Here is a 144,179-nt window from a genome sequence, read left to right as displayed (position 1 = left end):
TGTAGCAGGCAATTCAATCAAATAATCTGACTATTTGAGCACTTTAAAAGGAACACCTTGTGCTAAAACCAAGGGTTTCTAGCGACTCCTTCAGTCCATGTTTAAAATATCTTTTGTAAGACATGTATAGTCCAATACATTCTGTATTTGTTGTTTCATTTATCCTATACTATTTGTTCTTTCTCTTTTTGACCCTAGCAGATATAATTAATGACAACCAGAGCAAGAGTAAATATTCTTAGTTTTTTCATCTGTCAATATGATTGTTATACACTACATGAAAATAGCATGTTCTATTTTGACTACTCAAAATACTGCAGTTTTGCAGTTTAGTTAGCATTTAATAAAACCTGAGAAAACAAAATGTACCGTAAGTCCTTGTTCACATATTCTATTAACATAATGGAATTTGATGTTACAGTTGTAACTTCTCTACTTAAAACTAGCATTCTAAACTATTTGGCCTTTAAGGGATTATTTATTGGATATCTAGTTGGAAAAGTGAAAGATAAGCTTCCGGATTCATGAAGTTCTTACTCAGTATATTAAACAGTAAAAAGTCTATCATAAATTTTTCTATTAATTGGTCCCCAAAGAACCAATTTTGCACATATGCTAAATTAGGTTCATTTACATCCGTCAACTAATCTGAAAGACTTCAGCATCACAGACAGCAAGTCCACCTGTCTAATTGAACTTCTGCAAGATAGGAGACGACCTTTATTCAGGACCGCGGACAGCGCTCCAGGCATTGATTTATTCTCAAGTAGTACATTGAAAGTAGTACATTGAATGGGTAATGTGCCATTTGAAGTGACAAAGTGAATATTTCTACTACACAGAATCTGGGAATCTGAGTTATTGCATTGTTCACATTGTCAAGAGGACTATTTTTTCAACTGTGTTTTGTGTATATTTCAGTGTGACTTACTGGGATTGCTTAGCTTACCCAGGATGTGATAATAGTCATCCTTTTCAGGGCATACTACTACAAAAGCCATCTACATTAATCATGAGTTCCCTCATGAGCACTAAACTACTGTTTCTCAGTATTTAAAAAAATGCCTGAAAGACCACCAAGATTTCAGAATACTGAATAACATGCTGCCAATGTTCAGTGGCTAAAGACATTTCTAAAATACATAATTAGTTATTGGCTGAATTTTCCACCTTCAGCTTTTCATCTATTACAAGGGTAATCAGATCAATTATCATTCTTTTTCATTAAACTTTGCTCACTCCTAGGACAAAAACAAAACCACCCTAAAAAAAAACAAAAAACAAACAAACAAACAAACAAAAACCCGCCAAAATCTAAATCAAAACAACAAAATCCTAAGATTACCACCTCAATAATAGAACGGAAAGACTTGATAGTAGAAAAGATACCTCAGAGTAGGGCAATTTTGAAGTTATTGCAAGTTTCTCCCCAATTCTGATACCTTCATATAGCTAAAGCTATATGAAGGATTGATAGTCATTATATAGTGGTCACTGACCATATTGAGCTCTTTTTAAAATTGTCCCAGTTTTGTAATTTTCTTTTTTCTCAAAGGGAAAAAAATATCATTTGGTGTCAGACAATCATATATTTAGCAATAGTGAGATTTACACACCTTATTGCATAGCTTCATTTGCTTTTTATCTATTTTAACCATATGGCAACCTTGATTTCTAAGAGCCAAAGCTCTGTAGGCTCCAAGGTCAAAGCAGAGATGACAAACTGCAAATGCACACATACATGCACACACAGAGAGAAGCTGTATCTAAAGTAAGCCTACACACACACAAACACACACACACACACACACAGAAGGCTGACATGAAGAGATATCAAACCTATGATAAATTAGCAAAGAACAAAATGCACATCATGTTTATGTAAAGCTTGTTCCAACAACAACAACAAAATGCCATTAGCTTCATCGTTCACTGTATTTTTATATTTACTGACACTAATGACCTCTTATTCTTGGGTACTATTGCTTGGGAAGCAATTTTAGTTTTCTATTCTCCCAGTGAAAATGAATCTTATTCTAGTTAGCTGCCACCTGGTGGGGCATGTACAAATGTGTAATAATACCTACAGCATAACGTTTAAAAAGACAATGCCTATACCTTTTGTAAGAAACAGCAAATACATATCCCAGGACAACCTGAATTTCAAAGGTGTTTCAAAGGTTCTTCCACACCATATCTATATTTAAATTTTTCCACACGGAATTCTTTCTACGGATTCCACTTGACTTGTCACCAAAGTCCTGCTGCTACATGACATTTGAGAAACCTCATCTTATAATAATACCTGACCTATTCTTCCATGCGTGTGGCCTGTTGTGTGTAAGCTAAGCTAAAATAAACAGGCTGTTCATCCGTGGCATTAGAGGTGCCAGAGAATAAAGTCAGAGCTGATATCAGTTAAAAACACACTGTTGCATACTTGCACTTCACTCTAACTATGAATGCTATGCTATGCAATCCCTTGTGATTCCGAACACATATCAGCTGTTCCACCAACATTCTGCTGCATTGATGATTAATGACACTTAGAGTTTTAATTAATTTTTAGATGCCAAAAATAAGTGTATCTTAATTAAGAAATTGAATTGGAATAGCTTTACATGCCCTGGAATCATTTTTTTTTTCTTTTTAAAAATTTTAGTCTGTGCAATCCCCAGTGGGTTTTAAATAGAAGAAAACAAACAGGTAAGACTTCCAGGCATCACTTATTTCTCAATCACCTTCCTTCTGTGTGCTTCATTTTGCTTGTTTGTTTGTTTAATAAGTTTCTAAGGCCACTGAAAGCTGTCTTGATGGTTACAGGAATGGTTCCTATAAAGAGTTAGGCAAATCAAAATTGAAATATTATTACCTATCTTCCAGTAACTAAACTACAAGCTAATTAAGATTCAAATGAATCAATCATCTCTTTTGAAATAAAAATAATCATCCACCCATAAGGTAATTTCTGATGACAGAATACTTACAGTATGAAGATGAAGAAATGCTAGAAGGTGGTCTGTGTGTTACCAAAAGGATAGTAGTAGTAAGTTTTCTAACGTCCCCTATTCCCTAAACTGGAAATCATTATCTAGGGAGTCTCAGCTAGGTCGTGGTGTTTACTAAAGAACTCCTTGAACGTAAAGATGTCAGGGGATGAGAGTCATTAAAAGTTTTTAGCGTTTATGATCCACCCTGGTGGGTGACTCCCCCTACCCTAATGGGACACCCTCCGAGTTTTTTCAGAAGCCCTCAATACTGGCGTTGGTTAAAATCAATGTCTGTACTTCAGCGCAGAACTAAAGAGCAGGGTTCATGGAAAATTGGGCGGATGGAAGGAAGGCTGGGGAGTTCTTCAGACCCGCAGGCAGATACACAGATTCTTGCCATCTGTCTCTCTTCGCCTCGCGTTGAGTCCCAGCAGCTGAGGCCACTTCCTGACACGTCCACTTATTAAATTATTTTATGTGGAGAACGCGAGCGCCCGCAGCCAACCGAGCCAGTTGTATCCTTGACGGGAATTGGCTGAGGCGAGCGGGACAAAGCCACTCGCAGCGAATCGGTCCAGCGGGTGCCCTGAGCGCACCGGGCTCCGCGGCGCGGCTGTTCGCCTTCTTCCTCTCCAGGCGTTAAAAGCCCCTCGCCCACCCCCGGTCCCTCCTGTGGGAACTTACACCTCGGGAGGCAGCCCCGAGCAGAGCCCACCGGGGGGAGTCCTTACCTCTCGCTGCGGGTGAGGTAGGCAGGGAGGGGGAGGGGTGGTCCTCGGGGAGGAGCAGGCGGAGGAGGTCGGGCGGGAAGTCTGCGGCTCCCGGACAGAGGAGCGCAGCCGCGGGCGCCGAGCGCGAGTGACGGCGGCGGCGGAGACGGAGACCGTGGAGCAGCGGCGGCGGCGGCGGCGGAGACAGACACGCCTCCTGGCGGGGGTTCCTCGCCTCTTGCTTTAAAGGCGCCGCGCTCCTTTCCCCGCGGACCCTGCACACTCCCGGCGGCTGCGGCCACCAGGGCGCAGCGCTCGCCCCTGGACAGCAGGAGGGAAAGTGCGAGAATTCTGGGCGCCTCCAGGCTTGGACGTTAAAAATCCCCTGGCCGGGACTTCATCTCTTGCGCACACCCCCCGCCTGCTCTGGGATGGAGGGACTAGGACTGAGATGTTCGGTCAGAGAGTGATGCAAACCCCCAAGGAATCCGCCGGGCCCTGGGTTGTGACAACACGTACTAGGAGCCCGAGCACGTTTAGTTCTGGGTGGTGGGTTTTATACCTCTTCGAAACCATAGCAACGAAACTTCTCTACCGCCAGGATTTGGGGAGCAGCTGGTAGTCTCCAAAGTGGCCCTTTTAGTCCAACTACTGTCATTTCCCTTTGAGCTTTGCGGTAAAGATTTTGACCTGCGACTTACCCCCACCTACACCTCTTGTGTACACTACTAACGCTCTCCCCCCGCGCTGCCCTTACCCCCTTAGACGCCTGGAGTCCGTGCACCTCACCTCGCCTCGCCTCCGTTGCTGAAAGCAGAGACTTCCCCCGAGTGTCAAGGGGAGAGGGTTTTGGCGAGAAGTCTCTGTGCGGGTCCCGTGCTTAATGACAAACGGCTACGCGCCACCCGCCCCGCCCAGGTCTTTGAACTATCGACCCAAGCAAATTGCAGAAAGAAGTTGGGTTTGCGATCTGGTGGGCGCCGAACCTGAGGTCGCAAATTCAGACATTGGAGAAAGGAGCCGGGAGAGCAGTCCCGTCCAGGCGGCCGCCTGTCTAAATTCCCTGGAGGATTTTTTATTGGGCCGGAGGTGGGGAGGAGCACCTAAGACCCGGAGTCTTCCCGTGGCTTGGCTTCGGGGAGGAGCCGCTGGCGGCGAGCCCTACAGGCTTCCCCTGCTTCTCAGCAGAAACGATTAGCTTCTGCAAACAATCTCTGATTTCTGCTCCTCTGGGTCGGATAAGTCAACATCCATTCAATACCATTGCTATTTTATCCTCGGCCCTGCAGTATTAACTAGAGCAGAGACTTAGCAAGTTGCCGCGGGAGGAAGTTGGCGAGCAGCGATTTGAGAGAAGATTTAAGTGAGGCTGGGGGGGAGCAGGCCGCCCCTGAGCAGGGAGACAATTTGCAAAGGGCCAGGTGAGGTCCCGCGGCTTGCGGAGTCCCCCAGCAGCCCTGATCCTCCGCGGCACTAAATCTGTAATTTTGAAGACCCGGAAGGAGGGAGGCTCCGCGTCTCCAGGCACTGACTGTCTTGGCTGAAGAAGAAGAGTTTGTCCTTTGGTTGCATCTTTCTTTGCAACCCCCTTAAAATTAAACCCCCACCGGAGCCTGGCTCAGCATTGCCACCGCGCACGCCCTGGGGCTAGCGCCCGATTCAGCCTAGTCCTGCAACACACCCAAACAGTCCTTCCAAACCCCACCTGACTCTCAAGCAAAACCACCGGTCTCCCGCTTCTTGGACACCACTGCGGAGTCTCTGTGCCTCCTCTCTACCTACTGCGCCCGCCCAGGTTGGGGAGACTCAGGATTCACAGAGGTTAAGGAGAGATTAGTTAGCGGCAATGGAGAGTCTGTTAGTCATTTAAAGATCCAGGGGGTGGCAGGGAGGTTCCCGTAATTAAGTCAACAGCAGCCTTGTTGTACGGAGTAAATAAATAGTCAATGACTCCATTGTGCCTCGTGGAGCGGGCAGCACAGACGCGTGACTGGCTCTGGGCGCCTGGGCTCCAGCTGCTGTGACTTGCAGCCTAATGGGCCCTCGAGGCACAGCCCAGTTTGGTCCAGGCCCGGGAAAAAAAACCCTATTCAGTCCCATTCCCCCGGCAGGAGGAATGGAGACAACTTGTCTACTGGCCAAAGACACTGTCCTTGTCATCCTACAATCCCGCCTCCCCACTTCCAGGGAGGGAGGAGCAACAAGGCTTCACAGAGTAGATTCCAGAGCAAATCCCTAGGTGAGGGCATCCCGCTCTGTTTTGCCATGGCTGTGAGAGAGTAGAACAGGGAGTGTGTCTCATTTGACTTTAAGTGTTCAGCATAGTGTTTGGCATGCAGTGGGTACTGAATGAAAGAATGAGGGGATTACTGGATCAACCTTCCACATTCCACACTGTTGTCCCCAACCTCCTTTTGTCTGGGAAAGGAGAGGCTTCAAACAACTTCCTCTAAAAGCCATGTGTATTCTTAGAACCTAGTCATAAATTTCTTTTCCAGAGCAACCAGGACACATTTATAAAGAAAGAAATAGCAGGCACTAGCAAGGGCTTGGAGGGCAGGGGGAAAGAGCTAAGAGAATGAAACAAATCAAAATTATGCATGTTGTGACAAATTCATTTCCTCAATAACAAAATGTTATCTGAATTCTAATGAGAAAAGTAGAATAACGAGGGAGCATTAGACTACACACACCCATTTAACCCTTCAAAATAAAATTCTTCAACACTATAAAGAATATTTTCCAGAATTTATTCCAGCATTTATGAGGTTATACTTTAAGTAATCAGACTCCACACCTCTTTAGGGGCAACAGGAAAGCTTTTTCTTTTCCATTCCCAGTCATCCATCCATAAGAATTAATCTTCTGTCTCTGAGGAGGTCACTGAATCCCTCAGCTGGAGTCATAGGCAGGAACCACCTCTCTATCTTCCCTTTCTTACTTACCTCAAAGTGCTCTTAGAACTTTAGCAGATCTACAGTTCTGCCTCCTGATGGCCCAGCAAAGACCCGTCTGAATTCCCAAGCTGAATACATGTTTTGTTTGTTTGTTTGTTTGTTTGTTTTTGTCAGTTTTGTTTATACTGAATTACAGTCAAAAGGTATAACTTTGGACCATTTAGTCCCAACCCTTCATCTTAAAAGTCACATAATACAAAGCAAGAGAAGAGGAGTGACTTGCTCAGGATGTGGTAGAATGAAAACTGCCTTCTACCTGTGTAGAGCAGCGTCAGGCTGCCTCCTGTCATCCTCTTTCAAAACTTAGAATCATATGAAGTTAAGATGAAAAGAGACTTCAAGGACTTCTACTCTATTTCAGGGTCACATAACTTTCTCTCATCTGAAAAAAAAAATGTACACGTTTACATGGCCTTGAAATTTTTCATATAGCAATAGAAGATGCTCATATCCCCTAAAACTCATTGTGGAGACATCCAGTCCCTAGATTCTAGGCTAAAAACCTCCAATCTAGTCCCAACATCATTTTACAGCTGATGAAATGTAAGCAACAACAACGACGACAAGAACTTTAGGGTCAGAGTGCATTAGGGACAATTCCTGGATGCTAGGTGTCCTAATTCCCACCTGTTCCCACTCCCTCAGATCTTCTTAGCTGTAATTGGACATAAATTACACTGAGTTATGAATAACTCATAATGACTTAATAGATTTTTCTCTCAGAATAATTAATATCTGACCTTGAAGAATGGGATCTATTATTCATTTCTGAAACCTCTCAATATATTTACTGAGTTCATACTATCTGTCAGGCAGTGCTCTACTGCTAGCAAAATGGCAATAAACAAATTAAACAGAACCCCTGTCCTCACTGAAGGCAGTTTACTGCCAGGAAGATAGATAATAAACAAATAGATGAGCAAATATATAAGACATCAGATGGCAAGGAGTGTTATAGAAAAAACTAAGGCAAAGTGAGCAGAATAGGGCATGTTGGGAACAGGGACATGGGGGAAGGTGTTATTTTCATAGGGTGGTTAGGGAAAGTCTCCCTGAGTAGGTGATACTGGAGTAGAACTCTGAAGGAAATAAGGGAAAGATCTATGTACATAGTCGGAAGAAGAGGAAACAGTGTCAAGGTCCTATAGTTCGAACAAGTGTAAAGCCCCCAAGGAAAATCAGTGAGGACAATTCCCAGAGATGAGACAGGAGATTGATAGAAAATCCAGTTCAAGAGGTGCAGAGGGTTGGGTCCTAGAGGATTCTGGATTTTCCCCTAAAAACAATACCAAAGCCTTGGGAGGGTTTGACCAGAAGAGAATTATGATCTGACATAAATCTAAAAGGATATCTCTGGCTGTGCTATTAAGATTGCCTAGACTTAATAAAGGGCAGCATGCAAGCAAGACAACCATCTAGGAGGCTACTATAATAATCTGGAGAAGAGCCAACTGTGGACAGCAACAGGACAGTAGTGGTCAAATTACAGATTATTCTTAAGTAAAGCTGAGAGAACCAAGATTTTCCCCAAAAGCCTAGTGAACAAAGTAATCCCCCCAAACGAGTGATTGTTTAGCTCTGCTAAATGCTGCTGAGAGGTGAAATGAGTGAGTACTAAGAACTGGCCACTAGATTTGACGATGTGGAAGCCACTAGTGAGCTTGATGAGAGCATGCTAGAATAGTGGTAGAGATTAAAGTATGCCTGAAATAAGTTCAAGAGAGAACAAGAGGAGAGGAATTAAAGATGGAGAATAAAACCATTTTTCCTCCAAAGAATTTTGTTCTAAAGTAGAGAGGAGAAACAGGGCAGTATCTAAAGAACAAGGTGGAGTCAAGGGATTTTATTTTTAAACAGAAGATAATACAGAATATTAGTATTCTGATGGGAGTAAATCAAGTAATGAAGAAGAGAAGATGGATGTCCTTAACTAGTCAAGAGAGGATAGGATTGAGTAGACAAGCAGAGGGGTTAGCCTTGAATTAGAAGGGTCCATTAATTCATAACGGATGATGATTGATAATAAAGAAAGTGGTGTGTAAGTGTGGTGTTGAGGACCTACTCCTCCAATGTAAGCTCTAAAGCCCCATGCCAGGCTGCCTTACTCCCTAGACACCTTCCTTACTATTCTCTGCCTCCTGCCATCTTAACTCTCATAAAGGTACCTGCTTGCTTGATCCTAACCCAATAGTTTACATATTGAATTTTTCAGGAAGGGAACAGAAAGGAAAGAGAAAACAGGAAGTGGAAGATGGTGCGAGGTCCTCTTCTTATGCTTTGCATTTTCTTTATGAAATAATCATAAAAAAAAAAAAAAGCATAAGCCGAGGGTCTTGGAAAGGAGAGAACATATTAGATGTTTAGGGAGAATAGAAAAAGTGTGAAAATTTTTATTTAGGAGAATAGAAGAGTAAAAAGATAATGAAATGCAGTTGGATACTTGACCAACATCAGAGCCCCTTAAAATTAATGATCAAGAATCTAACCAGTGAGCATGATTGTGTACTTTCCTTTTAAAGTTTTATTTTTATTTAATGTCTACACCCAGCATGGGGCTTGAACTCAAGACCCTGAGATCAAGAGTCACATGCTTTTCTGACTGAGCCAGCCAAGCCCCTCCTGGTACTTTTCTTTAGGCGTGTTTAAGGTACAAGTGAAGGTTTAGAGTAGGTGAAGAGTTGCAGTTAAAGAGTTGAGATTTTGCCAAATAAGTGTGATGATGAGATAGGCAGATAATGGAGTTAAACATGTACATAAGGTTGTTCTTGTGTTGATAAACCCTGGAGACCAAGAGTAAAGTAAGGATACAAAGAAGCAAGATGGGATCAAGAAAGCGGATAGAGGGACGCCTGGGTGGCTCAGTTGGTTAAGCAGCTGCCTTCGGCTCAGGTCATGATCCCAGCGTTCTGGGATCGAGTCCCACATCGGGCTCCTTGCTTGGCAGGGAGCCTGCTTCTCCCTCTGCCTCTGCCTGCCACTCTGTCTGCCTGTGCTCACTCTCGCTTCTCTCTCTATGACAAATAAATAAATAAAATCTTTAAAAAAAAAAAAAGCGGATAGAATTAGTGGGGTCACTCTTTGATAGATGTTTTGCTATAACTGGGGTAGTGAAGAGAGTGAATGAGTTGAAAAGGTAGGAGGTAATGGTTTAAAAGTTGTTAGTGATACTTGAATTTAAAATTATAGAGAGGATATAGCTTTGGATTATGATAAAGTCTTGTAAAAGATAGCAACTAGCCACATGTGACTATTCAAATTTAAATATTGATTCATTAAAATTAGCTATCATGGTGAGTTTGTTGAAAAAGACCACTAGCCCTGTGGGACTGGCTATATGTGTGAGTACACACAAAAGGTTAAGAATATTGTATACAAAGATTCTTCTTTTAAAAAAAAAGTAAAATTTACTTACTTATTTTAGAGAGAGAGAGAGTGTGTGTGTGTGTGAGCACCTGGGGAAGAGCAGACAGAGAGGGAGAGAGAGAATCCTGAAGCAGACTCTCTGCTAAGCAGGAAGCCTGGTGCAGGGCTGATCCCAAGACCCTAAGATCATGACCTGAGCTGAAATCAGGACTTCACTACTTAACTGACTGAACCATCCAGGCGCCCCCGTACACAAAGATTCTTGATGATCTTGAGCAAATTCTTAAAAATTCAGCATATAGAAAGTATACAGAACAGATTACAAATGAAAAGCTAATTATGGTTAAAGCAGAACAAGATGCTAAGAAATTAGAAGACTAACTTCAGGGTGGTCACTAGAATAGGTGATTCTTCAGGCTAAAAATGAACTAGGTCTGGCAATTAAAAATGATATGGAAGAAACCATGGGACTCTTGGCAGAAGAGCCTCCTGCCAACCAATGGAAAGGGCCAATATAATCATTATTAAATAAATAGTGTGTTGATGGGAAACTCATGTAATTAAATGTTCTGTTACATTAAAAAAATACAGTTCCTCAGTCACATTAGCCACTTTTCTAATGGTCGATAGTCACCATTAGATGGCTACCATATTGGGTGGCCTGCAAACACATCAGATACAGAGTATTTCCACCATTACAGAAAGTTCTGGTATGATAGTATGATAGTTATGGAGGAAGTCTGGGAGTGGGTGACGGAGGTAGGTAGAGGAGTAATGTTCTAGGGAGAGAAGCCAGGGTATTAGAAGTATCATTGATTTGGATATTGAAATCATCAATAATGATCACAGGAATACTTCTGGTGAGAGTGACAATCAGATGTCTTCAAGGAATGGACTGAGAGTGACATAGGTACAGAAAGGAAGGTTAACAAGTGGTAAAGTCTGTTGGCATAAACTTTAAAGTTCAAGGGTTTTAAGAAGGAAGAGTGAACAGTGATATCTGGAAGCAGCAAGAACACCTACTCCATCTCCAGGCCCAGTGGCAGCAGAGGTAAGGATGAAAAACAGCCATCACATGAGAGATCTGCAATTCTCTGAAGGAGAAATTCACAGAAGAAGCTGGTAATAGACTAAAAATTCACAGGGTACAGGGTTTTGATTTGGGGATCTACATAGCAATTTGGAGATGAGAAGTGATCTGGGATGATCTCCAAGCCCCAGGCTTCCTTGTTTGTAAGGGCTGATATAAATAGAGATGAAGGTCAAGTTGGGTTAAGCCTAATGGTCTCCAAGGCATATTGTTGTGCTGAGATTGCATTAGTGTGGGGTAGATGAGCGGGATTGTTCTGGGATGATCTTTTTACTTCTGCCTGTGAAGGTATGGGTCAGGGAAGGTAATTGTTGCCAGACCTCAGAACTCGTGAGGTTTTTGTCTGCTATTATTCCTAAAGAAGATATCCACCCACTCTCTGGGGAGGAAGAGGAGGCAGGGAGAGATATGAGCACCTCCTCCAATGTACTTTCTCCCTCTCACCATGAATGTAGAACATACAGTTGCTCTTCTTGATCTTGAAAAACACCATTTCCAGACTCAACAATTCTATGAGACCTCCGGGCCACCTGAAATGACTAAATCATTAGCTTTATATAGTCAGTCCATTGCTTCATATGTAAACCTGTTTCCACTCAGTATATTTTTTGCATATTTACTGCATCCCAACTTTGTCAGTGTCAAAAAATTTGGTCACTTAGTAACTTTATTTTTGCCTGGATTCCTACGATCATACCAAGACTTGAATACTCTTCAAGTACTCTACTTTGATGACTTATAAGTCTTTAAATTTTCCTATGATTCTCACTCACTCTTTCTACCAGTATAAATTTTAGATTCCTGAGGTTACTTTGTACTGTCTTCCCTCAACCACCTTATTACTACTGTCCCTTCTCTCACTAATACCTATACCTCCAAGTCCTTCTCAACCCCTAGCTAACTAATTAATTCTTTTAGCAAGTATTTATTGGTTATATACTGTATTTCAGGGAAATGAGGACAAAACAGTGAGAAAAAATGTAGATAATAAACTTTGTAAGGTATTTCTAAAGACAAATGGTTACTTCTATTAGCAAGACTAAGACATTCTTGCTTCTCCCTTTGTAGGAAGCACTGATATAAAGGCAGAAATGGGGTACCTGAGTGTCTCAGTCAGTTAATGTCAGACTCTTGATTTCAGCTCAGGTCATGATCTCAGGGTCAAGGGACTGATCCCCTCCCCCCACCCCCGCATTGGGCTCCACGCTCAACATAGAGTCTGCTTGTCCCTCTCCCTCTGCTCCCCTCCCCCTGCCAACTCAAATACATACATACATACATACATACATACATACATAAAATCTTTTAAAAATAATAAAGGCAGGAATGTATCAGCAGTATATACCTAAGTGGCACCTTTTAAAGAGGCATTACCAGAAAATATTTCTTACTGGACTCCCCAACCCACCCTTAACAAAGAAGGAGATAAGCCATACAAAGACAGTGAGGACCATTAGGAGTATGAAAAAAATGGAGAAGCATTTCCATTCTGGGGGTGGATAAGAAGGCATACAGAGACAGAAGTACTTGTTTCCCCAAAGCAAAGGAACTAATTTGCCAGATCAAGAGGGAATTGCCAAATATAAATCCTAAGGGTCATACTCCAGCTACCCTGAGTGATCTCTATTCTTTCTTGGAGGCTTAATGCCAGGTTTCAGGGGAAGAAAATTATCTACGTAAGTCCTACTCTATACTAGGAGCCTTTTCACATAAAATATCACATTTAATTCTTTGAACAGTGTTATCAAAAGCATAATTCCTATTTTAAGGATGATAAAACTAATACAGAGAGAGGTCATGTAACTTGCCTATGGGCATACAGATAGCAAACGCAAAACTAGGATTCAAACCTTTGTAGTTTATTGTTCTTGCAAGCACATCAGAGAAAGCAGGTAGAATACAGTGGTATCTGCCCCAGCTCTCTGGCTCCTTCCCCAAAGGGTGTCAGATGTTGCTTACAAACTGTTAGGGATAAAGCCCTACAGATTAGGTTGAGGATGCCCAGAACTGGAGAATATGGAGCAACTAGGATTGAGCAGATTTGCTCCCTCAGCAAACCCCTGAGAAAAGGCTTTGTCTGGACCCCAAAAATCAGAAACAGCTGCCTCTCAGAGGGGACGCCAGCTTAAAAGCTAGCAGAAGGCTCTTCCTCTTAGACTTTAGCAGAGTCCAAGGAAAACCCCAGAACCTGATCTGATCACTTGAGTGTTCTCAAAGAACCCAAAGGATATTCTTTGCCAAAAGCTCATTTCTTGCAATAAGTCAGAACTAAAGACAAAAACTTTTAGTAATGACCCCTGATCCATAATGGTAATATCTTCCTAGTTATTCCTTCCCTGGGAGAATCTATACCTGCTAGCTATATTCTTACTTTCTGACTATACAACTGTTTGGTGCAATCCAAAGTGGGAACTGGAGATTATTTCAAAGAACACTGTGTTCATGGGTTGTTTCAATCAATGATAGGGTAGAGTTCACTTATCTATGTCACAGGATTCAAGCAAACTTTGCAAACTGGTTCAGAATGTCAAATAGGGCTTTATAGTTATTTTTTTATTCAGCACTGACACATTCTGATTGATTCACTTCATCATAAAAGAAGTTGCCGGATACAAAATTAAGGCTGTTTTCTTAATGGGCCCTGCCTGGAGAAGTCATCTGTACTAGAGAAATCTGCTAGGTAGGAACTTTAGAAACTGACCAGGGTGCCAATAGATTTTCCTCCTTTACTTTAAAGTGGTAATTCTAATTAGCAAAGTTTTCAAGTTTCTCATTACAGGTGAGCCCAGCTTCAAGGGCTGACATTCATTAAGGATATGGACACTGCTGACCACCTACCTTTCATATTCCTTCCCACGGAAGGATCACATGGGCTACTGGAGCTGGGCTGTCATGGCTGTGTTTGGATGTGCACTGTTGGAAAGCACACAACAGAGATAATAGAATTCAGTTATGGTTTTTAATTCTGTAAATTAATGGATGAGGCAGTAAGTTTAAAATGAAGAGGAAAGGAAAGGAGGTTAAAATGGAAATGTAGGCCCATATTCTGTACACTAAAGGAAAGTGTAAGAAGCAGAAAATAAACTTTTATTTTGCAACCTGTTGTCCTGACAAACTTTTAATATATAACTGTTTTAATCTGCTGACAGATCAGTGTCCCTTTGTAAACATATGTTAAATTTGAGTGCAAAGAGATGAACAGTAGCAATGCATCACTTAACTGCATCAAAATTTTATGTAATTGATCATGTAAAAATCAGAAGCCGATTTAGCCTTTTCTGTGGACTGTAGGGACTAAGGGTCTGTTGACCACTTTTCCACTTCGCAAACAGAGCTACCCAACCAAGACCTGTTTACAAACTGCAAATGTGGTCAAACACACTGTCCTTGATATTTTATTTGCTCTTCTAGACTGACAAATTGATAACTTTGGAGTTATTGCTACAAAACTAGATACATACATAATTAGGAAAATGGAAAGAATCCGTGATATGGAAATGAAAGATATCTCATATTTAGAAATTGTTGTTTTGGTGAGTAAAACAGAAGGAATGTAATAATTTCCACATTTTCCAATATTTACTCACTTTAAAGCAAGACATAGGTTTCATATTTACATGCACTTCATTATACTTATAATGTTACAATAAGGGAATTAGGAATTAAGATCCAATTGTCAGAAGCCAGAATTATGGAAATTGGTCTCAATTAAAAGAGGGTGAATACAGGATTTACAGATCTTTTTTCACTTATTTCTCCTCATTCTATACTTATTATAACCATTACGCAGAGTCAAGGGATATGTTCTCCTCACTTTATAAATGAAGAACAAAAGGTTCAGAACAATTTTTATGGCACAGCAAAAATAACACTACACTAAGAGTTCCACCAACTGAATTTCTATTTTAATATAATGCCTTTGGTAATTCAGTTAACACCTATATGCTTCAGTTTTCTCCTTTGTAAAATCAGGAGGAGGAATTCATTTTGAAATCAATGAGGTCCTTGCAATTAAAACAAACAAAAAAGAATCAGGACCTCATTAAAGTCACTGGTGGAATAGGGGCAATACTCAGGCCTCCAGACTGACTATTATCCAGATAATAAAACATATCTGAAATCAAAAGCTAAGCTGCAGAAGATGTATAGTTCTCAGCTTTTTCCCCCTTCATTTAAGGTCATCAGAAACACACAAAACTTAAAATCTAACTTAAAAATATATCTTCCTACCAAAGAAAGATACATTTTGTTCACTTAGCAAAAACCACTATCAATACTAATCTGATAAATTTTTGCCTAAAGATAACATATACAGGAAATGACAACATAAACATTTTTATAAACATCACCCTGATTAAACTCACTCATTATTTCAACCCAAGCAGCTAAACATATCTAAAGAAAGTTTACAGCTGAAGGTACTGGGTTGAAATTCATGTCCACCTAAAATTCGTGTCCACCTAGAACCTATGAGTGTGACCTTATTTGGAAAGAAAGCATTTGTAGGTGTAATCAAATTAAGATGAGGTCACACTGGGGGCACCTAGGTGACTCAATGGGTTAAAACCTCTACCTTCGGCTCAGGTCATGATCCGAGGGATCATGGGATCAAGCCCCGCATGGGGCTCTCTGCTCAGCAGGGAGCCTGCTTCCCTTCCTCTCTCTCAGCCTGCCTCTCTGCCTACTTGTGATCTCTGTCAAATAAATAAATAAAATCTTAAAAAAAAAAAAAGATGAGGTCACACTGGATTAGGGTGGGCCCTAAATCCAATATGGCTGGTAACTTAGAAGAAAGGAGAAATTTGGACACAGATACACACACAGAAGGAGGTATGCCATGAGAAAATGGAGGCAGAGATTGGAGTGATACATCTACATACCAAGGAATATCAAGGATTGCCAGCAACCACCAGTAGCTAAGGGTGAGGCATGGAATAATTTCTCCCTCAGAAATCCCAGAAGGAACCAACACTGCCAAAACCTCCATTTTGGATTTCTGACCTCCAGAACTGCAAGAGAATAAATTGCTGTTGTTTTAAGTCACTCATGTTGTGGTACTTTCTTGTGGCAGACCCAGGAAACTTATACATGGACAGTCTGACCAAGCAATATTACTAACTACTCATTTCAATTGAGATCTCAACACAGACCTATAATTTTGCTCTTCAACTGTTCTATAAAATTATTTCACATCTCTTGCTTTCTCCCTCCAAACTCTCATCTCAGCTTATAACATGTTTCATTTCTACTCAAGACAAAAGCCACCATTGGACAGGAATTCTCTCCTCACCCACCAGCACGTATACTCTGCTGTTGTCACCAGTTTCCATATCATGGCATATACTTGACCTTCCAAAAGATGGCATGATCTCACTTTATCTTTTGAAGGTCATTCTGTGATTGTGTCCTGGATTCTGCCCATTCACACATTTCGATCCTGTCATTATTCCATCCCATGTCTCTTTCAGCTACATTCCTGTTTCTTTCCTTATCTTCAAAGCAGAAGTTTTGAGTCATCTGAGCCTGTTTCTATTTCCCTGCATCACCTTCTTGACATACTCCGTTTGATCATCTATCCCCTGCATTCCATTAGAATTGCTCCTGACAAGATCACCAGCCAATTCCATGTCGCTCAGTCCCATGATCCTGTTTTTCTCTTTATCTTCTTGAATTTTCAAGAGTATTTCACACTTATAGACCAGTATCACTTTCTTCAAATGGTTTTATTATGATGACTTAAAATGCTTTTATTAATGTCTTTGTTGGTATAATTATTTTAATATTGGTTGTACCATGTTTTTCTGCTTTTCTTTCTCAGTCTTCTTTATGGGCTCTCTCTTGTGTTGCTGACTTCTAAATGTTTCAGTGATCCAGTTTTAGATCTTCTCTTATGCTTCCAAGTGAATTAATCCAGTGCCATGGCTTTAAAACACCATCTATAGGCTAAAGACCTAAAATATTTTATCTTCAATTCTTACTTCTCTCATAAGCTCTAGACTTATACTCAATTCCATTTGAATTTCTAATAGGACCATGTCCCAAACAGAACTCCAGATCCACCTGAAATCTTTTACTTTTAGTCTACCCCTATCATAAACAGCAGCAACATCTACTCCATTGTTTGAGTCAAAACCATGAGTCAGTCACTCATGAATCTCCTCTTTCTCTTACTAAGCACCACCCCCATTGCAAATTCATCACCAAGTCCTATTAGCTCTCCCTTCAAAATCTTTCAAAAATCCACCTACCTTTTCATGTTCATTTCCATGACCTTGATCCAAGCCACCATCATGTCTCATCTAGCCTGCTGCCATAACAAGTTAAATTATATCCTTACTTTCTTCTCTTGTCCCCTAAAATCCATTCCCCACATAGCACCAGTTGTTGTACATGTCATCTCCCTGCTTGAAACTCTCTAATACTTGCTCTATTCAATTAAGTTTATAATGCTCAACTCCTTGCCATGGTCATACAAAATCTACTCATCTCTCTAACTTAATTTCCTATCAAGTTCACCCTCTGTCATAATGGTCCCAGCCACACTCTTTGTTTTCCCCTTTTCTCTGAACAAAGACCTCATGGTCTTTATGCTCATTTGCTCGCTTTGCCACACTTCCTGTCCCTTCTGCTTAGAGTTCTCTTGCCGTAGATCTTCATGTGGTTGAATTTTTCTCATCTTTCAGGTCTTAGTTTAGTAATTACCATCTCCAAGATGGCTTTCCTAACCATTCAACTCCACCTGCTATAGTCCATTCTGTTTCCTTTTCTTCTTAGTATGTATCACTATCTGCTTCTCTGTAATATAAGCCCCATAAAAATAATGACCATGGTTTCTTTATTTATCACTCTCTCCCCAGGACCTGACATAGATTAAGTAGACAACAAATATTTATTGATGAAATCTTATTATCTCACAACTACTATGCAAAATGCAGCTGACTTAGATACAGAAATGTTATAATTTCTTACATGTGAGACACCACATTATATTTATCTCATATTTTTCATATCATATGTGATTTAAATTAAGAATTATGTCCATTCATAATTACTAGTTAAAATATTATAATAATTTTTTCTCTAAACTTACAAACTTCAGACCTTTTTTTTCTCTCAAAAAAATAGAATTTCACAATTAAATACAAGGAATAAAGGGATCACAGCAGATAACAAATTTACAGAGTAACCCTCTGTTGTTTTTCTGGTCATTGGACAGCAATTCCATCTATGCTCAAAAGGACTAGGGCTTTTAGGGCATATCCTAGCAGTGCCTTGGCCTTTTTACTGTCACCAAGACAAAATTATTGGGAATGTTCCTTATATTCTAATTATTTCTTCTTTTCCCAAAATTACTTATTTGTGATTGTTTAAGGCTCTGTCAGGTGATCTATACTCAATTTTCTCCTGTACTATCTCATGAATGCATAGGAAAGAGAAAACTATGTGTTGTTTTTTCTGGGTCCTTATACCACATTGAGGATTGAAGAAGGAGTACATTTTTATTGAAAATTGTTATACGCAGACAGTTTCTTGGGTGTTTTACATATTTTATTTCATTAAATTCTGTTAAAACAATCCTTCAAGGAAGGTGTGGAGATTAATTAACTCTGAGTGGTCTTCACATGTTAGGTCTACTCAGTGAGTGTTGGGCCTCGTTCTGCTTAGTTCCTCAGTTCATGCTCTTTCCACTCCACTCTCTGAGAACGACATTAGTAACAAACAAATAGCATTTTTAAAGTGATATGTATTAGGTCAGATAGGAGGCCTTCTCCTGGCAGAATGTATTCTTTGATAATATGCTTGGTTTCACATCAGTACCATCGAGGAATTTTTAAAATAGTATTCCCTATTTTCTATAAGGGTGGTTTTATTCCAGAAGGACAACTCTGAAACATTTTGAAAGTAAACTAATTTTCTGGGCCTTATCTCAGCATATTGTTGAAATATCTCATTTAGATGTCAGTTTTCTTATACTGTTTCATACAGACAACAACAATGATTTTAAAAAATTTTGGTTTTTTTTTCCTGGTTGAAATACCTTTTAAACAGAAAAGAATCCTAACTTCCAACTCCATTGACCCTATATAAACTCTTCAAGTTCAAAACTGATTTTAAGTCTGGCAGTTTCTATTGCCTGCAATATAAAGGTGAAGGAAATCTAAGATTAGACCTTCAAATGTGGGAAAGAAAGATGTAATTGGTAGAAAACAGGAAAAGATGTGTGCCCCAGCTCACTTCAACTGCAAAATGAGGACTACCCCACCTTGGCTAAAAATGTTTTTGAAGATTGGAGAATAATGATGAAAAAACATTCTCAGACTATGGTAAATCTTCTTATATAGTAATTGCATTAATTAATTTATATACATCTTGTATACTCCTTAATGCAGGTTTGGAACACATGGTTTGAATACAGAACAAAATAATTGAAATCAGAAACTTTTGAGAATATTTTACTTATATTTACAGGTGAATGCATGTTTTCTAATTAAAAAACATGCATACATATGAAAATATAACATGGTTACTTATTTACAATTACAGAACTTCTGCCTTTACTTTTTAACCTCCTCTATCTCCCTGAGGACTACACAGATATACAGTGATTTTTGTCTTTGTCAAAGAAAGTGCTACAATTTCTAAAGCTGCCCATTGAGTGTTTCTGAGCCATAGCCAAGAGCTATTTCAAAATGAGGACAGATTTCTTTTCTCTCTGGGGACAGACAGCATGATGCTTCTTCAACCCTGCATTCTAAACCTTTTTTTCCCTCAGATCTTGTCCAATCCCAGGCACAAAAAGACACTTCTTCCACTATTAAAATGCTGACAAGCAATCAAGGTGGGAGTAAGCCCATTTTTTATTCATTTCATGTTAAATTAAATCATCTGTAATTCTGTAACCAAGAATTTAGCCATTCACTTAAAGAGAAACAAGAGATTTCAACCACTCCATTGGAAAAGAAACAACTACCAAATTGTTCTCACATATGGGGTCAAGAACAGGTCATTGTGAATGAAGTTAAGCATAATTATGACATACATTCATAATTCCTGGTATTGTTTCCATTCTCTTCAAAGACCATGCAAAGAGGGTGCTTTAGATACCAATGGTAACAGCCATCTTATCTATCTGACCGATTGCTGTGTTTTCTCAAGCCTGGCTTCCTCTCTCCTCCAACTTCTTTGCATCTACTATTGTAAAACAACCATGCATTTTGTTAACGTTGCATTGTTTTTCCAATATAGCGGCCTTTTCATATTTTCATAGGGCTTGAACAACCCGCATATAAATTCTCACAACATCGCTTCAGACTTCCCACATGGATTCAAACACAATATGCAATTATGCCATTTAGATCAGTACAGAGAAACCTAGAAAGGTTAATGTTCCAATGCTTTTAACAAAGTTCTTTCTGCATCATACCATTTTATTTCTCTGTGAGGAAAAAAAAAAGGCAGTTATAGATGGTGATAAAAGAGTTGAACCAAATAAGTCAGGGTTACGTTAGTGATACTGAGTCAAGCCCTGGTTCTCAGATTCTAACTTGCTGCCATTACAGCGCACATGAAACTACCAAAATCCTTCTCCACTATTTGGATTTTCTACCTGTTTAACATCAGGATGGGAGGGGGAATGGGAGAAGGGAAAGTAATATATTTTGCATGTGAATCATTGGCTTTATAAAGAACGGGGAAAGAAAAATAAAATAAGATAAAAATAGAGAGGGAGGCAAACCGTGAGAGACTCTTAACTATGGGAAACAAACTGAGGGCTACTGAAGGGTAGGCAGGTAGGTGGATGAAGTAAATGGGGGACGGGCATGAAGGAAGGCACTTGATGGAATGAGCACTGGGTGTTATATGCACCTGATGAATCACTACATTCTACCCCTGAAACTAATATTACACTATATGTTAGTTAAAATACATTTAAATAAAAACAACAGCAACAACACAAAAAATGCTTCTATCGTCATAAAAAAGAGTGTTCATTGGTAAGTTTCGAAAAAAATCCCTAATATCAACCTCAGTTAGAAATGACAAGAAAAAAGATATTTTAATAACTCATCTAGACTACTATTTCAGTGTTTTTGTTTGTTAGTTTGGTGGGGAGGAGGTATGAATGCGTGTGGATTTTTTACTGAATGCATGTGACCACTGCAGAATTCTCTCATCAGGACCAAAATTCTAGTTTGTTGCTTGGAACAGACTTACATTTAACCAGGAACAAGTGCACAAACATTTCTATAGCATTACTGTTGTCCCCTACCTATCAATTGCCATACCAGGAGGGTTCCAGCAAAAATGGGACTTCGCACAAGAGAAGGCTAAACAAATTTTGGGTTGAACAGAAAGCCAGGGACTTCTCTCAAAGAACATTTGCCAGTGAACTACCAGGCTATGCTCATGAAGAAACATGGATCTAAGATGAGAGATGAATGAAAAAAAGAAGGATAGCAAATAAACTTGGGTTCCACACGCTGAGGATCAAGATCTAAGCAGCAGAGTTGGAGACTCAGACTCTTGGCGGAAGCACAAGGGGACAAATCTAGGTACCAAGAGACTTGAAGTCAAGGGCAGGAATCCAGACAATTAAAGACAGTGCCATCTTCATCAAAAAAATAAAATAAAATAAATAAGAAAATAAAGAAAATAAATGAGCTATCTAACTATAAGAAGACACGGAAGAATCTTAAATGTCTACTAGTAAATGAACGAAGTCAACCTGGAAAGGCTACACATTTCATGATTCCAACGAAATGACAAGCTGGACAAGGCAAAACTATGGAAATAGTAAAAACATCAGGTCACCAGGGCTTAGAAGGGAGAAATGAATAAACAAGGTACAGAAGATTTTTAGGGCAGTGAAACTATTCCGTATGATATTACAATGGTGGATATATGTCATTATGCATCTGTCAAAACCCATAAGATGTACAACAGCAAGATTGAACCCTAGTGTAAACTATGAGCTTTGGGTGATAATGATATGTCAATGTAGGTTCATCAGTTGTGACAAATGTACCACTCTGGTGCAGGATGTTGATACTGGGAAAAGCTGTGTGTGTTGTGTGTGTGGAGGGGAGTGGTGGTGTACCAAGGTATATGGGAACTTTACTTTCCTCTCCATTTTTCTATGAACCTGGAATTGTTCCAAAAAATAAAATCTTTAGGGGCTGCCTGGGTGGCTCAGTGGGTTAAGCCTTTGCCTTCAGCTCAGGTTCTGATCTCAGGGTTCATGGGATCGAGTCCCACATCGGGCTCTCTGCTGGGCAGGGAGCCTGCTTCCTCCTCTCTCTCTCTCTCTCTCTGCTTGTGATCTCTCTCTCTGTCAAATAAATAAAATCTTAAAAAAAAAATAAAATAAAATCTTTAAAAAAAAAAAAAAAAGATGATACCATTAAGTTCAGAGTACGACCACTAATAAAACAGCTTTAGCACTGACCCAGAACCTCAGGCAGAAAGAATCCCAAGCATCTTGCTGTCCAGAGCCAGGCCCAACATTAGGAATTTAGAAAAAAAAAAAAAGAAAAAAAAGATTGAACCTATAGTTAGATGAAGCTGTAAACTGAATTGTGTTTCCCCCACCCCCACCCAAATTCATATTTTGAAGCCCTAACTCTCAATGTGATGGTATTTGGAGATGGGACCTCTAGGAGATAATTAATTTAGATGAGGTCATGAGAGTTAGACCCTCATGATGAAATTAGTGTCTTTATAAGGAAAGATACCAGAACACACACACACACACACACACACACACACACACACACACACATGCGCGTGCGTACACACTCTCATTCTCTCTCTCTCTCTCTCTCTCTCTGCCATGTGAGGACACAGTGAGAAGTTGGCCTCATGAAACCTGGGATGAGAGCTCTCAGCAGAACCCTGCTGAGATGAGAGCTCTTGCAGGCACCCTGATCTCAGAATTCCAGCCTTCAGAACTATGAGAAAGCAAGCTTCTGTTACAGGTTAAGCCACCAAGTCTATGGTATTTTGTTATGGTAGCCTGAGCAGACTAAGACAGCTGTTATCTGCCAAGCCTAAAGCCCAACCTAAAAGTCTTGATGTGGCAGATAATGACTGTAGGGCTCCATACCTGCAAACTTCAGGCCTTTCTATCTTTGTTTAGTAGCCAGATGCATTTAAATCTTTCACTAGGGGGCGCCTGGGTGGCTCAGTGGGTTAAGCCTCTGCCTTCAGCTCAGGTCATGATCCTGGGGTTCTGGGATCGAGCCCCGCATCGGGCTCTCTGCTCCGCAGGGAGCCTGCCTCCACCTCTCTCTCTCTGCCTGCCTCTCTGCCTACTTGTGATCTCTGTCTGTCAAATAAATAAATAAAATCTTAAAAAAAAAATAAATCTTTCACTAGGAGTAGAAAAAAATTCCTGAAGGCTAGAAAAAGTATTTAGATACCTACAATCTAATTTGCTTTGCAAAGGAATGCTGTGTTACTCTAGCTCAATACCTATTCTTCAGTATAAAAATGTGAAAAAAAATTTAAGAATATAAAAGTAAGTATGGTGGTAAAGGTACCCACAAGATCTGTTAGCCTTTCTGTGTGAAATGTAAAAGAAAAAAAAAAGAGGAGGAACTATGAATAAATATGCTTTATTTTATTTTACTTTTTTTTACTTTTTTTTTTTTAAGATTTTATTTATTTGACAGAGAGAGATCACAAGCGGGCAGAGAGGCAAGCAGAGAGAGAGAGGAAGAAGCAGGCTCCCTGCAGAGGGGAAAGCCCGATGCGGGACTCGATCCCAGGACCCTGAGATCATGACCTGAGCTGAAGGCAGAGGCTTAACCACTGAGCCACCCAGGTGCCCCTATTTTATTGTTTTTAAAAACCTGTCATTAAGATCACTTCAAAGGAGTTACTCTCTTTTTCTTTTCCTTATTTGTGGATTTGTTGAATAATTCCATATTCAGCAGAGCCATTCCCTACTTATTCTGACTCTTATTTCCAGAGTAACACAGCCTTATCACTTCAATCTCTATTCAGAATTTGCCCTGGTGTTTTTGTTTTCTTATTTTTGCTCATCCTTCAAGGGACAATGATCAGAATCTGGTGATATGCCCCAGGCAATGGCACACTGAGGCTTTGTGAAGGGTCACTGATAAAAGTTGTCTGTACCCCTCATGACTGTGGTCAGGGACTGATGGTGGGGTTGTGGGGTCAAGACCCTGCTTCTGTGAAGCCATCCATATGTACAGAAATCTACATGTAAGGTAATCATACCCTGTGCGTTCATCGGCCACAGTAAGAAAATAAAATTGAAAATTCATTTTTATTTGATGTCTGAGAGACCATAACAATACTGGAAACTAAAAATGACTCAATCTCAACTAAAGAATTGCAACATTTCCATAGACATTACAAGAAGGAAGTCTGAGGACCTTTTCCTAAAGAAGGAGGAGGGGGAGAAATCACATTCAGGGACAAAGGCAGCAGTCAGTGGTCACCTGCCCCCCTCAGTAGCCTATTACAACATGATATGATATGATGTTACTAAAGTGCCAGACGTAAATGTGTGGCTATCACAGCTCTTCCTGGCTCTACATTTGCTCCCTCCTAAGAAAGGCTATGGCTCCACATGCTTGGTCTCCATAGGCACTCTGCCCTCTCAAGACACCTTCTGGATGCATCTACTTCTCTCCAGTCCTACAATTCATTAAAATGAAAAAAAAAAAAAAAAAAAAAAAAAAAAAAAACTGCCATGTATTGAAGGACTACTAAGGGCACAGTCTCTCATTTAATACTTAGAGCAAATTCTTTTCTTTTCTCTTCACATTCTACACAGGACACAGAGATTCAGAGCTGGGAAGTAACTTGATGAAGGCCACAATGCCAGCAAGGATGAGAGACATAAACTTAATCTGTGCTTCTCAAACTATAGCCCATTTAACTAGAGTATGTGGTACTGTATTAGGGTTTTAATTAGAAAGCATTTTGACACATCATTATATTAAAATAAGGATGCATGGCTTTTTATATAACACACTGTCAATTTTATAAGGATTTTAGGAAGGCATGAGACATCAAAGAGAATCAAAGATTCTCTAGGTGCATTAGGCTATGCCGGGCCACATCCCAAATCCTCCTCCAGTTTTATTCTCCTGTGTTATTAGATGTTTGGGAGTTAAAACGTGGGCAGTATGCTTCTTCCATGCAACTACTTTTACAGCAGGCAGAATTTCAGCTTTTATAAATAAATTTTCTGAGAACAAATGGAAGAAAGCATGCACTACAAAACCACAGGAGTTTTGACATTCAATAAATAAAATTTAGAATCCATTGTGTTTGGGTTGACAGGAACTTTAAGTTCCCCATCCACTCCTATCTCACTGGGCGCTAGACCAAACTACGAGGACAGCCAGTCTGATGTGGACTTGAGTTGCCACTGTGCTTAGATTTGGACAGTCTATGGTTCTCCCCACAGCCTCATCCCTCAACCCCTTTCAGGGACACTTGCCACAACTGGTCCTGGTTCTGTTTCACTTCAGCTCCACAGCCATCCTGACCTGAGGGAACACAACCTTATCTGGCTCGAAATATCCCTCCAGCAACCCATTTTACACTAAGTCTAAAGATGACTTCTCCATCTGAGAGCCAGGGACATGTGCTTATGGATTCCTCCCCGATTGTGCTTCCTTGTTGCAGTATTCCTGGAACAGGACCTGCCTACCCCTATCCACCTTCCTCATTCCTTTGAACCCTAACAATTCTCCCCACTACTATTTTAAGCTGGGCTCACCTTCCCGGCTACACGAGTACAAGAACCTGCTCTCCTGAGCATTCAAATGGCCTCAATATCTGCTGATATCATCCAAGCAGAATCTCTATCTCATGATACGTCCAACCAGGTTGAGGTCATCACTACCTGAGAGTGTTTTCCCAAGGTGGGAAAATTTGGCAATGACAGCTTAGAAATCCTGGAGTCTTACCCTAGGTTTCTATAATCCAAAACTAAGTAAAAGCCTATTATATACAGTAGACATGGGGGTTTAAAAATGGAGGCAAGACCTTGGGACGCATATCTGAGCTCCATGTCTCCAGAGGCACCATCTCATTTACTTCATTTTCTTTTCTACCCACTGTGCTCCATCACAATGTCCAATCACTGGAACAGATCCTCTGGCAGTTTATAGGAAGTAGTAAATGAACAGTAAGCCTAAACGTCCCTCCCCAGATGAGAACTTACTGACTCAAATGAATCTCCCCTCTAGTGGGTGGGAGAATTCCTGCTGCAGGCAGGTGGCCATTGCTGTTTCCATCACCACCTTACAAACTAGGAGAGCCAGCAGCCAAATTTGTGAAATCGCATGGCCTAATGCCATTCCCCTGCTGTCCTTTTACCTTTGAAAACAGCTTCATTCCCCCTTAGTAAAACAGTAAAAACAGTCTTTCAATTGCAAAGAATATATTTTAGAAGCGTATGGTGGAAAGTATCCAAATATAGAGATTTCCTATCCTGCTTTTCCTATTTTTGCTTTGCAGCAAATTCTATAATGAAAAACTGGAAAGAAATAACTCTTCATTGTCCCATCCCTTTCTAAATGAATTTGCAAATCTTCTGGTTTGCCCTTCCATCAAAAAATTACGAGTTTTGAAAGCCTGCAAGATATGACCCAAATTCACCCCATTCTGCCTCCAATCACAAAAGCATAATAGTCTTTCATTTTTTAACAGAACATGACTTTGGTGTAGAAGTTCTTTATTTTGATACAAATCTCATTCTGGAAGAAAACATGAATAGTCAATATTTCCTCATGTATCATGCTGTTCATCTACAATAACCAATTTATTCAAAGAGATTTATTACCTTGCCCCAGCCCACTGCTTAGCACTGACAAAGCTGATAAGAAATCCACTATATTTATGAAACTACATTTTTGCTTAGGTAAAAAGGAGGTACACATAAAGATGTGTAATGAGTATGCTCTTACATAACTAGAGATAGAATCACAGGGTGTTGAAACCAACAGAGCTATCTTAAAGAGACAAGTGCTGGCAAACCCGGCTGAGGGTCCCCTGGGCTCCCATTTAGAAGCAGTTCTATTAAGCAGAAACCGTATGTACGAAAATGCCAACTCCTCCATAACTTGACAAGTATGTGTCAGTGTTAAGTTTCCATTAAATGCAAATTTGATCTTTTATAATATCATGCTTAAAACTAATATCACAGAGCATCAATTAGACTTCTGTATGCTTTTAGAAGGCTGAATAATTGCATTCATTTAGAAGCTACCTTGTTATATGTATAAAATCAAAATTTCATCAAATTTAACTAATTACAAAGTAAGTCAAATTCCATGCTCAAATGTAAATAAAGCCATCCTACTGTTTGTTTACTTACTAGGTTTCTTTTTCCTCTGAAGAATTCTGGTCCTTGAAATCAATAGTAACTGATTTATTCTGCAGTAATGTTTTCTTTACCAGGCATGAGATTTTGGAAAACAGAGGATTGTAGCTCCTTTAAACAATATTTTTAAACATTAAAAATTTTAATCATAACAACATAATCTTATATATTTTATATATTTAAATTACCCAAAGAACATACATCTATTCAGTTAGATCTTAATACTTTTCTTTACCCTGCAAGGCATGGAAAACAAGTGCTTATACTGAACAGAGGGAAAAAACTGAAATTCAGAGAAGCTAAATGACTTTTTTCAAAGTCACTTAGTGAAAGAACACAATATCGAAATCTTCAGACTCAACAAAAGTGCTCTTTTTGTCAATAAAGACTTTTGAAAGTATATTTAGTTCTCTGCTTTATAAAATAGAAGTTTCTCAAAATATTTCAAAATTTTCTTGATGAATCAAAATTTTTTATGAATAACTGACAAATTGAACCATGCAGTAATATATTGCTATTTTCTCCTCTTTGGAGTATGAAAGATTGCTTTCCCCAACACTGTATAATTCCAGAATGCTGTGCTGTTCTAATTGGTGAGCTTTGGTCTTAAATTGGCACTAAGAATCCCTAGAGGGTTACTGAGTCGTACAGAACTTGCCCTTATATTAAATGTCCTCGGAAAGCTGTAGTGCTCTAACAGATATTTCTCTCCCTCTCTCCATTGTCATCTGCAGATACTCCCACCATTGTTCAGGTGTCAGCAAGTTGTCCCACCACCATTTTTAATCCCCAAAGGTACTTCCAATATCACTTTTGCTGTTCCTATTTTTCCCTGTCTCTGTCTTCTTTAGTCTTGCTAAGATTTGCGTTATCACATTCAATAAGACTGTTGCCACATTTTTATGTTTGTATCTGTTTCTTTTCGGCAATTTTTTTGCTGTTCTTTATCTACCATCTATCGATCTATCTATCTATCATCTATCTATCTACCTATTTGAATTTGCGGTTGCTTAAAACTGATTATAAATAAGTGAGAACATGGCTGTTCTAAATAGAATAAATTATTCAGAATATGTAATACTTAAATTATCATTGAATTGCTAAAAGGAGAGAAAATGATAACTCCCAGTTTAGTAGATGAAGTAACTCAAAGAATATTTTGGATCCCTTTGGTTCCTGATACAGAGAATGAGGGATATCTCAAATGGAAAAAATGGGACCATGCAATATCATGGAGTACAGAGCCTACTGACCATGTGAATTAGGCCCTGGAGTTCTCAACCTCTTTTTCTGAATCCACATATAAAATGATCCTCACAAGCATGAACTACTTTCTGAGTTTATTCCTGATACACAAACGACAGATCTATTCTTTTTCCTCCCACTCAAAATTACATATAGGAATAAAAATTAGTGTGAATGATATTATTCTAGGGAAAGTCACCCTAAAATAAAATGTAAATCCTTCTTGTCAAATTTGGCACTTCATCTATCAGTAGAAACAAATTAACCACAAAACATAAACTACAGACTGCTATAGCAAAGTGTCAGATTGAGAGTCCAAGTCTTTATACAGAAACTGAGTTCCAGACAGGCAGAGGGACTTACCTAAGATCACACTGTCGGTGGTGGTAGTGCCAAGGTTGCAGACTGCATCTTTAAGTCTACTGATATTCAGAGCATATCGTGCAGCTTCATAATTAAAATGTAAGACCAATATGTCAATTATATGTTGATAACAAAAATATAAAAAACAGGAAAAAATGTAATAAAATGATACAATATAAAATAAAATGATTTTATATTAATATAAAATATTAAATGTAAATTTTAAATATAAAATAAAATGATGCTAAAACACCAGAGAAAGGCAGCACAATGATTTTTAAACTACATTATAATATTAGGGCAGAATATTATTTTTTAATAATGTAAGCAATTATAATTATTAAAAGTCTTAGCAGTGATAATTAGATAGCCAGTGAGAAATTTCTGGCATGTAAAAAATACCTAAAGGACAAAAAAAAAAAAAAAAAATCCACACATTCTTTTAAAATGAAACTAGTTAGCCCATTGGTTATCACAAATATCCTATTTCTATGCCATATTAGTAAAAAAAAAAAGTTCCAAAGCAACAGCACCATATAATTAATAAATATGTCTGTGATACAAGATGCAATTTTGATACTGAACAAAGCAGTTTCTAGTAAGCTTGTATCTACATGTCCAAAGTAGCAGGTGGAAAAGTAAAACTGTCACCCAATTATTTCATGTATCTGACTTAATTCATTTTTTTTAAATTTTATTTTATTTTTTCAGTGTTCCAAGACTCATTGTTTATGCACCACATAATTTATGCACCACAAAATTTAATGAATTTTAATTCATTAAAAATGAATTAAGTGACTTAATTCATTTTTAACCATATTGGCTGACGGAGTTGGAATCAGGTGGAGTCCTTGCCCTTTCAGCATTTATAGTCGAAAGGAGACAACATCTTTGTTGGTACTGACGGTAACCTGTGAACTAAAGAATGTACCTCAATCACACGGTAACCTGTGAACTAAAGAATGTACCTCAATCACATAGTTACAAAAGTTAGTATACATTTTATCACAAAATGATGTAAAACTAATCTAAAGGGAACATGTGCAAAGGAACTATGGCTCTATCTTAGTTCAGGATGCTATAACAAAATATCATACACTGAGTGGCTTAAATAACAGATATTTATGTCTCACACTTCTGGAGGCCTGCACAGTCAGCTTCTGACGAGCATCCTCTTGCTGCCTGATAGACTAAGGCTTTCTTGCTGTATGTAGCCTCACGTGGCAGAATGAGAGAATGCTCTCTGTGTTTCTTCTTTAAGGGCACTAATCCCAGCATGAGGACTTCCCACCCTCATGACTTCCTCTAAACCTCAGTACCTCCCAAAGGCCCTGTCTCCTAATACCATCATGTTGAGGGTTAGAGCTTCAACATGAAAATTTGGGGAGGGATACAAACATTCATTTCCTAACAAGATCAAAGTGTTAGGTTTTGTGATTTCTTAATGGCAGAAGTAGATTTTTTCATTGTCCAATAAGTAGCATACATATAGTATCTTTTTAAAAAATTTATACATTTGAAACCACTACTTGTGATTTAATAGCCAAGGTCTTGCTGACATAGTGATTTTAATTCCATTAGGCTAACTGCGGACAATCTGCTTGTCAGATACATGAAATATCCCATCTATTTCACACACAGTTCACTTATCTGCAGTGATAAAACTGCATTCCACATTTTCTTTGGGAGTGAAAAAAGTTCACATCTTACTCTTTGTTTGATCCTGAACCACCTCTTCTATGCTCTGTCCTTGCCTATTCCCCTTTATGGGTGATAATGTAAATTCTACAGAACAAGATGCCCTTGACTTAAAACCATTCTGGCATCAAAGCAGTGCTTAATGCTACCCACCTCTCTGCTTTTTTGACACAGTATAAAAAAAAAAAAAAATCGTCTACCTAAGTTTAGCACCCTTTTAAAGTTTAGCAAACCAACAGACCAACGGAAAACAATCAGGACAGATTGGTGAAATTGGCCATTGTCAATCAGAAACTTATGATTTGTCTTGAATAAAGATCCTGGAAAACAAAAACCAAAACCAAATTGAAAGAACCACAGACTAATGGTTGCTTGAATTGTACTCTCACATTGCAAGAATGAAATAGTCTTTAGACATACAATAAAAATTTTCTCCAGAAGTGAAAGCCAAATCTTGTAAAGATAGTTAAATAGTTAAATAATTTTTGTAAAACCTGGGAAACAGATTCATTTTTGAGCAATCTTTTTCACCCATTGCACATTAGGGAATTCAGAATGTGCTTAGTATAAATAGATTTAAATGTGGAATGATTTCAAGTCACAAATATGCATCTAAAGTATTTAATGCCCCACAGACTACATATGTCAAGTGCTTTGAACTTACAGACAACCATGGACAAACATCCAGTGTGGGGTGGGAAGGCGGGGGGAGGAAAAAAAACATCTAGGCTGTTCAACTTCTTAAAGACACAAATCTATTTTAGAAAGAGTTGAGGCTAATTGAGGACGTTAAATAAGTGGTAAGAAAAAAAATGAGTCTCAGTTAAATCATTTTGTTCCAAAGTTTAGTAGAATACGTTTTATTCTTCAACTATCAGCTTAACACCAATAAACTTGTGTTAATTTAATTATGAAAAGAAAATTTAAAAAAATATCTACATAGAAACATGAGAAATTCAGTTATAGTTACTTAAAGTAATTTGAAGAATATGGACCAAAATGGATATGTTAGAAAATAAATAAAACTCTATTCTAAATACCTTTGAATTCTAAATTCCAACCTTAATATAAAAACTCAATACATTAAGGAAATTTGAGGAGTAATGAATCAAAACTATTTTAAAGTATTTTAAAGGTATTAATTTCATATTTAATTTCATATACATGCAACAAACTTAACATGTCAGTTAACCCTATACAGATTCTACTTTTAATCATCAGATTCATTTCCTGTATATTACACTTAGGCTCATAAATTGTTTATGAATGTGCATTTCTAAAACATTTAAGAAACTAACTCCAGAGTAGTTCAAACATCACTCAAGTCCCAGTTAGTTAACTTGCATCTTTAATAGGAAGATATTTCTAAGCAAAACAGGACAAACCTAGCCCCTGTCCGTCCAATTGTCTTAAACTAAAATTAATTTAGATTTTAGGAATCCGTATTGATGTGGTTTTATTTCTAAGAGTGTAAACTCCAAGATGGTATCTTTGTCTGTTTTGCTCAGAACTTGATATCTCAGGCACCTAGAAAAATGCTGAGCATATGATGAGTACTAAAGTCTTTGCTGAACGTTAAATGAACACATTGTATTCCTTTTCCCAGTCTTACTCCCGGAGAGTTTCTCCCGGAGAGTTTTTCCCGGAGAGTTTCTCTTATTCCTTTTTCTGGTACAGCAAGGTTTTCAGGAGAGAGGCTCTACAATTGGACTTTTTCATGTGGTCCAGACTTGTCTCAATCCCAGAGTTAATATTTTCTCCAATAATTCTGTGCTGTTATTTTTAGAAATAAGATTTTATTATATGATGTTACTTTTAATCATATTGAATTGCAGTATCTTTTAGAATGTATAAAGTCACTTGGGTATACTTAAGGAAAAAAAGCTCCTTGCTAAGCTTCCTCCTCAAGGAAGTTAACTGGCTAAGTGCAAATGTTCCAGTTTATTCACTGTAACCAGAAGACTGATGTGAGCTGGAAATTTTTAAATGTTCGAAGGATTAGCATTTCAAAAAGACATATTACTAAATCCCTTTCTTAAAACTCCTCATACTCAATTTACTCTAAGAACATTTCTCAAACATTAGTAGGAATGTTTCAATGATGTTTCAAAAGATAAAATAAGGAAAATCACAAAGATTGGGAAAAGATTCCTTTTTTTTTTAAACGTACCCATTGTCAAAATTTAATAAGTAAAACACTGCATGGAGTTCCTCTCCTTTAAGGCAATATATTTCAGAACTCATATAAGAGAGATCAGATTGAATATTTTGCTATCTATTACCTAGAAATAATCCATCATTTTTTTATTTCTCAGAAACTATGTTTAGAGATACTGTATACATCCTTCTGCTTGACTTGTAGTCTTGGATCTGTTAGATGAAGCAAAGACCCAAAATATGTTTCAGAGATGTCTTTACATTTACTGCTTCCTTTTAGTATATTCAAAGCTCTCTTTTTACTTATGTTTAAAAAAATACACTCACTAAAAAAATGCAAACATTAGCAAAATGCGTGCCTTAAGAACTGAAAATAACCAAGCCCAAAACTAATGACTATTAGTAGGTAATGAACATACTTCCTATTTTTTTCACTCTATGTACCTAAATGTGTGTGGTGTATCAGATAGCTATGCTTATATGCTTTTACAAAAATGTAATCATATAAAATATAGTGTATATTATATCTCTCTTTGGCTAACAACATATCTTGTAAACCCTCCTCTGTTAGTAAAAGTAGATAAATCCATTTTATAAAACAGCATCACTTTATGACTCTACCATAAAATGTTTATCTAATATCAGACTTGTGGACATGTAATTTTTTTTCTTTTTTCCCTTTTACAAGTAAATATTATTGCATTCAGATCTTTCTTGTGCATTTCTGTAGATGAATTTTCTAGAAGTGGAATTTATGGATCAAAGTATATATATTAAAAATTTTAATAGTCAAATTTCTCTAGAAAAAGATTATATCAATTTCCTTTTCACCAATATGAATTAGAACGACTTTACTACACTTTAGCCAACACTAAGTACTAATGTTTTTAATAGCTGAAAATATTTTAGATAGTAAATATTTTAATTTACATTTTAATTGCTAAAGTTACTGGGTAGTTTATATAGTTTATTTCTTTGTGGATTATTCAAGAACTCTTTTTATATTAGGAATATTTGCCTTTAAACAGTCTTACTGTTGCAAACTATTCCCATGTTTTTGCTCATTTTTTAGTTTGATCATGATATTTATGTTTTTGCCATAAAGATGGCTTGTGTCATGCTTAGTAAGATCTTCCCTAAATATAAATATATCCAACATAAGTATATTCGAAGGTGGGAGAATAGCCTCGAAATATTTAACACTATCCCAACTTGAGTTTAGATTTATGCACTAAAAAGGTAGAGATAAATACTTAGATAGACATATATATATCCTATGCTACTAGTATGCTTGTACTGGTTTGCACAAACTGAGTATCAGTCCTGCTTCTATGTTTTCCTTTATTTCTTTTAAAGTTCAAATTTTTACATTTGAGGCTTTCATTCACATGGTATTAATTTAGCATTAAAAATGAGTGGGAAATATAACCCAATCCCCCAAAAGGCTAAATAATTATTATATTGTCATCTGTTGGATAATTCATTTTACTCCTGTGAAGTAAAATGCAATCTTTATTTTGTATACATTGTACCAACATTTCAGGGGAAGGGCATTCCAGGAAGAAGAAGTAGTTATTGCAAAGGCTCTAGCAGAGGAGGCCTGGAGTGTTCAGAAAAGAGCAAGGAAGCCTGTGACTGGAGAGGATGGAGCAGGAATGAAAGAATCAGGAGAAGAAGGGTTACTTAGGAAGGGGGAGGACTCACATCATGTGGGACCTCCTAACTCTGCATCTGAAGCATTTTTACTGGTTTCCTTTGCTTAGACTAGCTAATTGGTTTGATTGTTGGTAATTAGGGATGGGAATAGATTTCTTTTTAAATCTTATTATTTATTTTTTTTCAGTTAAATTCTTTCCTTTTCAGATTAAATTTGATTGTTTATTTTCTTCAATAACATGTTTTATCTAAGATTTTCCCCAAATTCATTAACATGGAAAGGGGCAAAGAAATTTTTTAACATTTAAATCATATACCTTTTCCCTCAATTCATATGTAAGGTGTTTTCTTTCTTTCCCTATTTATGCTTCCCTTTCCTTTTTTTTCATTAAGCTATCTCATAGCTTAGTTTTTTCATGAACTAGCTCTCACATTTATCTATGTTGCTATTTTCCATTTCTTTAATTCTTAATAATTTACGCTTTTACTGTTTTCTATCTTTGAGTTATTTTTTTTCTTAATTTCTTGAATTTGATATTCAAGTGATTCATTTTTATTCTTTTATGTTCAATAAATTAAATGTTTAATGCTTAGAATTTTTTTCTGGATAAATTCTAACCATATCCTATAGCTTTTGATTTATAATGTGGCATCTTTATGTCCTGGAAATTCTATAGTTTGTTTTGATCTTTTCTTCGATCAATTGAATTGTGTAGGAGAGAGGTTTGTGTGTCTGTGTGTGTATTTACCAGTCTCAATATTTTCATTTCCTATTTTTGCTACAACTTCTTATTTTATTGTTTTATAAAAAATATTGTTTCTACTGCTTTTATGCCTTAAGACCTTTAAGTTTTACATTTGGAGTCAGTATGAGATTCTTCAAAAAAAATTGATAGGTACATTTATACTTACTAGTAAGGCTGAATTCAGCATTTGAATTCTATTCAAAATATTTTTCACTTTTTCTCTGACCTGAAAAGAATCATAGAATAAATTGAAATCACTTTAGTATTCAAAGAATAACCTGAAATTACTACTTGGCATTAATACATTGATCCTATCAATTCAATCAAATCCATTCAACCAATCCAACCAATCCAATAATGTGTTAGGCTCTGTACTAATATGTGGGATAGAATCATAAATGAGCCACAGCTCTTTTTCTCTGACTGGAAATGGTTTAGCTATTAAGAAAATTGTGGGCAATTATCAAAAAAAAAAAAAGAAAGAAAGAAAGAAAGAAAGAAAGAAAGAAAAAAGACAAAAGGTCATACACAAAGTCTGGTAAAGGAACACAGTAGGGGGAAAGTAATTCTAAAGAGAATCAATGAAGGCAATAATGAATCATTTCCTTCCTCTACCAGGGTCTCTAATTTGTATTACTCAGCACACCCTATGACAGAGATCAGAAAAGACAGATTGTCATAATACATGAATTTGGTCTCAAAATACCATGAAGTCTGTGCTATAGATGTCATGGTTTGGATCATAAACCTAAAGTCAGAAATATTTCATTACATATCTTCAAATGCAGATTTTCTGGCAAGATTTACCAAACTATTTCTCAGATTAGAGCAACCCCCTACCCTGCGTCAACCCACACAATTGAAAAATATATGTCTTAAGGGAAATTATATTTGAAAGCATGAATCTCTGAGGCCATACTCAAAGCTAGTAAGAAAAAGACTGTCAGAAAGGGAAAACAAGGTTTTATAAAACAAAACGGGACATTTCTCTTATTATTAAAAGATGCCAAAGAGCTCTAGGGATTGTGGAGCTCAGGTGCAGAATAATGAGCCTTGATTTGGCAATGGAAAATTCCATGAAGGGTCCAACATGTTATGCTTTGTTACTATAAAAATTTTTACATTTATATTGTGATTTTCATCCTTCATTATTCCAAAATGCTTTATTAACTGAAGGTACTATGAAGAAAACCCCACCACTAGCTTGGGAGAAAGTTTCTAGTGATATATTTTTAAATTAAAATATCAAAAACAATTTTGTTTAAGGAACAGAGAACAAAATGATACCTAAATGGAAATTCCAGAAATAAGCTAAAGTTAGCAAATATTAGCACCATCACATTTTTAGTTTAGATTCTTACATTTTTTTGCCCTGGAAGTAAGGGCAAAGGACTGGCCTGAGGAGATAGTCCATCCACCCTCTGCCTAACAAAATCCTTGAGTGACAATCTCTGGAACACTTGTGTTCACAGAACTTGTGACAAGAAATTCTATAGTCTGTCCAATCCCCTGCCCCTGAGAAATATGATTTAATCCTCACCTGGCCCTTTCACTTCTACCTAAGGCTTTCTCCGATGCTCTTAACAGAAGAAATGTGGAGAGATAACACAGGTAGAAGTGGAGGCCTTTCCCTAGACTAGCTAATAAAGGGGAGCACTCCCACCCGCTGCAAAAACACGCATTCCCTGGACAGAAATTGGCATTTCTTCTTCTAGTTTGGAGCAGCCAGAGTCAGAGAGTCACACTAGCGTGCTTGGTTCAGGGTTCACTGAGGAGTGCATGGGCTACTTCCAAAGCACCTTCCCCAGGATAGAACCAGCAACCTCATCTCTAGCAAATTGTCAGGGAATAGCCAATACTCAGTAGTGGCAGGGGAAAGTGGTCAGAAGGAACAAATTGAGTCTCTCTTCCCTGACCATGTCCCCATGATCATGTCACCTCTGTAGGCTTCTGCTTTGAAGAAGGATAATACATGAAATAATTTTTCAACAAAACCAATGTACATTTTTATGCATCAGAAAAACAGAAGATTAGACTTGATCTCTAAAAGCCTTCTACTGTCAAAAAATTCTAATTCTTTCAGACCTTGGGTCTGCTCTGCCCAATATGTAATCTTTAATGCTTACTGCCTCAGAGCTTAAAACTATTTCCTATGTTGACTTTTTCTTCTCCCTTGATAGTGTAGAAGCATGGACTCTTGAGCTTGGGATTTGGGTGACCTCGGGAAAATCACTGATTCATTACTTGCCTACACATCCCCACATATAAAATAGGAAAAATAATCCTACTTACTATCATAGGTTAACAAGGAAAGCACTTAGAGTAGTACTTAACATTAGAGTCTACTTTATTCAAACTGTTATTGTTAATGGTCAGGTTATACAAGGTATAATCAAATACAAAATTTTGAAAATACTGAACAACAAACTACATAAAAATTAGAAATCAAATTAACCACCAAACGAAACCTTTACACATTTTCATATTTTTTAAAAGATTTTATTTATTTATTTGACAGAGAGAGAGAAAGAGAGAGAGATCACAAGTAGGCAGAGAGGCAGGCAGAGAGAAAGGGGGAAGCAGGCTCCCTGCTGAGCAGAGAGCCCAATGCAGGGCTTGATCCCAGGACCCTGAGAACATGACCTGGGCTGAAGGCAGAAGCTTAACCCACCAAGCCACCCAAGTGCCCCACGCATCTACATATTTAAAGGCAGAATGTTTCACATTTTATCATGCTGCTCATTTCTCTTAATATTATAATGGGAGCATTTCTCCTGTCGTTAATAATGTCAATACTTGTTTTAATGGTTTTATTATAGTATCTCATATGAAGATTTATTGTGATAAATTTACATTTCTTTCTTTAAAAAACAGGCTGTTTCCAATCTTTACTATTTGAAAATGCTACAATAAATATTCTTGCCTGCAAACATTAGACTAAATAATTGATTTTTATTTCCTCAGGATGTATTCTACGAATGGGATTTCTTGGTCAATAGGAATTAATATCCTCAGGGCTCTCTATATGTAGCTCTCAATTGCTTTCCCAACTATCTTAATCGTCACTGCAACTGCTGGAGTTTGAGTGTCCTTGTTGAATTATACCTTACTCAGTATTAACTGTTACCTTTAAGTAATCTTTGACAATTTGATAGATAAAAATTGTATGTTAATTCCCTCTCTCTCTCTCTGCCTGCTTCTCCGTCTACTTGTGAGCTTTCTCTGCCAAATAAATAAATAAAATCTTTAAAAAAAAAAAAAAGGGCGCCTGGGTGGCTCAGTGGGTTAAGCCGCTGCCTTCGGCTCGGGTCATGCTGGGCCCTGTTCCAGGCTCTGGAAATATAAGACAGTGTACTCTGCAAAGTAAAGACAGAGAAGTCCTTGACTTCATGGAACTTACAGTTTAGTTAGGGAAATAGATATTAAATAAGAAAATAAACAATTAAATAATATAATAAACAATGTAATAAAATCGATCTTCAAATGGTGTTGATCATTTCCAGTCTGCTGGAAGACTGCAATATATGTGTCATTCATTGATTATAAAGTTAAAGGAGTATTTCCCAGAGCACAAAAACTGAAGGGTTTTTTCCCATGACAGGTGACAGGGTAATAAAAGCTTTCCTTCACTTCCCAGAAGAGGATTCTCGACTCTAACTGCACACTAGAAGCGCCAGCTTTTTAAATATCCATGCCTATCTACCCCTCTTACCCCATGAATTTGTTTTGGATAAGGGTTGGGCATAGATATTTCTTTAAAGCTTGAGGGGATGATTCTAATCAGCTTGAATACAAAAAGACTAAGAACCGGCTTTTTTTTTTTTTAAAGATTTTATTTATTTATTTGACAGAGAGAAATCACAAGTAAGTAGAGAGGCAGGCAGAGAGAGAGGAGGAAGCAGGCTCCCTGCTGAGCAGAAAGCCCGACATGGGGCTCGAACCCAGGACCTGGGATCATGACCTGAGCCGAAGGCAGCGGCTTAACCCACTGAGCCACCCAGGCGCCCCTAAGAACCAGCTTTTACGTTGAAACAAAAGATACCAATCTGGGTCACCTTGGGATCTGATGAGAGATACAAATATCCTTACTCCTGGGAGAAATCCAGATGACTGGAAACCGGATCTTAAATCATCTGCTAATAGTTAAAGGGAAGGAGTTTGGGAATATAACTAATACTATAACTGAAGATAAAACTAAGAGAAACACATTATATGAAAGGAAAATTGAATAGCAGTAAAACATATACACCATGGAAGTCTGTATTAGGATAGGATCACGCTACAGCATTCATGATAATTTTTAGTGGTTAAAAACCACAGAAGTTTATTTCTTGTTCAGGGTAAATATCATGCAAGAGTTGGCAGGGAGCTCTGCTTCATAGTCACACTCAGAATTGTAGGCTAACGCATGACTTTAAACACAAAGAAATGAAAGAAAATGAAAATCAAAGTACTGTATCTTTCTAAGTTGCCGTGCCATAAAAATACTGCTTTTTGCCCTACATTCCCAAAAAGAATGGCAGCTGGGAGCTACTCCAGTACCTGGTTTGGAGTGTTCCATAGACATTTATTATTATTAATGGCCAGATTATCCCTCAAGGCAAAACAGGGCTTAAAATTCCCTATTCAAAGCTGAACTCAGCATCTTGGAGGAAGAAAATAAATATGAGTTAATGAATTTGTAACACATGTTGTCCCTGTCCACCAGGGGTATGGTTTAAAGATGTGACCAGCTAGATTAGTAACTCCTCCTCACATCTGGATGGGTATAAGGGTGGCTGGTGGATGGAGCTAAGGAAGAAGGTAGACACACCAAGCTGTTCACTGCTCCTACATGGTGCTTTACCATTATGAATAACAAAGTGAGTGGAATGTACGCTATTTTTCTAAACTGCTATAGCATAGTGAAGTAGGTGAAAAAGAATCCCAAGACCTGACAAAGTCAAGAAACAAAGGGCATCCTTCCTCCAAAAGAAAACATCAAGGAACACTGACGCAAGGTATTTTTTAATATCATCATCTGACACATGCTGACTTAAGTGAATGTTGTTGTATGGGGCATTACTTCAGTCGGCTGGACGCCATGTTCCTGAAAAATCAGTCAACAGTGTGATCCAAAGAAACCTCTTCCCCAGATCCCTATGTGACCATTCACCTCTTAGAAATATGAAAGGATAATATGAAAAAAGTTTAGATGGATCAGTTTAACTACTTCCTCATAGTCAGGGAAAGAAATCAGAGTGTGGGCATGGGTCTCTTTAAGTCTTAAATACTACACTCCAAGAGTGAACCAGTAGTCCTTCCCCAGATTCCGCTATGTTCTTGGAATATTCTGCTGTAAAAAAAAAAAAAAAAAAAAAAAAAAATCACTACTGAGGAATTTAGGATGAGGTGGAAATGGGTTTAGGGAATTGATGACATAAGGAGACCTGTGAAAGCCCTATAGATATTTTTACATTAACCAAAATAAAAGGAAAATATAGTAGATTAAGTAGAATAGCAAGAATGTATTAAATATCCTTACATGAATAACTAATACTTAGTTTCTATTTTCTGTTCCTTCTTTACTGGGGCTACTTCAGGTTCTTCTGCCCCCATTTTTTTTAGTAAATGACTTATAAATTGTCATTGTTTTGTTATACCTTATAAATTTACTGAAGAAGAGACTGGTATCTTATAAAATTTTTGATCTCCTTCTGCTCTTATGACCTAAATTGTTGCGTTCTGCTTCAGAGATCCAAGAAAACCAAAATAATTTGTATACTTGTTACATGAGATTAAGGGGAAAAAGGTGATGACAACAACAAAATTGGGGTAATCTTGTAACTTTTTCAGTGTATTACAGAAAAGTAGATCTTATCAAGGCCTAACTCCCACACCTTGAATACGCCCCCAAAATCCCAAGACAATGTTATTTAAGACTAGCTTCATCTGTGAACCTAATCAAAGCCAGGATAAATTAGAACACAGCAAAAGATTTGGACCAGGCTCAGTAAAAACCTCAGACATTTTTAACAGCTTCCTACCTAAGAGAGAAGGTTTAGAGTTACTCTTTATTTGCTTTCTCTCCTACGTCCGCATTGCAAAACCCTCAGTCATACATTGTGGACCACCGTTGTTTTATCTATCATTATGTCTCCTTCCTGGAGTGTGGTGTTAGGTGCATCCCACATTTGATGGACTAGTCAACCTCTGTTTTTATCTTCTCCTTTGACCAAAAAAATAAATAAATAAACAACAAGGGAAAAAAAGAAAAAAAAAAAAGAAGAAGAAGAAGAAGCAGCTTACCCTGTCTGTTATGGACTGGAATGTGCCACTCCTACCCCCAAATTCATATATCAAGTCTTACTCCCTTGTGTGATGGTATTTGAAGATGGGGTCTTTGGGAGGTAATTAGGTCATGAGGGTGGAGCCCCCACAATGGAATTAGTGGTTTTATAAGGAAAGACATAAATTTCATTCAGTCATCCTTTCCCTCTCCCTCTTCCCTCTTCTCCACTCTCTATCGCTCTGCACTTGCCATGTGAGCATACAGCAATAAGATGGACTTCTGAAAGCCAGGAAGAAAGTGTTTATCAGGAACTTAATTGGCTGACATCTTGATCTTGTATTACCCAACCTCCAGAACTGGGAGAAATAAATTTCTGTTGTTTAAGCCCCCCAGTCTATGGAATTTTGTTATTATATCCAGAGTAGACTAGGACACTGTTCCAGATGATTTATTTTTCATGGTTGAAGGTACTGTGGATAATTCTAATATGTTTCTAAGAGTTACCATTTTTTCTTATTCAGAACCTGGGACACTATACTGTGATACTGGGGAGAGGCAACAAGACTACCCTCTACCCCTGATCTCTCCTGCTCTTCCCCTGGCTCCTTTTCTCTCCCAAGTGTCACTCCCTCCCTAATTCCCCACCACAAAATTGCTTCAAGATCTACATCTATTAAAACTGAAATTCTCTGTGTTGATGAAGTACTTTTTGAACCAAATTTTCAAGAGAAAGAAACATATATGAGGACAGACTAAATTAAGAAGTTGCAACTTGAAAATCTGTTATTGTGTTTTTTGCATTACACATATGGTACTGTACATTAATAAGGTAAATTTTAATTTAACAGATTAGCCTCAAATGGAAGCATTTGTTCTTTCCCTAGCTTTAAGCAGACTTTAAAATTATGACTGATTCCTTGTCAATGTTATATGTAAGAGGGTGAGGATATAAAAATAACCTGACATTTTGATTTTAGGAGAAAAAAATATTATTTTGTGTATAAAGCCCTGTAGCTATGATGTTCAAGGCCTTCTTAGACACAATTTGGTGAACACAAGTATGTTAGAGATGTGATCTCTTTTGGGGCTGGACCTCATTACTGACCCTAGGGAGAGGTGGACTATTTTAGGATACCCTTATGTGGTTCTGATCTATGCTGCTACACTAACCTTGGTGCCTTAGTTCTTTCTCTTCAAAGGACAGTCTAGGTCTCAAAGGACTTCAGTGTTGTCCTCATGTTTTATGGGTTCTTTGGACTATAATATCCAAGGTGGACTTATAATGGAATTCCTAGAGGGGTTTAAAGATAGTCTAAAGCGTATGTGGGAAACTCAAAAAATTAATATACATTTATTGAAGACCTACTCTGTTTCCCTCACATTTTCTTCTTTTCTTCTCTATTTGCAGGTAAAGGTTCAGTTTACCAATTCATAGCTGCATTTCTCTTCAAAGGGAAATGGTTTCATGAAATCATTTTTGTATTCTTCCACTTCTAATAAAATAAGGCAGCATGATTTGGAACCTCTAAGCCCATTGCAAGAGTTTTGGAAGATACTAAACTTATAAATAACCACTACTCCTAATCATTTCAAACTCTAAGGACTACCATTATATTTCTTCTGTATTTTCCTTTATGTTTGTTTTCCATGTGTTTAAAGTGCTAATGACATTCATTGCTTTTGAGATTTATCATATTAACACCACTGTAACAGTTTATGGTGTTACATTTTACAAGTTTCACTTAATATAATTTTAATTATCACTGAAAAATGGCTTTTAGCCATAAAAGTACTTTAAAAATTACAAGCTAAACCCACCCTAAATTAAAAGTCAGGGCTTGTGCTTTTACTAATAATTTTATTAAATGAGAAAATCACATGACATGGTAGCTCAAAATTAAAATATCCATATTTTAAAGAACAAAAATACATTTTGAAATATAAAACTGCCAGATAAAATGGTTTCTTTGTGGTCATATTTATAGCATTGTAGAAAATTATTAGTATGATAATTATAGATTAACAATGCATGTTATTTAGAAAAAACAGGATTTGGTTGAAATCTTGGTATTTTATCACCATATGGTGGCTACAAAATATTATAATGTGATGGTGAAAACAGCGTAAGAAGCCATTGGACACTAAGTACCATGAAGATTACTCTTGCATAAAAGATACACCTAGTTTTGAATCATCTTCAAATAGAAACTCAATAAAAGTTGTAAATAATGATTCAGAAATACCAACATTGCCAAGGAGCTCTAATGATTTTGCAAAATTTTTAAAATCTAGAAGTTCCATTTTAGAAGATACTATAAACAAAAGTATCAAAGCTATCCATAAAAAAGCTACTATTTAAATTCAGACATTTATTATTTCACATAATTACTTCTTCCTCCCTAAACTTGCTAGAGGAGTTCAACCTCTCTACTTTGGCTTAAATTAGTTTCTTACCTCTTACTAGGAGGTTTTCTCTATTTCTCAGTAATTCCCTACTACCCATCTCAATTTATATTAGGTCTTTTAAGACTTTGCTCAAATTTGAGAGCTATAAAAAAATTCAAGATTATACATAATTCCTGTCAAGGGTTAGGCAAGTGTTGGGTCCTGAGAGTTTGGACAACAATGGCAGGAATTAAGGATATTAACTTAAAAGCATGAGATCGTGGGTCTGAGGACAGTTATGAAATTTGGAGATGAGTTAATCAGGGAGAAAAACACATAGGATCAAAACTTGACTTGTCTAAAATTCTCTCCCTGTCTGAAATTCAAGGCATCCATTTAAGTAAGGACATTTAGTAATAGCAAAAAAAGAGCAGGGAGATAAATAACTAGCATTTGGAAATCTTGCAACATATAATGGAAAACCAGTTCTTTGAAGTTGGCTCAAAGACAGAATATTAATTCTCTTGGAGTTCTGAGGCCATAGGTAGGGACTCAACCACAGTAGCCCACTGGAGGCTTGATTACCAGGAACTTGAGACATAAGACAAGAATTTATTTACAGTTTCATGATACAGGAACTCAGATAATGGGGTGCTGAGGTCAGAGTGGAAGCAAAACACCTAAGAACCAGACTGGCCAAAGGTTTTAGGCAGAAGACAGATGACTGGAAGTCAGGAGCCTCAGCCATGATAAGGAAAAAAGCTGACTCCCCCGTGAAAAATAAGGACATAAAAACAGAACTTCTAATGCCATTTCAAGATGTTCTTGCCATTTATGAATTCCATCTGTGCTCCTTTGGTGGTATATAGATCACTCCACAAACAACTGGGTCTCAAAATATGGGATTGAAACATAGAAGACCATTGCCCTACTCAATAGAACTTCCTACCTGCCCCAACTTTGACTTTTGAACTCCTGTAGGAAATGTTATTTCCCTTATTTATCTGACATTTAGGATATCCTACCAGTGTATGGTTTTAAGATATATATTCATATTTATAATCTTTCTTTCCCCTAAAGTCTGAGATGATATTTTTAATCTCTTTGCCATTTATTTCCCAGGAGGCTGACATACTCCGTACCTATAAAAGTTTGTAGTTGATGGTGAGTTTATAAGACAGGATGAGAAGAGCTGGCAAAGACATTGATTTTGGACACTGAAAATGTCTAACAATTTTGAGGGAAAGGGGTAAATTTATTTACCTTGAAAACTGGATATGCTCCAGTGAGCTTCCAAATATCAGATAAACAGCTGTTCAGATTAGCCAAATAAACTTCACATCCTTGCCAGGGGAATTTCACACTACTAAATATTATGAGAAAAGGAGGGAGGGTAAGGAGAGAGAGACAGGGAGGGAGGATGGGAGAGAGAAAGGGTGCAGTATGATTAACTAAAAATTATTGAAATGAGTAGAATTTTTATGATTATCTTTCAAACACTTAAGAAAAAATTGATTAAATACATAGAAAAGAGAAAATGTTAAGAGGATTTACAAGTATATGATTAAGATGAAATGAATAGAAAGAAGAAAAAGAAAATGAGGCTCAAAATCAGGAAAGATTTGGGGAGCAGAGCCATTATCCTAAAGTATCCAGAAGCGCATAGTAGGATTAAAGATACTGTGAATAGACAAAACTTCTCATCACCATAGAGAACAGACTAGATTTCTGAGCTAATCTTTTCCCATCAAGTAGTGAGATGCTTTGTGAATTAATTGGTACTATTGTTGTTCTGAAAATTGTGCTCTTATTTTGCTCATAAGAGTGTTTGTCTTTATGAAAGGATTGACGGTTTTCTATCTCAGGATCATATCTTGTTTTGTGCTGGTGAAGGCTCATATATACACATTTGTTCAACAATTACACACACACACACACACACACACACACAGCAGTTACAGAGAAATCTGTGTTCCATGTAGCTTTGAGAGATGAACATAGAGATTTCTTATTTGAATCTTCTTGAGTACTATCATGACTTACGAGTCCGACCTAAGTCAATTCCCCAGTACAGGAGGGACAGAATTGTGGCAATGGTAAGTTATTAAGAGCAAAAGGGAGCAGGAGACATACCTTTAAAATGCACTGAAGTGTTAGATTGCCACATACTATAGGCTGCGAGCAGCAGTCAAAGTAGATCTTAGACTGTAAATGCATAGGTTATTACTTTGGAAGGTACCGATAAGCTGTCCCAGAACAACCTAACACGTGGTCCTTAGATGAAGAAATTCAGGCATGATGAAGCATGTTATTTGTCTTAGGTCCTATGCCTGGTTAGCAAAGGCAGATCGACCAACATTTCAGACTTTTGGAGCCAAGGCTTTGGCAGTTGCTAGCCAATGCCTGAAAAAGATTTTCATTTAGAAAACAAGGGAGAGTCTCTATGTATAAATAATGGAAAAATACATTGGCGGTCATAATTTAAAAAACTCCTTCCGATTATATAGATATCCATTCCTGTTAGTAGTGACGTCTTCAAAGAAGAAAGAGCATCAAGCAACCATCCATAAACATAACAAGCAGTATCATCTTTACTCAAATCTCTCACTTAGCAACAGTAGCCCTAACAATGGAATTCAGTAGTTTTTGCTCTACTCAGGGAAAGCCCCTACAAATGCAGTATGTTTTCTGGCTTAAAAAAATGTGTGCTCACTTTATTTCTTTAGACTCCTAAGCACACATTCATTCCTTCACTCACTCTGTCATTCAATAAATACTTGTGTGTGCCTGCTATGTTCCAGACACCCCTCGAGGTTACAGAAATAAGTACAGTGACAAAGTAGAAAAGTCCCTTTTATCGTTGAACTTAAATTCTGGTGGATACAATAAAATAGAACAGACAAAAATACTATGTGATTTCTGTGAGGATGCACATTTATAATTTAAACTATCTCTTACAAAGGGAAAGAGAGATTTACCTAAATAATTCTCTACTGTCTTTCTCAGCTTTACCATTTTAGACCTGTCACAGTACACAGTAATTGCTAGATATTAGGACTGCAGTAACAACTGAGAATTACAAACTCCCATTCAAAGTACAAAACCGCAATGTCCAAATATGTTGCTTGTTCTCTCTCTCTCTCTCTCTTTTTTTCCCAATTGGGCAGTCCCATTTATATATTCTATGGATAATCACCAGTCCTATCCCTCACTTCAGAGTAATAAATTATACCAGGGAAAAGTTTAAAAATTCTTACCTAGTTATCTAGGAACCCGAAAATCTGAGCCAAGTTCAAGGCAACCCCAGCTCCCTTTTAACCCTCCTTCTTTCACTTCCTCTTGCTCTTCCTCCCAGCACTGGTGTGATACCAAGGGCTCCATAAATGGAGCACTCGCTGTGATGAAGACAAGAAGTCACTTTCCCCTTGATCCCTTCTGTGGAGCCCAGCAGAGAGAAAATGTACCAGCTCTGTTTTCTGAAGTTAATCAATGTAGATCCATACGCTCAATGTAACTCAGATCAAGTACATGTGGGGAAAAATGAGAAAATAAAATACCACAACCTCAAATATGCTATTCCTTTCTATTTTGATATAAGTGCTCTGATGTACAAAAGATTTAACATAGAAAAAAACTAAAATAAAACCTTGTGATATAATCAGCAAATAGTTTGCTTTGCATTTATTAGCTTTGTTCTTAAAAAATACAATTACTAGCATTTTTATGTTCTCTAATTCCACTCTCCTCAACTTGATTTCCTGAGGAATATTAATATTAAATCACTGTAAAGTGGCATATTATTCATAGGAAATGTAGTTGCCAACTAAACAATGTATCAAAATTCAAGTTTTATTTTTTAAAATTTCATGTTTTTATTTATTGCTCCTGAGAAATGCTTGTGTGCCTCTGAAACCCTAGGAGAGTGTAGGGTCCTTGCTTTTCTTAATCAACAAATATTTATGTGGTAAATAGAATGCCTTTGGCCAAGAATTCGCGTGTCGACTTGCATCCTGATGAAAATTTAAATAGCTGATTAAACTTCTCAAACACAGGCTTTATAATGGATGCCACTATCATTTTGCAAAGTAATTTAATGCATATTTAGTGCAATTATTATGTGCTCTCTTTTCATAAGGAGACCCAGCTGTGATTCTGCAAGTGCAAGAAAGAGAGCAATTGGTATAAGGACAGCAGTTTGTTGAGATTAGTGTGAAGAAGGTCTCCTGAGCCTCACTTCACTGGAGATACACAATCATAACTTTGAAAAAAAAAAAAGAACTTCATGATATTTTATTATGTATTGTATGCATTTTGAGTGAAGGAGATAAACAATGTAATATTCAACACAAGAATTGGAAAAAAATCTATTTGGAAGTTCCTCTCGCTAATCAGATAAAGACATTTAAATGAGTGCATTCCTATGGTATATCCCTTCTTAGACTGTGGAGGACCAAGTGAGCTCAAGACTCAGGCAGGTTAGCAGAGTAATGCCTTATAGTGTGTGTGCGTGCGCGCACACACATACACACACAGACACAGACACAGAACAAAGGCCACTAACATCAATCCTTTATCTCTATGTGAATGAACCATAAACACGAAACTCTATCTCAATTAAGCCAAACAAAAATTCCTCTCCAAGTTTTCAAAGATTTTACTTTACCCAGAAATTGTCCCTGGATTTCCTCTCAAATTGAGTACTGATTTATTAAGATTATTATTATTATGAACTCCTCATGTGTTTTTAGAGTCATAGAATGTTCTTTGGAGAGAGACTATTGTGAATCAGTTTTTGCAAAGAAACCAGAAAAAACATGGTGCTTCACAGATAAAGAAAAGAAGGGAGAGAAGCCCAAAAAATGATGGGAAATAAATTTTCAGATGAGAGTTAAAATGAACCTAACCATGTAGTTCCATAATTTATTTCTAAGTTGTCTGGGGTCTTCCCATTAATGTATTCTCATTTTATACCCTTTTATGCGAAGGAAAAAAGGACTTCTTCAGTGTACCACATTTTGCATGTTTTCTTTCCGTTGCTTTTAATAAAAATGTTATCAAATCTTTCCAGTGCATTTTGGCACTGCTGACTCACAGTATTCGACCTGTATGTGCAGGCCTGATGCAGCCTTCTTCCTGTAAGCACCTGAAATCTGTTACCAGCTCCCTTTCTCCACCCAAGAAGCATAATAAATACCTTGGTTCTCTGAACCTCACTTAAATTGACATGTTTAGACTATTAACTAAAAATATGTCAATTTTCACCTCTCTTTAAGTTAAATCCAGGATTAGCTATAGAACCTGAAAATAACTGGGAAAACTGGTCTAGAAAATAATATTCTTTAATACAAAATAATATTCTTTAAGAAACATGATGAGTATTTTCCTGTAAGGAAATGTAATAAAGGTGCCATTTACCATTCCTTCAATGTGATGCTCTTGGTGGGGGATACAGTTGGGAGGGAGGAGAATCCTTATACATTTTAAAATAGGAGAATAAGCAATAGACAGTATATACATATAATATATGTCACATACATATATATATATATATATATATATTCAAGTTGGGTTTACATTAATATAAGGGAATGCACTAGGGCCTTGGGAGCCTCCACAACATTTAATAAGTTTAGTTGTTTGGATTTCTATGAATCCATCCTCTCAACTTAGTGTTTAAAACCAAAATGTTAATGAAGGGGAACCCGGGAAAACACACTCATCCAGAGGTTCATTTATCATGAGTTCTCTTAACTAAATTCTCAAGGGAGTTCCAATTTTAATAATTTTGAGTGTATATCTAATAACCACTGTTGAATTTTTCAGTAAATATTTATGTTCTTATTTATGCTTTTCAGAAACGTCTGGAAAGGAAGGAAAACATTCTTTCAATAAAATAGCTTAGCTCTGATGGGAAGGAGATGGGGAGTAGTAGGGAGTAAAGAGGAGAGACAGACTTAACTGACTTTCCTTCTAGAGAACTCAGTAAACTGAGACAGAATTTAGAGGGTTTTGTTCAAAGTACGTCAACTTTTAGAGATCTGAACTCAGCACTGAGAGGGAAAGAAAGAGGTTAAAGGCTTTTCAAAGCACTGGGGTAAGAAACTGAAGGTTTGTGGGGTTTTTTTTTCCCCAACTCCCTCTGCATTATGTTTTCACAGAATAATTTAATATATGCTCTTAAAATGTATATATTACAGAAGTGTCAGATACAGTCATATGCAAAACCAAAAATAACATTAAATTATTTGGCAGTCAATATTTGCAATCTTGCATTACAGGCTTCACTGCTCCATTTCACCAGCCAACTTCAACCCACAGTTTAACAAGTCTATCTTAAAGCTCTACTGTACACGTAGCCTTGAGCTACAAATGTAGGGGAGGAATTAAGAGCAAAAGGAAAGACAACAAACAAGCAAACAACCTGGGACCTGCGGATTGGTCTCAGCCCTAGAGAAACCTACAGTTTAGCTGAGGTGTCTGCATGCATGGCTTTGCTACTGACTGCAAGAAGGTTTGTCCCCTGGTCTGGGTGCACTAGAAAGAGAGCTTCGTTGAGGGATTTGGGATGAAGGGTGCAATTCACTGGCAGGCTGGATCCGTTCAATCGACTTTTCTGGTTTTGAATTCATGTTAATAAAAAGGGCTTTTATAGTTATTTAGAACTAGCGTGACAGATTGTTCTGTGCTCTCTTGAGCTGCAGATTCAGCCAGTGAATTTCCTACAGCCTATCCTAAACTGACTGAGTTCTACAACCTACACTATTTTCTCTGCTGTTACCCCTGCTCCTGTCATTTACTTTGTTCCCTGGCGAAGGATTTTGACTGATGAGGCAGTTAATGGGTGTGTAAGTTACAGTGCTGGAACTGCTGCGCCAACACGAGGGAGGTTTGTCAAACTAGAACTTGTGACATAAGTTTTGGAGCAGCTTGAGGAATAATCAAGGAGAAAGATCAAAGAAACAGGTAGTGAAGATCAACAGGCAGTTAGGAATTAACATACGAAGGGTGCCATGTAATTACTGCAACTGGGGAGGCCCCACCGACAAAGGCACCGATAAAGCTGGAAGAGGGTGTGATGGGTTAGCGGCTGATGGGCATCAAGGAGGGCACGTGTTGTGATGAGCACTAGGTGTTATATGCAACTAATGAATCATTGAGCACTGCATTAAAAGCTCATGATGTACGACATGCAGGCTAACTGAACATAATTGAAAAAAAGTAAGAAAATGTGGTCAGAGTGTTATCGTGACATCAGGGATTTGAAAAGAGGAGTGTGATTACTAACATGAGCTTCTAGGAACAAGAGTCAGCCCAGCTACAATATGATAATCCTATAGAGAAATGATCTAATTATGTTCCCACTGATCTTAAGTCCAATCTGTTTGAATACATGACTTTATTTGTAATCTTAATTGAAAAGATAGCTGGAAAATATACCAAGTTTCAAACAGAAGTATGTCACTAGCTATGCCTACAAAATCATGAAACTCATGTTTCACTCCCATCTACCAATTATTCAAAATTTTTTGCCAAAATTTGGATAGCAAATTTCCATCTTCCCTGGTATTATTCAGCTGTTCTTTAAAAAAAAAAAAAAAAACAAACTTTATTTATTTATTTGACAGAGAGAGAGAGAGAGATCACAAGCAGGCAGGCAGACAGAGAGAGGGAAGCAGACTCCCAGCTGAGCAGAGAGCCGAATGTGGGGCTCGATCCCAGGACCTGAGATCATGACCCAAGCTGAAGGAAAAGGCTTAACCCTCTGAGCCACCCAGGTGCCCCCAGCTGTTCTTAACACATAATTGTAAGGCAGTTTTTCTGATTTCCTCCCCATCTCTGCCCCAATTTTTCTGATTTTTAAAATAAATTAGTTCAAAATTCACTAACTTCAGATTTCTTAAAAACAGTTTAAGAACTCTAGTTTCTGAGTTTTTTAAGTATGTAGAGTTTGTAAGCACAAGACTATTTATAGGTGACACATTATTTTCAGCAATAAATAAAATTACACAGCAATGGAAACATTTCCAAATATCCATTTTTGAAGTGCTCTCTCTGTAGAAGAGATTTTTTTTTTTTAATGTAGCATTTATTTTCTCACTTATTGCTTAAATGTCACCTTTACCTTTGAGAGAGACAGACTTAGGGGGAATTTTTTTAAAAACATCTTCTAGATAGCTTACTGTTGAATCTATTTCCCTCACAAAAGTATTTAGTAAATTTAAAATATTTGTCTTTTATGAAATAAAAACACATAACTTTGAAATTTTAGCAATTATTTTAAACATTTTGTCACAAGACAAATGGCAAACCTCTGCGTGGAACAGATTGTCAAAGTCATTCTACCTCTTATTACAAAGCATTTAAAAATTATAGTATTTCTGGGGCGCCTGGGTGGCTCAGTGGGTTAAGCCGCTGCCTTCGGCTCAGGTCATGATCCCAGGTCCTGGGTTCGAGCCCCACATTGGGCTTTCTGCTCAGCAGGGAGCCTGCTTCCTCCTCTCTCTCTCTGCCTGCCTCTCTGCCTACTTGTGATTTCTCTCTGTCAAATAAATAAATAAAATCTTTAAAAAAAATTATAGTATTTCAAGGATGGGTCTTTAACCACCTCTCACACAGCTTCTGCAGTGGAGGGTGGGAATGTCCCACTGGCCTGTCCCATTCACCCACATGTATATATGACAAGAAAGACCTAGAGAACCGTCTCCTAAGAACTTAGGCATCAAAAAGAACACAGACAGCTTGCTTCTACCCAGGGCCAGAGACCGACAACCTTTTGTAGAGAGACCAGTGAGTCCCCCAAACTTTGACCAAAATATCATGCTCTTTCTTGGGTAAAACAACCAAAAGGAGAAGTAATGAAGGGGAAACAATTCCACTGACACTTCCAAATTGAAAATAGTAAAGGGGCAAAACCTTCCCTGTGGGTTAGTTTCCACAACCTTTCTCAGCAGTTAGGAGAATTCATCTTTGAGCCTTTGTGTTCCCCCTCCTCTGCAAAACAAAGACTAGAATTCCTGCTTCCAGGGTTAAATGAATGTGTTTAATAAAGTATAAAATACTATAAATGTGAGATGGATCAGCTACAGAGGAATGGCAGAGTACCCTCACTGTCCTCACTAGTTTCAGAAGCTGAAAACATCCAGTTTCTACAGCTAACGGATAGGTGAGGGAGGAAGAGAATACTTCCTAAGACAATTTGAAAGACATTGGTTTTTAATTCACAGCTTGGATGGGTACAACTCTTCCACCCACAGCCAGCTGTGCCCAGAGAAAACCTAGTCCTGTATTGGTGGCACCTGTCTGCTTGGAAAGTTTGAGAAACCGTTCTATTTCTGGCCATCTCAATACTTCCAAGCACTCCTCCACAGCATGCAATTTAATCAGTGGTTTCCCTGGACAGCCTATTTTCTCTTTATTCATATGATGTATTATAAGCCTTTGGAGACTCAAAGAACTCTCTCATCAACACCTCTCTTTGTCTTCCTAAAAGAATTAATCCAAAACATGACTCCCTTTCCACAAGGTTTCTTGTGGAAACCTCATTCAGCAAAGAAAAACAAACAAACAAAAAATGATACCCTTGTCTAAAAATGCTGTGTTTTTTTGTTCTACAAATCCCTGAGTTTCACTCTTATAGAATTGCTTATGAAAGCTTCTTTCAATCCAGTATTGGGTATAAATGATAAATGAAATGAATAGCATAATTCATAATGAGATATTTCACTGGTCTCTTAACTTTGCTAAATGTCAGAACCCTGCCATGCTTCCCTTTTTTAAAGGCTCCAAAATAACCCAGCTTATCATGTGATGCCCTTATGTTATACACCTAAAAGGCATATATTATATAATAGATTAGAAAATAAACTTCAGATACAATTATGAATCCGTTTCCTTTCTTCCAAAGCTACTATCCCAAGTTTCTCTTTCTCTTTGCCATGATACTTCTACAATGAGCTCTCAGTCTCATTCCATCACCACGGAGCATGGCTTCTCACCCCATCACTAGACTAGAGCTAGAGCTGCAATCTTGGAGATTATCAGCTGGAACCTCATCTAAAGGTCAGGAAATATTTGACACTAACATCCTCTCCTAGAAATCCTCTCCTACATTGATTTCAACTTTGTTCCTCAATTCCCTCTCACCCCTCCTGTGGCTGGTACACAGTTGCCTTTGCGCGCTCTTCTCCCTCGGCTCCCAGCCTTAGATGATCTCGCCTTGTTCGCTTTTGGTTAACTTTATAAATGCATCTGTTGCACAGCCCTCTTCATCTCTAACTCACGGGAAGTGAGTTAGGTTAGGTTAGGACTGCCTTGTAGGTTAGATGTAGTTCTTCATCTCTAAATGTGTCCTTCTGACTTGTCAGCTTTCAGGTTGTATTTTATTGTAACTCCTTTTTTTTTTTTTTTTCAGAGCTATCTACCCCAATATAGGCTACATCATATAATTCACCTCCTTAGAAAACTCCGTGGTTTCCCATTACTTTTACAATATTATGTAAACTCCTTAGTGCTGATGGCTGATAGCACTCTGCCAAGATGTGATTCCAGTCATGCTTCGAGCCTCACTTCGCAGACACCCCTGTGAGAATTCTTCTCTCAGGGGAGGCCAGATGTTTTATTGCTCTCTGAGTGCACTGAGCAGTTTTCATGTCTCTGTTCCCTGGATGTTCTACTTGAAGAATGAATTGGATTTCAATAAAGCCCAGCACATGTGGCCCCACCTCTGAGAAGCCTGCCAGAAGACCAATGAGATTCCATCTCTCCTTTCTTTGGCCCTTCTCCCTCCTCCCTCTACATACACAGCATGGAGCCTGTTGCTTCTGCTAGAGCATTATGAGGATTCTAGTTTGTTAGTTGTCTACACACACGTTTAGCAAAGAAGATTTGAAGATAGACAGAAGATGCCCAGTTAATATCTAAGCAGAATTTGAAGACTTATTAGAAATCTTTATTTTTAAAAGATTTTATTTATTTACTTGAGAGAGAGCGCAAGCCAGAGAGGAGAAGCAGAGGGAGCAGCAGAGGGAGAGGGAGAAGCAGATTCACTGCTGAACAGAGAGCCTGGTGCCAGGCTGGATCCCAGGATCCCTGGGATCATGACCTGAGGTGAAGGCAGACACTAAACTGAATGAGCCACCCAGGTGCTCCTGGACTTATTTGAAATCTTATATTGAATTGCTCTAGGTGAGTGGGGGAGGGGAGTAAATTTTTTAAAAAATTATATAAAATTCTAAAATAAAGGGCAGAAAATATTATAACAATATGGACTATTCAGAAATAATAAATAAGAAATGTTGACATTTTGTTTTATTTGCTACAATTTTTTTTTAAATTTAACAAAGCATTTCTGATATAGCTGCGGCTGTATCAATCTTAGTATTCAATCTGTAGGTGCACTTTCTTCTCTCACTAGAGGCAACCTCTCATGGAATTTTTCTATATCCTATCCATTCGAGTTTTTATTTTTCTTTAATTTAAATTCAATTAGCCAACATACAGTACATCATTAATTTCAGATATAGTGTTTATTGATTCGTCAGTTGTGCATAACGCCCAGCGCTCATTACATCACGTGACTCCTTCATGCCCATCACCCAGTTATCCCATCTCCTGCTCACCTCCCCTCAAACAACCCTCAGTTTCTTTCCCATAGTAAAGAGTCTCTCATGGTTTGTGAATTTTTTTATTTTTAATACTTTTTACACATTCAATAACCTAATGTTAGTATTGTTTTGTGCATTAAAAAGTTTAAGTAAATGGCATCACTGTGTAATTGCTTTTCCACTCAATAATTATGCTTTTGAGATCTGACCATATTAGTACATGAGGATCCAGTTCATTCATTTGAACTGACTGCTATATATGTCACGTTATAAGTAGACCACAATTTATTTATTCATTCTCTTATTAATGGATATTAAAAAGTTCCTCCAGCTTTTTGGTGGGGAAATAGTGAGCACACTTGTATCTATCTCCTCTGCACCTGTTCTAGTGTTTCTCTAGAGTATACGCATAAAGCAGTATTGTTGGTTCATGGGTGTTTTTTGTTCTTTTGCATTTTCAACTGTAATAAATACTGCCAAGTTGATCCCCAAAATGGTGGGTAAGGATAGAGAAGTTTTAATGAAATTTGAATGTGACTGACCAAACAAAGACTTACTTGTGTCATCAATGATGTTCTGAGCTAACTAAAATGCCAGGAGGTTAAGGAATACATTTTATGAATTGACAATTCACTTATTGCCAGCTGATAATCAAGTAGGCCTAATTCATAAAGATACTAGTGTCAGCAGTTTCTATGCTCATTTCTAGTATGTAAATTTTACCATTCTTTGGCAGATATGAATCTTGATGAAGAGCTCAAGTATGCAAAAACTGGAACATTTCTCTTCTTTTTTCCTTAAATCAACTAAATTTTGACCAATAGCTCTACTCTTTTTTGTTGTTGTTGTTCCCCCTCCCACCACACAGACATGCAATGTTTCCAGCAACTCACATAGTACCAGGGCTTCCTCCAGTCCTCTCCAGGGACTGCTCTTGGCTTATCTTTGAAACCTCTTATTCCCAGGGGTTGTGACCCATCCTGATCTGGCAGCTCTCCTTTTCATTTGTCATAGGTAGAACCCCTTAGTCCCTGTGCTCAGAGTCCGGCAGACTTAGAATACTATCCGGACTTTGGAGGTCTTTGCCCCCTTTCTGGACCACTCTTAGGAACTAAGAATCACCTAATCTTGAGACTTTCCTACTTTTGTTCTTTTCTCCAGTCTCCTGGAATCTAGTCTCTCTGTCTGCCCTCTCCCCCACCTCTCTCTCTCACACACACACAATCTTTCTCCTTTTCCATTATCTTCACCAGTCTCCCTCTCTCTTTCCTCTCTATTCAAAAATGATTAGGAAAATACCCATGCTTTTCAAGCACAAAGAACTTATATCCTGTGATCTGTGGGATTCTATCAATTTAAAAGTAAAGTCCAGGGTATTTCGGGGACAACTGCCGATTTTCATTGATTAACAAAAAAGGTAATTAGGGATACCAATTAGCCAGAAGTATTGCTTTAATTAGTTGAAATAATTATTTTCTGCAGGACCTAGAAGAAACATGAATAACCAGTTCTTAAACTACTGAAGAGTTTTAGAGGACAGATCTGAAATTACCAGTTCCAATTTTTTCCCAACTTTTCTCAAATATGTTGGGCACAGAGTGTTCAAGTACAGAATGAGCATCAGTGCTGGAAAGTTACCAGCTAACATCAGTAGGCAATAACCTGCCAATTATAAAGGAATAAAAATTATTGGAAGCTTAGCAGTAAGTAACCTTAGCTCTGTGAAGAACTGTTCCCAGGGAGTTCTTGGGTGGCTCAGTAAGTTAAGCGTCTGCCTTTGGCTCAGGCATGATCTGAGTCTTGAGATCAAGCCCCGCTTGGGGCTCCCTGATCAGCAGGGTGTCTGCTTCTCTCCTTTCCCCTCGCCCTCTCCCTGTTCCTCCTATGACCCCCTCCCCCTCCTTCCCTTGTGCTTTCGCTCTCTGTCAAGTAAATACATAAAGTCTTAAAAAAAAAAGAAAGAAACTGTTCCTAGATTACTGAACTGCTTAATACTCTCTCTTTTTTCTTTTCTTTTTTTTTTTTTAAGATTTTATGTATTTATTTGACAGAGAGAGATACAGAGAGACAGGGAACACAAGCAGGGGGAGAGGGAGAGGGAGAAGCAGGCTCCCCAGCAAGCAGGCAGCCTGATTGGGGGCTCAATCCCATGATCCCAGGACAATGACCTGAGTGGAAGGCAGACACTTAACCAACTGAGCCACCCAGGCACCCCAAACTGCTTAATAATCTAACTCTATTTTATAAATGTGTAGTTGAAGAAAGTCAGGAAAATCAGGAAAAACTCATTTGATGATTGGATTCCCAGCCAACTCATCCCCAGACTTCCATGAGCTCTCGGTGGACGCTGAACAGATTGTAAGAACTTGAAAATGGTCTAATGTGAGCTTCAGTTTAGCCTTTGCTGACCGTGCTCTGTAATTCCTTATTCATCCAGGTCCTAACTTTGAGGGTTTAGAGATTGAGTTATATTAAGACAAAGAACATGGAATAAATGTCAAAAGCTTCTGTGAGTCTCTCTGACTGAAAGTTAAAAACCTGTATTCTACTCACAGATTAGGACCTCTATGTTAAATGTAGTTGTCACTAATAAGGAATAGACATTTGGCTGACCAGAATCTGCTCGCAACCTGCACAGTAAAGCCTAATTCTAGATACCAAGTAGCAATAGTGAGTGACCAGACCAAATAACTATAATTTCACTGTTCATCTCACGTTAAGTTTTAGTAACAAAGATGCAGATACACTTTCCAGTTGCTTTGTTTGCAGACCATTGAAAGTATACCCCTAGAGGGAGTCGATGGAATTTGGTATGGAATAGAGCTGAATTATGACCCAGAATTGGCTTCACCTCTCTTACCAAGGTGGTTACCTTGGGTAACCATACACACATGACAGTAGAGGTATTGATTGACAGAGGAGATATTGATTTGTCTACCTCCTCTGTTGGTGAGGAAGTCTGGAAGGAAACCCAATAGGTTAATACTGAACCAAAGGAAGGTCTCACAATCCTTGCTCTGTGAGTTATTTTTCAGCATATGGTCTTTAATTAGGAGTTAAATTTAAAACCTTGTGGCAGAAGAATTATTTGAGCTTGCTGGAGTAAAGTAATTAAGGACTAGCCTTTTATTTATTTATTTTTTCCCAAGATGATCATTCAAATAGATATAACTAAATTCTGTTAAATGTGATAGGGAAACATACCTGCGAACAGGTATGTTTAGTTTAACTAACTAGAATTTAAATCAAAACTTAAAAAAGAAAGATGATAAGAGATGTTTAAAGAGAAATCCACAGAACTAGAAAATTCCTGGAAGGTGGATAGTAGCTGACCTCTGACAAGTCAATCTCCTATTAGTAGAGTATCTTAGGATTGTTCATTGGTATAAAGGGAAGACAAAGAATGGGGCTGAGATGTAGAGCAGTCAGAAGAAATAGACTTAGGCCCATGGAGTAAGAGCAGAAATGTTGGAAACCAGTAACCAAAGAGATTGGAGTGAAGAGAGGAAATCACTGAGGCATAGTGGAAGATAAGAAAGTGTACATGAACACAGGTTTCAACACCTGTGCAAAACTAGTTAAACTGGAGAAATTACCAAGATGACTAGGAGACTGATAGGTACAGAAGAAGTAGGAGATCTAATTCTGTAGGGAGGAGAAACTCTCACAGGAGGCATGAACTTGGAAGAATGAGTGAATAACAAGTATCAGATGAGCAAGATACTGTAAATTTAAAAATAATGACAATCTTACATAATTTGTGAACAAAAAAGGAAAGAAATTGGACTGGAAATTAAACAATATCTGAAAAAGAATGATAATAAACTTACAACATAGCAAAAACATAGTACAGAATATAAATGTTCCTTAAGGGGTTACTGATCACCTAACTACTTAGAAAAACAAATCAGAATGAAAATTATTGAGTTAAGGGTTATAGTTCTAAAGTTAGAAAAATCACAATAGACAAAAATCCAAAGAACATATACAAAATGAAATATGATGCTAAACACCATAAAATAGAAAAATAAAGATGAAATAGAATCAATGGACCCAAAATATGGCTTTAAAAAAAAGCCTAAAGAAATGGACAAGTTTATAATAAGATTTATTAAGAAAAGATAATATTAATTATGAAGTATCATAACTATAGATAAAGCAAAAAATTTAAGTATAAACAATACTATTAATGACTTAGTGTTGATAAATGTGAAACTGTGAACAAAATAGTTTTCTAGAAAAAGACCTTACTAAAATTGAATCAAAATGAAGGAGAAACATGAATAAAACAAACCATTAAATCAGTCATTAAAAACATACAAACTTGTGCTTTGAGAGAAATAGGGACCGACTTTATCCTATTTCCTAAAGTAAATCACAAAATGAAAAGAATGATAAAGTAATAAAATGAGCAATTGTATTCCAAAATTTAGATAATCTAGATAAGATGGACAAATTCTTAGAAACACAGCTATCAATATGACTCAAAAAGGAATACAGAATCTGAATAGACCTGTAACCAAAAGAGGAGTTGGAATTATGACCAAGATGGTCTTAACATTTCCCTTAGCATACCTAAACTTTAGACAGACTTCTGCATCCCTGTAGTCTCCTGACATCTCTTACTTAGAGTGTTTACTTTGTATAATTTAAAACTGCAAATTCTTTCTCTGCACCTTTGAAATGTAACTCTTCCCCCAGCCTCTTACAGGTTTTACAACCCAGGAATGGCTTTTTTAAAAGTACAAAACTCAGAAAATTTAGGTGCAGATCTTTGTGACCTTGGATTATTAACATTTCATCTGCCTATCAAATCTTGATCGACCTATCAACATTTTTAACTATATTTCATTGAGTGTATTCTAACTTCAGAATCTATCCCTAACCCTGTCCATACCTCTGGCCCTATTGTACCAGGTACAGATTTATTTCTGACTATTATTCCTTGCTCCCAGACTTAACTGTGATAGCTACTTTCTAACTGATGCCAATAATGTGATCTATTCCAGTTATTGACTTGCTCAGTAACCTTTGGGACCTGAGTCTTCAGGTCCCAAAGTCCATTATGAAATGCACATTTTAGTCCCTCTCCAGAATATACTCTCTTCTGGCCTTCAGCTTTATTTAAATTTGTCTGACCATAACTGATTATTCATTATATAAAATAATACTTCAGGCTTATGTTAAGACATACAAGCATATTATAAAATGAACATTTTACCTGAAAAAGGTATTACTTTTTCAAATTATTGTTATTTCAGAAAAAATATACTAACCTCATCTTTCAGGTGACTGATTTGCTAATTATAAAAGTAAATAAAATTTTATTAAACATTTCCTAAAATTAAGACCTAATCAATGGGAAGAAATTAAATATTGATATTATATTACATTTCCTTACTTAATACATGAACTTTTCTTACCTAATTCATCATACTTCCTAGATTGCAAATGTGCAGTGTTTTCACCGTCTTCAATTTACATTGCAGTTTGAAGAATTGTACTGAATATTTAGAAATACAATTAAATGTTTCCTGTTGATTGAAAGATTAGCCATGAAAGAAAGAATCAGAATTCTCATTCAAGGGGATAGCCATCTTTGTTTAAAATGCCAATATTTCTTTCATGACTCAGAGAGCCAAGAAATTCTATGGTAAATATTTGATACCAATTTTAGAGATCTGTTCTAGACTGAAGAGAGCTAACAATAAAATGATTTTTTTTTTGAGAACAGTCCATTAATCAATCCATATATTAATCCACATATTGTTAGTTTCATTTTTGTAAGTAAGAACTTAGTCTTTGACAGCTAAAGTACCTATTCTTTCTTTCTTTCTTTCTTTCTTTCTTTTTTTTTTTAATTAGAGTGAGAGTGAGTGAGCACAAGCAGGGAGAGCAGCAGGCAGAGGGAGAAGTAGTCTCCCCACTGAACAAGGAGCCTGATGTGGGACTCAATTCCAGGACCTTAGATCATGACCTGAGCTGAAGGCAACTGCTTAACCAGCTGAGCCACTCAGGTGCCCCCTACACTTTCATTTTTAACATGAAGAAAATTTTGCATTTCTAATTGGTAAACTAAGACCTAAGTGACATATCAAGATGTTATATTTTATTTTCATTTGTCTCTAAGTATTCCTAGTTTTCCTTATGACTTCTTTTTTGACTTTTTGGTCTAATTTTTCTTACATTTTTTTGACCTTTTTTTCTTGATTAAGAGTGCATTTTTAATTCCATATATTTGTGACTTTCCTGTTTCCCACTAGTTATTGATTTCTAACTATTTTATTTGTGGTCAGAAAAGATACTTTGTCTAATTTCAATCTTTTAAAATTTATTAAGAGTTTTTTGTTGTCTAACATATGGTCTATCCTAGAGAATGTTTCACGTATACTTAAGAATGTCTGTTCTGTGGGAGAAGATATTTGTAAATGATATATAAGATAAAGGGTTAGTATCCAAAATCTATAAAGAACTTATCAAACTCAACACCCAGAGAACAAATAATCCAATCAAGAAATGGGCAGAAGACATGAACAGACATTTCTGCAAAGAAGACCTCCAAATGGCCAACAGACTCATGAAAAAGTGCTCCATATCACTTGGCATCAGGAAAATACAATCAAAACCACAGTAAGATATTACATCACACCAGTCAGAATGGCTAAAATTAACGAATCAGGAAACGACAGATTTTGTAAGGATGTGAAGAAAGGGGAACCCTCCTACACTGTTGATGGGAATGCAAGCTGGTGCAGCCAGCCACTCTGGAAAACAGTATGGAGGTTCCTCAAAAAATTGAAAATAGAGCTACCCTATGACCCAGCATTGCACTACTGGGTATTTACCCTAAAGATACAAATGTTGTGATCCAAAGGGGCACATGCACCTGAATGTTTATAGCAGCAATGTCTACAAAAGTCAAACTGTGGAAAGAGTCTAGATGTCCATCAACAGAAGAATGGATAAAGAAGATGTGGCATACACACACACACACACACACACACACACACACACAAACACACAGTAGAATACTACATAACAATGAAAAAAATTGAAATCATGCCATTTGCAACAACGTGGATGGAACTAGAGGATATTACATTGAGCTAAATAAGTCAATCAGAGAAAGACAATTATCATGTGATCTCTCTGATATGAGGAATTTGAGAGGCGGAGGCGGGGGGGTTGAGGGGGAAGAGAGGGAGGAAATGAAACAAGATGGGACCAGGGAGTGAGACAAACCATAAGAGATTCTTAAACTCGGGAAACAAACTGAGGGTTGCTGGAGGGGATGAGGGTGGAATGGATGAGGTGGCTGAGTTATGGACATATGTGCTATGGTGAGTGCTGTGAATTGTGTAAGACTGATGATTCACAGACCTGTACCCTGAAGCAAATAATACATTATATGTTAATTAAGAAAAACACACAACAACAAAAAAGTCTATTCTGGTTTTCCTGGGTGGCTCAGTTGGTTGAGCATTGGACGCTTGGTTTCAGCTCAGGTCATGAGCTCAGGATCTTGACATTGAGGCCAGTGGTGGGCTCTGTGCTCAGCACAGAGTCTGCTTGAGATTCTTTCCTTTTTCCTACCTCTCTGCCCCTCTCCCTACTTGTGTGTACACACTCTCTCTCTCAAATAAATAAATAAAATCTTAAAAAAAAGAAAGCATGTCTCTTCTGTTGTTGGTCTTTAAAGTGTCCATATATATGTCTGTTTAATCTGTCTAGTGGTTTTATTTTGTTGCTGTTGTTCATGTCACCTATTTCTTTACTTCTCTCTAGTTGATCTATCCATTATTGAGAGTGGGGTTGGATACTTTTCTTAAAAGCTTGTCAGGTGGTTCTTATGTGTTTCCAGGTTTGAGAACAGCAATAGTATATGAATGATTTGAAATTATGGTTAGAGACAAAAACCTTCTTATGCAGCAATCGTTGTTGGGTGTTTCAAGTCATTTATTTTTGTCCAGAATGGGATGTTTCCTCATTTAGATGAAAGAGTTACTAATTGATGTATTTATATGGTAGTACAATCCATTGCTGTTAATTTTTAGTGGGTAATATCTCACTAGAACCTCCTCAATAGGCAAATGGATTAATTGATGTATTTTTTTTTAGAAACAGATTTATGGATAAAAAATGATCATCAAATTCACATGGAATTGGAAAGAATTCCAAATAGTCAATACAATCTTGAAAAAGAAAAGTAAAATTTGGAGTTAGAGGATTCACATTTCCCAATTTTGAAACTTACCTACAATACCATTGTAATCAATGGCACTGGCATATGGATAGACATATGAACAAACAGAACTGAATAGAGAGCCCAAAAGTAACATATATGGTCAGTTGGTTTTTGACAAGAGTGCCAAGACCATTCAATGGGAAAAGGACAATCTTTTCAACAAATGGTGGTAATAAAACTGGATATCTATAGGCAGAAGAAAGAAATTTCTTAACTAACCCTTAACTAACACCATACACAAAATTTACCTCAAACTAAAATGACCTGAATTTAGGAACTAAAACCATAAATTTCTTACAGGAAAACACTGGAGGAAATCTTCATGGTGTCAGTTTGAAAATGACTTTAAGGACACCAAAAGTTCAGGCAACAAAAGAAAAAATAAACTGGACTTTATCAAAATTAAGAATTTTTGTGGTTCAAAGAATACTATCAAGAAGATAAAAGACAATTTACTGAGTGGGAGAAAGTATTTGTAAATTCTATACCTGATAAGGGGTTGATCTCCACAATATGTAAACAAGTCTTAAAAACAATAACAATAAGCAACTCAATTTAAAAATAGGCAAAGAACTTGAATAGACATTTTGCAAAGCATAAAGCCACTAAGTACATGAAAAGACGTTCAATGTCATTAGTTATTAGGGGAATACAAATCAAAACCACAATCAGAAACCACTTCATATCTATTAGGATGGTTATAATTAAACAGAAAATAACAAATGTTGGTGAGCATATAGAGAAATTGGAACTCTTGTGCACTGTTGGTGAGAATGTAATATCATGCATCCACTGTCAAAAACAGTAGTTTTTCAAAAGGTAAAATATAGAATACCATATGACTTAGCAATTCTATTCTTATACACTGCAAAGAACTGAAATAGGGATCTTGAGCAGATATTTGTACACAAATACTTATAGTAGCATTATTCAAAATAGCCAAAATATGCAAACAACTCGTGTCCATCAACAGATAATAGGAAACAAAATGTGTTCTTATGTACTGTATAATGAAATATTGAATAATGAAATATTATTCAGCCATAAAGAATGACTTTTTGATATATACCTTAACATGGATTGACTTAGAAAACATTATGCCCAGGAAAATTAGGCAGAACAAGTAGTGTATGTAAAATGATAGAATACACAGGTAAGGTACCAAGAACAAAGTTATAGAGACACAGAGTAGAATAGAGGTTGCCAGGGTTGGTGAGAGGAAGGAGGGGAGTACTATTGCTTAATGAGTACAGAAATATTTTTCAGGGATGATGAAAAGTTTTTATAGATACTGGTGATAGTTATACAGTATTATGAATATATTTAATTTCACTGAAATGTACACTTTAATGATTAATATGATCAATATTCTGTTATGCATATTTTGTCACAATAAAATATATATTAATGCAAAACCCAAACTAAAACCAAAAACATTGCCAAAAAGAATAACTATAACCAAATATCTCTTATGAACAAAGATACAAAAATCCTCAACAACATAAACAACATATTAAAATCCAATCACTAATTATAATGACAACCAGGTAAGATTTATTCCAGCTTTGCAAGGCTGGTTCAACATTAGAAAATCAATGAATGTATTTACCACACCAACAGGGTAAATCGGAAAAATCACATAATCATAACAATTGATATAGAAGGAGTATTTGATGAAATCCAAAACTATCTGTGATAAAAAACAACAACACAACTCTCAGCAAGCTAGGAATAAAGCAAAATTTCCTCAGCTTGATAGAGAATATTTACCAAAAATATCTAAAGTTAACATCATACCTAATTGTGAGAAACTGGATGTTTTCCCTTCGAGATTGGGAAAAAAGCAAAAACATCCCCTCTCACTACTTCTATTAGATATCAGATTATAAATCATAAATAGTGAAATAAGACAACGAAATAAAATGTGTAAAGACTGGGAAGAAAAAAAATCTATCTTTGCAGATGGCATGACAATCTATGTAGAACATTCTAAAGAATCAACCAAAAAAACCCCTGAAATTAATAAGCAACTCTGTTGTCAAATAATATAAGGTAGATACATAGAAATCAATTGTTTTCCTTTTATGGCAGTAAAGAATAATTAGAACTTTTAAATATTTTATTTATTTATTTACTTATTTGAGAAAGAGTGAGAGAATGAGAGAGAGGGTAAAGAAGAGGGAGAGAGAATCTCAGCCAGATTCTGTGTTGACCACAGATTCTGAGGGGGGGCTTGATCTCATGACCCCGAGAGCATGACTTGAGCTGAAATTAAGAGTTGAACACTCAACCGACCGAGCCACCCAAGTGCCCCAATAATGAAAATTCTAAATTTAAAAAATACCATTTAACTTAACACCAAAAAGATTAAATATTTCCATATAAATCTAAAAAGAAAATATGTCCAGGATCTATATGCAGAAAACCACACAACTCTGGTGAAAAAATTCAAAAGAAGTCTAAACAAATGGAGTTATATTCTGTGTTCATGGATTAGAAGACTCCGTATCATTAAAATGTCATTCTTTCTAACTTGATTAATAGATTCAATGCGATCCAATCAAAATCCCAGCAAGTGATTTTGTAGAGATTGCTAAAGTTATTACAAAGTTTATACGAAAGACACAAAATGCAGAATAGTCAACACAATACTGAAGGAGTAAAAATTGAAGAATTGATGTTACCAGATCTCAAAACATTCGGTAAAGCTACAATGTTCAAGACAGTATGGTACTGACAAAGTTAAAAAAAAAAAAAAGATATGTAAACAATGGAAGACAATAGAAAGCCCATAAACAGATCCACACAAATACAGTCAGCTAATTCATGACAAAGGAGCAAAGGAAATTCAGTGGAGAAAAGATAGTCTTCTCAATAAATGGTGATGGGACAATTTAATTGGACATCTAAATGCAAAAAGAATCTGGACACAGCCTTTACACTTTGCATATAAATTAACTCAAAATGTAAATGTAAAAAGGGTCTTACATGTAACATGAAAACAATAAAACATCTAGAGAAAAAACAGGAGGTGACTTTGGGTTTGGTGATGTTTATAAATACAACACCAAAAGTTAGGATCCATGAAAGAAAAATTGATATTGGACTTAATTAAAATAAAAGCTTCTGCTCTGCAAAAGAAATCAATTAAGAGAATAAAAGGACAAGTCACAGACTAGGAGAAATTATTTGCAAAACACATTATCTGCTAAAAGATTTCTATTTCAAAAATACAAAAACTCTTAACTACCACCCTCCCAAAATTAAAAATGGTGAAAGATTTGTATAGACACCTCAACAAAGAAGAAACACAAGTAGAAAATAAGCATTTGAAAAGACGATCAACACCATTTGTCATTAGAAAAATGCAAATCAAAACAACAATAAGATATCATTACACACCTATTAAAATGGCTAAAATCCAAAGAAACTGAAATACCAGATCCTAGCAAGGACTCAGAGCCATAGAAACTTTTATTTATTGCTGGTGGGAATATGAATTTGTAAAACCATTTTGGAGGACAGATTGACAAAGTTAAACAGTCCTGTCATACGACCCAATGATCATGCTTCTGGGTATTTACACAATTGAATTAAACACTACATCCAAAATAAAGCAAAACAAAGCAAAATCTGTGAATGAGTGTCTATAGCAGCTGTATTTATAATCACCAAAAACTAGAAGCAGTCAAGATGTCCTTAAATAGGTGTGTGAATAAAGGAAGTGTGATTCAGTTCTACAGTAGAATATTATTCAGCAATAAAAAACAATGGACTGTCAAGCAGTTAAAAGATAGGGAGAAAACTTGAGTGTTTATTAAGTGAAATGTCTACGTATCATGTGATTCCAACTATATGACATTTTGGAAAAGGTAAAACTGCAGAGAGTAGAAAGACCTGTGGTTGTTAAAGGTTCAGGAAGATGGGGTCGGGATAAATAGGAGAAGCGCGGAGGTGAAACTACTCCGGATGTACTTTAATAGTGGAGACTTGACGTGCATTTGTCAAAACCAATAAACTTCACAACACGAAGAATGAACTTTAGTGTATGCAAATTTTGGAAAGTCAGTTATATCATTTTCACAAGAGTCTAGATTATTGACAAGATTTTTAGAATTCCATGCTTTCAGCGGTACTAATTACGGCTCATTATTAATTTTGCTAATTATTCATGATGACACGGAAATTAAAAATGGTTGATCAGAATTTCTTATGAAAATTCTGATTTGGAGACTATGGTAGGCAGAATGATCCCCTTAAAGATGTCCCTATCTTGATCCTGGAACACACGGAAATGTTACACTGTGTGGCAAAATAAATTTTTTTTTAATATATTTTTTTTTTATTTATGTGAGAAAGAGAATGAGTTGGGGGGAAGGGCAGAGGGAGAGGGAACACCAGGCTCTCCACCAACCGGGGAGTTGGATGCAGGGCTCAATCCCAGGACTCTGAGCTCGTGACTCCAGTCAAAGGCAGATGCTTAACCGATTGAGCCGCGCAGGAGCCCCATGTGTGGTAAAAGAAATTTAGAGGTAATTAAGGTACAGACTTTAAAATAGATAGATTATTCTGGGTTATCTAAGTGGGTTCAGTCTAATTATATAAGTTGGTAAAAACAGATAATTTTCTCTGGCTGAGGCAGAAGAGAAGTCAGAAATTCAAAGTATGAGCAGGACTGGGCATGCAGCTGCCAGCTTGAAGACGGGAAGGGTCACAAGGAATTCAGGCAGCCTGACGGAGGTTTGGGAGGCTCCAGCTGACATTGTTCGAAGAAACAGGTACCTCACTTCTACAGTCGCACAGACCTGAATGCTACCGATAACCTGAATGAACCGGAAAGCAGATTCTCCCTGAGAGCATCTCAGTGAGAATTCAGGGGCCAACACCTTGACTTCAGCTTTGCGAGACCCAGAGCAGAGGACAAGCTGAACCCACTGGGTCATCTGACTTACAGCATTGTGAGATAATGAATTTGTGTCATTTTAAGCCACTAATTTTGTGGCTTACAGGAGCAATATATGATTTTGCTGAACTTAAATACAGCTTTTAGGGGTTTTTTTGGGGGGGGGTTGATTTGTTTTGTTTTTTTTTTTAAGATTTTATGTATTTATATGGGGTGCCTGGGTGGCTCAGTGGGTTAAGCCTCTGCCTTTGGCTCAGGTCATGATCTCAGGGTCCTGGGATGGAGTTCCACGTCGGGCTCTCTGCTCAGCGGGGAGCCTGCTTCCCTCTCTCTCTCTGCTTGCCTCTTTGCCTCCTTGTGATCTCTCTCTGTCAAATAAATAAAATCTTTTAAAAAATTATTTATTTGATGCAAAGAGAGAGAGATGACCAGTAGGCAGAGAGGCAGGCGGAGAGAGAAGGAAACAGGCTCCCCGCTGAGCAGAGAGCCCCATTCGGGGCTCGATTCCAGAACCCCGAGATCATCACCTGATCCAAAGGTAGAGGCTTAACACACTGAGCCACCCAGGCGCCCCCTAGCTTTTAGTTTAATAAAAGAAAATGTTAAGAAATACTCATAGTTTACCCTTCATTCAATGTAAAACAGAGCACATCTAAGAAAATGCCAGCCCAAAGAGTATTATATCCATATTCCTAGACACCGCACTACCACTGCTATTCTGCTGTCATTACATGCTATTCATTCATTCACTTGGCAGGTATTTTGAAATGGAAGGGCCAAAAAGTCTTGAAAGAGAAAAACATGAGGAGAAAACAGCAATATGAGTTGAAGTGAAATAAGAAATAATCAGCCTCAGTGGGTTAAAGAAGAAAAGAACAAAAGCATAGAGAAGAACAATAAGAAAAGCTAAAACTCGTGGAAGTAGAGATATAAAATTAATAATTAGTCACCTGACAGGTGGCACAATGAGGAGAGTGGTAGAGGTCTGTGCTGTGGTGTCAACTCTGCCTCTGGCTGGAACTAGAACCTCATTACCTCATTAACTACACTGGACCCTCTATGAGCTGATAGAAATTTTCTAGGCCCTTCCAGATTGCAAACTAATTTTTAGAGGGGGTGGGTAGTGGGGGAGTGGTTCAGGAAGAATGTGCTTGTATTCATGAAACCTTCCCCTCTGACATCATTACTGTGGACTCTAAAGTATTTCAGATCCCCAAATAGTGCCATGACTTCCTCTAGTGGAGGAATGTACTTTGAGAAGGCAATTAAGGAAAAGCCAGAGAACACTAAACTGGTAGGAAAACATAAAGGGACTGTTTAAAACAAAGTTCTCTTAATGGACTGAAGTGGTAAATGAAAACAAACTACACAATCATGAATATGATTTTTTTTTTTTTAACCAAGCTGATTATTTAACCAAGCAGACTATTGAAAATTGAGTTGAAATAGAAAGTTTCACCAGTTTGTTCTTCTGTACTGACATCTCATTCAATTACACTTCTAATTTAGCTGTTATTGAGATAGTCTTATGCTAGCAAGTTGACAATTTAGTGGGGTATTAAGGGAAATTCATTTTGGCCATTAACTATTCCTTAAAGGTTTCCATCGGAATGTGCATCTCATTGAAGCAGAAACTAAGGTTGTACAAAAAAAAATTCCCGTAAGTGTGAATTGCAGATTCTCTGTTTCTCCTTTTCTGTGAGAATTTGGTTAAGGTAACATTGGCCATGATAGGGAAACTATTACAATAAAGCCATTTTTACCTAATTACTACCATTACAAGCTTTAAATGAGAAACTTGAGTGGTTAACAGGATGTTGAAAGCAAGGTTGTGTGAGTTGTTGTTTGAAGACCTGCAGACTTCAGGGGAGAGGGCTCTCTCAGGCTGGGGGGTAAAAGGGGTGAGTTTTCTGCAACCATCTGGGTGGGAAGGGGTGACAGGGTCTTCACGGAATCCCTTATGCTAATATAAACTGTGGTTGAATAAGATTGCAAATTGTATGCACGATATAAATTAAGAATGTCTGGTTTCCTTCATATCATTTGGGTGTTTGAGGAAAAAGTGAGTAAGAGATTGAGGGAAAGCCTGTGTCAAGGAAGCTGAATAGAGAAAAGGAGGGGGTCAAGGGGAAGCAACTGAAGTTATTTCATAGAATTTCCAATTATCCTGATTTCTCTGACTTTGCAATTTTCTAAGATATAGCTTTAGTTTATATTTGAATAGTGTCACCTAGGGTCAAGAGAATCTGTTCACATAAGGAAAAAAATCTTTTAAATGCTCAAGCTCATGAAAAACAGGACGATCAAATAAGTAACTGATATTCATGATGAAATTCCTTATAAAATATCCAATACTTGGGTCACATGTATACCATAAAAATATTTTTAAAGATCTTGATTTCAGCCTTAAGAGCTTTTTTTTTTTTCAGCCAAGAAGACACGGTGAAACCAGTTTGAATATCTGTCACCACCCTCAGTGTTACAGGGCTCAGCTTTCTGACACTACACAATCTCTCACTCTTCTCTTGGCACAGCCTTTTTAAATGGAGCCCTCCTCAGACAGAGTGGAAGTACTGAACACTAGATTTAGGAATTTTAGTAGAGAAATCAGCTCCTCCCGCTCCCAGCTTTACTTGACATATAATCAGCAAATAAAATTATAAGATATTTAAAAGGTACAATGTGATGATTTAAATGTATAATGTATTGGGAAAGTTCCCCTCCATTGAGTTCATGAACACATCCATCACCTCACATATTGACCTTTTTTCTTCTCCTTCTTCTCTTTCTTCTTTTGAGATTTTATTTATTTGACAAAGAGAGAGCACAAGCAGGGGCATTAGCAGAGGGAGAGGGAGAAGCAGGCTGTCTGCTGAGCAGGGAGTCTGATGAGGAACTTGATCTGAACTGAAGGCTGACTCTTAATCGACTGAGCCACCCAGGTGCCCCTGACTTTTTTTCTTAAGTTCTACTGTCTTAACAAATTTCAATTATATGATATAGTGTTATCAACTGCAGTCACCATGTTACACATTAGGTCCTCAGAACTTATTCATCTTACAATTGAAAGTTGTATCCTTTTACCAACCCCCTAGCCTGCAGTCCCTGACAACCACATTTTTACTCTTTTTCAATGAATTTGACTTTTTTTTTTTTTTAAGATCTCACATGAAGTGATACCATCAAGCAGTATGATATTTCTCTGATTTATTTCACTTAACATAATGCCCTCTGGGATCACCCATATTACAATTAACAGTATTTTTTTCTTTTTAAAGGCTGAATAATATTCCATTCATACCACATTTTCTGTATCCATTCATCTGCTGACACACACTTAGGTTGTTTTCATACCTTGGCTACTCTGATTAATGCTGCTATGAACACAGAAGTGCAGATATCTCTTTGAGATCCTGGTATCATTTCCTTTGGATATATACCCAGAAGCAGGATTGCTGGATCCATATATTAGTTCCATTTTTAATTTCTTAAAGAACCTCCATACTGTTTTCTACAATGGCTGTAGCAGTTTACGTTCTCATAAGCAATATATAAGGCTTCCCTTTACTCCACATCCTCACCAATATTTGCTATCTCTTACTTTTTAAGATGGACATCCTAACAAGTGTGAGGCAATATTTTATTGTGGTCTTGATTCCCCTGATGATTCGTGATGCTGAGCAACCTGTCATATACTGTTGGCCATCTGTATGTCTTTAAAAAAAAAAAAAAGTCTATTCAGGTCCTTGGCCTTTTTAAAATCAGGTTATTTTTCTATTATTAAATTGTGTAAGTCCCTTATATAATCTGGATATTAACCCTTATTGTATGTGTGGTTTGCAAATATTTTATTCCATTCCAAAGGCTGCTTTTCATTTTGTTGATGGTTTCCTTTGCAATGCAGAAGTTTTTTACTTCAATGTAATCCTCTTGGATGTTTTTGCTTGTTTTGCCTTTGCTTTTTGTACAGAATCCAAAAAAATCATTGCCAAGACCAATGTTAAATTCCTTACCCTCTATGTTTTCTTCTGGGAGTTATATATAGATATATAGATATATATCTATATATATATATCGGGTCTTATATTTGAGTCTTTCATCCATTTTGAGTTAATTTTTGTGTGTGATGTAAGATAGGGATCCAATAGTTTTCTTATGCAAATGGCTGTCCAAGCTTCCCAATACTATCTATTAAAGAGACTGTCCTTTCCCCATTGTATATTGTTGGCTCCCTTGTCAAAAGTCAACTGAGGATATTTGGCAGGGTTTATATCAGGGATTTCTATACTGCTCCACTGATCTATGTCTCTGTTTTTATGACAATACCATACTGTTCGGACTTATTATAGCTTTGCATCATGGTTTGAAATCAAGAAGTATGACGCCTCTAGCTTTGCTCTTCTTTCTCAACATGGCTTTGACTATCCAGTCTTTTGTGATCCCATACAAAAATTAGGATTTTTTTTCTATTTCTGTGAAAAATTCCATTAGAATTTTCTTGATTGCATTGAATATTACATATAAGTTTGATATTCTTTAGAGTCCTACATTCAATAATATTAGCCTGCAAATCAGCAACAATAAACACTCAATGTTCATTACAGTATCTATAAAAATTTTTCATGTACAATATATTATTTCATCTTCACAGTAAAATTGGGAGCTATTGTAATGCCCACTTAACTAGTGGCCCATTATTAGCCCTCTCAATTACTGAGAGCATGATCGAGCATTGGAGTGAAGCAAAACAATAAAAACATTTCTTTTTTTTTTTTTTTAAAGATTTTATTTATTTATTTGAGAGAAAGGATATAGGGAGAGAGACCAAAAGCTGGAGGGAGGGGCAGAGAGAGAGTGAGAAGCCCACCCCCCACTCAGCGGGGAGCTGTACTTGGTGGCTCCACCTCAGGGGCCTGGGATCATGAACTGAGCTGACGGCAGATGCTTAACAACCCAGGCCACCCCCAAAACAAAACACTTCAATCAACTCAAATCAAGGTTTAGAACAGCCATAAAATAAAATGTATTTGGGGTGCCTGGGTGGCTCAGTGGGTTAATCCTCTGCCTTTGGCTCAGGTCATGATCCCAGGGTCCTGGGATCAAGCTCTGCGTCCGGGGTCTCTGCTCCTTAAGGAACCTGCTTTCTCCTCTCTCTCTGCCTGCTTCTCTGCCTACTTTTGATCTCTTTTTATCAAATAAATAAATAAAATAAAATCTTTAAAAAAAAGAAAATGTATTCATTTTACTATTAAGATAACACCTCAGTTTTACTCTGAGCCAACTTATTTTTTATATTAGCACAACTTCTATAAAACAACTAGAAGAGGTGTGGGGAAAAGAGATGGACACATTAAAGATAGTACAAGAGGTATCTGATCTTTGAAATACTGATACATGGTTTTTATTTTAAAGCAGTCTTAGGAACTCAAAATGGGATCATTTATTGGAGGCACAGATGCCTCTGAGTTATTTTACCAAGTATAATATATTTATTATAGTTATTCACACATATTGACTAATAGTATTTAAATTAGTTTTTTTTTAAGATTTTATTTATTTATCTGACAGAGAAAGAGGCAGCGAGAGAGGGAACACAAGCAGGGGGAGTGGGAGAAGGAGAAGCAGGCTTCCCGCTGAACAGGGAACCTGATGCAGGGCTGGATCCCAGGACCTTGGGATCTGAGCTGAAGGCAGACACTTAAGGACTGAGCCACCCAGGCATCCCTACTTAATTATTTTAAATATATATTAGCATGCAATGCTCACCATAACACTATGATGTGGAACTGTTAATATTCCCATTTTACAGATAAGGACCCTGAGGCACAGAGAATTAGTGACTCATCCAAGATCTCACAGCTAAGCAAGGATTCTAATCCAGGTCCGTTAACTTCAGAGCCTATGTTTTTAACTGCTCTGTTCTAATTCATATGATAGCCCTGCATAACAAAAGAGCAAATGTTTATAGACATTATAGTGTACATGTTTTTAGAAAATGGGGAAATGGAAACGTTTTTTTAAGAAACATGCTCTTCAAAACTATTTTCACATTTTTTTTAGTTTGTTTTTAAGTTCATACATTTGTTATATGAAAAAAAAGTAACACTTAAAAATTCCATTCCTCCATAATATGAGCACTTTTTGTTGTGGTGGTGGTTTGTTTTTGTCTTGTACTATATTTAAACATTCTGGCTACCTATAGCCAATTATCTGTCTGGGAAATTAAATAGCTAGAAAAACCAAAATGAGAGACAATCTTTGATCACTTCATTAGAAGCAGAAAGGGAAAAAGATAATAGGCAGTTCAGACTAATTTGAATTGATTGTCTTCTCTAGGCCCAGGTTTTACTTGTCATTTTGCAGAGAGGAGTTTCCCTAAGCCCATAGAAAGGCTGGAAATGCGCAGGTTCTACCGAGGATAGAAATCCCATCCCAGGCCTCCATGGCACCAGGGACCTGGAGACTAGAGGAAGAAGTGTCTGTATGAGGATGACTATGCCTCACCCCAGCTTGTCTGGGCAGACCTATTTCAGGCCAGTTGGGTCAGTGTGGACCCTGTTCACTGCCAAAATATGTTGATTTGGATTATAAATGTGTAGCTGGAAAAGCTAAATGTTAGGCACCAAGCTCCTGTCCAGCCTTCCAGGTCTCTAGCAACAGAGGCAAAAGAGTGGCTTTAAACTTGGGGCATTTTGATGGCAATCAGAGCAGACAAAGACAGGAGCCCTCGGTGTTTGTAAGGCCTCAGACCTCTAAGACAGGAGGCTTAAAAATGGGAACATGTCTGTCAGTGTAGTAGAATGGGATTTGGATAGTCATTTTAATTTAAAAAGTAGTAGTAACATAATGTGGGATTTCTACACTCAATGCTTGCAAGCAGGGCTGGCTTCACAAGCACGCAGCTGGACAGCCGCACAGGGACTCAAGGTCAGAAAGGCCTTGCGCTTGGCTTAACGCTCTGCTGTGGCCATACTGAAATTCTTAGTTTTTGTGCAAGAGACTCCACACTGTCATTTTGTACCAGGTCCTGCAAATTATATAAGCAGTCTCTGTTTATGAACATGCAGAATTAAACTCACACTTACTATATAGAATTTAGGATACTTTTTACATCTCCATGCCCCCTGACTTGAAACTCAGAGTAAGTCATTAAGTCTTAGGGCTGAGTTAAAATTGCACACCAAATGCAAATACACATAAAATCTCACACCAAAGATAATTTTCTTTGTTTCACAATTTAGTAATCTTGTTATCAAATTAAATTTTAGAACACAAAACCTCCCAGGCAAAGGTTAAAAAAAAAAAATCCTTGTAGAAATGTATATTTTAAAGCCAAGTAATAATTGAGTCCCTGCAAACTAAACAATATCACTTAGCAGCCTGCACAATGTGAAAGACTAAAAGCTTTTAATTAGACTTTTACTCAATAGGGGAGGAAAAAATAATTTAAAAGACTCAGGGCTAAAGCTGAATTGTTAGTTTTAACTTTGAACACAATGAAGGAACAATTTGACTAAATTAGTTTAGCTGTGTATTCATTAGCCTTTAATAGAAATGTGAATGCAAACTGACTCCAGGTTATTGTACTTAGAGCCAGCTTTTTAATTAGTGATTGGCAAAATGTTTATCTAGTTTGTTGTTGGAATGTTGAACCGTTTACACAACAGGACTGTTGTAAACCTTTATGTAATCTTAATTGGATCTTTCAAAAGAACAAGTTTTCATGTACATAAAATCACAAACTATAGTAATAAAGTTAGCTAATTTATATCAAACTTGGCACTTAAAAAGAAAAAGTTGTGCTATGTGACTTAATGAGGTAGAGAAATGGTTAACATCTATTTAAACTTAGTTAAATGTGATGCTCAGTTGAACTTGGCCAAACCTTGGCTATCTTTGGCTTTGAAGTTAGACACACCTGATATCCAGATTGTAAGTGAGCTATTAATTCTATAATATTGAGCACATTAATTAGCCTCTCTGTGCCTCTGTTTCCTTATCTTTAAATGGGAATTATATAGTAGGTCTTAAATAATGAGACCTATGGCATTGATAACATAAAAGAAAATATGGGGGTGCCTGTGTGGCTCAGTTGGTGACCATCTGACTCTTGATTTCAGCTGAGGTCATGATCTCAGGGTCAGGGTCCTGAGACTGAGCCACCTAGGGCTCTGCCTCAAGCTCCAAGCTCAGCGGAGTTGGCGTTTCTCCCATAGCTCCCTGACACCCCAACTAGAGGGTGTGAGTGCTTTCGCTCTCAAATAAATATAAATCTCTGTGATAATATGTTAAAGCCCCTATTTGAGGAATTCAATATATGGTAGCTATCATCAATATCATCATCTCAATATCATCATCATCAGGATTTTTTATTTTTAATACATTTAAGTTAAATAATTTTGAACAGATAAAATTAATCACATGTTGCAGAATCCAAATGCTACAAAATTCAGAATGGGCAAAATGTCACAGAGAAATGTGTCTCTCATTCGCCATGAATAACGTGGCATTATTTGCACAGATTAAGAGTTTTCTATTTTGTTATAGTATTACATGATTATGTAATATAATAGTAACTTCTAGAGATCATTCTATACAATACATAAAAATTCTTCATCTTTTTTAAAGGCCACATGAATATGCATAATTAAATTAAGTAGTGACTTATTGTTGGAAAATTAGTTTATTTCCACACTTTTGGCAGGTGTAAATATCAATAGTGTAAATATCCTTATGCATAGATTATTTTGCACCTGTGCGAGTAGCCTTTTAGGATAAATTCCTAGAAGTAATATTGGTAGTGAAAGCATATGTGTATTTTTTTTTCATTTTGATAGATACTACAAATTGCCCTCCACAGAATTATAACAATTTACATTTCCACCAATACCTCTGAGTGCTTATTTTCCATCACCTTCACCAGGAGTGCATCAACTTTTAAGTATTTCTCACAATCTTACATGTGAACATTTTCTTTGTAGTTTCAATTTTCTTATCTTTTATTGTGAAGTTGAGACTCTTTTTATACATTTCAGAGTAATTTGTATTTTCCCTTCTATGTATTATTTCTTCATGGTCTCATCTCACATTTGTTGGATTACTGGTCTTTTTCTAAAATTTATTTTTGGGAAATGTATAATCTGAATACCCATCCTTTGTCAATTTTATTTATTTCCCCTCATTTTATCTTCTCATATTTCTTTTATTTTTATGTAAAGTTGTACATCTTTTGTTTTATAGCTTAAGTGTTTTATATTATCTCTAGAAAAACTATCTCCAAGAACAATTTTTTAAGTCTTTCATAATTTCTTCTAGTATATTTGTAGTTTCACTTTTACATTTAAATCTTTGAATTTGTTTTAGTACCCATTTAGCTGTTTTATCCTTATTTGCTGAATAATTCACCTGCTCACCATTAGGATATAATATAATTTTCATCAGATGCCAAAATTCTTTATTAATAAATTGTATCTTTTTCTGGATTCTCTATTTAGTTCCACTGATCTACTTGCCTGTCCAAGCAGTTGCTGTTTTAAATTCTGTAGTATTTTTTTTTAAGATTTTTAAAAATTATTTATTTATTTGACAGACAGAGATCACAAATAGGCAGAGAGGCAGGCAGAGAGAGAGAGGGAAGCAGGCTCCCTGCTGAACAGAGAGCCCGACGTGGGGCTCGATCCCAGGACCCTGGGATCATCACCTGAGCCAAAGGCAGAGGCTTTAACCCTCTGAGACACTCAGGCGCCCCTAAATTCTGTAGTATTTATACTGTTCCAATATCTGTAACATAAGCAATTTTTTTTTCTCTTTTTCTCTTTTTTTTCCACATAAAACTTAGAATCAGATTATTTAGTTCTAAAAAACACTTACTAGCATTTTTATTGAGAGTGAATTAAGTTTTCAGATTTAGAGAAAATTATGTTTTATGATATTACATCTTCCCACTCAAGAATAGAATATGCTTTTTCTTTTTTTAGAAAGAAAGAAAGGCCCACCAGGCAAATTTCAGAGGAGAGCAGGAGACAAGAGAAAACTTGCTTTGTGATTGAACCTCCAATCACAACTTTCCCTTCCAGGCTGAGGAAGAGTTTGTAGCATTTCAAAGTATTTTTGTTGGTGTGCCTGGGTGTTCAGTCAGTTAAGCATCTGCTTTCAGCTCAGGTCCTGGTCTCAGTGTCCTGGGATTGAGCCAGACATCTGTCTCCCTGCTGAGCAGGAAGTCTGCTTCTCCCTCTCCCTCTCTATCTGCCACTTCCCTTACTTGTGCTCTCTCTCTGTCAAAAAAATAAATAAAATCTTTTAAAAAAGGTGTTTTTATTTAGTGATCCAATAGAAGTCACATGTAATATATCTTATCCTCATACATTTTGTCATAATGTTCTTCAATTACTTTCTTTCTATTATGGTAATTGGTTTGTTTAGAATTTCCTTTTAAATTAATTTTTTAAAAATTTATACTTATAAATTATATTCATATTTTCCTTCATTTATGTTTTCATACAGTCTCATGTTCATCATAGTCTCTATGACTCTAATTGCCTCCAGAGCTCTGGTTATTCTTTTATTCTTATTTATTGATTGGTTAGCTAAACGTTATCTCTTTTATTGTTTTTTTCTTTGTTTTGTTTTTTTCAGGACTATGATGAGGCAGTTTATCACCCCAGCATGTGTTCTAATGCTTTTTGTTGGCAACTGCTACCTGTCTAGTGATTCTGTCCAGATTCCTCTGTCCCTAAACTGTCAGTTTGCAGCTCCCATCTTGGTCCTTTTCCACCATTTTCAGCCTTGGTAGGGCTTGGAGACCCCTTTGCGCCATGCTGTTGGAGCCTTGCTGAAGTTGCTGGGCAGGACCCCCTTTCTCTGATGTTCTCTGCTGGTCTTGGCCTTGGAGGCGACCTTGGGCTGCACTTCCCCAGAGGTCCCAATGCTGTGCTCTGGAAGCAGGTCCTGCATAGAGCCAGTTCTCATCACAACGAGCAAGCTCTTTGCGCTTGGCCGGCTTGACAGTGCTCACCCTTCAGGGAACTTCCCGCTTCCCAGACTTTTAGAGGAAGGCTGCCAGAGTCCTCATGGACTCCCGATACTTCAAGTCATCCACAGGAACTCCATGTCTCCTGCAGCCTCCGTGCTGCCCCTCAGGGGACCCTTTCTTTGTCTTCTTTTCATGACAGTGATATGGTTGTTTTTACTAAAACAGCTCTTGAGTTTGTTTACTTATGGAATTTTTTGTTATCCAGTTTTCAGTCTTTTTTGTCAATTCCTTTCTTCTGCTTTCATTTAACCAATTCTTCTTGTTTTCATAATTGAGTTGGGTGTTAGTTTTATCCTTACTGGTTTACTTATACAGGTCCTTAAGTATATGTATTTTCCATGAGTACCATTTTAGCTGGATACAATTGGTTCTGCTAGGTAGAGATACAATTACAATTTTTAAATATTCTTAATTTTTTGGTTAGGAGTTCCTCCAGTCATAAGTTTGTTGTTTTTTTAAAGATTATTTATTTATTTATGTTTGAGAGAGAGAGAGAGAGCATGAGCAGGGGGAGAGCAGAAGGAGAAGCAGTAGGGAGTTGAAAGCCAGGCTCCATCTCAAGACCCTGGGATCATGACCTGAGCCGAAGGCAGACACTCAACCCACTGAGTCACCTAGATGAGCCCCTCCCCTTTCTTTTAATCATAGGTTTTTTAAATGAGTTTTTAATTTTCAGGTAACAGGATTTTTATTCTCTAGTTTTATTTACCTCTGAGCAGAAAATATTACCATCACACTTTCTATTTTAAATATTGGTTAGTTTTTGATGTGTATAATATATACCTATTTTTCTTATGTACTATGAGCACCTTAAAAGAAGGGATATGCTGTTTTCTTTAAAGAGTTTGATATTTATCTACTTATACCCAATTAAATATAAACTATTATCTATTTATATCCAATTAAATATAACACTATTATTTAGTTCTATACCTCTCCTTATTTTTCATCCTTTGTAATTTTGAGAAATAAATTAAAGCTTCCTTCTCCCAATACAATTTTGTCCATATCATATCATTTTTTACTATTTTGAATCTTGTATTTAATGAAATAAAAAATAAATAAAAGGGAAAAATTATAACATCAAAAGCTGTTTAAAAAAAGGACAAAATTGATCAACTTTCAGTATACTAAGACACACTGAGAGACATCTAAAGACAGAGACAGAGAGTGCAAAGTTACCTATCTCAAGTATGAAAAAGGGATTATCACTTTAGGTGCTAGAGGTAATAAAAGAATAATAAATACCAGGAGTATATTTATGCCAATAGATTTGGCAACTCAGATCAAGTAGACAAACTACTTGAAAGACAAAAAATTATTTAAAGTGATTCAGGAGAAAAAGAGAAAATCTGAGATCCTCTGAAAGTATTAAAGATTTCAATTTATAGTATAATAAAGAAAATCCCTGGCCTGAATAGCTTCAATAGTGAATTCCATCAATCATTACAAGAAGAAATAATACAAAAACTACATAAACTCCTTTAGGAAATAGAAGTATGGACATGTCTGAACTTCTTTTATAAAACTAGTATTGCCCTCGTACCAAAATTACATTATAAGACATTATAAGAATCTCCTATGAATAGATATGCAAAGACCCTCAGCAAAATATTATCAATTCAAATCCAACAATCTCTAAAAAAGGTTTTTACATCATGACCATCTACATTTTTCCCCCTCAGGAATCAATGGTTTGCTTCAAGATTTGAAAATCAGTCAAATATAAGTTTTAACATATAAACAAAGGAGGAAAACCACAAAATTATCTCACTAGATGTAAAGGAAAGCATTTAACAAAAGTTGACTTTCACTTATAATTTAGTAATAGAAATGAGCTTCTTCAATCTAATAAATAGTATGCACAAAATACCTACAGCTAACATCATCTTCAATGATTAAAGATTAAAACCTTTTCCCTGGGCGCCTGGGTGGCTCAGTGGGTAAGCCGCTGCCTTCGGCTCAGGTCATGATCTCAGGGTCCTGGGATCGAGGCCCGCATCGGGCTCTCTGCTCAGCAGGGAGCCTGCTTCCCTCTCTCTCTCTCTCTCTGCCTGCCTCTCCATCTACTTGTGATCTCTCTCTGTCAAATAAATAAATAAAATCTTTAAAAAAAAATAAAAAAAAAATAAAAATAAAAACCTTTTCCCTGAGATTGGGGGGAAAAAAGAGAATGTTCGCTCAGAGCTGTTCTATTTCACAATGCAAAGGAAGTTGTAGCCAGTGCAATAAGGCAAACAAGGAAATAAGGAAAGGAACAAAAGGCAAGAAGAGATCACAGGAAGAATGGAAAAAACTCTTCTTACTCTAAGACAATGTTATCATGATCATGTACAATGAAAATCCTAAGGAATCTACAAAGACTCTTATCATTTGTAAGCAAATTAGCAAGTCCACAGGATATAAAGAGAGTATAAAAATCAATTGCATTTGTACTCTGACATTGAAAAATTAGAACTTGAAATTATAATTACTACCCCTTTAATTGTATTCTAACATGAGATAATCACGGATAAATTTAATAAAATACACGCCAGATCTGTACACTATAAATTACAAAATATTGCTGAGAGAAACTAATGATCCAAATTGATAGAAAGGTTATGTCATGTTCATGGGTCAAGACACAATATTGTTAAGAAGTAATTTCTACCCATATTGGCCTATATATCAACATAAAATCAATCAGTACCTCAGAAACATCATTGTAGAACTTGACAATCTGACTCTATAATCTGTACTGGAAAGAAAGGACCTCGAAAGGCCAAACACTGGAGTGCCCCGTTCAAAGTTAATGCTGCTACATCATCAAGAAGGGGATAGACTGAAGGCAGTAGGTCCATACACAAAGAGTTGTTAATGAGTTATATAACAAGTCAAAATTGAGGATTTAACTATAAAAGTAGAATAATTAAGATAATATGGTATTGGCATAAGAATAAATATATAGAATAATGTAACAATACAGAAATATATTCATGAACACCAAATGATTTTGAACAAAAGGAGCCAAGATAACCTAATGGAGAATGGATACTATTTAACAAACAGTAAGGAAAACCAGATAACCATATAGAAAGATAGGAACCTCAACCTTTATGTCACAATACACAGGAAAATTAACTAAAATAGCTATAAACATAAAAAGGAAGCGTTTAAAAATTCTACAAGAAAGATGGGGTGCCTGGGTGGCTCAGTGGGTTAAAGCCTCTGCCTTTGGCTCGGGTCATGATCTTAGGGTCCTGGAATCGAGATCCGCATCGGGCTCTCTGCTTTGCAGGGAGCCTGCTTCCTCCCCTCTCTCTCTCTGCCTGCTTCTCTGCCTACTTGTGATCTTTCTCTGTCAAATAAATTAAAAAAAAAAAATCTACAAGAAAGAGAGGAGAAAATATTTGTGGCCTTGGTGTAGGCAAATATTTCTTACATCACACACAAAAAATCAATACTTGGACTTCATCGAAATTAAAAACTGGCTTTTCAAAAGTCACCATTAAGATAATAAGAAGGTTAATTAGATTGGCCAATTTAATTTTTTAAGTTTTTACTTAAGTTCCAGTTAGTTAAAATACAGTGTAATATTACTTTCGGATGTACAATATAGTGAAGATTGGTATATTTAAATGCACACATGTGCATGGATGTGCACACACACACACACACAATATATGTATTATATATATATGTGTGTGTGTAAAGATTTGTACCCATAATATATATCAATAACTCTTATAACTTGTCAATTAATAGTATACACACACACACACACACACACACACACACATATTCGTCTTTTCCCCAAGTTCCTGCTAATATTTGGTTTTCAACCCCAATTCCTGACACAGAGCTCCGAAATCCTTTAGAATTTCCTGGGTTATAGGAACATCTTTTGTTCTAATAAGGTAACTCTTGGTGGTCTTCATAAATATTCCAAAAGTAGAGAACAAGTTGGTGAACATGACCATGCACCAGGAAGGTGGAGTGCCCCAACTCCACAGAGACAGAAGCTCCTGTATTCAGGACACATCCAGACCTCGCCCTCTGTATCTCTTCATTTGGCTATTCGTTTGTTTCTTTTAAAACATCCTTTGTTACTGTATGGTGACTAACATAACATAATGTAAATAAATAAATAAACAAATAAATAAATAAATAAAACATCCTTTGTAATAAATCAGCAATAGTAAGTAACTATTTTTCTGGGTCCTGTGAGCCAATCTAGCAAATTATCAAACCAAAAAGGGGGCCATGGGAACTTTGAATTTATAGCCAAATCAGACAGAAATTGTGGGTAACCTGGGGACCCACTACTTGAAATTGGCATCTGAAGTGGGAGGCAGTCCTGTGGGATTGAACCCTCAGTCTATTGGTCTGCACAAACTCTGGTTAGTGTCAGAATTGGACTTAATTATTAGGACACCCGGTGTCAGAGAATTTGTCAGTGTGGGAAGAACACCCATACAATCTGGTATCAGAAGGGTTATGAGTAAAGGAAACAAGTACTTTTTTTAAAAAAAATATAACTTAATAAGAAAAAACCTAATAAAAGATAAGTGAATGGTCAATAAGCACATAAAGATGCTTAACATCATTAATCATCAGGGAAATACAAATTAAAGCTACACTGAAATCCAATACACACCCACCAAGATGGCTAAATAAAAAAGACTGACTCTACCAACTTTTGGGGAAGATGTGGATTAACTGGAACTCATATATTGTTACTATAAATGTAAAATGATACAACCATTTTAGAAAAGAGTTGGGAAGTTTCTCAAAAAGCTAAACATACCATAAAATACAAAAATCCATCCCTAGATATTTACCCACGAGAGATGAAAATATATGTTTTTTCAAAATCTTGTTCATACAAAATCTTGTTCAAGGATATTCATGCAGCTTTATTCATAATAACCAAAATGTTGGAATAACATAAATGTCCATCAGTAGGTGAATGGGTAAGCGTATTATAGTAATACCTACAATGGATGTAATCAACAAGAAAAACTAGCTACTGATTATCATGCCACAACATAACTGAATCCTAAAAAGCAGTATGTAGAGCAAAAAAACCATATAAGAGAATAAATACTACATGATTCCATTTATATGAAAGAGTGAATATAAAAAATTTAATCTATAGTGACAGAAATTAGGTTAGTTGTGTGTCAGGGGTCAGGGTGGGGCTTGGGACTGACAGTAAAGAGGCAGATGAAACCTCTTGAGATGATGAAAATCTTCTCTATTGTGATAATGGTTATGTTTGTCAAAATTCATGAATGCTTATAATGGAAGTTTTTCACATAAAATACTTGATTTTTTTAAAAGTGAAAGTGGGTTTTTGTATTGGAATTGGTGGTGATTTTGTATGTGAGTGATGGATTTTATATAAGGCACTTGATTTGCAATGGGAGATTTTATCAAGGAAGTTCTATTTGTATTCGGATGTTTGAGTGTAGAGTACTCAGCTGGTCCTGATGATGTTCACTGATTTCCTCTCCCCACACATAATGGTGAAGTTGAGCATAAGAGAGCCAAGCTTTGGGGTGCCTAGGTGGTGTAGTCGCTTATGCATCTGACCCTTGGTTTCACTCAAGTGATGATCTCAGGGTCATGAGATTGAGCCCTGTATCAGGCTCCACACTCAGCGTGGAGTCTGCGTAAGATTCTTTCTCCCTCTTCCACTGCCCCTCCCCACCTTCTCTCTTTTTCTTTCTCAAATAAATAAAATCTTTAAATAAAAAATAAAAGAGGGCCAAGCATTAACATAAGCCAGAGAGATTGTTCTGAGGCATTCTCTCTCAGAGACCTTTAAATAGTACCTCATTTCTCTTAAAGATTGTGATGGTTAAATTGTGATTGGGCTAAGCGATGCCCAGATAGCTGGCAAAATACTATTTCTGGGTGTGCCCATGAGGGTGTGTCCATGAGTGAAGAAGATTGCTGTTGAAGGCTGATAGAACAAAAAGGAGAGGAAGCGTAAATTTGCTCACTTGCTCAAGCTGAACAAAAAAAGGCAGAGGGGTGGTGAATTTTTCTCTTGCTTGAACTGGGACACTGATCTCCTGCCCTTAGAAACGGCGCTCCTGATTCTCAGGCTTTTGAGTTTGCACTGTAACTACAACATCACTTTCCTGGGCCTCCAGCTTGCAGAGGGCAAACCATGGGCTTCTCGGGTCCCCATAATCATTTAAGCTAATCCTTCATAATAAATTTCTTTCTGTATATATCTGTATGTATACTATTGTTTCTGCTTCTCTGGAGAACCCTGATGAATACAGACATACAGGAAACCCACTGTTTGTTTCAATTCAAAGGGTCCTATTTATTCCTATGGAAAAATGGAGTTGTACATCGTATAATGTTATCCTTTGTACAGGTTTATATGTATATATCCATATATAATTTCACACTTTCATTATGTTTTCATTTTATCCTTTCAGTGTGTCTTTTAATTTTTATTTTACTTTTTAACCAGCTAAGCCTATTGTGGGCAACATTGTTGAATGTAATTTTCTATACTATGTAGATAAGAATGGTGTGGTGTCCGGATATGTAAAATACATTAAATCTGGGGGTTCTAAGTTCTCCTCCTGATAAATGATAAGTCACTTAGTTGAAAATAGAGTATCTTAGGTTATTTCACTATAAGTGGATATGGAGGTTAAATAAAGTTATTTCTAGGTTTCTACTTCCACAACAAAAGAGCAGAGCCTTGAACTTTTCTTCCTAGTTATTCTCCACTGCATTTTCCTTACAATTCATGCATAACTAAATGTATTATTTCAAGTAAGCCGGATCTGGGTTCAGTTTCTAACTTTATCCCTTGTCCTGGCCCTTGAGTGAGAACTCTCTAATTTCTCAACTCTCTCTTTTATTAGATGGAAATGATAATGTTACCTTTCATGAGTGAGAGAGAATCCATAGAGGTTGGGCATATCAGTAAGGCTTCACGGAGTTAATGACATTTAAAATTCCTTAATTCATAGGTAAGTTATCAACAAATGGGATGAAGAATGTAGCATTTGAAGCAGAACACTGTTCTCAGCAAAGGAACAGAGGTAAGAAATTATAGGTTATATTTGACAGCTATACCGGTTTGTACATGGAGTGAGAAAAATTTTCAAAGATTATTTATTTATTTTGAGAGATGGGGGGGGAGAGCAGCAGGAGGGACAGAGAAAGAGAGAGTGAGAGAGAGAGGGACTCTCAAGCAGACTCCCTGCTGAGCACAGAGACTGATGTGGGGCTCCACACTATGACCCTCAGATCATGACCTAAGCTAAAATCAAGAGTCAGACGTGCAGCCAACTGAGCCACCCCGGTGCCCCTAGAATGGGAAATTTTTAGGAGAGTTGTGAGAGATAAAACTATAGGAAGGCATTGAATGCTAAATCACAGAATTTGGATTTATATAATCACTAATGGGGATCAACAAACGTCCTTGCCCAAGACAGGGATTGATCAGAATTCTCCTTTAAGAAAAATATTCTCGTAATGATGAAAGGAGTACCTGGAGCTTGAGAAAGCAATTATCAAAATCAAAGAGTGTGGCAGTTAGGAGTTTACATAAAGCAGAACATCAAATGTAAGACACCATCAGTTGTAAGATGCATCATTAGTCTACTTAGTAAAATGAAAGAACGGGAAGGGCTGCTAATTAAACTATGACACAATACTAATACATCACTGATTGTGAGACATATTCCAGTTTCAGAGATGTTACTATTGGAACAAATATGTATGTTAGAATTGACAAAATATGGTATAATGGTTGTAAAGAAAAGGAAGAAGAGAATAAAAGTTTTAACAGAATCTGCTAACTGAATTACCAAAAATAGAGTGGGCATAGAAGGAATCAAACGTGGAACTGAGATTTTTAGTTTTACTTCTTAAAGCTAGTATCAAAAAATGGTTATTGTGGTACCATTAGAACATCTGGGATGTTGTGGATCAAAGGGCTGGGAATGTGAGACAGAACTTGTAGGCATAGTCGTTATTTGAGAGTGATATTTGAATATCACATACTTAGGAATAATCATTGAAGTCATGTGAATATGTGACCTCACTAAAGAACAAAGAGTAAAGAATGGAACTAAGGACAGAAAGGTACATTTTTGCAGGAGAAAAAAAGAACAAAGAAAACATAAAGAAAAAGAATTAAAGAATAGAAAAATAGTCATTCTAGGATAGGAAACCCAAGTTAGGGAAGAAAAACATTTCCAGAAGAATGTGTGTTGATCATTAGAGTTAGAGGCTGTAGAGTGGTTAAGAACGAAGGAAGCCAACCATTGGGAACAAAAAAACATGGTTCTGTTTCAAAGTTAATTAAGTGAAGTTAAGATTTTACGTGCTGAAAAATATTCTCAAAGAAGCATGCTGAACAGATTTTATGTTCTTTTCTTTTTTGAGAACTTTCCAGCATTTAAGAGGGACACATTTTGTTTTAAAAGCTAGTATATAGGTGTTTAGAATCTGCCCCACATTTTTAAAAGCTAATGCATGCAATTTACCAGTAATCTGAACCAAATCTGAAACATAGCTGTCATAATAACTTCTCCACTTCCCAGTACTGCAGATGGTCATTAGAATTTTCAAAGAGAAAAAATAAATGTAGCATCCAGAAATATAAAAACAGAGAGCAAAACATTTCTCCAAATGAATAAATAAATATTAATATGACTCATATTACAAATACTTCCTAGCAGAGGATAAAGATATATGGCAAATATTCTTTCAGAGCCACAAGCTCTATTTCATCACACCTTCTCATAGGGAACATATTTTCACTGGAAGGAAATCCCTCATCTCGTGCCCAACTCCTCACTTATCCCCAATAAAACCTGTTAGATCACATGAAGGAAGATTGGAACTTTCTGGGTCCCCACGTGCATGGACCTCTCTTCCTCCATGCCAGTTTTTTGTTTGTTTTTGCTTGTTTTTTTATTTCACAGCATGTGTTGTATTTCTCAGTGAGAAGAATAACCCAGCATCCCAACTCATCTATTGTTGGACATCATGGCCTCTGAGGAAATTGTCAAACTAAATGCATTTCTAGGACCATGCCTGGGAAAAGGGAAGGGGCTAAGAAGAAACAAATCACTGTATTCAATGACTTCTACTCTGAACATTTTTATGTTGGCAAAATCATAGTAAAATGAGCAACAAGGAAAGCCTCGATGTAGAAAATTTAGGCTCAAAAAGTTGGGATGAAAACTAATATTTGTTGAACCTTTAAATATGAGCCAAATCCTCTACTAAGTGTTCTAGAGATATTCTTTTATTTTATTCTCAAAACTACATTATGAGATGTATCTTATTGGTCCCAATTTCCCAGGTTCTGATACTGAAGATGCAAGAGATTATTTGTCTACTGTGTGACAAATCAGGATTCAAATCCAGGTCTCACTCCGAAATTCATGACTTTTCTACAACACAATGTTACCTGCTTGAATAATGGGGAGAAGTGAGTCCTGAGACTCAAAGCTGTGTTTGGAACATATTAACAACCAGTTTTTCTGAGCTGATTATGTATTGAGTGCTCAGTTTTCATTTATTTTTTTGCCGTCAGTTTAAACAAATTTCACCTTCCCACCATGCGCTTCTGTGTCAGCACTCACCTCTCTGCAGTAGAGAGACACCAAAGTAGCCAACCTAGGATTTAAAGCTAGTTCACACTTTTATTTTTATTTATTTTTTATTTTATTTTATTTTATTTATTTTTTAAAAAGATTTTATTTATTTATTGTCAGTGAGAGAGAGAGAACACAAGCAGGGGGAGCAGCAGTTTCCCCACTGAGCAGGGAGCCTGATGCAGGACTCGATCCCAGGACCCCAAGACCATGACCTGAGCTGAGCTGAAGACAGACACTTAACCGACTGAGCCACCCAGGCACTTTTAAATAGTATAAGATTTTATCCACACTTTTAAATAGTATAAGCTGCTTCTGTAAGTTAGATAAAAGTGGTTATTGTTAGCTATTTCTATTTGCACATAAATAATAGCTTAAAGCTCCTTCAAATTATATATATATATATATGTATATATATTTTAAAGATTTTATTTATTTATTTGACAGACAGAGATCACAAGTAGGCAGAGAGGCAGACAGAGAGAGGGGGTAGGAAGCAGGCTCCCTGCGGAGCAGAGAGCCCGATTCGGGGCTCGATCTCAGGACCCCAGGACCATGACCCGAGCCGAAGGCAAAGGTTTTAACCCATTGAGGCACCCAGGCGCCCTCAAATTATATTTTTAATGGAGTAAATGTGCCCTAGCACACAGTTTTTCTTACAAGAACTCTTCGACTTTTTCTGTTCTATATGCTGCACATTAACTTTTGACAAAGAACTATTAAAATACAGCTATCGTATCTCAAATGCCCACCAAAAATAATATTGGAAAGTGGCCCCTAACCTCTGACACAAAGGCAACAAAATCTACTTCCCAATATTATTGTGAATATTAAAGATGATTTATTCATTCAAAAATGGTTTGTCGCGTACCTGCGATGTGCCAAGAATAGCTCTGGTTAGGTAAATTGCCCAGCAACATGCATGGCACAGACCTGGTGCAGAGTAAATAAGGGCACAGTCCTCACCTCATAGGACCCCAAGAGAATAGCCACGCAACTATTAAAGGGACTGCTCATGACTTCTGAGAGGTGTCCTTTCTCCTTTGTCCCCTGGTAGCACAGTGACCACTGAAGGGCAATGGTTCTCCCATCAACAGAGGCTCTGCCTTGTCTCCTTGCCCTGTAGCTACTCAACTGGGTCACACAGTGCTGTGTGAAGGACCAGCATATTGGCTTTTATGTTATTTACTTCTTCACAGCAGGCTAGGATTTTTATGCCAAAGCCCACCAAACTTAAGTACTTACACATGCAGTGGCTTTAAATATAACCCAAACAGAATATTTTTAGCCATTTAGAGCCTGCCTGCTTTGCTTACCCCGGGAAACCGTACCCAACATCTGCTAATCATAGATAAGTCAAACTAAGTACGCACAAACAACAAAAAAAACACTCTGAAGAAACTAGAAAGTTGCTGTTCAAGGAGTATGAAGTTTCAATTATACAAGGGAAAGGTTTGAGGGTATTATTTACATGCAAATAGAAATACCTAATAATCAACTGTGTTTATCTAGTTTATAGCAGCAGTGTTTATATTGTATTTAAAAGTGCGAACTGGGTTTAAATCCCAGGTGGCCACTTAGTAACTAAGGACTTGGCCAAGTTATTTACCTTCTCTAGGCCTCAGTGTTTTGATCTGTGAAATAGAATAACATTTAGGATAACCCATGTAAAATTGCTGATATTTGACAGTTTTTGAACTAGAAAGAGGGCAATTTCATGTAGTTTCATCTAAAAACTAACTCTAATATGTATGCCAAGGGGATTATAGAAATAATATGCAGAGAGCATCTAGCACACTTCCTGGAATATATTCAAACCACGATAATGTTCTCTCATATTTCCCCTCAATTCTCCATGGAGGATGCTAACCTTTACATATAATCTGGTCTTAATTTTCTGTGTTAGTGAAGATAGCCAGGGGATGGAAAACCAAATACTGCAAGTGATAATCATAATCTCTTAGAGCTAAATTGGACCTTAGGTGTGAATTACTCCAGCCTACTAATTTTTTAGGTGAAGAATATGAACTTGGGCACTAACAGAGAACCCCTTCACCATCCTAGATTGGGATCATGATATATAAACCCCCAATTATTCCTATAGAACCAGTCCATCTGCTTGTCACAGAATAACTCTTAACTCAAAATTTAAATGCCAAAACATGTAAGAGGGACTTTTGGTGATCATTTTAAAGTTTGAAATAGAATTTAACATCATTGGCAGTTTAGACTAATATGAATATGCTGAACATTATGAACTGCAACCATTTCACAAGGTTTAAGTCATCAAGAGCATTTATTTAAACACTTAGAGAAAAAAATCCCTACAATAGAGCTAAAACATTAAATTAGCTCTAATTAAACAATATAGACCTTAATACATTGTCCATGCTAGTTCCTCTAAATTTCTTCCCCTTCTGTCAACTATTCATATACCTTTAGGACCTCCTAGGTAAACTTAGTCCACGTAAACTTTAAAATAATAATATAATAATATTCACAAAATCTTTAAAATCCCTTTTTGATTGTAGGCATGCTATTGGTTTATACTCTGCTACAGTGTACATACAGGCTATATCTAAAATAAGAATACCAGCTGCAGGAAATAGCAGAGTGTCATGACCACTTCAATTAAGAAGTATAGTCATTTGTTAGCTTAATTAAAACTCTAGGCTTTGATTCAGAAAAGTGTTGACTAAAATTCAGCCTCAACTAGACTCCAAATTGGCAAAAAAGCAAACATGTTTATATATGGTCAGTAATGGCAGACAGCCTTGGAAAAAATTGAGTTGAAAAACAAGGAATTATTTCCTGGTGTGAAATGTAAGCATACTATAATCCATTTTTCCTCCGCTTACACCCATCCCTGGTATTATTATATAGCCTATGGAATTCAAATTGCATTGCAATCTGTTTTTTGCTAATGTACTGTGCCAAATAGGCCAACAATGCAGAAACATAAAACTACACTATAGCCCATTTTAATAAAGAGTAAGTCATTGGCTAGGTATTTATCCAGAGTAGTAGTGCTGGTGTTCATAGACAAGGGACAAGTTAAATGGAACAAATTAAGAGAGAAAAAAGAAACAAGTAAAAGATTGCCTCAGACATGACTGAATAAGGCCACTAAAGATTCACAAGCATAGCACTACTCTGTCATTTATTTTCCTACAGTGTATTCAAAGGTTTTCCTAAGCAATCCTGGTAGTAGTCATCTTTGCTTCCACTACACTGTACTCACTGCCTTGCCTAGCTGGGGATCAGTTTATTTTCTTCTGATTAAATTTACAAGAATCATGCAAAAACAATTGCACTGTGAGTTTTGCCTCTGATACTCCAGTCAACCAAATGTAAAAGTGGCATATGGCACAAAGGCAAGCTGCAGATGGCCCAACAGCAGCCGTGCACATCTGGCACGAGGCTGTTTGAGTTGTATTTGCCAACTTGCCAGATGACTCTTTCTGGAGAAGAGCCCAATAAGAAAAATTCACTCATCTTCCTTCTTCTACGGACTCAATGCTTTAGCCACTCTTCTCAGCCTCATCTGTATAGCCCAAACAATCACAGATTCTCAGCCCTTCTAAAAGAGAAAGGGAAAGGGGGCAAAAGAGTGAGAGAGAGAGAGAGAGAAAGAAAAACCCACAACCAACAACTCCATTTCAGTTTGATTGTAAATAGTATCCAGGTTTTCTGATTTTACAACCTCTGTGTAACCACTTCAGAGCTTTATCTTCGGGAGCTAGTTAGATGGTCTATAAAATGGAAGAACATTTGGTGCAAATGTTTATGCAGTGGTAAGAATACATTGATAGAATTCAGGAATATCAATCTCCCTCCAAAAGCTTTGCAGCTAGATATTGGAATCAAGCTGTCAAGATATTTTCAATCTAACTCAATTTGATACCAGGGGTCCAACTGGAATAGATTGTAAAGAAATCACTCTTTTGCTACAAAAATTATTTTATCTTGTAGGTAATTTACATGTTCTAGGGAAAGTGTACATGCTCTCTTTAAGTATGAACTATCTGTATAAGATGTCAGCAGGAGTCATTTTTGCTAATCTCCTCACATTTCTAACTCTCTCAAATAATTTGCATTTACCTAAACATACCATGATGTAGCCTATTTTCCTACAGTTGCATATACTTTTCACTCTATCTGAAATATTCTTCTACTTTTTGACTTAACACCATCTTATTCATCAATCAAAATTCAAAATGTTACCATCTCTAAAAAGATTTCGCTTCTTCTTCCTTTTCACCAGCTCCCCAAAATACCTCCTTTGTGTTTTCATAGTGTTTTGAATATGACTTTTTTTTTTTAATGTACTCTCCTAGTTTATCTCCTTGATTAGTGTGTTGGTTTGTGATGGCTGCCATAACAGAGTCTCACACACTAGGTGGTTTAAACAACAAAAATTAATTTTCTTATAGTTCTGGAGGCTAGAATTCAGAGGTCAAGATGTCATCATGGTTGTTTTAATGAGGTCCTTCTCTTTGGATTTTAGATGGCCATATTCTCCCTGTGTTTTCACACAGTTTTCCCTCCACACATGTTAACATCCTAATCTTTTCTTCTTACAAGTTCACCAATCATATTGGATTAGGGCCCACCCTAATTACCTCATTTAAATTTAATTAACTCTTTAAAGACACTCTCCCCAAATACAGTCACTTTTTAGGGTTGGGACTTCAACATATGAATTTAGGGAATACACAGTTCAGCATGTAACAAGTAGGTTATGAATACTTTGAAAGTAAGATTGTTTTAGTTACTTATACATTTCCAGTTTCTAGCACAACCTTCATTGGGTACCTTGAGAGTAAGATCTCGGATAATTTCTTTTAGGAAAAATGGAAGAAATGGAACTTGAAGGTAGGTCCAAATCCATAGGGAGGATAGGTCTTAGGGTGGACATGTATATAGATAGCATTAGTGTACAAGATTCAATTAATGACCTAGGAGGCCTGTTTACTCATGCTGTTAGCTGGGCAAAGGGTAATCATAAAAGGTATATGTGAAGAAATTATGGTCACTGGGGGGTAGGGTGGGTTCAGCCACAACTACTGGGAAACCAGGACACAAACTAGCAAATGCAATTCCTGAAAGAAAAGAAGAGTGAGTCAGGAATCCTAACACTGAAATATAACACTATCATTGGTGCCATTGTCTCAGGACATGTGGTCCTCATCAGTCAGCTATTACCATAGGATGCTGTGTAACAAATCACTCAAAATTCATGGGCTTAAAACAGCAATCATTTGTCCTTACTCAGGTATCTGTGGTTCAACTAGGGTTTTGGTAATCTACTGGGGCTAAATTGACTATACTGTGGCTATATTTGCTTCAAGTTATTATTGTGTCTAGACTTACTTCCCCATTGTGGGAAGGATCAGGTCAGGTCTGCATATGTGGAGCTCAGGCTGTACAGGCAGCATTTACCCAGTAGAAGTTCTTCTCATGGTGATAGCAAAAGTACAAGAATGCAAGCTCAATCATTTTAAGATTTTGTTTGCATTTTGTTCAACATCTCATTGGCCGAAGCAAGTCACACAGTTGAGCACAAAGTCAAGATGAGAAGGGAGTTCTCTCCACCTTTAGTGGGAAAGATAACAATGTCACATGGAAAAAACCACAGATATGAGAGTGGTAAACAATTGGGGCCAAAATGCAATCTACCATAAGCCCTCTGAGGTCTTGAGTATAACTTTACAGAAGAAAATGAAGAAGTTGACTCTCATTCACTTTGTAGATTGTTTTACCTTTACCTAAATAACCCTCATTTTAAAAAAGGAGAAGAAACATAATTTTCAGATAATATACAAAGAGATTTATATAATCATTAACACAGAATTATACAATCTCTCCTCAATTTTAGCTCCTTCCCAAAACAATACCTGCACGTGGCTAAATCCTTTGCCACATACAGATCTCAGAATAGTTATACTGTCTATGTTGGATATGCTACTGTGTGCTCTCACAGCACTCTGAGCTTTCCTGGTCTTTGAAAATCTCCTGCTTGCTTCATTGCAGAGACAACCAGGTCCGTGGCTAGGTTGTTAAGTGCTTCGACCTGAACATCTAACAGTATCTGGCACAGAGCATGTATCAGGTGTATTTGTGTTGAATGAGAAGGAGTGATGTCCTTGACTTAGAGATAGGCTTCTCAGAGTTAAGGAGTAACTAATTCTGGAGGACCAAGGTGAAAAACTTGAATATGGATTCAGAAATTTTTTTTAAAGATTTTATTTATTTGTTTGACAGACAGAGATCACAAGTATGCAGAGAGGCAGGCAGAGAGAGAGGAGGAAGCAGGCTCCCCACTGAGCAGAGAGCCAGATGCGGGGCTCGATCCCAGGACCCCAGGATCATGACCCTAGCTGAAGGCAGAGGCTTTAACCCACTGAGCCACCCAGGTGCCCCTGGATTCAGAAATTTTGATGAGAAAGAATATTACTGTATCTTAGAAGGGCCCAAGCTTAAGTCCCGCATCTCAGTCAAAAGGACTCCTAAAGGGTAGATCACAAGGCCTCTGGATACAAAGTGAATGCAGTGACTTTTAAGTTCACATTTTAAGTTCACATTTGGGCCCTTCTGGTCTATAGAATAATGCTTTTTTTTTTTTTTTCATCATTATACTTCTTTACTATGGCATATTAGTGTTCCTTAGGATGAACTTTTGGATCTGGATTCTTGGGATCAGAACATATAGGTTAAACTCACTTTGGGGAGGTCAGGAGAATGTCTGAAATTGAATTCAGTTATCTTGTTAATGACAGAAATCCTTCTGGCACTAGGAGCTAACTGAGGTCTATGTCTGCTACTTGAGTGAAAACCCCAGATGATGTGTGTGTATGATGAACCAGCGGAGGCAGCAGCCAGTTTCAAAGGTGCAGAGGCTGAAGCATTGGTCCCCTTGGGAGAGATCAATAGGGATTCTGGAAAACTAGTAATGTTTCTAAGTTCATTACCTTTTAATGTAATAGGTTGTTGAAAAGCACTAAAATAAAATAATGAAGGTCATATGCTAAAACAACAATGGTATTCCAATTTTTACCCCCCAAAATATTGTTAAAGGCTTGTTTAAAGATAATGCTCAGTTTGAGTTGCTTTGAAGTGACCAGGCAGCAGTGTTAATTGGGCAACTGAATAGAAACCAACAAGACAGAGGATCATAGGGGAAGGGAGGGAAAATGAGACAAGATGAACCAGAGAGGGAGACAAACCATAAGAGACTCTTAACCTCAGGAAAGAAACTGAGGGCTGCTGGAGGGGAGGAGGGTGGTGGGAGGAATGGGCTGGCTCGGGGATGGACATTGGGGAGGGTATGTGCTATTGTGAGCACTGTGAATTGTGTAAGACTAATGAATCACAGACTTCTACCCCTGAAACAAATAATACATTATATGTTGAAAGAAAGAAAGAAAGAGGAAGAAGGGAAGGAAGAAACCATCCAAACCTCTCACCACAGCTTTTCAGGGCCTCGGTGATCTGCCCTCTTGGCCTCACCAGCCCCTTCTTATCCCAGAAGTATTTGTGTTCTCTACAGTCTAGAGACATGAGTATTGGTCTGATCCCCTGAAATTCAAATATACCAAATTCTTTCTTATCTCCCCTTTATCATTACCGTTTCCTCTACCTGGAATGTTTTCCCAAGATATTTTCCAGTGGTGTCTCCATCTCCCCATTCAGATTTCTGTCCAAATGCCACCTGCTGAGAAAGGCCTTCCCTGACCACATTACCTGCACAGTTTCTCTATTGCAGCCACCCTTGGTTCCTTCACTGGATTTTTCTTCACAGTACCCATTGTTCTCCAAAGTTCTCTTGTTTATTGATATATTTCTTGTTTATTATAACATCCCCTTCTAGAATAGAAGTCCCTTGAGGGCAGAGAGCCAGTAAATATCTGTTGCATGTATATGCCTGAATGAACAGAATGATGTAAGCAGACTCTGCTATAACACTGACACTGAACTTGAGATCATTGGTAGAAGGTCCCATATCAGACTACTGCCATACCCTATTATAGGATTGATCTCAAAGTTTAGAAGAGTTAGTTAGAATGATTGTTAATAAAATATTGATCCACATATACAGAACATTTACATGGGTCAAGTACTCTATGAAGCACTTTACTTACATTAACATTTAATCTTCAGATAAACCTGTAAGTTAAGGTACCATTTTACCTCTATTTTATAGGTAAAAAACACTGGTGGTTCCAGTGATGAACCTACTTGCTGAAGGACTTTTGGTAAGTAAAGTGTGCAAGATAAGATCCAGAGATATTTTACTTAAACTATAAGCCCTATACTGGGCTGCCTCACTACCCACAGGTAGCCCCTCTCGGTATGTTGCTTTTCTAACAGCTATTCCACAGAGGATGTAAGTAATTATCTCATAGTTTTCCTTTTGCTTCCTTCCACTCTTCCTTTTCCTCATGCCGCAGAGGACTTGCAATCTAGAATAAATCTTACTTCATATTTCCCTTTCTGTCCTGGCTCATTATGACCTTGAAGGCCCATGGAGTTTCTGCAGATCTCTCCTTATAGGTCCCTAAATCCTTGCAACATACATTTCCTTTTCTGTCTGTCTATTTTGGTTACTTCTGGCAGTCATGCTTTCCTTGCCCATTACTCATCTTCTGCTGTCACCGACTATTGCATTCATAGAACATTCTAACTAAATTTATAATCTCTTTAGTACATAAAACTAGATTGTCCATATACAAATCGAAAATTCCAATTTACTAGTTGATTTACTTTCTGTTTTTGAAGACTTTAATATTCCCATCAGAGTTAGAGCAGTTCAAATAACAAGAAACATCTCCCAGGTAACCTCCACGTTTCTAATTTTCTGTTGTGATTATTATACTTGGCATATCCTCGGACATTTCAAATTCCTAAAGTCTACATGAAACAAGCATGTCTGTGATGACAGGTTTGGGGCCCAAATAGTTTCTTCTTTTCAGTGTGTCCACAGAAACATAATGATGAGCAAAGCAGCAACTAGCACACCAATTATCTAACCAGACATAGGAATTAGGCTTAGAGTCAACAGCTACAGTAAAACAGCTGGATCTGGTCACAACTAGGCTATATTCCTAGAAATTATGAATCGTGGCCTTGGAAAATGGTGCCATGGAATAGTTTTTTTGTTTGTTTCTTTTCCTCTAGGAGTTCACTTTTTTTCTTTATTTTAGAGAGAGAGAGAGAGAGCATGAGAGAGTGCACAAGCAGAGAGCAAGGGGGAGGGGCAGAGGGAGAGGGAGAGAGAATCTCAAGCAGGCTCAACACAGGGCAGAGAGGTGAGGCAGGGCTCAATCTCGCAACCCTGAGATCATGACCTGAACCAAAATCAAGAGTCAGATGCTCAACCAACTAAGCCACCCAGGTGCCCCTCAAGAGTTCAGTATCTAGCGCAGTGTTCTTTATACTCAACATATCCTAGTTACACAATAAAAATATATTGTTTGCCAGGCAATACAATTGAGATTCAGCTGCATGTTAGTGAATTTGTTCAGCAACTGGTCCCTCATTATGACAGAAGTTAAAATAAATATTAGCTCCAATCTATGTATTCTTGAATTCACAACACTAAAAGCGTGCCTATTCCTTACTTTTGGCATATTTTCACATGGTTGCTTTGGCTTGTATTTTTTACATGTGGCTGGTTAAATATAAAGTGGCATGAAACTCAGAGTTAAATAAATAACAATCGAAAGGGCAAACCAAAAACAGTTCACAACAACAGGGCTTTGTAAGGAGGTAGCTTAGTGGTAATTGAGACATGGGTTAGAGAACTGCTTCGGCAACCACTGCCTCTGGAGACCCATCTATGTTCTAATCAGATTTGATCTTCATACAAAATGCCATACACGAAATACCATGTGTAGGAAGGTCTAAGTTCATGACTTTGGTATTAATCCCGTACTAAACCCACGCATCAAACTCCATGAACTTTAACTGAAATGGGGAAAGACAATTTCAGAACCTGCCTGTAGGTGGATAATTTATGATGTAGTGAGAAATAGAGGACTTCCTATACCTGAGCAACACAAGGGCCACCTTTACTGTCATCAGTTACTTTTGTACAACACTGGGGTCAACCTCTGCCTCCAATTACTCAAGGGCAAGAACAGAACTGGTAGCAAGAAAATCAACAGATCCTCAGAGGTTGTAAAGCCAAACCTGGAAGGGGACTAAGCTGTTAACGCTGGTCTCTCTATCCTCTGCCCTGCATGCCAGGAAAGCTCTGCAACCTTAAGAAACTTGCAGTCAGACTTTCTAAAATTCTGATCCTAACAGAAGGCTCTGAGTTCAGTTCTCCTTATCGTATGCAGAAGTCTGGGGAGCAAGTGCAGCCCGCTTGGAGTGTGGCACACCTCTCTTTTTTTCCTTCACCTGAAGCAGGGCTGAGGCAGGCCAGGAGTATCTGAATGAAGAAATTCTTTTCAGAGGGGAGAAGTTTCCCTCACCAGCTCAACAGGACTTAGCTTTTCCCTAAAGAAGCTGCTGAATGAAGAAATCCTTTTCAGAGGGGAGAAGTTTCCCTCACCAGCTCAACAGGACTTAGCTTTTCCCTACAGTGAGAGGGGCAGATTGTGAGTAAGACAAAGTGAGTAAGACAAAAGTTAGTTGTGACTCTGCCAAAGCACAAGCCCAGTGTTTTGTCCATCGCCATGGCCGGTTTTCTATCTGCATTGTAAGGGCTTGGTCCTGGATCAGGAGATGCTGACCACATCTTCTAAGTCATTTGTTGGTCACAGTGCTCCAACATCAAGGGTGTCTCTTACTCCTCGATTCAACCAGAGAATCTTTGAACTTATTAGATTTACATAAACAGGATCCCAGGTAAACTTTTATTAGAATCGAAGTTGGATGGCTTAAGATTTTGAAAATCATTGCAGAAGTGGGAGCTCAAATTTTTTCTTTACTCCTCACACGTGTTCCTCTTGAAGAAATGGCCAAATATGGTTCTAAGAAGGCAGTGAAGCCAGTTTGTAGGGAAGTGTAGCTGGTAGTAAATGGAATTATACATTGAACTTGAATGAAACCACTCTTTTGGGGGAAGAGCTCTCCCTTTTATATTTAAAATGGAGTTGAGGAGGTTAAGAAGGAAGATGAGATAAGGGTACTTCCTACTGAAGAAGCCTTATGGGACCAGGGTGGGGTTAAAGGCAGGAGACACAATGAGGGCACTCCAACCTATGTGAGATGAAGATCCCTTGTCTTCTTTCCCATTTTTTTCTTCCTGATTTTAGGGTGAAAACTTAGGGCAAAATCATGTGCATATTTAGTGGACAAAGGAAAGGTTTTTTCCGCCTTTAGGCTGGGCCATTATGTAAGGGAAGTAAAAGTGCAATTGAGGCTCACTTGTGATTTAGTCCAGCTTCATTGGATAAAAGATAAGATAGGGATTGGAGTTCAATGCTCTATCTAGTGAAAATGTGAATGCACATTGCTGGAGTGTCTCCTGAGGATATATAGCTCACGGGTAACAGCAGATATGACAAGTTCAAGATTCAGACTGCGGTTTCACACCCCCAGGGATCTTTCCTTCTAAGAAATATGAATAATAGAGTGTTTTAAGAGGCAGAGATCAGGATTTTACAGAAGTGAGTTACACTCTTTCTGAAATGCCCACAATGGTTAAAGACCTTCCTAAGGGACAAACCTAAGAGGGTAGTCCCCAAGCAGATGTATTTTTAGGAAGGATAGATAGCTAAATATGTTTTCTTGCCTTCAGCAATTTCTTCTGAACCTCATAAAAGATTTAAATGCATCTGGCTGTGAAACAAAGATAGAAAAGCCTGGAAGTCTGCAAGGATTGAAGACTATGGTCGACATCTACCATATCCAAATTTTAGGCTGGGCTTTTAGGGACCTTGGTTTAGGAGAAGCAGGACCTGGCAGATATCACTGCTGTAGTCTACTCAGTCCACCATAACAAAATAGCAGAGACTAGGTGGTATAAACAACAGAAATTAATTTTTTCACATTTCTGGAGGCTGGAAGTCTGGATCAGTGTGCTAGCACCATTGGTTCTGGTGAGAGCTTTCATTCTGGTTTATAGACAGCCACCTTCTCAGTGTGACCTCTCAAAGCAGGGCTGAGGGCGGGGGTGAGAGGGACAGAAAAGAAGTAGGAGAGAGAGCAGCCACAGCAGGAGGAGGAGAAGGAGATAGAGAGAACTCTGTCTGGTGTCTCTTCTTAGAGGACACCAATTTTATCATGAGGATCCTGCCCTTGTGACCTCATCTAAACCTAACAGTGTCCCAAGTGCCCCATCTCTAAATATGATCATCTCGAGACTTAGGGCTTCAACATATAAATTTGGGAGAGAGATAATTCAGTCCATAGCAGAGGGTTTCTGAATATAATATTGCTCTGTATCTATAAGCACAAAAATGCCAAATTTATTATAATGAGGCAGTAGGAAGGTCCTTAGAAACAGGATTACACCTTTAAGAGATGCAGCATAACGCAGTGAATTAAACATGGGTACTTGGAGCTAGATAGATTTGTCTTGAAATCCTATTCCGGCTCTTGTAATCTCTGGGATGGCAGAACTCTGGACTAGGGTAATACTAATTCCTACCTTAGCAGAATTATTGTGAAGATTAGTGAAATAAAATACAAAACCTCTAGCACCACGGCAGGTACTGTTACTACTCATAAATATTAATTCACCCTTCCTCCTTACATCAGTTAGAAATGTTTTAACACAAATAACAGTAGCCTTGTCACTAAACACACTTTAATTGTCTCTCAAAATTAACAAAAAGTCTGGAAGTAAAAAGATCTTAGCTTAGAACAGTACCTCAATAATGCCCTCAAGGACTTTCTATATTTTCTTCACCCACCTTAGTGTTGTTTTATCAGACAAGAGCATCATCAACTGCCCCAACAGAAAAGTGTATGCGCTTGTTCCCAGGTTGCTTGGTATACTGTTTGTCACCTCTTGGTCACCAGATGGCCAGTGCAACCCCAAACATGATACCTATATTCCATAAAAAAGGGGAAAACGCCAGGACTACCTCTTTATTTTATCAGTAAAGCAAAAGTTTCTCAGGAACCTTCCAGTGAATTTCCTCTTAATGCTTCCTTTGTCAGTTAGTCACCCTCCCTGGAAAGGAGCCCAAAAAGCAGTAATGCAGCTCTCCAGCTTCTGTACTGGACACGGCATAGGAGAAGGAAATTAACAGTGGCTGATAGATTAGCTCTCTGTGGTAGGCAGAATTCGAAGGTGTCTCCCACCCCAGTTCTGGTATACAGCCTCCAGCGTATACAAACCTCTCAGTTATACTATCAAACTCTAATATAAGTACTGCTAGGAAGGGATTTTTACAGATGAAATTAAGGACCCAAGTCATCTGAGTTTAACAAAGGGAAATTATCTGGGTGAATTTTTATTTAATCACATAGCCCTTTAAATAGGAGTCTAGATGTCAGGGACTAAAGAAACTGAGGAGAATGCCAGGCACCTTTGCTTGTGGGATGATAGAGGAGGCCACGTGACAAGGAATGTGGCACCCTTTAGGAGTTGAGAATCGCCCCAGCTAACAGCAAGCAAGAAAATGGAGACCTCAGGCTATAAACACAGGAAGTGAATTCTGCCAGTAACAAGAATGAGTTTAGAAGAAGATTGTTTTTCCCCCAGAGCCTCCAGGCAGGAACTCAATTCATCTGCTGTCTTGATCTCAGCCTTGAGAGACCCTGAGAACAGCCATGCTGTGTTGTACTTCTGACCTACAGAACTAGGAGCTAATAAATGGGTGCTAGTTCCAAAGCCACCAAGTTTGTGGTAATTTGTTACACAGTTTTAAAAAACAAACACAGCATCCAACACTGCCCACCACATCTCCTGATTTTACTTTTAAAGTATTCTCATAAAACATATAACAAGTGATATTTATTTAATCGAAGTAATTTAGGAAAATAGTGTGTGGTGGAGAGATGAGAAATACTTTGAGGAAAAAGATTTGTTTAAATCAGCATATTGAAAAGAGGCAGAAGTAAGCTATAGTGAGTTTTGACTGAAGTCTCTAGTTTGGAACAGTTTGAGCCTTAAACTTGAAAGTGACAGGAAAATTAGATATTTAGCAAGTAAATTAAATTTTCCCAGAAATAAGGAAGTTCTAAAACTTAATCCAAAGGATGGCATTGTTTTCCAAAGCAACTACACCATCATTTGTCCCAAGAGACACTCAGACATTAAACAAAGATATGAACTTGGCCATTCTGGCTTCACTAAAAAGGCCTTCTCCATTCCTGCATCTTGAAAGGCACTTTATTAATTACATTTGCTTAGATTTTGAAGAAAAAAGAGCTTCAAAAGTCACAACTGATTACCTGATGCATCCTCCTCCTGATATTATATCTATACAAAATAAAATGCTGAGTGAGAAAATTGTTGAATATCTACCAAGATAAACAGGTAGAACCTATATCTATGTCAGATAAGTAGATCACCATGGGAGTCTTCAACGTTTATTCAGAAATGGAAAGTCACACCTTGATTGGATAGGGTCAACGAGAACTCTGACCCCATAACATCCGGGGCAGGTGAGAGTTAGGTAAACCTTCCCTTTCATTGAAAAAGAGAAAATAAGCCAGATGTGCCCATCACCCAAACCCTGACATCTTACAGAAGACCTGGTCATTTGTCAGAATGACATCAGGATACTTTGAGGAGAGTGTGAAGCCTAAATATCATCCAGCACATTAGGATTCTGGAAGAGAAAGTAAAAATCACCCTGTCACTTTGGTGGAACTGAAGGCTAGAAAAATTAGACTTCCTGATGATTAATGTTAGAACCTTCAGCTTCCACTCTGTCACCTACTTCTGTGGAATCTGGGTTTACACCGTGGGCAGGAAGAAGCAGTTAAAGCATGCATCAAGGCAAAAACAGAACCAGCTTTTAAAGAAAGATTGCTTTAACTCTTCAAAGAACCTCCCCTTTCACATACATCATGTCTCTTTCTGTGGCTGGCTCAGATCAGCGAGTATAATTAGACTGAATCTCTGGTGGCAGGGCAGGTGGCAGCTGAATGGCTAGAAAATTACACACTTTGCCTTTACACTGCCAGAAGCTCCCTTTTCCCTGTTTCTGACTTTGTTCTTTGAAAAAAAAAACAAAAGTTTTCTTCAAAAAACAAATTTAAGTAGAGCTGCTTTCAAAACATATAAAATAGCTAATATTGTGGGAAGGGAGTCCACAATAGAAAGTCTTGTTGAATATGATCAGTGACTTAATAAAATGTAATATTAATACCAGCTAGACAGGGTAAGGAGGAAAAGTAGTGATATCAATTATACATGAATTATTTCAAGTTCATTTAAAAGTCTAATCATCCTTCTTCCTTGTATAAGTTGAAGGTAAGATCTTGATTCTTAGGCCCTTAAGTAAGCATGTTTATTTTTATCTTGGGGAACTTTAAGAATTAGCTAAAATTATGTATCCTCTCTGGAAGAAAAATGCATGCACACCTATGGTATATAGTACCAGGACCTAGAGAATTCTGGAAACATTGGTTTCAAATCTTTCTCAATTTGATTTATATTCATTATAGATTAATAGATTTTAGGAATCCAAAAATATGGGAAAGATATAACTATGAAAGAACAATCCCTTCCTTCAGGAAGTGTATATCACAAGGTGGACAGATGTTCAAATGTGATGGGTCCCTTCTCAGAAGTAGAATCTAAGGTTGTTGAAGGTGGGCCATGACATAAGTTAAGGAAGGACTTCTTTTTTTTTTAAAGCAAGCTTTAAATTTAAAAATTATTGAGAGACCAGGAAATTACTTAAGCAAAGGGTTAGATAAGGCTTTATTAAATGAAGCAAGCAAACAGAGAGGATGGTTATTTGGATGGAGCCAGGGGAAAGAACAAAGGATATATAAAGATATACAAAAGGGCACTAAAAGGGTACTCTGAAACCAGGAAAGGAATTTATTGCAAAGAGCAACAGATGGACATGTGAAAACTATAAAGGGTGAGGATCATTTTCAAAGTGTTGTCCAAAGAAAAAAGCAGAGGAGTTAGAAGAAATGAAGTTGATGGAAAGAAACTTTTTGACTTGACTAAACCAAATTAAGAAACACGAGGCATGGAATTCAAAAGCACACAACAAAGCTAAAAAATAGTAAGAAATAAGTGTCAGAGGACTGAGGGTATGATGGATTAATAGCTACCATGATGATTTTTACAACCGCAGTCATTATACTTCTTGACTCAGGGATGCAAGACCATGGTCCAGACATGACCCAGGGGTTGGGGGATGGGAGTTGGAGAGTCCCTTCACTGTTCCTGCTTACCTGGAAAGCTTACCTTTCAACAGAACACTTTGAGGGGTCTCCAGAAAACCTGTGTTGCCATAAATATTCCCTGATATCCATGAGATAGCCTCAGGTCTCTCAGTTCTTTCGCAAACAAGGATCCATGTACCACACCAAAGGAAGGATTCTTGTCCCTGAACCTATTAACTTCTCCTCTTAATCTACTGGCTCACTCTCTGGTTGAAGTTAGTTTCAGTGGTCTGTGATCTCTCCCAAACCCATGTCTTCAGCTCTGCCTTCCTCCCAGACTCTACCCTTGTATTTGCAATTTCTTCCATTTGTCTATAAGAAGTGAAGATTCTTCATCAGCATAGGGAAGACCTTTTAGAATCCCCCGTTGATTGCTCTAGCTTCATCACCCTCACCTCTGTCTCTGTATTCCGTTTACTGTCAAACAGAACTTCCCCAAACACATGAACAGTGTGCTCCTTTAGCCTGACCAGGAAAATCTTACTGACTTTTCACAAAACCTCAAATATTACTTCTCAAAAGTCCCTGCCCTCCCTATACATAGCCATTCATTTGCCCCTCCCAGGATACTCTGAGTGCCTAGAGACATATATGATGATATTCTCATCTCTGGTTCTAGTACAGTGTCTGCTATGTCTTGTTTCCAAAAAATACATTTCATAAATTACTATAAATGTTGTGGCTTTATGTTGTTATTTCAACATACAGTTCTCCTTAACTACACTGAATATTTTTCTCCAACGTACAGGGCATATCTATACCACTGGAAAAAAATGACTTAGAATATGATAGGAAAGAATATTTTCCCAGGTGCTTAGAAGTAGCTAGGTGAGGAATTAATGCACGGATATAGTTTTGCCATATTGTTTTCAGGGCCAGATATCCAAATGTAATAGTTTGGATATAGCATAATAGAAATACAAATACAAATCTGTATGTAATCAAATGGGTGATTATCACAGACATTAAAGAATATGAGGAAAATTAAAGCCATTGGCATTTTCTTCCAATGAGTAAACTAAGAGAGCAAACAGTAGATATAAAGAACCTCTTTGGCCAGCAAGAATTGACCATAACCTAATCAACATTATTGATATAACTAAGAATATGTCATTCAAAGGAAAGATTGTGTGGCTATTAAAAACAACAACAGCAAAGACAGAAACAAAAAACTGACACAGAGGCAGACACCCACAGTGATAATACAGGTATCACCTAGGAAAGAAAACACCTTTTCCAGGCAGGCACAGGCCTAAACCTGATTTGGTTGGAATATCTCTGTTATATGGCTGGATACAGTAAGATAGCTGCTATTACACATCGAGCACATTTAACTAAGACACCTTATTCTAATTAAATCATCACTACTCCCAAGTAGTTTGTCTACAGAGAGAGAGGGGCAGGTCAGGCAAAGAGAAATACCTGACCTTTCTAATAGTTACATTTCTCATTATAAATTAATAAACTGCGTTCTTGTTTTATACGCTGATCTTTTGTGAGATCTGTTTGCATGATTCAACATGCCAACATCTTATCACTCTGGAATACAGATGCAGTTAGATTTCTGACTTTAGAAAGCTGAGCACCAGATTCACCAGTCATCCCTATGATACACCCTTTATAATTATATACTTTCTCTCAACACAAGTTTTCCCATTCAAAGAGGGGAAATATAGAACAATTGGTTTCAACCTTAAGAAAACACTCTCCCAGAAAATGCTGGTAATTGAGATAAGCAAAAGGAAAAACAATAAGTAAATAAACAGAAAAACAACAACAAAAAAAACTTGTCACAAAGGCCAAAAGATCCATCTAAAATAAAGAACTAGAATGGAGGAGAAAAATTATACATCTGGATCCCGAAGTGTGATTTCAAGGAGGAAACAGAAAGAAAGGCAATGATGAACTCCAGAAGGATAAGTAATGAGATCATACACTTAGAATTGGTAATAAGGACGTGATTTTAATGGACCAGAAACTAGACTGCTGAGAGTCAAGGAGAAAGCAAAGGAAGAAAAGTAAAGGCAGTAATATAAATCTTGTACTGCACAAGGAAAAGTGACACAGTAAGATTTACACCTACACAAATCTGGGAGCTCTGGAGTTTTGCTCTCAGACCTCCAGCAAACTATTCTGCTCATGTAACTGCGGAAGTGTCTGGAAGCAGAAGGTTTCAGAAAGGCAGTCGCTAAGAAAAGAAGACGGTGATCAACGCCGATTACATAAAATAAAAATGAAAGTGGGTCTGCAATTCTTCCTTCTCATATCAAACCAGTCCCAAGAGGGAAGGATCAAAGTTCACGTGGCAATACAGAAGACATCCCATCCAGTATACAGGCCAACGTTAGGCTCCTGTTCTTTTACAGCACAATCAAGAGCTCTGTGGCCTGTTTGGCGCTCAAGCACAGACATTGCCACCAATTTACAGGAAACTTAGAGGAGGCTCTCAAGCCCAATTTTATAAAGTCAAGAAGATTTTATTTTACCTTAAACACAAGTGAACTCCTCTGACACAGAGGGATAAATTTTCACTATTTTTTGAAATGGAAACTGGAAGAATAGAGGATTAGTAACATGTACTTGTCAGACCTCATCTAAACCACTGCCTTTTATCAGGATTTATGTGGCTTTCAGTGCTTAGAATGCTTTATATTTAAATCTGAACCTAGAACGGGATAAACCCAAGCAGTTATTATCATTATTATTTTTTTTTTTTTCTGAAATGGTCTCCTACAGCAAGTAGTTCATGTTCAGTAACTGCAAATTTCTAAAGTTAAACTGAAAATTACATACAGGACTATTGAGAAGGTAATCCTTCACTGGCACAGGACCAGGCCACCAAATGGGTCTTCCCATCTCTTCTTTCTGCATGGAGAGTAAAAATTCCAAGACCTTTCAACTCTCATGGGATCAGACAAACAGAAACAGTAAGCTTTCTCAACTTGATAAAACCGCCCTTAGAGCAAGGCTTTCTGTTCTAACACATTATAGCAGCTGAGCAAAACTTAAGCTTTGGAGCAAATTGTGTGATACTGAGCAGGATCAGTGTTTTTCTTGAGTTCTGCAGGGAGCTGGGATGATGAGAAAGGAAGAGCATGAAATACAACAAATGTGTTGTATTTATTTGAATTCTTACAAATATTAATAAATTGCTCATGTAATACTAAAAATGTATGTAGAAAAATTTGGAAACAGTATTCCCAGGTACCATTTATATACCTAATTATTTCTTCCTGTAGATTATGGATCACTTTTAGAATTTCATGGTTCTTTCTAGAGTGAAAATTTCATACACACACACTCATACGTAGACATACAACCACATAAACTGACACACCTCACAATACTCCAAAGAATTTCATAGGCTTCACAGATCCTTTGAAGCAAGAACCACTGTGTGTATCCTGACCCAACCAACCCCCTCTTGTGATAAAATTTTGTTCTCTGTTCTCATTATGTGCCAAACTTACTCTGTTCTCATTATGTGCCAGGCCATCAAGGGCTTACAAAACCTAACCAATTGTAGTTTGCAGAGGTAAAAACCCTATGAATTTTGCAAATTTATGAAAAAAAAAATGTTTGTTTAGTGAAACCTAATGGTATACCAAATGAGATACCACTTCACAACTAAAATTGAAAATACTAATAATACAAAATGTTGGCAAGGATGTGAAATAACTGGAACTCTCCCACAATGCTGTGGGATTGTAAATACTACAGCAACTTTAGAAAACTTCTAGGCAGTTTCCTATATTAAAGAGGCCCTCACACAATGACCCAATAAATTCCTTGCTTGATCTTTACTCTAGAGGAATGAAAATAAATGTCCACACAAAGACTTGTTTTAGAAATGTCCATAATAGCTTTATTTTCAATATCCGAAAAGAAGAAAACAACCCCAAAATTTATCATTTGGAGAATGGATAAACTAAATGTGTTATGGAAACAAAATGGAATATTACTCAGCAATAAAAAAAAAATGGATCTCTAAAAAAACTACACCAGGTAAAAAGTCAGATACAAAAGAATGCATCTTGTATAAATACCTTTATATGAAGAATAGAATAATCCATGAATAAAAATCAGGACCATGGTTACTTCTGAGGAAAGAGAATGAATGGAAAGGGATCCAAGGGAACTTCCTTAAGTATTGGAAATGTTTTAGATCATGAGTGGGGTATGGGTTAAATGGGTGCATTCATCTTTCAAAATTCATTGAGGTTTAGGTTTAAAATCTGTTCATTTCAGTGTGTATAAATTTTAAACACTTAAAAAAGACCTTTAGGAAAAGGATAGACATGAAGTTTATCTCCAAAGAAAGAGAAATAGTGGGAAATAGGAAGGGCCGAATGAAACCAGAAGCAAAGTTCTAGAATGAGGATAGCTAGGGATCCTACTACAGGGATGTTCTCTGGACAAATATAGTCATAAACCATAGAATCTGCATGTTGGACTCCACCATACATATCAACTAGCCATTACCTCTTTAGTCATAATATTCTTAGCATTTGCCTCTCTGGAATTTAATTCCTGACTCTTTAGTTCTGTCCTATAATAGTCACAGCACAGATTAAAACAAGCCCTTTCTCAATGTGATAGCATTTAAACTATTTACTGAGAGTAATTATGCTTCCAGAGTTCATCTATACCCAACATGAAATTGGAGGCCCTTCTCCACACTGATTGCACCCTTCTTAACAGATCTTCATTTGTTAATGGGCTGTGCTTTTATTAATCTATCAAAGTTTACATTAGCATTTTAAAACTTTTTAATTAAATTCTAGTCAGTTAAAATACAGTGCAGTATTGGCTTCAGGAGTAGAATTCAGTGATTCATCACTTACATACAACACCCAATGCTCATCAGAACCCGTGCCCTTCTTACTACCCATTGCCCATCTACCCATACACCCACAGTTTGTTCTCTATCTTGAAGAGTCTCTTATGGTTTGCTTCCCTCTCTCCTTTTCTGTTTTTCTTTTTCCTCTCCTCCCATATATTCCTCTATTTTGTTTCTTAAATTCCACAAACGAATGAAATCATATGGTATTTTTCTTTCTCTGACTGACTTATTTTGCTTAGCATAATACACTCTAGTTCCCTCTGCATCACTGCAAATGGCAAGACTCCATTCTTTTTGATGGCTGAGTAATATTCCTGTGTGTGTGTGTGTGTGTGTGTGTGTGTGTGAGTGTGGGCACACGCGTGCATGCATGCACACGTATGTGTACATCTTCTTTTTCCACTCATCAGTCAATGGACATTTGGGCTTGCATTAGCATTTCTGGAAGTCATGTCACTTGTTCAAATGAACTACTATTAAGTCAAATTTCTCCTATCCTATACAAGAACATTGGAGTAAAATTACAGAATGTTAAAGTAAGAAGGCATCTCAAGAATTGCCTGGTCAAAACCATTCCTTCTATGCCTGAAGAAATTGAGACTCAGAGATTGATCAACTCAAATCCTTCCGCAAGTTTATGAGAAAATTAGATCAACGTCCTGTTGTTATATCCCTATACCAGAACATTTACTACTACTGCATTTGGAGACTTAGGTCTCTGAGACCAAAAAGGATCTCTGAGATCTAAGGCTCAAGTGAAAACCTAAACTGAAACTTCACATTAAAAATATTAACAGGAACCAGGTAGATAGGAACCAAATTATTATATTAATAAATACTACCTGTTTCTCATCAACATAATCATCATCACCACCATAACAGTGTGATGGGTGGGTACCTTAGGCCTGGAGAGTCACTAGAGTCAAAGTGTGTATTCAATTTCTAGCTGTGTGCTGAAAACTTGATTTATGATTTTATTTAATTTTCCAAAGTGCTTTAACAGGTAGATGTCATTTTATCCTTATTTATTGGATGAATTTGAAAAAACTGAGGTCCAAAGAAAGTTAAATATTTTTAAAAACTTAAATGTTCTCATCAAAAAAAAAAAAAAGAGTGAGGGAGAAAAATATGTGAGGTGATGATTAACTCAATGGGGGTGGGAGGAAAAAAAAAGAAAAAAAATTAAGATCATATAAGTAGCAAAACCTGACTTGCACCCTTCTGACCATATCTATTTAATTCCAAAGTATAAACCACAGTCTTACTCTGAGGCAAGAGAACACTGTATCCTTGTTATATGGTTTGAGGAGAAGCAAGGATTATTCTTTTTCCATACCATATGGGCAGGTGAATTTTTTTTTTAAAGACATTACATTTTTTTAAAGATTTTACTTATTTATTTGACAGATGGAGATCACAAGTAGGCAGAGAAGCAGGCAGAGAGAGAGGAAGCAGGCTCCCTGCTGAGCAGAGAGCCCGATGTGGGGCTTGATCCCAGGACCTTGGGATCATGACCTGAGCCGAAGACAGAGGCTTTAACCCACTGAGCCACCCACGCACCCTGGGCAGGTGAATTTCTAAATAACTTATTTTTATTAGTATTCTTTTTTAAAAAAGATTTTATTTATTTTATTTGACAGGCAGAGATCACAAGTAGGCAGAGAGGCAGGCAGAGAGAGAGAGGAGGAAGCAGGCTCCCTGCTGAGCAGAGAGCCCGATGTGGGGCTCGATCCCAGGACCCTGGGATCATGACCTGAGCCGAAGGCAGAGGCTTTAACCCACTGAGCCACTCAGGCACCCCTTTATTAGTATTCTTAACGTTGTGTTAACATTGGAATTAAGCAACTGCCATAAATCTCTGTATGCTTGTCATTAATAGTACGTCTCCCAAATAGGATACGAGATACTGGCCATTTTATAAGTCATACGGGTTTGTCTGTTTCCTTCAAGTATACTATAATCTTTTCAAAGGTGGAAAGTATGTCTCCAACATCCATCACAGTGCCTGTAACCTGTGCACAACGCCGGTAGCCTATAAAGGGTACACAGTTAATACTGTATCCCATTACATATGTGATTGTTTAATGTACATCAGATGGTAACCACAATAATTTACACATCTGTTAAGCAGCAGAACTAACAAATACTTTGAGTTGTTTCATACTGAACTGTGGTTTGATTTAGTGATTCCATACAAAAGATTGTATTTTGCAAAACGAATTTTCTTTCTGGAGTTTATGGTTTGCTTAAGGAACAAAGATACATGGGAAACCAACAGATATTTTAGTTGCTAATTAATATTAACTGAAGGTTGAGTATGTGAATAGGAAACACAAGAGACAGAGAGAAAGGAGAAATCAAAGGGAAGTCTGGGTCAGAGGGGAGGATTTCATGGTAGAGCAGTCCAACCGCTAAGTAGCAGCTGGATGTGGACAGAGCAGAAAACAAGGCCTATTATGTGGGAGGAATAAACTGACTAAAAGCAAAGACGGTGGGCTGGGTCAGTGCAGTGAAGGAAGAGGTGGAAATACATGTGGAAGAAATAAGAAACTAAATGCAGAAAGCCTTCATAGCATGCCTTTTGATGCTAGCCCATACACATGTTCCTGAACAAAGATCTGAGAGAACAGAAGGGTTGTCTTGGTTGGAAAAACAAACAGAAGGGACTCAAAAGGTCCTGCCAGAAGGAAGAAAGCACAACAGTACCACAAAACTAAGAAAGGTCAAAAGCCAGCTGGCCTCACATCTTGTTAGTTATCAGAGCTCAGGTTGATGTGAGTCCTGAGAGTAGGTCTGGGCTCAGGAGACTAGACCTCAGGTGACAGGCGAGAAAGGGCTATCCGGTGTGTGGAGAGAGTTGTCAGAAAAGAGAGCTAAGCCAACATGAAGCAACGGAACATTTTGCACCAAGAAAGAAGCTAGACTGGTCTCAGTACCAAGAAGCTCTTTAATAAGACTCAGCAATGAAACAGTGCTTCTTTATGCTTTAACTAGCTCTTCCCCAGAATAAAACCGGGGCCTAGACAAATCTAAACAAGGATGTCCTTAGAATTAGGATTCATCAATATAAAAGATTTCTGGCTGAACTGAGAGTCATATCTGGGCAGATTGTTTCTCAAATTTTCACTGGGACAGACTGTGGGAGGAGCGGAAGGAATCTTGAAAAGCAGGCTCACGTCTCTTCAGCATCTAATTCTCTTTCTTATTGTCCCTTGTCTGTTACCATGGCAAGTATACAGAAAGTAGGGTAACTAGATCTTGACAGTGTGGAAGAAAGGTTAGTTTGGCAATTACTTAGCAGGATAAAGCACAGAAACTCAGTTGCTGGTCTCCTACAAAATATTAGCTCTTGGGTGATAAAGCCAGGGATCAGAGTAATTAAATATATAAACAAGCAAACAAACCAATTGCAATTAGAGATCAATGCAAAAAAGTAACTCAAAGAAATGTGTATCTACCTCAGGCTGGGGAATGAGTACAAGGAGTAATGTAAAGATTATCCCCTCGGTTTTGGAGATGAGAATAAAAAAGTGGGATGATTACAAGAGGACTTGGTTCAGTAAAATCTGAGTTTTGTTTGGGACATGTACGAAGGAAGTCCCTAGGGTAGTGAGTTAAAGGTAGGAGACTTGCTATCAGACTGTCACGAAGGCCAAAGATCTGGATTTAGGAGTATAAATCCAAGTATAATGTGGAACCTTGGGGAAACAGGAAATACAGAGGCCAACCAGAGAGTGGAGATGAAATGGAAATATCCACAGAAACAACATCAGTTAAAGTGCCAGGTATGCTTCAGTCTTCTGACAAGCTGCCCATTCAAGTAGAATCTCCTCTAGAGCAAAACTGCTGTGTCTCATTTACCTTCATGTGCCAAACTCCTGACACAGTGCCTGGTCTATAGGAGATCATCAACGAGGTATATTGCACTTAAATCAACAGAAAAAAAAAAAAAATGGGACGTGGGGTTGTATTGTGTTCCATCTCACAAAACTCCTTTTCAGGGTTCCATCCTCATCCCAGCACACAAAGAATGTCCTCTTCTCTGGCTTCACCTGCCACTGCTCCCCAAGGCCCATGTTTGCTGTGGCTACACAAGTTCATACAGATAAATCACTTTGTTTCAAACTGCATGTTATCTATATGGTGTTTCTGCTAACAGAATCTATGTCCCTGCTCATTCCTTTATGTAGCTAACTCCTATTTTTCCATCAGTTTCATCTCAAATGTGGATTCCTTCAGGAAGACTTCCTTACTGCACCCTTAGTCTGACTTAAAAGTAGTGTTATGCTGGAGCTGCTTCATACAGGTTGCCAGCCAATTGTGCGTGTTTCTTTCCAGGTCTATGTTCAGTGGTGTCAGGCTGACAGACTGAAATCATCCATGGTAGAAGTATTTGCACCATAGGAATAATCAACTGCTACAAATTGGGGTTAGGAGGTTAGGTTTTTTCCTCCATAGAACTAATTGTTAAGCATTTACCAGCACATGATGCTTAAAATTCCTTTTCTCTATTATCTTAACTTCCTATAAATCATCTTGCTATAAATATTATCCCACTGTCCTAAAATGATTTATTTACTTCTCTTTCTAAACCTTAAGTTTTTTTTTCATATTTTATTTATTTATTTGACAGAGAGAGATCACAAGTAGACAGAGAGGCAGGTAGAGAGACAGAGAGGGGAGCAGGCTCCCTGCTGAGCAGAGAGCCCGATAAACCTTAAGTTTCTTATAGATGTTGTATCCTCAGCTTCCATCACATATACTAAGCACTCAAAAATGTCTATTAAATAAATCATAAGAATATGATTGGTTCTATTTTATTGATGATATGGAAGTGTTAAGCTCTGAGTTATATCCTAATTCTGATTAAGCTTACTATAGAGCCTCAGGAAAAAGAGACCAAGTGGCTTGGTCCATTTTCCTACAGGTAAGAGCTACAGCTATGAGAGTAAATGAGTTATTTTCAGAAAAATCATATATTGAGAATAACAAAAATCCAAGGATTGAACATTAGAAAACATTGGTGGGGTGAAGAAAAATAGAGATGGGGAAAGCAGAAATCAGGGAACAGAGAAGGCAATAAAAAGTATATTCAGAGACATCAGTATGACACATCTGGTGGGAGAAAAGATTCACGAAGATGGAGTTAGTCAATTATTAAATACTACCAGCTGTAACTGACAACCCTCAACGAGGAATAACTTACCCAATTTTGAGCACCAACACTGAAGACAGACGAGGATCCCATGATCACAAACAGGTTTTAAGATTATACACAGTGGTTTTCATTATTTTATTAAATAGAAATGAAGGACTTAAGAACTATTCCTGAGAAACAATTTTATTCTTAAATAAGTAGCACAGATACTGGTGGGATTATAAAATAAGTACATGCATATACACACATATACATTCACATATTCACACATATACACCCATACATACATGGAAAGTTTGCTTCATTGGGAAAATCATTTATCTTCTCGTGATATTTTAGTGATAGAAAGAAATTTAACATTGACATTTATTTAAAAATGTCATAAAATATCAAAGTAATAAACTAATTTAACAAATGATTTTTCTTCATTTTAATTGTGGTAAAATACACATAACAAATTTACCCTCTTATAATTTTTAAGTGTACAGATTAGTAGCATTAAGCGTATTTATATTGTTGAGCAACAAATCTTTAGAACTTTTTGATCTTGCACAACTGAAATCCTTACCCATGAAATAACAATTGCCCATTTTCCCTCCCCCACCAACCACTATTCTACTTTGTTTCCATTGAGTTTCACTTCTCTTGGTCCCTCATATAAGTGGAATCAGACAGTATTTCTTTGTGACTATCTATCTCACTTAGCATACTGTCCTCAGGTTTAGCCGTGTTGTAGCATGTATCAAAATTTCCTTCCCTTTTAAGACTGAAGAATATTCCATGTTATGTCTATATACTACATTTTGTTTATCTGTTCATCCGTCGATGGACTCGGGTTGTTTCCACTTTTGGCTATTGTGAATAATGCTGCTATGAACATGGGCATGCTCAAATGGAAATTTTAAATTATTTTTCTTAGTAGTTATAAGTGATAATTATAAGTCGGCAAAACCAGAAACCAATAAATCAAACATTATGCTCTTGGCAATAGACTAATAAAAGTTTCTATATAAAGTAAAAACAGTTTAAGAGTCTTTACCAAGTTCAGTATGATATACTGTGTACTTGCCAGAAATATAATTAGAAGAAACTTTTAGAAAATGAAAATAATATGCGTTGGTTTTACATACATTATATTTGTAGAGACTCTAAATTTTACTAAATTAGTTGAATAATTAAAAGCTAAAAGCTAAAAGCAGATATAAAGCCATTGCTTTAAAATTACTCAGTGTAACCCAAGGAGATATTTCCTATTGATCACTATAACTAAGTTGCCTCAAAATAAATGACCTGAAAATACCTTGAGAAGCATTCTGTAGGGTTTTTGGACAATAGAAGCTGAAGAATTTTTTTTTTAACTGTATATATTGAATAATAGAAATGATTTAAACATATGGTTAGTTCTGTAGCTTATAAGTTCTATAACTTAGCAGATGGTTAATACTAGGTTTGAAAAACTGAAATGACATTTCTCAACAGCTTAAGATATCATGTGATCTTATTTACCTGTTCAGTGACTGCTGTGTCTTTCTAGAATGTAAAGTGCATATGTCATGGCTATAAGAGGCAAGACTATGGAAAATATTTACTAAATATAAGAAAAGGGAGTGAAACAACCATAATGATTTACCACAAGAATAATAAACACTGGTTACCATAAGGTCTTTAAATAAAAGTATAGTAATGCACCAGTCTAATTACCTTACAGATCCCATTAACTCTTGTCCCTCCTGCCCTGTGTGTGTGTAAGTCTTCCTCTAAGGCAAGGAGACTCAACACTAATGTTGATTACTCTGGTTCTCCCAACCCCACATGTATGATAAAATTCTATGCCTCTAAAAACAATGAAATATCTAAGAAGACAAACACCTTGCCCTAAGCCCGGCTCATGTGCTTACTAGAAAATTATCTGGCTAGATTTTGATATGGCCTCAGAGAAAAAAAATATTTTAAAATCTTAACCACCCATAGTCTGCATATTTTAATTTTTTAAGCATAGAGTCTTAAGTGTAGATTTTTTTTCTTACAAGGAATAGACAAGAGGTGCACAAAAATCAATTGCATTGTTCAGAGAAATGAATTATAGTTATAAAAAGGATTACTCACTGATATAAATTAGCAAAGAAATTCAGTTTGATAGAGAAAAAAAAATCAAGGTTACTAAATATGTAAGTCTATTCTCCCTAACTGTAGTAGTTATGTTCTATAAAATTGTTATGAACTCTGAACTGTTGCTCTTAGGAAAAAGACGAGGCTTCTATGAGCCTCTGCTACAAAATTTTCTTCAACCAAAATGCCCCTTGCTTTATATAGGTTTGTTTGCCAATGTCTCATCAGTATTGAAAACCTGTTCTTCTACATAACTCTTTTCCCGTATACCACTTTGCAGGTAGCTTTTAAATTCTTCTGCAGCATCCTCTTCTGCAAGTTTAACGTTTTCCCATCCTATCGTCTTTTGAAATGTGGGAGCCAGCCAGCATTAGGCAAGAATGGCTAAACATTTTCCTGACCATTAGTAATGGGACTCTAAATGTCTTTGGCTTTCAGCCTCACAACAATACTATCTACTACATTTTTTTTTTTAGATTTTATTTATTTATTTGACAGACAGAGATCACAAGTAGGCAGAGAGGCAGGCAGAGAGAGGGGAGGAAGCAGGCTCCCTGCTGAGCAGAGAGCCCGATGTAGGGCTCGACCCCAGGACCCTGGGATCATGACCTGAGTGGAAGGCAGAGGCTTTAACCCACTGAGCCACCCAGGCGCCCCTCCACTACATTTTTTAACTCAGTTGTCATCTCGTGAATCCACAAATACAGCCACTTTGCATGGTTTCTTCGCATTCCATAGATGTTACTTTAGCACTTTCTGGAGCAGCCTAGCATCAGATTGGAGAATTTCTTCTTCCTTTTTCTGACTATAAACTGTTGTCGATCCATTAATATTGAACTCCTGCCTAAACACAGGTTATCTAACACCCAGATTATCTCCATAAGGCACACCACTGTCTACTTGCATGAGACAGTCTTCAGCACTACATCTGGGGACCATTTTAAACAATGAAATAATCACCAAAAAGTGTAAAATACAAAACCAAAACAAAACATCCTGTTTGACAGGCTACAGGAAGGATACCTATTTACAGGGAGAATGGGAAAAAGAAGGAAGAACATCCTCATTTTCAACACCTGCTGGAATGTGTAAGTCAGGTGGGCCACTCAGATTTCCTGCAGCTCTGCACATGTCTGGGGATGATGGTGAAAGCCCTGGAGTATTCATTTTGGGGCTACAAGTAAAGCTTAACGTGTAGGTGAATTCAAAAATATGGAATTAACAAATAACAAGAAATCGACTGCATCTCATAAAGAAAAATTGTAAGCCTGCCTTTGGGAGCAGGGCTAACAGAATTACATCAATGTGGCAGAAAATCCTAAAGCAAAATTGAGCACTTAAAGAGATGAGAGTATCTAGATGTGGTCCTAAGACACTATTCACTTACCACAAGGATCTGCCTTCTTTAGTGTTTTTTTTTTTTTTTTCATTGTGATTACCTATAAGTTAATTAATTTAACATCAATTGAAAAATCAAAGTCAGTCACAGTGTCCTGATATATGGACAGAACAGCGGCACAAAACTAATGTTCATTCCAATTCTGGTTCTCTTGCAGTAAATTCACCTGAAAATAGAGTGATAAACACTAGTACAGTTTGGCAAAAGCTCTTGGAAATGAACAACACCACACAAGAAACAGAAGAGAAGCAGAAAAAGAAAAATGTATGTATTTGCCATTTGTCAGAGCTGAGAATCTAAGAGAAAGGGGAAAGGAGAGCTAACGTTTATCAAATCCTGTCTTATCTGTCAGGGATTCCAATATTCCCATTTTACAAAGGAAGAAAGTTAAAGTCAGGGAATAGCGTGCTCAAGCACACAGCTCAAAACCACGATTGGAACCTGTAGTTACATGAGTCCAACACACGGGGAAATTCTTTCCAAACGATAGCTTAAGACTGATCTAATTTAAGAGACAAATTAGCTTCTGTTCAGGAGTATGTAGAAGGATCTAGGATTATAAGGAGGAGTTGGGAAATGGACTTATTCGCTGGCCCCACCCTTATTCCATCCTTCCTCTACCTTTATTTTTTGTGAGCCCTGACTCCCTGATTCGTGGAAGCTACATTATCAGGACTCTTGCCCTCTGCCTGCCACTTGGGTTTAGCCTATGGCAGGTACCAGCAGAAGAGGCGAAGGCGATCCTCGTAAGTATTAAGTCGGCTAAATTGTTCATAGTTCAAAGAGGTGGGCACAGTGAGCAGTCTCCAGCTGAATGAATAAACGGGAACAAAGATGCCTTGCAACATTGTTCTGAGGGTTAAATATTAAAATACAGGGGCGCCTGGGTGGCTCAGTGGGTTAAAGCCTCGGCCTTCAGCTCAGGTCATGGTCCTGGAGTCCTGGATCGAGCCCCACATCGGGCTGTCTGCTCAGCAGGGAGCCTGCTTCCCTTCCTCTCTCTCTGCCTGCCTCTCTGCCTTCTTGTGATCTTTCTCTCTGTCAAATAAATAAATAAAATCTTTAAAAAAAATATATTAAAATACATATATAAAATGGACTGTGGAATTCATCAAAACTAAGTAATTGTATAGTAATTGTTTTATTTTTATTTAAAAATTAGGACAAAAATTAAAAACTTTACAATAGGAAAAGCTAAATGACATAAGATTAACAACAAATTGCAGAATTGTGAGTGAGCTGGAAACTTCTCCTGTCTACTTTTTTTTCACTATACGAAGTTAGTAGAGTCTCATCAAAAATGACGGTTCAGTCAGTCCTGTGAAGTCTTCCCACCCCAGGTTCTGCCAGACCCCAGGCCGAGGTCACTTTAGTCTAGCTACAGACCCCAGGTTAAGTGTGAGTCTGAGGAACTTGAGCTCTGTGGCCTTTAATCTCCCTGACAGGAGGAGAAGCTCTTCTTGCTCTTTTCTCTCCCCATGTATCTATAATCCAGAAACTCAAAGAAATAATTTTTAAAGTCTAGAGGGGCTTTTTCTGTATTTTTTTTCCTTTTTAAACAGCAGTGTCATGGTAAAACTGATGTCAAATAAACTGTACATACTTGGGTGTACAATTTGTTAGGTTTTGACATATGTATAAACCCATGAAATCATCAACACAATCAAGATAATGAGTATATATACACAAAAGTTTCCTTGTACAAAAAAAAAAAAGCTTCCTTGTACACTTTTATCCTTCCCTCCTACCCACCCCCATCCTTCCCTACACTGTCTCCATGCAAACACTGATCTGCTGCTTTTTGTTACTAAAAATTAACTTGCGTCTTCTAGAATTTTATATAAATGAAATCATCCAGTATGATTTTGGGGGGGTCTGCATTTCTCATTCAGTACAATTTTTTGAGGTTCATCCATGTGGTTGTGTATTTCATTAGTGCATTACTTTTTATTGCTGGGTGGTATTCAATTGTATGGACTTAACATGATTGTCTGTTCATTATATTTCATATTAGGTTCGCATTTGTGTTGTGACCATTTTGGAGCATGAGCATTCATATACAAGTTTTGTATGGACATTGTTGGGAAACAATGATCTATAGATATTTTTGCTGTTCTGCCTGGTCAGGGTTTTCTGAGCAAAGTACACTAGCTTTTGGGTTTGGAGATAACTAAGTAGCAAGCCTAAAGATAGAGACAACCAGAGAGATAGGAAGTCTTATCTCTCCCTTAGACCATCGTTCATTTCTGTTTCAAAGGGTAATGTACCTAGAGGCTTTCTTTCCTCTTCCCAGAGAGAATTTGCTTACATTTCTATACACTCCAGAGAAAAGCTTGCTCTCTCTCCAGAGGAGAAAAGAGGTATATCTGCCCACTGTTCGGTATAAAATCTGAGATTCATAACTTCCAAGTTCCTCTCCTGTGGTGCAAATCCCTGTCCATGCACAGAAACTTTAAGTCTTCATTGTGTTAGTTCATGAAATATTGGGGTATGGAGAAATGGCACTGAGATGCTCTGTGAGTAAATCATTGTTTTGTCTTTTGACTCAGCAACTTTGTATTTCCCATCAGCATAAATAAATATCAATATAAAAATTTAATTGGCATGTGCATTTATTTCTCTTGGATAAACAGCTGGAAGTGGAAGAGCTCTACCACATGGTACGTACGTATTAAATTTTTAAAGAAATGGCCCAAGTGTCTTACCAAATGAATATAACATTTTACATTCTCACCAGCAAGCAGTGTATCAGGCTTCTCGTTTCTTCTCATCTTCTCCAACACTTGATACTGTCAATCTCTTACTTCACTCACTCTAGTAGATGGGTAGTATCATCTTGTTGTGATTTGCATTTCCCTAATGGTTAATGATATGAAGTATCTTTTCATGTGCTTACTTGTCATCTGTAAATCTTTTTGATGATATGTCTGTTCAAGTGCTTAGCGCTTTTCAAAATTTAATTGGATGGTTTGCCTTCTTGTTTTTGTACATACTCTAAGATACAAGTCCCTTGTTAGATGTGTATTTTGCAAATATTTTCTCATTAAGGGGTTTGTTCATAACAGAGTCTTTTGGAAAGTTAAACAAAAAATTAATTTGGAGTCCAATTTATTGGCTTTTCTTTTATAGTTTGAGTTTTGGCCCTGTTTAAAAAATCTTTGCCAAACTCAAGATCACGATTTTCTACTATATCTTCTTCTAGAAGTTTTACAGAATTATATTTTAAATTTAGGCATATGATTAATGGTGAGCTAATTTTTATGTATGTGCAACGTATTTATGTCTAACATATGGATCTCCAAGTTCTTTTTTTTTTACTATTTTGCAAATGCATATCCAATTATTCCAGCACCATTTATTGAAAAGACTACTTTTCCTGCATTGCATCTTTGTTAAACATAAGTTATCCATACATGTGGGATCTGTTTCTTAACTCTATTCTCTTTCATTAATCTAGTTGTCCATCTTTATATCCCAATACTACATTATTTTGATAATAGTAACTTTACAATAAGTCTCCATACTAGTTAGTGTTAGCTCATTAACGTGTGTGTGTTTGTGTGTGTGTGTGTGTGTGTGTATAAGTTGTTTTGCTTATTCTGGATCTTGGCAAACATAGGAATTTTAGAATTAGCTTGTATTATTTATTTTTTTTAAAAAGATGGAGCGCCTAGGTGGCTCAGTGGGTTAAGCCTCTGCCTTCACCTCAGGTTATGATCTCAGGGTCCTGGGATCGAGCCCCACATCGGGCTCTCTGCTCAGCAGGGAGCCTGCTTCCCCTCCCTCTCTCTGCCTGCCTCTCTGCCTACTTGTGATCTCTCTCTGTCAAATAAATAAATAAAATCTTTAAAAAAAAATAAATAAAAAAGACATTATATTTTGACTGGGACTACATTGGAACTATACTCCAATTTGTGGAGAATTGACATCTTAACAATATTAAGTCTTCTGACCCATCAACCCATTGTGTCTCTACAATGTTTAAGTCTTATGCTTTCTCTCAATAGTGTTTTCAGTTTTCAGTATATAGGCCTACACAACTTTTATTAGCTTTATCTCTAAGTAATTTGTATTCTGGTGCTATTATATTGTCTTCCAATTTTAATTCTTTTGTTGTCAGTATATAGAAACAAAACTGATATTTGTATATCAATCACATATCCTGTAACCTAGATAAACATACTCCTTTTTGATTAGTTATATTTTTATAACTTTTTAATTACTTCTTTATAGATTTCATAGCTCACTGATGCCTTTTCATTTTTTCCTATTTCCTCCTCATTTTCATTTTGGGTAGTTTCTAGGGTGAAGTCTTCAAATCATTCATCTCATCTTCCTCAATGTCTAACCTGTGTATATTTATCTCAATGTATTAATCACACGGTGTATTTTTTCATCTCAGACACTGTAGTTTTCATCTCTGGATATTCAGTTTGGGTCTTTTTGATATCTTCATGTTTCCACTTAAACTTCTGAAGATGAGGTATACAGTTATAATTGGCCACTGTGCTTGTCTGTTCATTCTAATACCTGCGTTACTTCTGAGTCAGTTGCTATTGTTTAATTTTCCTCATTATGAGTTGTATTTTCTTGCTTCTTTGCTTGCCTGCTAATTTTTAATTGGATAACATAGATGGTGAATTTTACCTTGTTGGATGCAGGATATTTTTGTACTCATATAAATATTCTTGAGCTTTTTTTTTGGAGGGGGGGATGCAACAGTTTGATTCTCGCAGGTCTTGCTTTTTTAAGATTTGTAAGGGAGGGCCAGAGTCCTATTTAGTTTAAAATCAGTTCCTCTACTGAGTCAAGACTATTCTGGGTGCTCTATCCACTCTATCCACTACCCATTCTGGGTGCTCTATCCACTCTGTCCACTACCCATTCTGGGTGCTCTATCCACTCTATCCACTACCCATTCTGGGTGCTCTATCCACTCTATTCACTACCCATTCTGGGTGCTCTATCCACTCTATCCACTCCCCATTCTGGGTGCTCTATCCACTCTCTCTCTGTGAATTGTGGAATCTAGTCTGGTATGTAGGTCTATTCCTAGTCCTGTAGTGAGCATTTGTACTATTCCCTCTAATGGCTGGTTCTTCCACAGCTATGACACTTTCCTTGCATGTATATACTTATCATTATGCCACTGAATACTCAAGGGATACACAGATGATCTCTGGAGCTATCTGTACACATCTCAGAGATTTGGCATTCTCTCCTACAAACTCAAATTTTCTTGGTGTCCTTCAATCAATCAGCAGCCTGCCAGCCTCTGGTTTTTTGTTTGTTTGTTTGTTTTGTTTTTGTTTTTTGTTTTTTTGTTTTTCCTTCTCTGTGAGTCCCAGTCTGGAAATCATTGTAAGACAATAGCCTAGAACAATTGCAGAACACCTCATTTTTTTTTCCCCATATCTCAGGGATCATTGTACTTTTTGCCTGATGTCCTGTATCTTGAAAAAAATCTTTGTTTCACATATTGTATCCAGTGTTTTGTTGTTATGGTTTCTTATAAGAAGGTCAGTCTGGTCCTTTTCCCTTGTCATAAACCAAAAGTCTTCTCAGTTCTGTTATTTTGCTGGGGGAATTAAGTAACATTGCCAGAAAGCCCCTTCCTTTGATTTTATGAGAATTTTCAGCAGTTTTAGACTTACGTCTTCATAGATTTAAACCTAAAAGAAAAGATTCAACTCCTTTCCTAGTGACTGAAATAAAGATAGCTTGAGTAGCTACTATCCCCAGTAGATTGAACTTAAATTGAACTTGGCATCAGTCAGGTAACTATCTTGAGGCAATCACTGTGACTTAGGGGTTGCTGTATTCTGCTTGGGACAGCCTGCATCCTTGTCAACCCTGGGTTCAGGGTGCACATAATAGCACCTCACCACATGGGTTGGCAGGCAGGTAGAAATTCCTCCCCAGGAGATAATCAGATAATTGCAAGAAAGGCAGATGGATGGCTATGTGGAGAAAAGCAAAATACAACAACAACAAAAATGGTGTCTATTATATAGTTCTTACACTTATTATGAGAAGGTATATAGAGGAAGCTTACTTTAGTCATTTGAATAAAAACTTCTAGGCCTTTGTTTCATTTTTTGTTTTGCTTTTGAGTCATTTTGTTAACAGTTATAGCTTCATAGTAATTCAACTGACCTAAATTAATTCTCTGGTTCAACATTATAAATGCTCTCTGTTCAAGACCATAAATTAAGTAAACTTTTATTAATAAAATATTCTTAGTGCAGGGGTGCCTGGGTGGCTCAGTTGTTAACTGTCTGTGTTTGGCTCAGGTAATGATCTCAGGGTCCTGGGATAGAGCCCTGCATTGGGTTTCCTGCTCGGCGGGAAGCCTGCTTCTCCCTCTCCCACTCCCCCGCTTGAGTTCCCTCTCTCGTTGTGTCTCCCTCTGTCAAATACATAGGTGAAATCTTAAAAAAAAAATCCTAATTAGGTGAAATCTTTTTTTTTTATGATTATTTATTTGTCAGACAGAAATCACAAGTAGGCAGAGAGGCAGAGAGAGAGAGAGGAGGAAGCAGGCTCCCTGCCAAGCAGAGAGCCTGATGCGGGACTCAATCCCACGACCCTGGGATCATGACCTGAGCCAAAGGCAGAGGCTCAACCCCCTGAGCCACCCAGGCACCCCAGGTGAAATCTTTAAAAAAAAATATTCTTAGTGCTGTGAAAATAATACTGAAAACAATGAGTCCTTGCCTTTATGTTTAGTCTATACTACATGTTTGCATCATTAAAAAATTACTTAACTTTTGGGGCGCCTGGGTGGCTCAGTGGGTTAAGCCGCTGCCTTCGGCTCAGGTCATGATCCCAGGTCCTGGGTTCGGGCCCCACATCGGGCTCTCTGCTCAGCAGGGAGCCTGCTTCCTCCTCTCTCTCTGCCTGCCTCTCTGCCTACTTGTGATTTCTCTCTGTCAAATAAATAAATAAAATCTTTAAAAAAAAAATTACTTAACTTTTCAAGATTTCTGTTTTCAATTCCATAAAATAAAAACTCATGATTTGCTTTGTATTAAAGACCAAAAATACTCAAACATATAGCCATTGCTAGTAAGGATTTTGAACAATTATCTTCTCTTAAATTAAAGTCACCTATCTTTTGTTGACTAATGGATTTCACACTGCTTCTTGTGAGTAAAGCAAATAAGGTAAAAATGCATATACCCCATCCCTAATTTGTATTTCTAAGGAACATATGAGTAGGTAGATGTATTCTATGGAAAATAACATTATCATCCAAGTATATATTACTTATTTTTCAATGATCTTTTCTACATTTTCTAGAGTTGCTTTAAAAGCATGATCACCATTAAAATACAGCTTAAAAGTGTTATTCAATACATTTTTTCTTTTTTTCTTTTTTTACCATGAATGAGTAACAAGTAATCAAGCAGCTTATATTAGAATCATTTCCATCTTCCAACTCCAGCTGTTTAAAGTGGCATAAAATTCATTTGGAAACTTTCAGAAGTATAGGACTAAGTGTTCTCTAAATCAAAATTTTGCGACATAAATAAAGGTATCTCTGCCTGGCCTTCCAAACAAAGCAATACCCACCTACTGGGAAGTGCTAGCTGGGAGTTACCACACTGGATGCACGTAATTTACACCTGGCCTGCTTCGCCTCACAAATCACCCCTGATTGCAGGCAGGTATAGTTACATAAAGTTTGAATGACTTTTTTTTTTTTGATGCATCAGTGCATCATTTCACATATGCTTAAGCTTTGTTTGTCCTCTATTATTTTCCTAAAATGTTAGTTCTTTGAAGAAAATGATATGGTAGCTCATCAAGTTAAATTGAATAATCCTTTTTCATACTGATGACTACATCAATGCAATCTAAATGATTTTATTATTTCTCATTTTAATTGGATAGTGTTGATTTGCCTCTACTTAAATTTTAAAACTACCTAAAACTCTTTTCAAAGTTTTATAAAAGAGTTCTTAATTATAGGACTATTACCGACTCAATTTACAAAGACAATGAGTCAGAATGATGGTTGGTAAAACAATTAGTACTATTTTCTGGTTTCTCTTAGCTAGCTACATGATGTGATTTTATTTTTCAAGATATTGTTGCAAACTTTCCTTATTTACTTTATCTGACCACAGTGTCAGTTGAGCTGAGTAGTTGCAATTCAGGGACTAACAGATAACCTTAAAAAGAGTGTGTTTATTTGTTATACAAACTTACCACTTGGCACATTTTAAATAACCAGTCATTAAAATATTAATAGGTTATTATTTAGTAAATTCACTTAAAATTAAAAATTAAGCACTCAAGAGTTGACATTAGAGATCCCAAACTTCCTTCACAATAGATTAAATCTATAGTTTGTTAAAAAGCAATCATAGAAAAAGAAAAAGAAAAAAGAAAGGATGAATACCCAAGTTTTGTAGCAACATGGACGGGACTGGAAGAGATTATGCTGAGTGAAATAAGTCAAGCAGAGAGAGTCAATTATCATATGGTTTCACTTATTTGTGGAGCATAAGAAATAACATGGAGGACAAGGGGAGATGGAGAGGAGAAGGGAGTTGAGGGAAATTGGAAGGGGAGGTGAACCATGAGAGACTATGGACTCTGAAAAACGATCTGAGAATTTTGAAGGGGTGGGGGGTGGGAGGTTGGGGGCACCAGGTGGTGGGTATTGTAGAGGGCACGGATTGCATGGGACACTGGGTGTGGTGCAAAAATAATGAATACTGTTATGCTGAAAAAATAAAAAATTAATAAAAAAAAAAAAAAAGCAATCATAGATATGACCAGGAATTCCAATTACGGCCACGGTGAAAACACAAAGATCAGATTTACACTGACACTTGAAATAGTTAAAAAACAGATCTCAGCCAAAGAAGGACAGTGATGCCTAAGAGTCAGGAAACAAATAAGGCAAGCCCTACTACTGCTCCAAACCATTGCCTTGAGAACATTTCTACACTGTGATCATAGAAGGGGAACATAGGCAGAGTCTAGAAGAGTCTGTAATTGAAGAGATAGAACTGAGAGTCTCTGGAGACCAAGGAAGCTAGAGTTCTAAGGACAGAGAACCAGAGATGAGAGAGCTATAAAACAAACAAGGAAACAAGAGTTCTGAAGGGAAGGCTTCCCTCTAGTACTCAAAAACTAAAAAAAAAAAAAAAAAAAAAAAAGTGATATGATCATTATTTCTTTATGCATAAAAAAGTCATTTGACAATACTCAACCACCATTCATCATCAAAAAAAAAAAAAAAAACCCTCCAACAAACATAGAAAGGGGGTTTCCTTACCATTGACAAAGGGCATCTACAAATAATCTTATAAGTAGCATCATGCTTACAGGTGAAAGACTAAATGCTTCTTCTCTAATATCAAAAACAAGACAAGGAAGTCTGCTCTCTCAGGAAAAAGAAAGACATGGTATCCATATTTGAAAACAAAAATAAGTAAAGCTATCGGGGCGCCTGGGTGGCTCAGTGGGTTAAAGCCTCTGCCTTCGGCTCAGGTCATGATCCCGGGGTCCTGGGATCCAGCCCCGCATCGAGCCCCGCATCGAGCCCCGCATCGGGCTCTCTGCTCAGCAGGGAGCCTGCTTCCCTTCCTCTCTCTCTGCCTGCCTCTCTGCCTACTTGTGATCTCTGTCTGTCAAAAAAATAAATAAATAAAAAATAAGTAAAGCTATCTTCATACAGAGATGCCATTGTTATGTATGTAAAAATTCCACAGTCTATCAAAAAACAAAACAAACAAATAAAACAAAACAAAAAGAATTAATAGGTGAGTTTATCAAGGTTGGAAGATAAAAAATAAACATAAAGTACCATGCTATATGTCTATATACTAGCAAGGAACAAACAAAAATTGAAAGTGGAAGGGATACAAGAAAGACAACTGTTATGTTCCTCAGAAAATGTATGAGCTTCGAAATAATAAGCATTACTGTTTTTATAGTTCATAATAAAAGAGATGCATATTGGAAAAAACTCTGAAATTAGAAATCAATACCATAGCATCAAATGTGAAATAATTAGGGATGAATCTAACAAATAGTATGTAAAGTTTATACCCTGAAAACTAAAACACACAGCTTTGGGAGCTCAGAGAAGACGAAAGTAAATGAAATGATACAGCATGTTGGTGGATCATCAGACCCACTATTGTTAAGACCTCAGTTTTCTACAAATTGACAAGTAGATTTGACGCCATATCAATTAAAATCTCTGCAAGCTTTGTTTTAGAACTTGACAAACTAAATTTACAATCACATAGAAATACAAAGGACTTAAAATGAACAAAACCAAACTTGATAAAGAAAAACAAAGTTGGAGGACGAACATTATCTAATTTCAAGACTTAGTTTAAAGCTATAATAATCAAGACAATCAAATAATTAAGATTTTGTATACATATAGAGAAATAGATGAATAGAACAGAATAGAGAATGTGGCAATAGACTCACATATATATGGACACCTGATTTTGGACAAATATTCAGAGTCAATCATTAGAGAAAATATAGTGATTTCCACAAATGGTGTTGAGCAAGTGGATATCCATATGCAAAAAATAAACAAACAAACTTTGAGCCATAACTTGCACCATATACAGAAGTTAGCTTAAAATGGACCATACTCCTAATACATTAAACCATAAACCTCTAGAATAAAACATAAAAGAATACTTTTGTGAGTATAGGCAAAGATTAGATTAGATACAACATCGAAAGCATGACCCATTAAAAAAAACTTGATAAATTGGACTTTCTAAAATTAAAATCTCCTGCTCTTTGAAAGACACTGGGAATAAGAATGTAAAAACAGAGTATGTGCTATCATGAGTGCTGCGAAGTGTGTAAGCCTGACGATTTACAGACCTGTACCCCTGGGGCAAATAATACATTATATGTTAATAAAAATTTTTTTTAAAAAAAGAATGTAAAAACAAATCACAGGGGCACCTGGGTGGTTCAGTCAGTGAAACAACTGACTCTTGGTTTCAGCTCTAGTCATCATCTCAGGGTCATGAGGTCAAGCCCCACCTCGGCTTCTGAGACCAGTGTGGAGTCTGCTGGAGATTCTCTCTGTCCCCCTCCCTCTGCCCCTTCCCTGGCTCATGTGTGTGCTCTCTCTCTTAAACAAGTAAATAAATAAATAAATAAAATCTTTTAAAAAGTAAAAAATAAAAACAAATCACAGACAAAAGAATATATTTAAAAATTACATATCTGAGGGAAAAAACTTGCAGCTATAATATACAAGACCTCTCAAAATTCAACAATAAGAAAATACCACATCAATAATCAGTAAGAAAGTACCACATCAAGGGTGCCAAGTACACTGCTGGTGAAAATGTACAATAATACAACCATTTGGGAAAATAGTTTAGCAATTTATTAAGAAGGTAAAAATATATCTATCTCACGATCCAGTTAGTCTATTAATAAGTATTTTCTGAAGACAAACGAAAGCATATGTCCATACAAAGGCATGTATATAAATGCTCATAGTGGCTTTTTTTTTCTTTTCCTTTCTTTTCCCCCCTGCAATAGTCTGAAACTGGTTACCACCATAGGATCCAACAATTAAATGGATAAACAAACTGTGGTGTATCTGTTCAATGGGATACTTAGAGCAATAACGAAGAATTAACAATTGATACACATATACTGTGGGTGAATTTCAAAATAACTATACTGAGTAAAAGAACCTAGACAAAAAAAGAGTACACAGTTCCTTTTAATGTCCAATTAAGGAATGTCCAATTCTTTTTAAACAAAATCTAGAAAATAGAAACTAACCTCAGTGACAAAAAGAAGAATAGTGGTTGTCTGCAAATAGAGAGGGAGGTGCAGGGCTGCAAAGAAGCAAAAAGAAAATTTTGGGGATGATATATATGTTTACTGGTTATATATATATACATCAAAAATATCAAATTACACAGTTATGATACGTGCTTTTTATGTTATGTGAGTTTCACATTAATAAACTGTTTTTAAAATCAAATAAAACAAACAAATGAAAAAACAGGTAGAGACAGGAAATTACCAGGTCCAGATAACATGTTGGAGTTAGCTGAGCCTGAAGCTAGATCTACCCAGCACTTTTTTTTTTTAAAGATTTTATTTATTTTTTATTTGAGAGAGAGAAATCACAAGTAGGCAGAGAGGCAGGGAGAGAGAGAAGAAGGGAAGCAGGCTCCCTGCTGAGCAGAGAGCCCGATGCGGTACTCGATCCCAAGACCCTGAGATCATGACCTGAGCCGAAGGCAGCGGCTTAACCCACTGAGCCACCCAGGCGCCCTACCCAGCACTTTTTACTTAAGTGTGTTAACAAACTTAATCTTTGGGCAGGTTGTTTTAGATTGGACTTCTTGTCAATAGAAAAAAAAACTTAATTGATGTAAAATGTCCTTTTTTCTTATGTTCTGGGGTGAGTCATCAATAGTTGAAAATTATACCAATTACATTGAAAATTGACATAACCAATGCCACTTGGTATCCCAAAGCCTTGCCTTTGTATCTGTTTCATTGCTAGCAACCACAGGGACTCATTTCCCCTGCATCCCTGAGCTGGCAGTATCTATTTGTGATGAATCATTACCACTTTTGTCCTAACTAGGTTTGATTAGGGTTGACAGATTTAGCAAATAAAAATACAAATATTGCATGGAATGTACTTATGCTAAAATATTATTCATTCTTTATCTGAAATTCAAAATAACTGAGCACTCTATTATTTATCTGGGATCTGTGGGTGAGATAAATAATCCCAGATGTGTATCTTTGACAGTCTATATTCTGCAACCATTTTAGTTACCAAACAAATCATTTTAGGTAGTTCAATAGGAAGGAGACTGAATAAAGAGAATTCTATACCCACAAATATGTTGACAGGTGGAAGAATAAAGATCAGGAACAGCCCCTTCTGTATCTCAACTGTTCCACTAGATTTCAGGAAAACTAGTACTCAGGTCTGCAACTGCAGGCAACAAATTGCATTGGTCATGGCTACCTAAAGGCAACTAATGGATTAGGAGAAAATATTTGCAAACCACCTATCTGATAAGGAGTTAATATCCAAAACATACAAGGAATTTATTCAACTGAGTAGCCAAAAAATAAATATACAAATTTAAAAAATGGGCAGAGGACACGAATAGAAATTCTTCCAAAGAAGACATACAAATTGCCAACAGATGCATGTTCGTCACTTATCATCAGGGAAATGAAAATCAAAACCGGAATTAGCTATCACCTCATACCCGTTAAACTGTTTACTCTCAAAAAAAAAAAAAAAAAAAAAAAAAAAAAAAAAAAAAAAAGGAGATAGCAAGTACTGGCAAGGATGTCAAGAAAAGGGAAGCTTCATGCAATATTGGTGGGAATGTAAACCAGAAGATCCCCTATGAAAACAGTATGATGTTTCCTCAAGGGGTTAAAAATAGAACTACTACTATATGAACCAACATCTCACTTCTGGGTATATATCCAAAGGATGTAAAACCAGAATCTTGAAGAGATACCTGCACTCCCATGTTCACTGCAGCATTCATTATTCACAATAGTCAAGGTATGGAAACAACTTAAGTGTCCATCGATGGGTGAATGGGTAAAGAAAATGTTGTGTGTGTGTGACACATATACACAATGGAATGTCATTCACTTTTTTTTAGTTTGATTTTTTAATTTTTGATTATAGTTGACACACAATGTTACGGGTTTACAAATTAGTGATTTGACAAGTTTATATATTATACTATGTTCACCATAAGAGAATCATTCACTCTTAAGAAAGAAGGAAATCCTGTCATCTGCTGCGACATGGATGAAACTGGAGGCCATTACGCTAAGTGCAATAAGTCAAATAGAGAAAGAAATAGGCTGTCTGAACTCACTTACAGGTAGAATCTACAGAAAAGTTGAACTAATAGAAGCAGAGTAGAAAAGTGGTTGCCAGGGGTTGGCAGGTGAGGCAAATAGGGGGAAGTTGGTAAAAAGGTACAAAATTTCAGTTGTAATAAGAATAAGGTCTGAGGAGCTAATATTTAACTTGGCGACTATAGTTTATGATACTGTATTATACAATTGAAATTTCCTGTAAGAGTAGAAGATATGTGTTTTCACCAAGAAAAAAGGGGAAAATATATGAGATGATGGATGTATTAATTACCTCAATGGGAGGGGGATATTCTTTTCACAATATATACATACATCAGACCATGCTGTACACTTTAAATATATTACAATTTTGTCAATTATACGTCAATAAAGCTAAGGGGGAGCAAAGCACATGCTGAGTACATCATTTTATATGAATTCCAAAAACAAGCAGAGCAGATCTAAGGTGCTAGAAGTCAGAAGAGGGGTTACCTCTGAGGTTAGAGGATCAGAATTGATTTACACTTGATAGGAAACAGTGTTCTTCTGTGCTGAAAATATTCTGTGTCTTTACCAGGATGTTGGTTACATAGATGCACAGATAAATATTCATCAAGTTGTGAACTTAATATTATGGCATATTTTATAGGATACATGTTATATCTTAATAGAAAGGTTTTTCAAAACTCATGTTTGCTGAAGCCCACATTCGTATTCACCACCACTGGAGGAAGAACAATATTCCCTTCTTTCCTTACCACTTTCAAATTTCATGAAGTACTTCTTACTTGTGAAAATTTGAATCATACCCAGCAACACATTCTGGGAAATTCAGTTCCTAGAATTCTGACCCCACAGAACAGGGGATGGTGTAAACGGTAATAGAAATAAATGCTGAGTACTCCTTACAGTGTTTTTGTCTTGTGGAAAGTTAAAAAGCAAAGAATAAAAAGTGTTCTAGAATATGGTACTACAGATGATATTTTTAAAATATTCCTTTTGGAATATCCTAGGATCCATAATTCAGATTGAAGAGAGGTAGATGTGTGTGTGTGTGAGTGTGTATGTGTATTTTAATCAGGATAACAATGTTGAGGAAACATTACAACACATGGTTAGCTAGGGACTAGGATACTAAAATTATGAGTCCCTATACAGTTGCATGATTAAAATTTAAATATTCTTAGACTGTGGGAACAACAATTCTAATTATACTTTAACTGAGCAAAACACTAGTGTTGATTCTCTAACAAGATTTTTATTGAAATGATAGAAAACAAAATGAAATAAAAATAACACATTTCAACAACTTTCTTAACATGACCCATGATATAAAATATATATAACAGATTTATTTTTTTTTACTTTTCTTGTTTAGTTTACTTTGCTCAGAAATGTGAATGTACCATGTTTAGTTTCAAGCCTATCAATCTAGTTTTATGACCATTTTAATTAGCATGTTTTACTAGAGTGAAATATTTTGCAAATTATAAAGTGTATTGCCTTTAATGATATACTTTCAGGCTTTTCTTTAATTTAAAAAAAAATCTGTGATTATATATGCCACAAACCAATAGTTCAACGTTCTATCACACCATATTACAATAATAAACTATATTCTATCACATAGAATCATAAGTGTTACAAGCCTTACAAAGTACAGTGAGAGTATTTTTTAAAGAGCTGTTGCTACTCCCCTGCTAATTTTCATCTTTCATAGACCACCCCTACCATCGCAATTTGTCATGTGTTCTCTGTCATCCTCCTGTTATGGCCTAGACAACATTATCTGACAATCAAAGGCCATCTAGCTCTTTTTCATTCAGAAGCCTCCTCTTATAGTCTTAACTTGGTACAAATTTGGCATGTCTCCTTATGAGGAAGGATGTAGGATTACTCATATAATAAAGACACTGTAATTCACCCCACCTGTCATTTCATCTTTCCCCACCTCGCCTGAGTGTGGGCACACGTTTACGTGAATGCTGCGTTTTTACAGATCTCAGCATGGTCCTGAAGAGAAGAACACAGTCTCTCTAATCTAAACCAAAGCATCCTCCCCACCTTCCTCAAATAGCATATTTTGTGATTTCAAGTTCGCTGGTCATTTCCTTCTGATTTACAGTATACCACTGTGCTGTATGTGTCATCCAATAAACTCTTCATGAGAACATTTGCAGCAAGATTATAGGGGGGAACAAAAGGCAAAATGAAAACTGCATTTACCAAGGTCAAGGTCCTCTCTCTATCTTCTTAAAAACACAAACAAGAAAGTGGGCACGACCTACACATCACTAGCACCTTATTATAATACTGCAGTCATCTGACATTTTCCATACATCACTAAGGACTTTTTTCCGAGTTCAATGAGAGTATTTTCAAACACCTTCTAGAATGCAGCACTGCGTGTCTCAGAGCCACTACAATAATATCTGTAACTTTTCTAAACTTTTCTCTCCCTTCTTGGGCCATGTGATACTTGGCATTCTTTCCCTAATTCTGTTTCTTTAGCAATCTCTAAATTACTTTTGCAAAATATTCCTAATTCTACCCCTCTTCTCTGACACAGTTCTCTTAAAACATTCAACACATGTTCCTTGAATGTTTTAGTATGTGCAGATCATACCCACTTTCTTATTTGTGTGTTCTTTTTCTCCTTTTCTCGCTTACCTGACCATATTCTTTCTTTTGTGGGAAGGATGGAAGAGGGAAGAAATCTAGGGTTAATTCTGGCCTATTAAGTCTTTCTTTGACCCTAGACTAACCACTGTACCTCTCTGGGCCTCAACTTCCTCACCTGTAAGTAAGAAAGGTAGTTGGGTTGTCCTGTGATGTTATTGCTAGTTCTAGAAATTCTATAATTGCAAGAATAAGTAACTATATCCATACCATATGTCTATATCTATACCTATCTCCCTATTGCATTCTATTCCTTAGACTAAACTAGAATCAAACTTTTTTCCTCCCAGTTTCCAGTTGTAAATTCTATATTATATTGCTTATTTTGCTTATTTTTCTTTTACTTATACTTTTCAAATCTATTTTCTGTTTGTCTGAACTCCAGAGAAATCATATTGTAAAATTTGTAAACAGCCCTGCTTTGTAAATCTCAAACCTGGGACTTCATTAAGCTACTCAGTTTGTGAGCACATATGCATACATACATATATACACATGCATATTTTGATATATATACACACTTTGGTGTCTCTGGAATCATAGTTGTCTATGTTCAAAGCCTAACTATATACTTCCCTCTCTGAACCATGGTTTCATCAAATGTGAAAATAGGGTTCCTACCTTAGAGCTCTGTTCTGAGGAATAAATCAAATAATTATGTACAGTGTTCAACGGAATCCGAGTACGTAGTAGCTCTTAAACTGTTCCCTTTCCCCTCCTACTCATTACTTAAATACTATTTCACATGGAACATGTAACCAAGCTCCTGTGGCAAGCTGACTTCCTTTGTCTTCCACAGTGGGCACTAGAACTGTGACTCTGGTGGAAAGATGGCATCCTTCAAATCCCTGGATCTATTTTTAATAACACCTGGAAGAGTTCTTTATTTGAAGATTTTCTGACAATGATAAAAGGATTTGTGGCAATGAGTAAATCTACTCTCTGTAAAGAAAACTACATAAAGTTAGTTATTTGGTGGGTACTTCAGTTCCAGCTCACTTCCTGTTCAGTGAGGAACTGGTACATCACGTAGTCAGTGTAATTGAGGGGATAATACTTGTTTTGGCTCTGCATGGAACCTCTTCTTGATTTTGTCTCATGCAGATTCCCCCTTCTTTGCTGAGACAGGACTACTTCATCTTCTCACCATGAAGTTGATAAGCCTATCTCCTTATTTTTATTTTTTGTCTTCTCTTCTAACGGAAGACATGCCCTGCTAGCCCACCATTTCCCCCCTGCATCATCAATCCCTTCTCTGCCTTGTTAATCCATCTTCTATTGACATGTTCTGGATATACTCTTCTTAAAATAGAGACCTCCTGTCTCCGTCCTAAATCCTCCTATAGTTAATATTCCATCTCTGATCCTTTTCACAGCAAAATGTCTCAAAAATCTGTTCTCATGGTCCTCATGTTTTCACTTCCCATTCATTCTTCAATCACGTAGCCTTTTTTCACTTTTGAAACAAAACTGTTCTCTGTATGGCAACCAATAAACTATCACCTGGTCAAATCTATGCTTAATTCATTGGTCTTCTCTGCCTTGGCTTCTGACCAGCATTCACAGTGCACTCATGTTTTTTTAAAAATTATTTCTACTTTCACTTCCATGATAATCACACAATCTAGGTTTTCCTTTTATTCTATCTTCTATGTCCTTTGCAGGATCATCCTCCTCTCCAGCTTCTAAATATTGGAGAACCTTAAGACTTAATCTGTTTTTAATGTCTCCATCTGCAATCTCTTCCAGTTCCATGGATAGAATTGCTATTTCTGAAATGACTTCCAAAATCTTATCTGTAGCACCCAAGCTCTGCTCTAATATATCCTGCATCTATACCTAGATATCCAATAGGCATCTCATACTTGACATACTCTAAATCAATCTCTTAATATAACCCCTTTGTTCTTCTAATCTGCCCCATCTCATTAAGTGGCACCATCATCTTTCTTGTTATACAAGTTAAATACATCTTACCCTTGACTCCTCTATCTTCTCCCTCCCCACTCAAATTTAATCTACTTGAGTTCTACACGTTACCTATACCTATTAAGCCATCATCGTCCTTTCATATTACTGGAGGAGAGAACCTGGAGTAAAAAGGGATTAAGTCATGTGCTGATATGTTTATATGGCAAAGAGTTCCCCATTCTTCAGCCTGGCTTTTCAAGAAGGAATTTTAATGAATAATAGAATGATAAGAAGTACGACATTTATTCCATTAGAAGAAGGACTGAAGTGAGGAAAAAATGGGAATATAAATATATGGAGTATAGGGAGCAAATATATATGACATTCCTTTTTTGGAAGATCCCTAAGGCTCAACCAAGAGGAAAGCATAAAAGTAGTATTTTAAAAATTAAAAATAAGTCCATTTTAATATGTTAATCCAAAATGACTCCAAAATGCATCAATTTAGTCTTTCTATTTTGAATATGTTAAATCAGCAACTTTTTTTTTGAAGAACTCTTTGTATTTTTAATATGCTGTGGTAATAAATGAGATTTAAAATATCCTTTGAAAGAAAGTATCTCTTCATGTGTGAAGTTAGAACTTTGAATAATTCTCATTTATTCCTCTTGTATCCTTAAATCTCCAACTCTCACATAGCCTAAGAAATAGTCATTTGGGACATCACTCTGTTATTCCCTCATGCTCTAGAGTATACATTAGTGGCACATAAACACAATGTATATTGACTCAGTTTTTATTGTGGAATGTAGCAAATATCTCTCACCATTTTTCTTAGTCTTGCAGTTCTCCTAGGATCACTTCCCTCTGGGGAACAAGGAGCTTCTATTTTTGTTGTTGTTGTTCATTTATTTTGCTTATTCCTATGCCCCCTTTATGGAGCCTAGCATGAACAAGTGATGCGATGTAATGAAGGAAAGACACAACCTCAGGATCCTCTGCTCATGTGTATACATTTTGAACCTGAGTGGCTGAGAAGGCTGATTCTGCCTTCTGGAAAAGACAGAGACTGTACTGTGATCTTTCCAAATATCTTAAGATAACTAAAATTTTACTTGGTTTTTTCCCATCACCATCTTTATTTCCTAGCTTCTAACAACCAATAATTTTTCTCCTATCCTCCACCTCTCAAGAGGACTTTATTTTCCTGTTATTTTTCAAAATAAATCTGTCAATCAGAACTCTAATGCATGTTCTCACTATAAGTTCACCGAACACATTTGCGTACTTTACTCTCAAGATTTTCTTTGAGTTCCCTCTCACCTACTGTCATTGAGTCACCCACTGTCATTGAGTCTGAATCAATATTTTCCTATTATATTTCTCTCTTATTTTACAGTTTCACTTCTGCTATTTTTCTCACTGCTAATTACAGTTTCACTGTATTTACTGTGTATCAACTGCTATTGCAGTTTCACTTTCTGCTATATTTTTACCTCTATCACAGCATCTCCTAACCATAACTTTTCTGACTTTCAGTTTTTTGTGTAATATTCTTTATTCTTGGCTTATTCAGAAGAATCACTAAAATCATTTCAAAGTCCTAACTTCTTGTTTTTCCTCATGTGTTCTCCAAAGTCTGATCCATTTCTTTCCCAACGTAATCTGAAGCTTACAGCAAATTCATTATTAACAAGGATTTTAATTATCTTAAACATGCCTCTTGTGTTCAATCCAACTGAGTCTCTAATCAATGTTCCCTGGTTGAACAACTCTTCTCAGATCCCCTATGGCAAATCTTCACTGGGATTCTTCTTTGAAATCATCACCAGCAGCCTTCACATCCTTTTAGAGACGGAACAACTTCTTTCAAACTTACTCTTAAGCTCCTCCCTAAACTAGTTCTTATTAAAACAAAAACAAACAAACAAAAAAGTAGCTAACCCAACAGGATGAATTCGCTTTCCTTTTCCTTTCCCTTCATTTCCCTTTTCCACACTAAATCAGCTTCTCACCATTGCTTCTCTTTTACAGAGTCCACATTTGCAGGTAGCCTGGATACTGAAAGTGAGCTTGGCTGGAATACCACTGGGCTCATCACAACTGAACTCTGTCTGGAGGGCACCTGCTGTGGCTCTCCTTCTCCACAAGGACCACAGTAGTATGAGCACATACTGAACTGTTAGTTTCCCCTGACTCCTCCAACACCTGTTAAGAGTACTGTACACTTTGGTTCTGATGTTTTCTTTAAATTAAATGTGCTTTGCTTTCTTCACACTTTGTTCTTCCTCTACCCCTCATCCCAGGGGAAGTCATGCTGCCTCATCAGAAATACAAGCCTCTTACACAGAACCCACAAACTAAGTCCAGTAGGAACTCTATTTGAACTACATTTGCTCTAGTACTTGTAATTAACTTCTAACCTGGGAATTACAGAGGTCTGCTGTGATCTAGTCTGGCAGGGCATCACAATCAAAGAAATATAGTCAAACAAAAGTAAATAGAAATTATTTTAAATGTGTACTTATTTCTTAAGAAAGCCCAAAAGGCACAGTGAAATACCTTTAAAATCCTTTCTAGCCATCATTGCCACATTCTCAGTACTCTCCACAGAGATAGAAATTCTCACAAAATCTCAATCCACATGGCTTATCTCTTTATGTTAATGGCTAAAAATCACTTTTTTTAGTTCATCACTACAGCTCTCTTTTTCTACATACTACTTCCAAATTTTCCTTCCTGCATACACGTGCCATCACTTCGTCCACACTATGCTTTCCCCAGAAGCCCAAGCTCTCCATTTCTGAACACCCCACCATACAGAAAAAAGAAGTGCAGTCAATCCACTTCTCTGGCCAGACTCAGAACATCACCCAAACTCTGTACCAAAAAGGAGAGCCCATGAACTGACCCATCAATCAGGAACTGACTCCTTTCTCCTTTGAAAGGGGTACAAGAGTGAGAAAACACGAATATGGTAAATATATTACGATATTTCTTTCTAAAAGTGGAAATCCATATTAGTTGACAATCTCTTGCACAAAAAAGAGCTAGGAAAGATATTTTCTGGCTGTACTCGACCTTCACGATGTGTTTAATGTGACCTCTCTATATAAAAGTGTAGAATCCTATCTTAGAAAACTTCTGGAATGTGGGAGTGACAGGAACACTGGTTTAAGAGTTGGAAAACCTGGAATTAAACTCTTCACTATCACAGGCTAGATGACCTTAAATAAGCCACTTGCTTACTTTGTTTAGGTTCCCCAGAAGCAGATCTAAGACAAATATTTAAGTACAATTAGTTGACTTGAAAGATGACTCCAAAAAACGTGAGTGTTGACAAGGAAAATGAGATAGAAAAAGGAAAGCAGTCAGCAACAGAGGTATTACAAGTTACCACCATGGACAACCAAAGTTTATTTTGCTGGAACTCTGACTGTATAGGAGATATCCTTCAAAGTTATCCCACTCCAGGGGCGCCTGGGTGGCTCAGTGGGTTAGGCCGCTGCCTTCGGCTCAGGTCATGATCCCAGGTCCTGGGTTCAAGCCCCACATCGGGCTTTCTGCTCAGCGGGGAGCCTGCTTCCTCCTCTCTCTCTGCCTGCCTCTCTGCCTACTTGTGATTTCTCTCTGTCAAATAAATAAATAAAATCTTTAAAAAAAAAAGTTATCCCACTCTAGGATGAGGGAGATGGGGTATTTAAACATACATACATTTGTCAAAACCTTTTTGGGGGGTGTGGGATGATATTAATTCCAGCCTACCCTTAGAACAGATAGGGAAGGATCTATTGATCAGAGTAAATACTCAAAGTACCACAGATTCTATTAGTTATAAGATTTGGCAGGGTGCACAGAACGAATAAATATCAAAGAACTATGGGAAGGACACTTGTAGTGCCTTGCTACATTCCTCCCTTGCACTACTTAGATACACTCATACCACATATGAAGGTCACTCCATCCTGTCACTGATTCACAATTTCTTCTGTAAAATTGGAGTTTTATTTATTTATTTATTTATTTTATTATTATTTATTTATTTATTTATTTTATTATTATTATTATTTTATTTATTTATTTATTCTTCTGTAAAATAGGAGTATTGGTGGAATAAGCCACAGTACCCCCTGTTTCACTGATCTTGAGACCATAATTAATATGCATTATGTCCTTCCTTTATCACACATGCTTGCTTTTCCTTTATCCTCAACTAGTGCTTTAGCTTCTCTAGATTGCTTGCCTGGTAGGGTAAATCAGACTCTAATCCTTGAAGGATCTGAGCTCCTGTACTACATCCTTGTCAGGTATGGCTGCTGCAGCACCCACTCAAAGTTATTATCAGGCATGGAAGCATTTAGAGGGACATCACTGGATCTCCTGTGCTCCAAACATACCCTTTCTTGCTCCCATTAGGTAATAACAACTCTTATCTCCTCTCCAAAACCAGGGTCAACCATCTCACCAATATGGTAACTTCTTCCTTTGACTGTTGGTCTGCTATTATGAGAAGCACAAAATTATCAATTGGTAGCCCTAGCTAAGGTTTAATGGAACGTTTTCCATGTCCCTTGACAGAAGACTTACTTCCTATTCCTGAGAACTTCTAATTTAGCAAAATTTAAAGTTGTGGTTCCAGAAATCACAAATCCCCTAATCAGACTGACTTTAAGATGGGCCACCACTCTTACTTTCAATCCTCGGATTTTTTCTATATATCAGGAACACAGGTTGAAATTATACGGCAATCAATTCAAAATATGTAACACCTCTTAAGCAGAGCCCTACCTCCTCAGAGCTTCATCACCCAGTTAGGTCTCTAACTATACCTTTAAGAACTTAAGTTCACAGCATTTCATCAGACCAGCAGCTTCTGGGTGGGTGATGCACAAAATGGTTGGACTAATGGGTCCTACTAAGAACATGTCCATTGTTGAAATTTTATGCCTATAAGTGATTCCCTTAATCCAAGCAACATCATGGGGAATTCCATTATGATAAATGAGGTACTTTGTGGACACTCTGACTGAGGGGCTGGAAAGGCAAAAGGTCACATTTACTGGCATTTGAAAGCAAGCTTACATGCACAGAGATAATAAATATCAAAGAGATATGGGTGGGACATTGACATTATCTATTGACTTCCTGAAACTTAGTTTGTTCATCTATAAATTGGACCCAATCTATGGGAATCTGCTTTTAAAATATTATAGAAATGTAAGCTATAAATATTGCTTTCTGTTAGAATCTACAAAAGAAATATCATTGCTCCAACATCTAGAAAATGAGAATCTATTTTAAGCTATAAAAATTAGGCAACTAAAAAGAAAATCTGTCTTTACAGATAATAAAAAAAAGAAAATTAAGGTTTCCATTTCCAAACAAGACTGTTGATCTTAATAACACATATGAAAGAAACTAAGAATAATTAATTTTTTAAAATAAAATCTGTAATTAAGTACTTGGACAGTTGGTGGAGGAGAAGGTCCTTTACCTCTTAATGTTTGATTGACATTTTAATCTAGGACATTAAATCAAAGAATTCATTTATTTTAGAAAATAAGATCACTGAATGATACCCTTGATTTTTAAGATTAATAAAAGTCATCCTTAAGGGAGACTTTTCAAAGCTTTCTGAGTTGCTCTAAAAGTCTTACCAGTATTTTCTCCCCATGAACAGCAACTAACATTACTTTATGTTCAGTAAGCACACATTCATTTTTGTTAAAATCCAGTTTCTGCTAAGCTGTATTAATTTTTGTGGGAATTTATAGGGAGGAAATGATGGGATAGCCTTAGGACCACGAGGCCACATAATGAAATGTAAGAGCCAGTCTAGTAGAAAGAAAAAGTGTACTAGGAAAGAAAAGGCAGTGGGCTGAGGCTATAAAGAAGAAAGGAAGTTTAATGGCACAGAGAGTGCATTTTTTTTTTTTTTTGTAGCAAGAAGTTATTTTTATATGAGGAAGAACAGATCCAACCTAGTAGGTTCTAATGGTAATGTTCATGAGTGAGATATCCTCGGGGAAGACAGAGTTCTCAGAAGAATGAGAATGCCAACTGACTGTCGGATTTGGTTATCAATTACATCTTTGGAAATACTATTTTCAAACAGAGACAGTTTCCATTTTAATAAATTTGTTATCATGGTTAATTGTGATTATTTTAACTAAAAATGTATTTCTTATTATAAATAAATATCCATAGTAACTTTTAGGATACTGCTATAAAAACTGTTTGCACATTCCCGAGGCTATTCACCAATAACTAAGAACTATCTATTATCTCTCCTCATCCAGTGCCAGCAACATAGGAATGAATAGAAAATCTTAGCTGCGTCTGAGAAATCTAGTTAGAACTGCCTCAAACCTCAAAGCAATAAGAGAAAATAATGCACAATGTCACACTTGGTAAAAAGACATGGTGAGATCATTCACAACCTTTTACAAAGGACAAACATGAAAAGCAAAAATTCATTA

General features: G+C 37.2%; 1 protein-coding gene and 2 pseudogenes across 4 annotated transcripts in view; 1 reads left to right on the top strand and 2 right to left on the bottom strand.

The window, feature by feature from the left end:
* Positions 1–4,039, bottom strand: part of GRIK2 (glutamate ionotropic receptor kainate type subunit 2) — a 639,603-nt gene extending 635,564 nt beyond the window's left edge. For 2 of the 4 annotated variants that reach the window (XM_047734790.1, XM_047734791.1), the window contains exon 1: positions 3,722–4,035. The gene's annotated coding sequence lies outside the window, so the exon portion shown is untranslated. Of the gene's footprint in view, positions 1–3,721 lie in introns of all 4 variants that reach the window. The other 2 variants (XM_047734793.1, XM_047734792.1) reach the window with 2 other exon arrangements.
* Positions 4,040–9,944: 5,905 nt separating this feature from the next.
* On the top strand, positions 9,945–10,538 carry LOC125103133 (NADH dehydrogenase [ubiquinone] 1 alpha subcomplex subunit 5-like; annotated as a pseudogene).
* A 68,865-nt stretch (positions 10,539–79,403) lies between these two features.
* On the bottom strand, positions 79,404–120,080 carry LOC125101665 (uncharacterized; annotated as a pseudogene).
* Positions 120,081–144,179: the final 24,099 nt, after the last annotated feature.

Source organism: Lutra lutra, chromosome 6 (assembly GCF_902655055.1).
Source record: "Lutra lutra chromosome 6, mLutLut1.2, whole genome shotgun sequence".
Classification (NCBI taxonomy): domain Eukaryota; kingdom Metazoa; phylum Chordata; class Mammalia; order Carnivora; family Mustelidae; genus Lutra; species Lutra lutra.
Note: the sequence above shows the minus strand (reverse complement) of the source record. Positions and strands in the feature narration are given on the sequence as shown.